The sequence below is a fragment of the Xenopus tropicalis genome, chromosome 7, assembly GCF_000004195.4.
Source record: "Xenopus tropicalis strain Nigerian chromosome 7, UCB_Xtro_10.0, whole genome shotgun sequence".
NCBI classification, from domain to species: Eukaryota; Metazoa; Chordata; class Amphibia; order Anura; family Pipidae; genus Xenopus; species Xenopus tropicalis.
Window position 1 is genome coordinate 19053747 of NC_030683.2, and position 113999 is coordinate 19167745.

The following is a 113999-nucleotide window of genomic DNA, read 5'->3' on the forward strand; positions in this document are numbered from 1 at the left end:
TGGAAAAGTTGGGGGGTCGTCTTATACGCCCAGTCGTCTTGTACGCCGGAAAATACTTAAAAAGTAGCCAGTCTGCCGCCGGTCCGCCTACCTCCCTCCCCATCACTCTCCAGTAGCTGGAGCTGCAGGCAGCATTTCGGGCTCCTGACACTAGGTGGGCACTAGGCTAATGTCTAGGGGGCCTAAAGGTAAATCCAACCCTGCTTCTTGTGCCTTCTGCCTGTCTAAATGACAGTTAGGGTGTGGGAGGAGTGTGCCTACATGCCTCCACCCCCCATGGATGGAGCACTGCCTGTATTTGGCTCTAATGAATGTGCTGGCCTTACATTTCTGAGCTGAGAAAGTGGATGCGGTGCTGACAGACAATAGTAAGAAGAACTAGAAAAGGGTTTGAATAGTATAATTTATTTACAGCACACAATCCATGCCTACAGTTGATGGTCTTCCTTAAAAAGATAAAGCCGCCAATGCTTTAACAACAAGGCCTTAGCATGTTATTAATGTCACCCTTTAGGGGACAGATTAAGACACGGTGGGGTCTTCACTCAGCAGGACACATCGTGAGCTCAAAGCCCTTTGACTCGATGCAGGTCAGGGAAAATAAAAAGTCCATATAAAATAAGACAAGACAGCAAGAGAAACACGGCCAAGGATTCCGCCTCCCTGATACAGGAAGGACATGCAGGGAAGAAGTACGCGTTACACGCTTCCTGTGCCACGTTGAGCCGCAGGCCCCTCCACTCTACATTCTAGATGGGAACAGGTACATAGAAACACCGAGAGTCCCCCAACTTGTATTTCCCCCGATTGCACTCAGCTTGAAAACCAAGCATCCCCAGACAGTCAGCAGGTGGCTAACTCTTCCCCATCTTGGCAATGAGTTCATCGCAAATCTTGGTGAGTTCTTCAATCTCTTTATTCTGCAAGGAAAAGGCAAAGGATACAGTCAGTGACTGCAGGGAAAGCCCACAGAATCATGAACACAAACTGGACATTTCATACCAATACAGTTGCCTAATAGGAAGAGTATTGCATGTAAATATGTTGTCCCCACCTTTTGCTCCAAGGTCCTTTCCAAAGCATCCACTCGCAGCTGCTCCTTCCTCAGACTGGCTTGGTAGGCAACTTGCTCCTGCTGGGACTTACTGCGCACCTGGGCTATTTCTGCATTGGCCCTACGGGAGAAACAAAGTACTAAATTACAGCGGAACTGAAGCTTATCCAAGATGTATGGTAGAAATGCTACACGTTATGTTTTGGGGTTCTGTACCAGCCCAAGAAAACCACATCCCTTTAGAAGGGAAGAGTGGAGCCTCCAAAGATGCCCCCAGTAGCCCCCCAACTTCTTTTCTGCTGATTCACAGAACATGTTAGATATCTGATTCTTGGCCTGCGGAAAACGCAGCCCTGCAGCATCTGATTCTATAATAGGCCAACCTCATTTTCTACTTTTAATTTGTGACAATCCCTAAGCTTAGCTGCCCAGAGCCCACTGAGCATGTGCAGTGCTACTGACACTTCTAACAAAATACAAGATGGGGAGCTCCTGTGACAACTTTGAAGGCCTGGATCATTACTGCTATAGAGATACCGAACCTTTAGGCTGGGGCAGTAAGTTTAGTATATAAAAGATGGCATGTCAAGCCATATTCAATTTTAGGGTTTTAGGGACTAGGGTTGGCATATGAAACAATCTTTTGCCAGATCTCAGCCACAAGCAACCGCCTCACCTGTCCAGCTTCTCCTCCGCGTGGATCTTAAGAGCGTGGTACCTCTGCTCTTCTTTCTTTACCCGTGCCAAGTATTCCTGCGCACATTTCTTCAGCACCTCCTCATTCTAACGAAAAAAGACAGTGAGGGTGGTCAGTATGTATGCAGTAATCCATTCCAAGGCCTTGGATTTAGCTATCCCTGTGTGTATTATTTGGCCTTGGAGCATTAATGACAGATCGCTCTGGTGCCACTTACCTTTCTGAATCCTTCTAGAACCTCCTTCATCTTCTCATATCTGCGGAAGAGATCTGCCAGTGATTTTTCCACTGAGTTTAGGTCCGACAGAGCCTGTTCTTTCTCCAAGATTAACTGCTGCACTGTGTGATGTGACACCGACTTCTCCCTCTGCTCATCCTCTGTCCAATAAAAACACACACAAAAACTTAGTTACGAGACTCATCTGCCACTCATTTACTAATAATCCAGGCCTGCTCTCAAAGGGCAACTAAAGGCCAGCATTAGTCTGTGGTTATCTGTAAAAAGGAACAGGGATGATACCACTTCCTATAGGTCCTACAGGTTAAGAATTCTAAAGAATGTGAATATATTTCACATAAGTCTCAAAAACTATAGGCACCATCTCTCCCTACTATACCTGCTATCCCACAGCCCCAGTCCCTTCCCAGAGGCTATTATCCCCCACTGCTACTATAGGCACCATCTCTCCCTACTATACCTGCTATCCCACAGCCCCAGTCCCTTCCCAGAGGCTATTATCCCCCCACTGCTACTATAGGCACCATCTCTCCCTACTATACCTGCTATCCCACAGCCCCAGTCCCTTCCCAGAGGCTATTATCCCCCCACTGCTACTATAGGCATCATCTCTCCCTACTATACCTGCTATCCCACAGCCACAGTCCCTTCCCAGAGGCTATTATCCCCCCACTGCTACTATAGGCACCATCTCTCCCTACTATACCTGCTAACCCACAGCCCCAGTCCCTTCCCAGAGGCTATTATCCCCCCCACTGCTACTATAGGCACCATCTCTCCCTACTATACCTGCTATCCCACAGCCCCAGTCCCTTCCCAGAGGCTATTATCCCCCCACTGCTACTATAGGCACCATCTCTCCCTACTATACCTGCTATCCCACAGCCCCAGTCCCTTCCCAGAGGCTATTATCCCCCCACTGTTACTATAGGCACCATCTCTCCCTACTATACCTGCTATCCCACAGCCCCAGTCCCTTCCCAGAGGCTATTATCCCCCCACTGCTACTATAGGCACCATCTCTCCCTACTATACCTGCTATCCCACAGCCCCAGTCCCTTCCCAGAGGCTATTATCCCACTGCTACTATAGGCACCATCTCTCCCTACTATACCTGCTATCCCACAGCCCCAGTCCCTTCCCAGAGGTTATTATCCCCCCCACTGCTACTATAGGCACCATCTCTCCCTACTATACCTGCTATCCCACAGCCCCAGTCCCTTCCCAGAGGTTATTATCCCACTGCTACTATAGGCACCATCTCTCCCTACTATACCTGCTATCCCACAGCCCCAGTCCCTTCCCAGAGGCTATTATCCCACTGCTACTATAGGCACCATCTCTCCCTACTATACCTGCTATCCCACAGCCCCAGTCCCTTCCCAGAGGTTATTATCCCCCCCACTGCTACTATAGGCACCATCTCTCCCTACTATACCTGCTATCCCACAGCCACAGTCCCTTCCCAGAGGCTATTATCCCACTGCTACTATAGGCACCATCTCTCCCTACTATACCTGCTATCCCACAGCCCCAGTCCCTTCCCAGAGGCTATTATCCCCCCACTGCTACTATAGGCACCATCTCTCCCTACTATACCTGCTATCCCACAGCCCCAGCCCCTTCCCAGAGCTTATTATCCCCCCACTGCTACTATAGGCACCATCTCTCCCTACTATACCTGCTATCCCACAGCCACATTCCTTTCCCAGAGGCTATTATCCCCCCACTGCTACTATAGGCACCATCTCTCCCTACTATACCTGCTATCCCACAACCACAGTCCCTTCCCAGAGGCTATTATCCCCCCACTGCTACTATAGGCACCATCTCTCCCTACTATACCTGCTATCCCACAGCCACAGTCCCTTCCCAGAGGCTATTATCCCCCCACTGCTACTATAGGCACCATCTCTCCCTACTATACCTGCTATCCCACAGCCCCAGTCCCTTCCCAGAGGCTATTACCCCCCCACTGCTACTATAGGCACCATCTCTCCCTACTATACCTGCTATCCCACAGCCACAGTCCCTTCCCAGAGGCTATTATCCCCCCACTGCTACTATAGGCACCATCTCTCCCTACTATACCTGCTATCACACAGCCCCAGTCCCTTCCCAGAGGCTATTATCCCCCCACTGCTACTATAGGCACCATCTCTCCCTACTATACCTGCTATCCCACAGCCACAGTCCCTTCCCAGAGGCTATTATCCCCCCACTGCTACTATAGGCACCATCTCTCCCTACTATATCTGCTATCCCACAGCCCCAGTCCCTTCCCAGAGGCTATTATCCCACTGCTACTATAGGCACCATCTCTCCCTACTATACCTGCTATCCCACAGCCCCAGTCCCTTCCCAGAGGCTATTATCCCCCCACTGCTACTATAGGCACCATCTCTCCCTACTATACCTGCTATCCCACAGCCACAGTCCCTTCCCAGAGGCTATTATCCCCCCACTGCTACTATAGGCACCATCTCTCCCTACTATACCTGCTATCCCACAGTCCCAGTCCCTTCCCAGAGGCTATTATCCCCCCACTGCTACTATAGGCACCATCTCTCCCTACTATACCTGCTATCACACAGCCCCAGTCCCTTCCCAGAGGCTATTATCCCCCCACTGCTACTATAGGCACCATCTCTCCCTACTATACCTGCTATCCCACAGCCCACAGTCCCTTCCCAGAGGCTATTATCCCCCCACTGCTACTATAGGCACCATCTCTCCCTACTATACCTGCTATCCCACAGCCACAGTCCCTTCCCAAAGGTCTGTGGGACTAGACTGCCTATATACAATACACAAATACAGAGGTTCTGTTATAATCAGCACAAGGAGGGTGGTCTTACCTGGGCTGCCTGGTGTATTGCAAGCAAAAGAAAGCAAAAAGCAGAAGGTAAACCAAAACAAAATGAGAAAAAGCAAAGCAGGATTGATATATTTGGGAAGGCTGGAGCCAAAGCAGTGAGGGAGGGAAAAGCAATTAATTGAATTAGGTAAGTCAATGTAAAATTGGAACTGGAAAGTTGTTCCCAATATGGGCAGTTAGTGTAAGAAGTGTAAAAAGACCCAAATACAGTCAACAGAGGGCGATTTCAGGCCAGATCCAGTGGAAGGATTGCCATTGTGTATGAGGTGAGTGACACTGGCGCTGGAGGAGTGGTGTCAGTATAAGAGGTGCCAGATTCAGCCAGTTGAGAAAGCGTATGTGTGCAGGGTGCCAGATACAGTCACAAGAGTGCCAGTATCTATAGAGCCAGCTAGCAGGGGAGTTCTCAGTGCATGACGTGCCAGATTCAGTTAGTGGCGGCGGTGTCTGTGTATGAGGTGCCAATTACTGCAATTATCCGAATTGTTAACCATATTGATTTTACAGCTCTTATACAAAAGGTACATTGCAATCCATTCAATAACAAACAAAACTAACGAATGTGAAGGATCCTGGCCCTCAGACGTAAGCTGAAACATACAGCTTGCCGTTATCTGATAGGATCAATATAACAGCGGAGCTTAGTTGCACAACAGACTGCTTAGATGTCTAACTTGAGACCCCAAAAGCCTTAAAAGCCCAGGATTTAACTCCATCCCTGCTTGCGTACAGGCGAGGCCACTGGTGATTCATGTATTTTGACTGAGCCGACTGCCCTTAACAGAGGTTAAACCTAATATCTGTACCTTGGTTCTGACTAAGCAAAACACTGCACCTTAATATGGAACCCAGGTTACCAAGCACATTGAATAGTAAATGTCATCAATAGATCTTAGACACACATTATATATGACTAAGCATAGCTTTTAAATAATGTTAATAATATACAAAGGAAAAGCTTTCCTCTCTTCTGTTTAACATTTATATTTTAGTTTTGTGGCATTAGCGGGGAAAGGGTTCTTACCGATCATTTGCGCTATCGTTTTCTCATACTCTGCAACAATCTTCCTGCACAAAAAGAAAAGAAAGGAAGAATATTATATTATTCTAATGTATTTTATAGGATATGTCGAGGGGATAGTTCATTGCACTCTGTAATGGGGACAGTCCCTTCAGGCTAAATAACGAGGACAGTCCCAACAGACAATTTATGGGCACAGTTTTTGCAAAGATAATGTAATAATGAGGGTGAAGATATACCATGTCTACTAACCCATAGCAAACAATCAGTATTTAGCTTTCACTGGCCTATTGGAGCCTGAATAATAATGGCAAACATCTGATTGGTTACTAGTACTTACTAGACATGGAACAAACCATGTGCCTGCTATTATATGAGTGTCCTGCTACACCCTCTTTTAATTACCCTTATTAAAAGATACTATGGAGTCTCCCTTACTAACCCACAGCAATGTATTTACTGATAGCTCCACTGATCACTCTGCTATTTTAGGGCAGTGATTCCAAACATGTGGGGCAGGTGCCCTAGGAGAGACCAAACCAGTGGAAGGGGTCATTTAGAGTGGTATGTCCCATGGGACATTAGCCTTTTTTAATTTTGATACTACCATCTCCTTAGAACTGCTTTCAGGTAACCTATTGTTTCTCTTACTCCCATGTAACCGGAGGAGTCCCAAGCCGGACTTGGATTTCTTACTATTGAGTGCTATTCTGATACCTACTGGGAGCTGCTATCTTGCTCCCTTCCCATTGTTCTGCTGATGGGAGGGGGGGGGGATATCACTCCAGCTTGCAGCACAGCAGTAAAGTGTGACTGAAGTTTATCAGAGCACAGGTCACATGACTGTGGCACCCTGGGAAATAAATAAATATGGCTAGCCCCATGTGAAATGTTCTATTTAATGCCTCTCCTATTCATATTCCATTCTTTCATTCAAACCACTGCCTGGCTGCTAGGGTAAACAAGGTCCTAGTTAGGGGGGCTCAATCAAATGTCTGACTGCAAAGGGGTGCCGTGAACCTGAAAATGTAAAGTGATTGCAAAGCACAGCACTCCCAATGATTTTTGTGCTTTACAAGAAAGTGGTTTAGGTTTGCCTTACTGCACTGGCCCAGCTCTCTGCGCACAAAACACAGCACTACACCCCTGGGCTAGTGGAAGTACAGTCGTAGCACTGCCATATGGAGAGCTAATGAGTGGGATTTGCAAGGCGCATTAGGCACAAAAGGCAGGATTAGTCTTTGCAAAGAAGAGGATTGTGGGCTGGAGTCACAGTCAGATCAAGCTTTCTGACCTTGCGGCTGATGGCCAAATCCATTTATCGGAACTGCTCTGGCTTCCAGTAAGGCTTCCAGTAAGGCTAATAACCAACCTGCCCTGGCCATGATAGAATGCAGTCGCCTTACCTCATCTCCACCACCTCGCAGTGGCTCCCCTCATACTTCTTCTTCCAGTCGTCCACTTCCCTCTCCTTGGCTACAATCTAAAGGGAGACACAGGAGACATTTTAGAGGAGGGGAGATACTGATGTATACCAGTAGTATACCTTGAAAGGGCTACACCACTGCAAAAAAATCTCGAGGTGGGGGCAGTGCTTCCAATCCCTTCACAGCATCCCCCAGGCCCCCCCCCCCCATACTTCCTGCTCCCTGCTAGTTTGTGATGGGCAGCGATATTTAGGAGGTAGCAAAGGCAGGGAAGGGTGCGTACTATACAGCAGACCTGCTCTATGGTAGTTATACCACTGAGTTTCACCCTAAATCTCAGCCAGCTAGCATTTTCCCTAAATCTCTCAGTAACAGACATTCATGCTAAAAGTGGCCATACACAGTAAGATTTGCTCTTTTGGCTAGGTTGCCAAACATACAAATCCTTCCCCAGATATTCCCACCTTGAGTGCGCGTTTTAGTGCTAATGTGACCATTTGGCCTAAACAATCACAATGCAATGAAGGGGATAGGAAAATTCAGAGCAAGGATGCGGTCCCCGATCCAACGAAAAATCAAGCCTTTCCGATTGACATCTGCCCAATTTTTGCCCACTTATCAGTCAGAGAGGCCTGTTGGAGGGCCCCATACACGAGCAGATAAGCTGCCGAGTCGGCCTTAAGCCCTCACCACCTGACTCTGAGTCAAATACCTCTGGGGGGGGTAGGTAGGCAGGGCTGAAACTAAGGGTAGACAGAAGGAGCACTTAGCTAGGGCACAATGGTGGTGGGGGGGGGGGGGCAAAGGGCATATACTTCTTCTGCCTACTTGCCCTTAGTTTCGGCCTGACTAAATCCTGATGACTCTTGTGCCTGCTGTGCACACCTGCGTGGAGGGTGAGTGAGGAGACAAGTGGGAGGGGGGGTGGGAGTATTTTTACCTATAGCCCAGCTACTTAGAAGGAAGTAGAGCTGCCTAACTCCAGGTAATTTAAAGTGGGTTGAAACAAATGAATGTAAAATTGCTGAGTGCTCTTCTAAGGGATTTTGCAATGCCTACACTGCATTATAATGAATTTGAAACAATACTGCCATCTGCTGTTCAGTTCTCAGCACAGCAACATCAGAAGACTCTTCTCAGCTCAGCAAATACATTTTCTGATGACTGGCCAGCTAGTGAAACTGAACAGCAGGGGGCATGTCAGATTCCTTATATCAGCAGTGTAACATTTTGAAAACAAGAAAAAAATGTACATTGCGAAAGCGATCAGCCAAGTTTCTGGGCAATTTTAAGTTTTTTCACCCACATTTTAGTCCCCCTTTATTAGCACCACAAGTTCAACTGCTAAAGATGCTAAATCTTCACTCTGAAATGCCCTACCCTAGGGGGGGCCATCAAAGGTATCTTGCAAATAATGTCAACCGAAATCAGAATACCAGACATTTAGGATTATATGCTGCAGATTATTATTAACCCTGCAAAGTACCATACGGCAATGCTAATAGTAAAACAAGCTGAGCTGCCTATTTTACCCTCCTTTTAACCCCACACACACCCAGTAGAATGGAAAGCTGTACAGCTGCACCCACCGAGCAAAAGTCTTTACTTCAAGGTTAAGCTGTTGTACGCTTCTGTGTATGAAACCCAAGGAAATGATAACAACAGAGGGCAATTTCTTCCCTATTTGGAAACAGCACATATATATATATATATCAGGTTGCATGCCTTTTGCAGAACCTTTATGATCTCTCTGCTGCTTTTCATAAAGAAACCTCCTTACCTAGGAAAATCACCCTTTTTCTTTATAAACTGCATAAAGAAAAATACATAAAACGTTGCTCATTTTCTATTTAATCCTATCAGATTTTTAGAATAAATTTTATCAAATTGTGAGTTCTAACATTCACCCATAGATAAATACCCTTTTTAAAATCCCAAAGGAATGAACAGAACATAGGGGAGTTTATATGTATTAAAGGAACAGTAAAACCAAAAAATGAAAGTGTATAAAAGTAACTAAAATATGATGTGCTGCTGCCCTGCACTGGTAAAAGTTGTGTGTTTACTTCAGAAAGTCTACTATAATTTATATAAATAAGCTGCTATGTAGCCATGGGGGCAGCCATTCAAAGGAGAAAAGGCACAGGCACATAGCAGATAACAGATAAACACTATTGTATTCTACAGAATTTATCTGTTATCTGCTATGTAACCTGTGCCTTTTCTCCTTTTTTCCAGCTTGAATGGCTGCCCCCATGGCTACACAGCAGCTTATTATATAAATTATAGTAGTGTTACTGTAGCAAACACACCAGTTTTACCAGTGCAGGGCAACAGTGCATTATATTTTTATTACTTTAAAGCTGTTTCATTTTTTGGTATTACTGTTCCTTTAAGCTCTAAACTCACATTTTTATAAATCTGCCACCTAATGGTCATAATGTGTATTTGCAAGCAGAGTTTCCAGACGTACGGTGTAACAGTGACACCCTGTGGTACCATTGGGCCTGATGACATTTATACAAGTACAGTTAGAAGATGGAGCAGTGTTGTTGTGCTTTGCAGGAGGTAGAACCTTACACAGAGAGTAGTGCACGGTTGAGAGCAAAATGCCTGATTCCAGGTGGAAGGAATAGTAAGGCAGTAAGTTACCTCTTCCCTGGCAATCTGGAGAGCAGCGTCGACGTCGGACTGCTGGAAAGGATGCAAGAGGGCACTGCTTCCAGTCTCCATGGCCACAGTGCGGGAGTAGAGAGAGTTGTGGGAAAGCCCAACATCCGTAGGGTCGATGGCCTCGCACTGCAAGCGAGATGACAGTGAAACACTGTTACAACTATCCCGACAAACCAGCTCTGAAGGTGCCCAAAGCAGGAGCTACAGTGTAAGGAGGAGAAGTGCAGAAGTCAGGCAGGCAGAGGGAGGCAAAGGCAGGCTCAGTTAGAGGCACACACACACACCCATGCCATGCTGGGAGGCCTTCCCATTTAAATAGGCTGCTCTATGGCAGGATCACATGCTTAAACTCCATGGCAAGTGGCGCTCTGCTGCCTAAAGGTCATACTGACCTCTTCTAACCAAGTGAGACCAGTCCGGAAAAACCCGGCTGCTAATCAGCTACAACCCTATTCTGTGTGTGTATGTGTATATGTGTGTGTGTGCAAAGTGCTACTGCTAGCATTGAGTGGGTGATTTTCATGTGATTTTTTTGGAGAAAACTTGCCTCTGTGCAACTGTATTCACATGATTCCCATTGGCATATATAGCAAGAAAAACTATGTTGTGCCATAAGACTGTCCCATCTACATTATGCCAGCATTAAAGGGGTGGTTCACTTTTAGTAAGTTATAGAATGGTCAATTCTCAGCAACTTTTCAACTGGTCTTTATAGTTATCAATTATTTGCCCTCTTCTTCCAACGCTTTGCTGTTTTTAAACAGGAGTCAAAAATCTAATGCTCTGTGAGGCTACAGTAATTTCTTTACTATTCATTCCCTCCTTGGACCCTAGCAACCAAATAGCTGCTGAAAATCCAAACTGGAGAGCTGCTAAATGAAAAATGGAATAACTAAAAAACTACAAATAATGAAAAATGTCTCAGAATATTATTCTCTACATCATACAAAGTTACCTCAATTACACCTTTAATAGGTCCAGGCATATCAAGCAATTATTTGAATTACTCTAGAAAGGCCACAGGGTGCCACTTTTGTATGGAAATTTGTGGTTTATTTTCTTTTTGCCTTGGTAGTGGAAGCAGGATAGTAAGCCTCCATCTATTTTCCATCACACTAATAGAAACATGTACCTATATATTGGTAACCTGCTGGGTGAGTTCTATTAATATTGATGATGACCTTTACTATGGTTTGGTAAAGGTGGAAGTGATAACAGACAGTATATTCTGCTGTGTGTTGAACCAGCTCCTTAGATCCCGGCACACACCAGAATACATGGCATGAGGCATGCTGGGAAATGTAGTTTCACAGCATCTAGAGCCTCAGAGTTATATCTGTGTTGGTCACTATGGAGGCTTGCTTTGTGCACATGAAGCGGCACGATGGGGGCTTAGTTTATATCATAATGAACCAGACCCACCCTCACCCACATGTTGCAGCACTAGCTACCTGCCCCTCTTTCATGCTCCATTCAAGGGGCAGCAATAAGTAATACATTAAATGGGATGCTCGCCTACAGGCAAATAGAATATACAGTATTTAAACTGTCGCTTTGCTCTAATAGAGAACGATGGTGTTCAGAATCACAGTTAAAAAATGCTGCTGCATTTGTTGCATATCTTGTTTACTGTACCCCTAGAAAAGGTATAACAGCCACCAGCAAATGGGTATTATGTGGTGCTCTTATATTGGAGATATGCCTTTCCATGGGGAACAGTTATAGGCAATTAAAAGAAAACTATACCCCCAAACAATGTAGGTCTCTATAAAAATATATAGCATAAACCAGCTCATATGTAAAGCCCTGCTGCATCTAAATAAACTGTAAGAACAGCTTTAAACATATTTCACCAGAGGGCAACATCACAACACTCTATTCATTTTTATAGTTCGTATCTAGTGCCCATCTAGTTCTATACATGGCTGAACTACAGCTGAATGGTAGGGATATGTTTAATACTAAGGGATGGATGGAATGTTCCTTTACATGAACAGAACACAAAACAGATGCATGGCAATAAAAGCTTTCAACCACACAAGACGTGCATATTAGAGATAATAGAATGCACATTTGGCCCCTAACTCTGACTCCAGTGCAGTATTGTTAGAGCACAGCACTCCAGCACCCAGCAGGATAGGGGCTTAGTATCACTTGGCACTAAGTTATCAAGGCATCAGAGTGGCACGGGGCACATCCGTGGCTAAACTAAAGGCAAACGCCGCAGACGGATGCAGGTATTGGATCACTGCACACGCGTCTCAGATACCTCAGGATGCTGAGAGCTCAAAGAGGCCTGGGATATGTGTTTGGCTAACGTCAGAGCCTCAATTCGCATGGCTGCAAACTCTAATTCCTCCTGTGCCAGAAGAGGATAAGCCAGAGAGAAGACGTGTTCAACACATTAACCCCCAAATTATCTGGGCGACAGACAGGAAAGCACCGGTGGGAAGCAAGGAGGGAACAGGAATAAAGACAGGAAGGCTCATTTCTGAAGGCAGTACAAGGGGCAGAATTCAGGCACACATATTCATGTTTTCTAACCATAATGAAGGGTTTTTTTCATAGAATTCCAGTGTAATTGCAGGGCAGCTCTTGAGAGTAGGGCACTCTGATTTTATTTGTACTCTGTAACCCCTTGTTCATTAAAATATTAATTAATGCGCTGTGTAACTAGCTGGTGCTATATAAATAAATGGTGATGCTAAGTTGAATTAACATCCTTCACAAAATGCATCATGGTCAGAAAGTAGTGTCCGTTTTGGCATGCACTGCAGCACAGGTCTTTACCCGTGCATTTGGTGCCACTAAAAAAAATGTAAACCCTTGAAATTAAATCATATAAAATTGCTCCTAATGCCTTATTTTTCTATCAGCAGTTGTTTCACTACTAATGTATTTGAAATAACACCACTCCCTATGTTAATATCAGTAACTTGACGTAGAAAATTAGGTTAGTGAGAAAGTCTTGAAATGTTTGGGACTCTTCTCCATTTACTAAATATATTTTTTTTAAAAATGTAACCAGCGGCTAAACTTCAGGGCATGGGCCGCCTACAAAAGAAGTTTTCAGCACCCCCCCCCCCCCCCCACAAAGGCCCCCCCTGGAAATTGCAAGTGACGTGCACAAAATCATGGTTCTCCCATGTGTGCCCCTTGAGTCAAGGGGTGTATTGGCATTGCAAAGGAGTGTCAATGTGAGCTCAGTTTTGCACCACATTTAGTGCTTTGCACTTGCCTTTGGAAATCGGCCTTAGGAAGCACAAACATAAAGACAAGCATTTAGGGAACCAATGGAACAATATACAGACACAGCAAGTGCAGACTGAGCGACGGATACAAAGGTGAAGCCGAGTCGTTCCCAAGGCAATCAGACAAACCTGTAATTTCTGTGCAAATGCCTGGGGGTTCTTTTCAGCTAGATCAGGTTCCAGGTAACTCAGCTGGTCACAGAGGGCTGCTTGCTGGGAAATTCGAGACAACAAGGTCTCAGCAGCCACGTACGCATCTTCAGGAGAGCCCTGTAAGCACAAAGGAGATAGAGGGATTATACCCACATATGACTGAAACAGAAATGGGCATATTTTTGGGTTTACATCCCCTTTAAAGCCTGAATCCACTTGAGTTGTACAGCCTTGCAATAATCTATGTCCTCATATTATGGATGAAGCACAAAGAAGTACCAAGAAGGTTCCAAGTGTCTCCATAGAAGTAAGCTCATGGGAATAAAATGAGCATTAACCCCTGCAGTCATGCACCAAGTAACTCTCACATGTAAACACATGATCCTCACCAGTTCCATCTTTCCACATCCGAGTCCCCCAGTTTCCTCATCTCTCTGCCGGGGCCTCTCCAGGGGCTGCCGAATAGAGTCCTGCATGATGGGGGGAGACCTTGTGCAGAGAGGGGGCTCCAGTCCATCAAAAGTGGATCTGTATGTTGGTAACAGGCAGAGAGTAAATGGTATAGCTGCAACTCACAGGGGAAAGCAAAGTCTGCTCACAATATTCACTGGTATACACTAGCAACAGAAAATGATGTGAGTGACCCCATTCATACACACTAATACCACACAGGAGGGTTAGATTTAGCAAAAGTTAGGTCACGGTATAATTATAACACAACCACGTGCAGCACCCTGGCCCCCACATACCCTGTTCCTGGAGTGCTTGTCTCTGAGAACTTGGAAGGAGTTTTCCCTGGACTTTCCTGGGACCCCTCGAACATCAGGTACAGGGACTGAGTTTGGGGAATGTCCTGAAGCTGGGGCAGAAGGTACAAGTGGAGTGTTACTCTTTTTGCTCTCAGAAGCAATTACTTTTATACAAATGTATTTATTTGCATGACACACATGTAAATGTGCAAACCTACTAATAATGCAAGTTCCTTTTGAATGAAAGAGAAGTGATACTAGAGAAGGCAAACTAATAGTTAAGCTGGCTATACACGCACTCATAATATTGTACGAAACCCCGTTTCGTACGATATTCGGTGTGTGTATGGCAAGTCGGCGAGGCGACCGATATCGCAGGAGGCTGCTGATATCGGTCGACTCGCCGATCGGCCAGGTCAAAAGATTTTGATCGGGCGCCATAGAAGGCGCCCAATCAAAATCTGCCTTCAGGGCTGAATCGGCAGAAGAAGGTAGAAATCCTATTGTTTCTGATGGTCACACAAAAGATCGGAAATCGCCACGTGTGTGGCCACCTTTAGACTGCGGTCCTTCAGCTGTTGGTGGGTTGCTGGCAGTTATGATTTACCATTAGCTGGAAGGCCACAGTTTGGATACCTCTGATATAAAGGTCTGACCAAAGGGCCCCTACCTGGAGGGATGAAAATGCAAATCATAGGTTTTCTGGTCTTTAGGACATTATCCTCAGCCTCAGAAGGGTGGGTATTTTTGGCTAAGTGTGTTCATTTAAAAAACACTTCCGATTTATAGTGTTCTAAAGCACAGCTAAATTAATAGAACAGAGCATACAATCTAATTATGCACTTTTATGACTTTTCTTGGGTCAAAATGACCAAAAATCTACCCAGACCACTATGCTCCTATTATCTATACAATAACTTCTGTGCAAGATTACAGAAGGGGACAGACTCACTCCTCTTTACTGCTTTCCCATGGTTTATTTGCACTTATGCCTGCCATCTGAAGGCTATAAGCTAGACTTACCGGGGAGCAAGTTCCAGTCTTCTCCATGTATTCAATGTTATAGGAGTTTCCAAATTCAGTTTCTGCAAATAAATGAGAAACAGTAACAAATGTAATAAAGATAAAGTAAGCAAGGTAATATTTTTTTTATACTATACCAAGGCAAGGCATTTACCAAATACATGGTTTTAGGGTACAGATAGATGTTGTCTGTAATATTATACTCTCTCTCTCTTGCCTTCCCCATCTATCAGATACATGAAATCCACATTATAATAGATATATAGCAGTAAATTCTGGTGTGTCATGGCACTAAAACCAGTGCAGTCTGCAGCATGATTCTAAATTTACTGTTCATATGGAATACTGGAAAAGGTGGCAACTTTTCAACCAAATGCTAACACATATTAAAACAAAAAAAATTGTCATTGGTCCCAGTAACAAAAGCACCTCCCAGATCATTCATGTTTCAGTTAATGTGAGGGATGACAACCCCCAGCTGTGGCTGAACCACAACTCTCAGCATTCCTGTAGCCAGCATTACTGTAGCCAGTACAAGATGCTGGAATCTGTAGTTACAAAGCAAATTAAGAGCAGCTCATTAGATACCAGGTGTCTAGTGGTTCAACTGGATTTCTTTATAATTCTCTAAAGCATTAACAGTTCAAAAGTCTTCTCCATCTTTATAGTTTCCCTCTCCTCACTGTGCCTTTTCATATTGTGTTGTCTCTTGCCCCATACCTGCAGCGTATCTGGGAATACTTCCTCTTTAATTTACCTGTATACTAAGCTTTGCATTCTGCTATAACCTTTGCACTGTAAATAATACAGAGAAGAATGTAGTAACAGGGGCAACGTTTGCTATAGCAAACCCATAGCAACCAATACAATGCCCTTGACATTCCTTACCTCCCCCTCTCCAGCTACAGAGTTTTTTTGAACATTTGGATCTGGTACAATATATGCATGTAGTTTTGTTTGTGGCTGCACCTATGCCACATCAAGATGGGTAAGTCCCACAAGAGACACTCACCCAAGAATGTTGTCGGTACCATAAGTAACTTGGGAGACCATGACACCCCATGTGTAGTGCAAGCACCATCATAATTACCAGTGATGTTTATGACTTTGAGACCTCAACATTATGTAAACTCATTTTGCCAGCCTGCCCCCTAACCAGCAATATTAAATTGGACCACACAGGGAACCAAGTTGCCTGCATGACCTAATCTAAAAGAACTTTCTGTACGACAACCCACCACAGTGCCACCGACCCATCCCTGAAGCCTCCTACATAAGTTCTCCTTACCATCTGTTGTTGAGGTGTGGAACTGATTCTCATTAACGAAGTTGGAGAGATCCGAGGGTTCTGGGTAATCTTTCTTCTCCGGCTCCAAATCCACTGCCATACAGGACCATTTCTGACCCACAGAGGAGGCCAGTTTCTCTTCATCAGTAGCGTGATCCTCAGAGGCTATCACTGGGGGTATTTCCGATTTGGGAAGCAGGGTGAGCTCCTAAAATCCAAATATATAAATCCTGATTGAAGCAACTCATGTTCTCTGCATGGGACATACATACATTGATAAACACAAGGTCTAAAATATTGGCATTTAGCATTTGGGTGACTTCTATGAGGACAAAGCTCCATAAAACAACCCTTGTCTAAAGTGCGGTTGTTAGTAATACTATATATAAACCCATACTAGGTTCCCAGGCTTAATGGAGAGAGGATCCCATAAGAACTCTAGGAAACAGAGATTATAACATTTTAATACAATAGAATCAGACTTTGCCCCTGGGGTATACAAACTGGCTTGACAACTAGTTTCTTTAATCCATGCAAATGTCAACAGTGAATAGAAAGGCAAGCTTTCTTGAGTGCACTGGGTTGATGAGATGTTTATTATTACTGGCATTTATTTATGAAGCACTACCCTGAACACTATATGTACCTACAGCACAAAGGGCATATTTTCAGCCAGCATTTTACAGGCAACGTAGAAGCACGGATGCTGCACCGACGTATTCAGTGCTTCACCACCGGCAGAGAATGCACCCTGTGTGCTATAGGCATTTAAGGGGAAAGCTACAAAAGCAGGTATTCAATCAAAGGTAAAAAGGCTTCCCATTTCTGTGATCTTTGCAAATTGTGTCTGCGCGTTTCAAAAGTAAAATGTGTGGAAAAAGGTTTTCAGGATTCCATGCCACATCCGGTACTATATAGGTTATTAGGTCTGGCTCAGCCTTATCCTGACCTTGTTTTTAAGATTATAGGTTTAAATGGGGCCTGCAACCCAAGGCAACTCAGGTTCCTACAGTCTAACTGGTAAGCAGGGATATGAGAGCCAGGGAAACAACAACTAATTCATTTTAAAAGCAGCATTTAAAAAAAATAGTAAAAACGTGTAAAAAAAAAAATTAAAACTTGATGTACTGATGTACTATTTGAAAGCAATAAAAGACGAATTGCTATTAGTGATTTAGTGAAAGGTCTCTCTCTCTCTCTCTTTCTCTATATATATATATATATATATATATGAAGATTTCTATATGTCATTTTGACCCTGCACCCACAATTGATTAGCAAGTCCAGATTGGAGTGCGGCTGCTCTATATATATATTTGGGGGATATCTAGTATAAATTAATCTAAAGCAACTGGACTTGTTAAGTAATCATCACAGTTGAACTGAAGAAGCTGCTCGGATGAGTAGTGAAACATTATCAATGATTACTTAACAAGTCCAGTTGCTTTAGATTTATTTATACTAGATATACCATGACCTGGATGAATGAAAATCTTCATAGCCATATTGCCATTCATAAAGGGGATAGTTTTCCTTTTTAACTTTTAGTATGATGCAGACTGATATTCTGAGACAATTTACAATTAGCCTTCATTTTTAATTTTTTATGATTTGCTAGGGTCTTATTTACCCTAGCAACCAGGCAGTGGTTTGAACAAGAGATGGGAAGATGAATAGGAGAGGGCCTGAATAGAAAGATAAGTAATAAAAATTAACAATAAGACTGTAGCCTCACAGAGTAGTAGTTTTGGCTGCATTTGAAAAATGGAAAGAGGCAGAAGAGGAAGGCAAATAATTCATAAAAATGAAAAATAATAGCAAAAGTTGTTAGAAATAATATGATAAAAGTGAAATGCTTATTTTATGGAGTTGACATTTGGATGTGATTCCAGAAGCGGATGATATCTGTCTCTCTGTCCAGTTAATAGGGCAGGGAGGGCAGCATGGCCCCCTCATATGTCCTGTAGATGTCAGACTGCCCTGGAGCGGGAAGGGAGGATTACGTATCTGGTTTATCTGAGTACAAACAGCTGCTAGAGTCTGCACGCTTAAGCAAATCCATTGGAAAAGGGTTAAACACCAGACAACAAGAGTCAAACAAGCGGCTTATTCAGTTCACTGCAGGAATTGCTAGGTATGGGTATTGCCAGGTCATTACACACCTCTGTTCCATTTTCACTGACTGGGGAGCGCTTTGGCGATTTCTTCACCCTAAATGTGTCACTGAAATAGAAAAACAGAGAATTAAAACCAGCAAGCAGCATCTGTTCAACATCTGCTACAGGGACATTAGACTGAACAATGAATACCTTCTAATAATTATAATGCAACTTGCTAATAAAAATGAGGGCAGGGTCTGAGCTATGCTAGGGATCATTCACCATTGGTGGGGCAGGGCTGTGTTCATGAGTGTCAAACGAGGGAAGCATTTGGCATCACCCCCATCCCGCTTCCTACCCATCCCATAACTTGTTGGTCATTCAGGGTCCTGGTAAATGATCCCTGCTGTGTTCCAAAATGTACAAAATTTAGTCAGACAATAAAGGGTCATTTATCATGACCCCAGACATAATTGCCTAAAGGTTGAACGTTTTATTGATGGGCAAGTTAGGGGACTGTTGCACTGCCAAATGGGCTAACCCTGTATTGATCAGGGAGGAACAGGACCTGTGTCAAAAGGCAGGGTGCAAAATGGAAAAACTCTAGCAAGCCACCATGTTTTCACACTGGTCATTGTGGTTGTTGACCAGTGCAAAAACCCATATTAATGATGACTATACCAATAAAGCCCAATGATTCACAAACTCATATTAAAATGGTTGCTGTTATAAAGACAAATATGGCAGCCCATACAAGATTCCTATACACAAAAAGTTCCAATAAGGAACCAAAAGAGTAAAGCTGGTCATACACGCACCGATAATTCGGTGCGTGTATGGCATGTCGGCGAGTCGACCGATATCGCAGGAACCTGCTAAAATCGGTCGACTTGCCGATCGGCCAGGTTAGAAAAATTTTGATCGGGCGCCATAAAAGGCGCCTGACCAAAATCTGACGTCAGGGCTGAATCGGCAGAAGGAGGTAGAAATCCTATTGTTTCTACCTCCTTATCTGCTGTTTCAGCCCTGAACGGTGTGTGGCGGATTTGACGATGTTTCCTGCAACCAATGATCACACGAAACATCGTCAGATCGCCACGTGTGTGGCCCCCTTTAATGTTAAGATTACACAGTTTGGTCAGAAACTGACACCTCAAAGCATCTGGGCAAGTGCTGCATATCATCAAATTTAGACACTAGGAAGACTGGTTTCTTCATTTTTATTTGGAGTGTAATTATATACTAAAGTATCTGGTACAGAGGTGTTGCCGAATGGGCAGCAAACACAGCAGCTGCTTAGGGCCCAATAGTCAGAGCACCGATTGAGGTACAAGCTGATACACAATATATCCTTTATTTATATAAATATATTTAGTTAGGAGATGCTTAATATTTAAGGCGCTGTACCCACTAGCATTTCTTGATCAATTTCTGATTTCCTGCTGGTACAAATGCTCAGCATAGACTAATGCAATTTAGTATTATGTGTTGCTGTATGGTTTGAAGCATACAAATGAACTGCATGGCAAAAAAGCATGGTAAAACTCCCATAGGTAAAGAGTATTATAACCCCAGACCTCCCCTGAGATATGTAATATCCTGACTGTGATCATTAGGGGGGTACATTATTGCTTACAAACACAGATCTGATCTGTGACTTACACTGTCCTTCCCGTCAGGGATACTTTATCTCCTATATATTTTACTTCCGCCTCATAAGTAACAATTGTCCCATCTGGACCGGGATTTGTCTATGCTATCAGTAACTTGATCAGCAAAGCAGCTTATATATTGTTTTAACACAAAAATACTTTGCTATAGATTTAATGGGGTTGTGTACCTTTAAATTAACCTTTAGGATGATGTAGAGAGTGCTATTTCGAGACAATTTAAAATTGATCTTCATTTTTTTTTATTATTTGCGGTTTTTCAACTATTTAGCTTTTTGTTCGGCAGCTCTCCAGTTTCAGGAGCTATCTGGTTGCTAGTATCCAATTTAACCTAGCAACCAGGCAATGACCAACAATAATATTGTAGCCTTACAAAGCAATAGTTATTTGGCTGCTGGGGTCAGTGACCCCCATTAGAAAGCTGGGAAGAGTAAAAAGAGAAAGGCAAATAATCAGTTGAAAAGTTGCTAGGAATAGGCCATTCTATAACATACTAAAAATTAACCTTAAGGTGAACCACCCCTTGAACACACGTACAGTAAATGCAAAGAGACACAATGCAACACTGCCAGACAAAATACAGATATGTTAATGGGATACTCTTTTTTCGTTATTACATGTAATTTACCAAGAAGACCAAGAGGAAGTACAGACAGTCACATGAGTACAAGGAGGAAGTACAGGCAGTCACATGAGTACCAGGAGGAAGTAGAGACAGGCACATGAGTACCAGGAGGAAGTACAGGCAGTCACATGAGTACCAGGAGGAAGTACAGGCAGTCACATGAGTACCAGGAGGAAGTAGAGACAGTCACATGAGTACCAGGAGGAAGTACAGGCAGTCACATGAGTACCAGGAGGAAGTAGAGACAGTCACATGAGTACCAGGAGGAAGTACAGGCAGTCACATGAGTACCAGGAGGAAGTAGAGACAGTCACATGAGTACCAGGAGGAAGTACAGGCAGTCACATGAGTACCAGGAGGAAGTAGAGACAGGCACATGAGTACCAGGAGGAAGTACAGGCAGTCACATGAGTACCAGGAGGAAGTACAGGCAGTCACATGAGTACCAGGAGGAAGTACAGGCAGTCACATGAGTACCAGGAGGAAGTACAGGCAGTCACATGAGTACCAGGAGGAAGTACAGACAGTTACATGAGTACCAGGAGGAAGTACAGGCAGTCACAAGAGTACCATGGGGAAGTACAGGCAGTCACATGCGTACCAGGAGGAAGTACAGACAGTTACATGAGTACCAGGAGGAAGTACAGACAGTTACATGAGTACCAGGAGGAAGTAGAGACAGGCACATGAGTACCAGGAGGAAGTACAGGCAGTCACATGAGTACCAGGAGGAAGTACAGGCAGTCACATGAGTACCAGGAGGAAGTACAGGCAGTCACATGAGTACCAGGAGGAAGTACAGGCAGTCACATGAGTACCAGGAGGAAGTACAGACAGTTACATGAGTACCAGGAGGAAGTACAGACAGTCACAAGAGTACCATGGGGAAGTACAGGCAGTCACATGCGTACCAGGAGGAAGTACAGACAGTTACATGAGTACCAGGAGGAAGTACAGACAGTTACATGAGTACCAGGAGGAAGTACAGACAGTTACATGAGTACCAGGAGGAAGTACAGACAGTCACATGAGTACCAGGAGGAAGTACAGACAGTTACATGAGTACCAGGAGGAAGTACAGGCAGTCACATGAGTACCAGGAGGAAGTACAGACAGTTACATGAGTACCAGGAGGAAGTACAGGCAGTCACAAGAGTACCATGGGGAAGTACAGGCAGTCACATGCGTACCAGGAGGAAGTACAGACAGTTACATGAGTACCAGGAGGAAGTACAGACAGTTACATGAGTACCAGGAGGAAGTACAGACAGTTACATGAGTACCAGGAGGAAGTACAGGCAGTCACATGCGTACCAGGAGGAAGTACAGACAGTTACATGAGTACCAGGAGGAAGTACAGGCAGTCACAAGAGTACCATGGGGAAGTACAGGCAGTCACATGAGTACCAGGAAGAAGTACAGACAGTTACATGAGTACCAGGAGGAAGTACAGACAGTTACATGAGTACCAGGAGGAAGTACAGACAGTTACATGAGTACCAGGAAGAAGTACAGACAGTTACATGAGTACCAGGAGGAAGTACAGACAGTTACATGAGTACCAGGAGGAAGTACAGACAGTTACATGAGTACCAGGAAGAAGTACAGACAGTTACATGAGTACCAGGAGGAAGTACAGACAGTTACATGAGTACCAGGAGGAAGTACAGACAGTTACATGAGTACCAGGAGGAAGTACAGACAGTTACATGAGTACCAGGAAGAAGTACAGACAGTTACATGAGTACCAGGAGGAAGTACAGGCAGTCACATGAGTACCAGGAAGAAGTACAGACAGTTACATGAGTACCAGGAGGAAGTACAGACAGTTACATGAGTACCAGGAGGAAGTACAGACAGTTACATGAGTACCAGGAAGAAGTACAGACAGTTACATGAGTACCAGGAGGAAGTACAGACAGTTACATGAGTACCAGGAGGAAGTACAGACAGTTACATGAGTACCAGGAAGAAGTACAGACAGTTACATGAGTACCAGGAAGAAGTACAGACAGTTACATGAGTACCAGGAGGAAGTACAGACAGTTACATGAGTACCAGGAGGAAGTACAGACAGTTACATGAGTACCAGGAGGAAGTACAGGCAGTCACATGCGTACCAGGAGGAAGTACAGACAGTTACATGAGTACCAGGAGGAAGTACAGGCAGTCACAAGAGTACCATGGGGAAGTACAGGCAGTCACATGAGTACCAGGAAGAAGTACAGGCAGTCACATGAGTACCAGGAAGAAGTACAGACAGTCACATGAGTACCAGGAGGAAGTACAGGCAGTCACATGAGTACCAGGAGGAAGTAGAGACAGTCACATGAGTACCAGGAGGAAGTACAGACAGTCACATGAGTACCTGGAGGAAGTATAGATGGTTACATGTACCAGGAAATGAAGCTGGTCATGGAAACGCAAAAAGTGACTCTACCTTTATCAGCAGTAAATTAATAGAAATGGCACCAAAACATACCACAGTTTTCAGGTATAACTAAACACTTTTAATCCTGATTACAGTATCCCTTTAACATGCTAAGCGAGTGGTGCACAGACAACACATTGGCTGACAGGGGAGCAGGCAGACACAAGCATTAATGAGACACAGACTGAGAAGAAAGTTACTTACAAGAGAGAACACACAGACACGACATCTTCGACCATCCTACAGACACAAAGACAAAGAGACAGACAGACAGAGGGCTGTGTACCCTGTAGGAGTTACAATCTCAGAGCTGCCATAGGGGTTATGCAGCTACAGACACAGTAGAACCCTAACCAACCTACACTCTTCTATCAATAGACTAGTGAGTAACGGGGCATACAAAGTCTTCTAACCTCTTTTTTGCAACTTTGTAGATAAGATTTTTAAGGATATACTAAATAAAAAAAAGGTTATTGTTGCATTATTTTTCTTTTTTAACATTATTTAACATTTATTTCTCTAGTAGAGAGCATCATCACAATGTCCCCATAAGCTCCTCCTTCAATCCAGCCACAAAAACATATCAATGACAGCCCAAAAGGAGGAGGAACTTCTACTTAATTAAATCAATTATGCACGGGCAACTCAAAGGGGGAGGACTTATGATACAGAGCTTATGATCTTTCCTTGTATGGGTGGGACGTGATCCATTAAATACTGCCTACATACCCTTCACACTAAAATGCCTGTTCTAGTTTGGATGTGAGCCTGTTGTAGCAAAGTCATGTCACTTACGTTTTTAATGGCGTCTTTTTCTTCTTAGCTGGTTTATTGCTTTCTCCAATGTTCTGCTCAGCAGCACTTGAGGGTATCTCAAAGGATGCTGGTGTTTTTGCAGGAGATTCAGATCGGTGGGTGATGGGTTTGAATGGTTCTGGAGGATCCTGATTAGTTAGGGGTGCGTCCGGCATTTTGTCACTTGAGGAAAAGGGGTTAAAGTTAGGGTCATCCCATTTATCCAAGTTGTATGTGTATGAACCTTTCCCAATGGGGATATCATCAGGTTCAACAGAAATAGGGGTGGGAGATCCAGGTGGCGCATCTGGTTTCTCAACTGCCTTCTTTGGCTTGGGCTTACGTAGTGGCATTTTGCCCGAGGGTTTCTTGCCCTTTCTGGTGGGAGGCTGCCCCTCGTGTGCCTCCTCTGAATAGTCGAACTCCAGCCTCACTGATTGGCCAATAATTCCAGTTTTTTCTGGTCCTTCTGTGTCAGCGTTGGGGACCTCAGGTCCCCGGTGACTATCTAATGATGGAGAAGCCGTGACAGTTTCTATTGGAGCACAAGGGTCCACTACAACATCCCCTCCAACACTACATTCCTGGTCACTGACAGAAGGAATATTTGAGGATTGCAGGGCTGAGATTTCCTGTGGCTCCAAGTCTGGGTCTGATTTGGGTGGAGTTGGGCTGTCACTTGAAAATCTCTGCAGGTTTTTATCCAAGTCTGTCTCTTCGGAATTCCCTGCCACCTCCTCCTTAGACCCAGCAGGCTCTATCTGCTTTTTAGCACTTGATGTTTTCTTCTTGAGGGATCCAGTGCGAACTTTCTTAGTTCTGCGTAGAGAGCTGCAAGCACTATCCGATCCACCTTGGCTCCCAAATGCTTCTTCGTTCTGGAAGTCCGCAGCCTGTAAACTGAGGGAGCGTGAGAGGGTATTTCGACCGGTGGGCACTGAATCTGAAGACTTGCGGCGAGCTCTTACAGGGACCTCTGAAGAACTAGAAATATCATCTGTTTCAGGGGCTGTAAAGTCCAAGTTATAAGCCCCGCTGCTAGCTATAGGCTTGTCCTCATCAAAAACGGCAGAAAAGGAGCGAGAAGGGGCTCGAAAAGGAGACTGGTTCACTTCATCAATCACGCCGGGCTCATCTGCAACTGAGACGCTGTCTGCGGCAAATACCGAATCTTCCATGGGAGAGATGCAAACAGATATGTAAGCAAAAAGAAATCAATAGGGGTACAAACACCAGAAATGTGTTCTTCATAACAGCAATGTCCTTTCTGCTCAATAATAACTATACAGGTTAAAAAAAATAACATTGCAAGGGTGTGACAATATATATCATATTGGCTTGCTGGATCCTCCCATCATTTGTGGTAAGTCTGAGGCTGTGCCATTAGAAGCACGTGTGCAAACAGGGAATATTTAAAGTTCCCACAGGATGACATTTATTTTCAGACAGAAATAAAAATAAACTGATACACTGGATCTTGTGTACATGCAATGAGCTAATCTGTAGCAGTACAGTCCACAGTAGCAGTCTACTGCCTATATTAAACAGTAGCATATCTCTGATTGGTTGATATGGGTAACTGGACTCACGGCAAATCTGCCCACTTTTAAGTGGGTGCATACTAAAAATGCTGCACGGGGCAATACCATTCCAAACGTAAAGGTTCTTCCCTGACCTTCCTTAAAGGGGAACTCCACCGACACACAACTAAAGGAAACATAATTTGCAATATACATCAATTAAAAAATATGCAGCCTTTTCATGATTTGTAATGTAATAATATTGTTTGGAACAGTTCCCTAACACCCCCCCTCTGGCTGACTACTTTGAGACTCAAATAAAATGTAGTCGCCTGTCCTCAGCCTGCCTTCAGCCTGCATCCTCCCAATCCCACAATCCCCTGCACATGTGATGTCAATAAGGAAAGTAACATTGCAGTGCAATGCACTGTGGGTTGTATTACCTGCATGCTGGCTGTGAAGAAGTTGCTACAATTAGTAACATCAATGTTTTAGTCCCTCTTCCCCTGCCAGGATTTCAAATGATGCCACGAGAAGGCACTGTAGTCAGGGGCCCCATAGCAGAAGGGTGACGCCAACAGGGCATGTGGGAAAGTGTGTTTGTAAAGTAGGTAGGATTTTGGTATACTGGGTGTGGCTGGGTTGGATTATAGGTGTGATTACAGGCCTCTGAAGTCATTTATTTATTTTTTTATTGGGGCCCCATTCTACTTGTTGGCATCGCCAAGATGGCCAGTGAGTTAATAACTGGTGCCTCTCGAGAGGGACAGCGCTGTGATTCCTGATGGCAGCCCTGAGTGTTCGAATGAGACCAAGGAACCCAACACTGCAAGGCACCGGAACTGGCCACCAAGCCACAATGCCACCATTAGTACAAATAAACAATGCTTCTGGGACTCTTCTTAAAGGAGCAGTTTAATGTAAAAATGAAACTGGGTAAAATAGACAGACTGTGCAAAATAAAAAATGGTTTCAATATAGTAATGTAATATATAAAGGCTGGAGTGGGCAGATGTCTAGCATAATAGCCAGAACACTACTTCTGCTTTACAGCTCTCTAAGCTGTTAGCATTCAGTAACCAATCACTGACTTGAGGGGGTTGCCATATGGGACATAACTGTCAGTTAGTTTGCATTTGATTCTGACCTGCTTGCTCACAAACAGTTATGTCCCATGTGGTCCCCCCCTAAAGTCACTGACTGACTAAGAGGTTAGAGAGCTGAAAGTTGGAAGTAGAGTTCTGGCTATTATGTTAGACATCTGCCCACTCCAGCCTTTATAGATGACATTTTTGCCCAACTAACTATATTGCAAATATTTGTAATTATGCGCAGTCTGTCTATTTTACCCAGTTCCATTTTTACACTGAACTGTTCCTTTAGAGATTATATTTTGTTCTGAGCACCGTAAAGCAGCACTGGGTTATAACTTGCCCAGCTACCTAGCAACACCGCTCATGCTTGTAATCCCTAGTACAAGAGAAGCAATGCAGTTTAGTTCATGGATCATGGCTAGAGGAAAGCATGTATTCTCCAAGGAACTGACCTAATACTGAAATGGAAGAAAACAGGATTTTTTCAATTATATTTTAATTACCTGTGTCCTCCGCTGGCAGGGAAGGCTGTGTAATCTCTTCCTCTACGTGTTGCACCAGTGGCTGCTGTTGCTCCTGCTCCTGTGCTTCAGACAGGGGTGGGAAAGAGACTGGGGGGGCAGATTTCACTGGAGTGGTGGATTCTGGGGTTTCAAATGCTTCTTCAGAATCAGAGCTCCTAAAAAACACACACACAAGCACAAGAAGCTTTAATTTTTCATCTAAAAGGAGTTAAAGGCAGAAGTGAAGATGTGAGAGCAAAGGCATGGAAGAGACAGTGGCGATGTCTGTTGTTTGAGCAATATGATAGGGAGGGAAGAAGAGAAAGGAATGTTTCTGGTAGATCAATCAGGGAGAACAATAAAGGTATAAATGATGGAAGCCTTGTCTTGCTTTCCAAGAGAGCAAAATAACAGACTCGGAAAGTTTTTACAATAAAAAAAGACGTGGAGAGAGAAAGAGAGAGAGAGGATGGTACTAACAGTAAATAATAATGATAATTATGTGCAACTGAGGTCTGTAATCGAGCGCTTTAATCATTAACCAGACCGGTGCCAGGTCACACTGACTCATAGGCGAACAGAAGGACATAAAACTGAAGTTGCAGAAAGGGCTTGTTCTAAGAAGATGCAAAGTCTAGAGATCCCTGACTACAACTCCCAGCATCCACAGCAAGACATGCTGAAGAACCAAAGCTTGGCTGTTAATGGATTGCCACCTCTTGCACACTACTGGATTCCAGTTCAAGGTAAAGACACTGGATTTAAATCAACTGTTAGGCCAAGGGCACAAAGGTGTTTGTCATTGCCAAAGTCTTCTTTGAACAGGAAACTAACGGTTTATGACAGATTAACAAACATTAGTATACTTTGAGCCTTGGTAGGCAGTGGTTGCTAGGATTAGTCAACTTAGCAACCATATAGCCACACGGAGGAACTGCACAGCAATCAATAACCCCACAAATTGCAAATCAGTTGAAAATGTCTATATCAGGGATTCTTAGTCCCTTGATGATATGACTTCCTGCAATAGAAAATTGCTGCTTAGATAACTCATTCTAAAGCAATTTTGGAGTGGTGAAGCCGTTTCCCTGAACTTATCTGGATCCTCAGGAAAACACCATGGTCTACATTATTCTAAAAACTGGCAGGAATAGCTCTAAATCTGATATGTTTTGTATCAATTTAATTCATAAATCCAGTTTAAAATATGAATTTGTGCTTCTGTTTATGGACACTTGTTCAGTGGAAAGAATATGAAAAGGCCAACAAGCCATCAATGTTTATTGGTTAAGAAATATTACTTTGTGTTTAATGCCAGCAGGTAGTAAATCTATTCATATTAAATGAATAACTGATCTACAGAGCTCTCCTCACCACACTCAAGACTCAAGTTTGGTATAAGGATTTTATTATCCACTGCTCCTGTAGGGATTGGAGGGATATGCAGAAGGGGACTTGCTCTTTCTGGGCTTTTTTTCCCATGAGAATGAATAAACTGGATGAATTGTTCCTTTTCAGCCCGGATTTTCCCTAGCACAAAATGGCAGGGGGAGAGTGATTCAGAGACATGTGGCTGATTACACGGTGTATTAGAATGCATTGAATCCTAGCTTTAATGTTGAGGCAAATCCCAAGAAGGTCCTGAACAGAGTAGAAGAACAATAAAGGCTTGGGAAGTCTTGGCTGCCTTAAAAGGGGACCAACTGCCATTTATCTGAATATCACAAAACCACAGCGGAATGAAGAGCATTATTAAGCCATTGAAGATTTACCCCTCCACTGTGCAGAATCATTTCCACTAACGGACACCTAGTGATATTATTCCAGCCCCTGCGGTTATGAATGTAAAGGTTATATCAGTAATTACAAAGAAACAGAATCTGCACTTCCTCCTTTGGCTAACAAGGGTTACTGGGAGCTTAATGTATAATACAGGATCACTAATGTGATTTCCAATTAAGCAGTCTATGTGGTCCAACTACTTAACCTATTCCAAAGACCTTAACTATGGTCATCTAGCTACTGAATTGCCAGAACCCACCAACCACTGATGCCTACTTTAGCCTACCTGGCAAATGTGCTTATAAAAGAGAAAATTACACAGACAGCAAGTAGAACCGTTCGGACTGAAAACACTCAAGTGCATTTCTTTGGGAGGAAACATATCACTTGATGAAGGACATATTGTCCCAAAACATTTGATCCTGCTGTTTGTAGCGCCGCAATACTAGAAAAACCCACAGTGATTATACAGGTATTGTTGTTTCATCTTTATTTGGATATATATACTGGTGGTGGAGGAGGCCAGTTACATACCCGTTTTCCGCTCAACATTCAGCATTCAGCATTGTTGATAAAATCGACTATTACATACAGTGACAGGCGGTTAAAACTCATATAATTATATATATATATATATATATATATATATATATAAATGTCCAAAAGGGTCCGCACTTTGGTGGGTGCTAAAGTCAATTGGTAACATGTGTGAAAGGACCAGAACTCCACTGTTAAATGTATAAATGCTTTATTTCATACCACATCACAATCAATCCAAAGTTATAGTCCCCCTTGGGTGGCACCCCTTACCACTTGCATCACAGTGTAACTTAAATTACCACTAATAGTTTATTCCAGATTTTAAAATGTTGTACGAAATTGAAGAGAAACTCTTACTTAGGCAGAAAAAAAGAAACAAGGTTTCCAAGATTTCAGTGCTTTTAAAGCTGGCCAACTGAATACAGCAAATAACACTACATTAGGGGGAAAAGGTATTCATTTTTGACAACAATTTGGGCAAAATTGTAACTCCAAAATTAATAAATGTGCCCCTAAGTACGACCATAGGTATCTTTAGAGTTTCCACCCAATACACGTGGGACTGCATTTCCTTTCCAAATGAGGCATATACACATCGGTGTTTGAGTATGTTTGTTTTCCACCCGCATAAGACATCACTATGGAAAAGGCTGGTGTTTTGTTCATATAACAATATTAATATTTGCTACTTGTACAGGACGTTGCTATAGAAAAAGGCCAGTGCTTTGTTCATAAACAATATTAATACCAGCAGAAATTGTATATACCATGATATAGCATTTTCACACAGGACTTATTTCTGCTGTGTCCCTTCATTCATTATGGGATATGGGCTTATGTTTCCTGTGTCTGTGGTAACTGTGGAATAGCTTGTATACAACATGATATTTTCTAGTAAATAATAAGTTTATTCATTCTAGCCTGTGTTTTTTAATCCCACACTTCTCCCTGTTACAGTTAGAACCTACATTATTTCCTGTCAGGTGACCAGTGAGTAAAACACAAAACTTCACAAAATGGCGGCCCAAATAAAAGATGTAAAAGGGCCTTTCCCATAATCCTGAGGCAAAACTTGTGTGATGTTGAAGCTGGCAATTGTAGCTGACTGAGAGGAAGTTTGCAATCCACAGGGCACCAAAACATTTCTAAAGAAACACCCAGGGTGTCAAACAAAATTAACAAAACAGCAATAACCAGGGCGGAAAACAGGAAAGACTTTGAAGCTATTTTTAACCAAGAATCCGCAAGCAAAACCTATAATGATCCCTAGACAGAGCAACCTTCCCCAGTGGCCTCTCTGTATAATGAGAACTGACACAGCACCACACAGGCAATGGGACAAGGGTGATCTGCCATTTCTTATCTTATTCTTGATCTTATTTACAGGTCAAATATACCATGAATAAAGCAAGGGCAAGCCCCCAAGCCCACCACAAAGTCTGGCACCACGGAAGATGCCCCCGATCATGATATTCAAACAACCTTAACATTTATATTTACCTTCCACTCCCAGGTTCCTAGTATTTAGTGCAAGCTTGCCAGCCAGTGAGTAACTGCAATAAAATTGCTTACCTAATATAAGCAAGACAGTTTTTAGGCGTGTTTTGCCAAAGGCATCAACACCCATTTGCCGTCATTTAAAGTGTCTGGCTGTCTGTAAAGGTTTAATAAACTGGCTCCTCCAACAAACATATCACATGTTCAAAGCTGTCACTCAACTAACTGTAATATTGGATTCCAAGCATTGCAATAATTATAAAGAACAGTCATCTGTATGTATAAATAAAAGGTGGTCATGTATAGGATGATAGTTCTGGTATCTGACCTGTTATCCAGAATGCTTGGGACCTGGGGTTTTCAGGATAAGGGGTCTTTCGGATTGGAAACAAATTTTGCGACTTTTTCGTCGCCGTCGCGTTTTTTTTTGTATTTTGCGCAATATTTTTGTCGCCGTCACGACTTTAATGTATTTTGCACAACTTTTTCGTCACTGTCGCAATTTTTTCGTATTGAGCAATTGTAAATGGCGGAAAAACCGATCCGATTTTTTTGCGATGGCGGCAAAAAAGTCGCAAAAATACAGATCATTACGAAAAAACACGTTCAGACGCTTCCGGTCCGTTCCTGCATTAGTAAATCTGCCCCTAAGTCTACTCAAGTACAGGTACTGTTTTATTATTACAGAGAAAAGGGAATCATTTAACCATTAAATAAACCCAATAGGGCTGTTCTGCCCCAATAAGGGGTAATTATATCTTAGTTGGGATCAAGTACAGGTACTGTTTTATTATTACAGAGAAAAGGGAATCATTTAACCATTAAATAAACCCAATAGGAATGTTCTGCCCCCAATAAGGATTAATTATATCTTAGTTGGGATCAAGTACAAGCTACGGTCTTATTATAAAAAAGAAAAAAAGGAATCATTTTTTAAAATGTGAATTATTTGATTAATATGGAGTCTATAGGACATGGCATTCTGAACTTTCGGGAAATGGGTTTCTGGATGATGGGTCCCATACCTGTTCTTATCAACTCACCACTTTCAGATTTGGAGAGCTCACTTGCCCTTGGGTTGGTCCAAAACCTGTTGGGCAGGTTAGAATACAAAGGACCAAGGACCATGGCATACCTCTCCCAACAGGTCTACATATGCCCCTGTCATAAAGTGACTATTGGCCCTGGAGTCAAACAATCAGATTCTTCATATTTGGCCCAAAATATTAGGGTGCAGTCTGAAAAGCATATGACAAAACAAAAATATACAATGAATACATAGGTCAATGAAGCGCAGTGTGAAGCAGCCATGCTTTGAATGGCATACAGGGCAAATGGGAGAAAGCCATCTGATACACAGATCAAATGTCATGGTCAGAGCTTTAACCCTTACTGTGCAGAACCATACTGGCATCCGATACACTGCAGCTTCTTCCAGCACACAATGAACTTGTCTAATGAGCTTTTCATTCCTAGGACAATGCAGTTGACAAGAGAGCATCCACTGAGACTGGAAGAAAGGAGGTTTCACCATCAGCAAAGAGAGGGGTACTATACTGTGAGGGCAGTGAGGTTATGTGATCCCTTTCTGAAAAAAACAGTGATGACAGATTCAACGGCTTGCCTGAGAAATGGGCTGGATGCATTTCTAGCGAGAAATTAAATATGCAGTTATGATAAATAAATAACAACAGTAATGACTGCTATGAATGCCGCTTTTTCCATTTTGGGGTTGTTAAGAACTAATTCTAAGTTTTAAATTAGGACAGGTCAACAAGAAACACAGGGCTCTGATGTACCACCCCAAGCAAGTTGTAGAACTCATCTATCCAAGAGCTTCATCCCTTTGAAGTCAGATCAGAGCATTACCCTGCACAGAAGCCCCAGCATAAGGGCCCTGACAATACAAAGGCACAGTTATCAGCGTGCCACAATGTACCCAAATCTCTAACTGGCAGCTGAGCAGTTACAGATCCCCTCCCTTCCAATTATTTATACCCTGAGGAATAATCCAATCACTTCTCTGTCGTCTGCCTGGTTCAATTAATTGCTAATTAAATGGGGCAGGGAGATGGAAAGGCTAAAGGAATAACACTGTAGTGTGATCAAATGACTGGGCAGCATGGGCTGAACCAAAATGTATCCGTTTGGCCCTAACATGTTTTCATGTCTTTCAGATATCGAACTATGCTCTTCAATTGGGGGTGCAATTTCATGGATCCCTTGGACTGACCATTTGCATGCACACTCAGTCCTGGACAGCCACAAGGGTTACTTGGGAAAAGTAACCTGGCAACTGCATTAACATAAAGTACCCTGGCCATTGCATTTTTCAGCACTGGCCCAGCATCCAAGGTTATTGATGATATAGACTAGGTGGTGCCTAGCCATTTGGCACCCTTCAGTGAATGGCACTTTCCTTGCCCTGTACATTCTAAACTCCATGGGAAGCCTAAGAACCCCCTGCCAATACCCAGCATAATTTTCTGCCTCCACTACAGGCTTACTAAGACGCACTATGTAGCCACAAGGAAGCTTAAACCACAAGAAATAAAAAAGTACAGTTTACAAACATGTCCAAACAAAAAAAGGTCAATGTCATACTAAACATTGTATTTTAGTCAAACTGTCCCTTTTTTGTGGTTGTTTTAGTAGAATTATTTTAAGTAAGCAGTCAGCAGAACTGTACAATACGCTGTTTATATGAATAGAACACAAATACAGGTGCACTGTATGGTTATTATTTAAGTGCACAGACAGGTGCAAAAATCATTTAAATAAAGACTGGATGGAGCATAACAGTACAGCATCTGTACAGTGCTCTTACTTAGGTTATGAATCATTATTTATATAGCGCTTTTACAGACACCACATTCCCTAACCCAGTCGAGATCACACTGTAAGGGCCCTATGGTGCCAGTGCCCTACAGCCCTTTCCACAGGTGAGAAGCTCCTTTATCAGCTAGCCTTTGGCGTATGGATATAAAGTGGATGTTGAACCACAGACTGGTACTTAGTGTTATACTGTGTGTACAGAAGCCGGCACTGTAACACAACAACTACATTAGGCTGTGGCCCTGGTGCGTTTTCATGTCGGACCCTGGGAAGAACCAAAACCTTGATCCAATAAATAAATGATCAATGTTTAAGTTATGGTGTGCATCTGCATTTTTTTCAATGTTTGTATTAATTTTCTGATAGGCACCCAGGTTCTTGTGTTATATAAATATATATATACATGGATCATGGAAGGCTGTTCCATGTATTTTGATCACTCTCTATAGCAGGGGTCCCCAACCTTTCTTACTCGTGAGCAACAGTCAAATGTAAAAAGTCTTGGAGAGCAACACAAGCATCATAAAAGTTCATGGAGGTGCCAAATAAGGGCTAAGATTGGCTATTAGGCAGCATCTATGCACACTATCAGCTTACAGGGGGCTTTATTTGGAAGGAAATCTTGTTTTTAGTCAGCCAAAACTTGCCCCCAAGTCAGGAATTCAAAAATAACTCCCTGGTTTGGGGGCACTGAGAGCAACATCCAAGGGGTTGGGGAGCAACATGTTGCCCCGAGCCACTGGTTGGGGATCACTGCTCTATAGGGTGACCTACCTTATGTTAACTTTTGGAGGCCCATTTATCAACATTCTCTTTTTCGTGGTTTTAGTGGCTTTTAAACCACGATTAAACTTACTTTCTCTAAAACCACGAATACCAAGAGATTTATTAAAACATACTTTTTGGCGAATGGTGCATCCGAAAAAAGAAGACGAAGCAAAAGAAGATCTTCCAACTGGAAGCAGGACAACTGCCCACTGTGGTTTTACTTTCACATTTTTCACAGTTTTAACGCATAATAAATGGCGAAAAATCACTTTTTTTATGCATAATAACACAAATCTTGTGTTATTATGACCCCCCCCCCAAGTGTTCTTCCCTCCAAATTCAGATAATGTCCTTTAAGCGTTCCTGCTACCAATTCCTAAATTTTATACCATAGTGTTAGTCCCAAGGATGGACTAGCCATTTTGAGCATTTTAGCAGGTTTTTGAAAATGGCAGCACAGAGAACTGGGTGGGCGACAGTTGCGGTGCTGCAGGAAAAGTAACCAAAATTGCTATATGTGCCAGAGACCCTCATTCCTGTAATATATTTACACATTGCTACTATATCTGCTCTCTCCCTTCCTTATCTCCCAAGCATTATAATGGTGCCAAGCAATATACCCGTACTACTGAATCAGCTGCAAACCACCTTAGTGCCTGTGGCTGGCAAACAGCTGACTGGTACAGACAGACAAGAAAAAGACATCTTCCAGGTTTCCCCCAGCCTTACCAGGAACTGTATCTATTCCCCATTGCACTCCAGAGACTTGGATTTGTATCCGGACACAACCACTAGGCACAGGGGCGCATACGCTTCTCTTCTATTCTAACACCAGTGACAGCCGACACACATTCCTTGACATGACAGGCGCCCAGCATGGTCTCTATACAAGCACTGATTCCAGCTGAATGACTTGGGAGGTTGAAACATCAGGGGGGGTCTGTGCCAGCGCAATGATCTCCCCTGTCAGACAGCTAGCTGGAGGCAAGGATTGAGGGCACGGCAAAGCTTTGCTGGGATTAAATCAGCAACAGACACAACAACTCAAATCCAATAAGGGGCAGAGGTGATACATGGTGGGAACCTGCAAGGCTAATAAGGGGCATTATTATGTAGCCATGAGATTTGTCAGCCTTATCATTTATTTATACAGTGCCAGCAAGTTATGCATGCCTTGACATAGTTTTATAGTAAACACGGGTCTTACAACAGTCACAATTGTTACAGACAAGAAGGGGGCTGCTAGCAAGAGCTTACAATCTAAAGAGCTGATAATGAATAAGTGTAATCACAATAACACAGCCGGTATACATGCAATACACAGATCTGCACTGCCAAATACTGGCACGGGGTACGGTTATTTAAACTCATAGCCATATCTTCTATATGCACATTACCCTAGGTGCCTGACAAAGAGGTGCCAACCTAAGTGGTCAGGGGGTAACAGGTTGTGGGGCACAGTAAGTGTCTGTGGTTTCCGTGTCGCAATGCGATAAGCGAGATGGTGCCCTAGAATTTATAGTGCCACAGAGACTAGTGTGGCCACGGTTCATGGTGTTGCTTTTCAGAAGCTGCGCATGGAGTGACGCGGTAGGAGAGATGTAATTGCTGGCACTACGCAGCGCTTAGGGCTCATGAATAAATGACAATGAGCTAGCATTGCAAGGGGTAATGCCACCGTGCCACAGAATGCCCAGGTTGGGAGGGTGCATGCACTGCTCAAACATGGAGATTAATGGTGAGCTAAATTGAATGGAGTCAGGAGAGCTGAATTGAATGGAGTCAGGAGAGCTGTCATATAGAAAACAGGGGTGGGGGTACTCACATATTTTCGGAGGGTTCCCTTCCCAGGCTTGTGGCCTGTCCCTGCTGCAATGCTGACTCAGTCCCTCCCATCCTCAGCAGGCTGCAGGTCGGCTCCCAGCCTCCCACACTGCCCAGACAGCAGTGCCTGGCCAAGAGCAGCACCGGTCTCCGCAACGCAACGCAGCCAGCCCTAATATCCAGCCCGAGGGATGGAGGGTACCCAGGGCAGCCAGTCCAGTGCAATGGCAGGGATGCAGGGATGGAAGCTGCTCTCACAGCACACAGCCAGGGACAGTCATTCCATTGTGCAGAGCTCCATCCATCCTTCTCCTGAGCTCAGCACCTTCATGGTGTCATGGAGCAGCCAATCTCTCCAGCTCACAGCTCGGTTGCTGGCAGAAATGCAAATGGCTGGAGCGCACCGTGAAACAGGCAGCACAATGCAAAAAAAAAAAGGCAGGGGGAGGGGAGCAGCGGAACACAGGAGATGCTCCTCACCCACGGGGGGTATTAGGGGCCCCGCTCTCTCCTTCAGGCCAAGCACCTATACAGGACAGATATGCTGGGCTGCAGGGCTGGTGTGGACAAGGGATCCATGTAGCACAGTAGCTGCATCAGAAATCAGAAGCAGCAGCAGCAGCAGTGCAGGCTCCCAAAGCACTCAGAGAAGGAGGGGGGCGACCCTGACTCCTGATTAACTCTTTGATGTCTGAGCTACACAATAAATAGCTTTATATACATAACTGAGCACACTCCTCTCCAGCCTACGGACAGACCAATAGAATAAGTGCTCCTTCCACAAAAACCCATTTATGCTCCAAGCAGTGGCTTACACCTGATAACACCCCCCACCTCCCCTAAAAAATACATTTCTCAGCTGTTAATCAGAAAAGGCTCCCCAAACCCCTCCTCCCCAGTTACCATGCAGAGACACCATAGGCAGACACTGGCATAATGATCTAAGGCTTCCCAAAAGTGAGCTTGATGCTCGGTGTACTGAGTCGCTTCTGCATCGGAACAATGGCAAGGATCAAAATCACGGATGGGAAAAGGGGAGGACATTGTAGCACACACAAAGGGACAGGCAGCTCTGCTCCTTTTATGTACAGACACAACAGGGACAGGTATCACTTTCTGCCCCCCCGCCCCTGGTGACAGATATTTAACACTAATCCCCAAGGTGGGAATACAAGCACCGAGGCTAATGTATCTAATCTATCCCAAGCCTTCTGCATTCCTAAACAGCAACAGCTACTGCTTTTATTATCCATAAGCCTCACTAATATATACCATATGGGGGCAAGGGGATGCACCCCATCCAGCATTAGCTCAGGATTCCATCAAATCTTCACATTCAGCCCAAACTGTTCAGCTTCATAAATGCAGACAGACAGACAGAGAGTTGATGATGATGATTATAGATAGATATAATAGGTAGATAGACAGAAAGATGCAGATAGATAGATAGATAGTGATAGATTATAGTTAGATAATGGATAGATTGTAACATTGTATCTTGATGATATAGTGGATCAGTTTATAATGGATAGATTAGATAGATAGGTGATAGATAGATGATAGATATTGACCAATGAACAGATAGATAAAAAGGCAGGTATGGACAGACAGAAAGACATATTAATACACATTTATTGTATCAGTGTAACCTGTGCTGTACCAAAGCCAACACTCAGTGATCAGTGTATATCAGATCTGCCTATAGGGGGAGCCACTGCCCTGAGAGCAGATATATTGGCAGCTCTGCAGAGATTATATAGTATTTAGTAATTTTACACTCAGTACCTAATCATCTTCCTCTGACACATTATTATTATTAATTAATATTACTATTATTGTTTGAGTAACACAGCCAGTGCTGGTAGGGCACGGGCCTAAGCATTACGCAGCCTCCACTTCTGGCAATACTGTATCATTTGGCAAAGGCAACACTTGGCCCCTGGTTCCAGTGACCCTACACTCTAACAGAATCACATTAGCAGGGTGGCACTAACGGCCACATTTATACCAACACAGAGTTGCTGTAATGCTCTGAGGGCCACACATTTGGCCACACAATAATTACAGGAGCCCTACTACACAGCTGCAGTGCCCAGAGCATATTGGAATTGCTTGTGCTTAGGAAGAGGTTTACTATGCATTCCTATTTTCTATGTATTGTTTTACATATGGTAAATCTGGCACAGAATCATGACTTCACATGCAGCCGGTAATTATTTCTGTCATAAAAATGCCTCGCTAATCAGCACTGACATATAACAGGGTAATTAACCAGAGGTATGTGGATGAAAAACTGATGACATGAAATGAATAAGTCTGCAGGTAGGTGCTTGCTGCTAAGCTGGCATATTATCATGGCATATATCTGGCATGTTCTCAGCGGCATGGCACACCTATGGGCACGAGCACTGCCATATTTTATATCTATTGGTCTTTAACTGTAGATCACGGGGTGAGAGCAGTGCCTAAAAAATTGCCTCCTGCTCATGGGAAATCTGACATATAAAAAAAACTGTAAGATACGGAACCTTCAAAATGTAAGGTAAAATAATTTAGTATAAGAAAAATTCAATTAATGCAGCATCTACAATCTGGTAAGTTCTGAATGTGGCAAAACCTACAGTCCAAGTGCCAAAAATATTTGCACACCTGTTCACATGTACAAAATAAACAGGAGTTGGGCTGGAAATCATTATTTTGTTTTTACCTTTAATGCCTCCCACTCTGTAACCAGGAGAGCTTGCCTAAGCAGAAATAATGAGCTCTGTATAAACAAACCCCTCCCTTCCCCACCTGGAGTTTGAATTTACAAAAACAGAAGAAATCTTTATACAGGCTTTTAACTAGCAAGGGGAATTGAATTAACTGCCTCCTCTTCTTCCCAAAATTTCTCTGAAGGGCCAGAAAAAGCTAGCTCTTTTCATGTCATTGTTTGCAAAAAAATAAAAAAAGTTAGATCTTTATTCAATAAGGCAGTAGATCAGCACAAGCCCTGCTCCAACTCATGTTGAGCAAGGGGATATGTGGCCCCTTTAATGGAGAAGCAAAGGGCTCAACGTTAGATGGGGGATTATAATTACTTATCTCAGACCCCAGGACTCTTCTTGCAGAAAAAGCAACAGGCCGAATTTAGTATTCTAGTCAGCGCTGCACCACCATCTTTTCTTCTATGTGCGCGGTAGAGTATAAACCAGAACTTAAACACAAAAAGCTGAAATTTTGCCCTACAGCCCAGGGCCACAGGGACATGGATGAAGATGATGGGGGGCACTCACTAAAACATGAAGAGTAGCATAGGCCCAGCGTCTGAGGAAAGTGATTATCATCATTTTGGGTCTAAACACTAGCCCCCCCCCCCTTCCAGTTATTAATAATTTGTTAGTTATTGTCAATCTCCTGCTCCCTAATAACACACAGACACACAATGTAACTGAGTAACACATTCACCCCAGAGCTTTTCCCCCACACCTACTTCCATACATTAAATCTGGTTATACTGCAGCACAGCCTGTTTGCCAAACAAACGATAGAAAGAGAATGATCAAAGAAAACAAGAGATCCCAGATGTGAAATGATTCCTCTGCGGCTCTTTCATTGTATGGGCTCCAGGGCACGGTACGGGCACCAGCGACTCCCAGTCTCCATACACAGATGGGCCCAATGCATTGCACTCATATTGCATAACCATCTGCCGCCCGGTAACCATGATCCTGGGACAGATTGCCTGAGCAACCCCAGGTCCTGACTCCTGACCCCAACACATAGTTTGCTTCCTTAATGTGATCTAGATTATTCCCACAATGCAGCAATAAGCATATAGACCATCATGCAAGGAACACTGGGAATAATAATCCACATTCACCGCGCAAGCAAATAAATGCCACCGTTCCAACCATTACATCAATTACTATAATTTTAGTACACATGTTAATAAATACTAAACAATAAAACAGGAGAGAATGACGGTGCCTTGCTCTGCTTCATTAACCAACACTGCAATAAACTGCACTGAAACATAAATTCTCATGAATGATATACTGACTGTGCCTGTGTAAAGCTGCCCATACAAGGGCCAATACAAGCTGTCGGCACGGTCCCTCCAGACCCACTTGGCAGCTTATTGGTCCACATATGGGGCTCACTTACCAGCTAAAATCAGCCAGATATCTAAAAATTCTATGGGTCAAGGGCCACATTGGAATCATTTTAAAACAGGGACCCTCTCAGTGGCATAGCTAGTTAACTATTTGGTGCCGAGCCCCCCCTCAAAATTTTTTTATGGAGGGGCCCAATGCACAGCAACTCCTACCCAGTCCCCATCCACAGTTAGTAGAGGAGCTAGGGAGGGACAATATCTTTACGACTATAGAGCCCCAGATCCCCCAGCAACCATGGGGTCTGCTTCCTCTATGGTTATGCCAGTCAGGTTCCAGAGAGGTATAAAAACGGAGGCCATTTATGCATCTGTAAAGGTTCCAGGGGTATCTGTCCAACAAAGGGTAATGTGCTGCTTGCAATGTGCCCAGTGCGGTGCTATTTATAGAGTGGCTGATCTTCTATTCATTTCCTTCTATTGAGACAATAATGAGCAAATCACTGAGCTCACAAAACCTCTTTTCTGTTTGTATTTCCATTTATACCGGCTGCTTGGAGAGTGAAAGTCTTCCATACCAGCTAAAGAACAACCCCCTCTCCCATGGCCTACTCCAATATTTAACCACGGATATTTATATTTAAAAGCTTTTAACAACACCGCTGCTCTAAAGGAAAAGATATACTGTCTATAAATAGCACGTTTATTAAGGGCAGCTTGGGTTTATGTACATTCCGTTCGTTATCTATTTAATAATGGATATGCACGAGGGCAGATTACTGCATGCACAGACTTTCTCTGTATATTTGTTCCTACACATGGGAGCTGCCATATTGCTTGGCCTAGCTAAGGTGACAAGATCTTGTAGTTTTTTATTTATTTGCCTTCCACTGCTGCCTTTTTTTAGCTACCAAATGGGGGTCACTGACCCCGGCAGCCAAAAACCTTTTGCCCTGAGGCTTCGGTTGTATTGTTATTGTTACTTTTTATTTCTTATTCTACTATACCAACCCTCTCCTATTTATCTTCCAATCTCTCATCCATGCCACTGCGTAGTTGCGTAGGTAAATAAGACCCTAGCAACAGATATCTGCTGGAAAAATACCCTGAAGAGCTGCTGAAGGGGAAGCTAAATGACCACAAAAAAAATTGAAATTTGAAAAAAAATTGTCTCAAAATACCACTGTCTACATCATACTAAAAGTAAATTTAAAGGTGAACTAACCTATTTAAATAATGCTTCACTGTACCACCTCTGTTTTCACATTCATATAAAGCAGCTCATGAAAGCATCTGGAGATGGAGGGGGGGATTGTTGTTGACAGGATACTATTCTGCACGCTAACCACAGGGTGGCACTGTGGGCACAGAAAAACTGCAGTACCATTCCATCACCATTTATTTGTGTTTGTATAGTGCCAGTCTGTCACAATATTATGACACAGTGTAACATTGTGGGAGTTGCGTGTAGAAGGGTGCTTGTTGCCTGCACCCATACGTGTTTAAAATGTTAAACCAGCAATTCTGGTGCCTCTGGTTCCTAAAGGGGTGCCTGCAACTTCAACCATACTTCTACCTGGAATAAAGCAGCATCCAACACATTGTACCGGCCCACTTAGTGTAACAATTAGTTCAACAATCCTCTCAAGGAACTTGAAAAATGACTGTAACCTCTCTTGTATTTGTTTTTTCTGCTGGTAATTACCTTTATGTCTGGGGCTCTAATGGGCATTGAGCAAGTAAGGGGGCTGCTGTACTGCTTACTGCAAAATCCTTAAACAAATTAAATCCTGGTCTGTTTTGAAGGTTAGCTGGTGAGGCTGGATCCAACCTAATGGATATGTCAACCCCCAAAAATAAGTTTTTGCCTAATAAAAGAAAACATAATTCTGAGCAATATATGAATTTATTAAAAATGTTCAGTAAAACTATTTGCAAATGTAATTGCTATTGAAAGCAGCATTTGCTGAACTCCTGGTTGTTACTTTTTAAACAATGTTGCAAAGATCAGTCTCCTCCAGCAAGTCAGGTCTGTAAGGCTGCTGCCTTGTGTTACATTGTTTCAGTCAGAGCTCCCAGGGCAGAGTATAGAAAAGGACAGACAAACACTGCTTTTAATAGTAATTATATATACAAATAACTCAAAAACCATTGAAAATTTGTAATTAACATATATTGCTTAGAATTTAGTTTTTTTTTGATAAGGCAAAACATTATATTCTGGGTTTACCTGTAATAGGCAGGCTAGGTGCTGCAGATAACTGAGTCTCTACATGGATATCACTGCTGGCTGGCCATTCATGGGGGTGCCATGTGGGCTCATATCTATAAGAAAGACAAAGCTTCCAGCCTTTTCCGATCAGTAATTACTTAGCAAAACAATTTCCTAAAGTTGAGTTTACCTTTGTTTGTTATAGAATGGCCTATTCCTAGTAACTTTGCAATTGGTCTTCATTATTTATTTTTTAATCGTTTTTTTAACCATTTTTTCTTCTACATCTTTCCAGCTTTCAAATAAACTAATAACTATTGCTCTGTGAGGCTAAAATGTATTGTTATTGTTATTTTTTATTCTTTATCTTTCTTTTCAGTCCCTCTCCTATTCATATTCTAGTCCAGTGATCCCCAACCAGTGGCTCTGAGGCAACATGTTGCTCCCCAACCCCTTGGATGTTGCTCTCAGTGCCCCCAAACCAGGGAGTTATTTTTGAATTCCTGATTTGGGGGCAAGTTTTGGTTGAATAAAAACAAGATTTCCTACCAAATAAAGCCCCCTGTAAGCTGATAGTGTGCATAGAGGCCCCTAATAGCCAATCACAGCCCTTATTTGGCTCCTCCATGAACTTTTATGATGCTTGTGTTGCTCTCCAAGTCTTTTTACATTTGACCGTGGCTCACGAGTAAGAAAGGTTCTAGTCTCTCATTCAAACCACTGCCTGGTTGCTAAATTAAATCAAGGCCCTAGCCTGGAGTCCCTGACCTGGAGTGCACTGCCAATGTGTGAAGTTTTGTGCCTAGCAACCAGACAGCTGCTGAAATTCCAAATTGGAGAGCTGTGGAACAAAAAGATACTCGAAAAACCACAAAGCATAAAAAATGAAAACCAATTGCAAATTGTCTCAGAATATTAATGTCTGTGTGATTCTAAAAGTTAATTAAATGTGAACTACCCCTTTATTAACATAACCATGCACGATGGCTATTGGAAAACAGTGGCTAAGTAGCAAAGGGACGTGGGTCTCTGGGTGTCATTAATCACAGAAATTTAAATTGTGCTCTAAAGATTAACAACTCAGCAGCTGCTGCCTGGAATCCCAACTATTTGCAGGTTGACAACAAAGATAATAAATCCTATAAGTGGGGGTCCCACCGTTCTGTTCCCAAAGAGCAGTATTGAGAATATTGTCCTATACTGAAGGCTGTCTCTACACATGTGTTCTCTGATGTCCGCTACTTGCACACAGCTATCTCGTGGGGTCTCATCCATCATGGTTCTGGGAAGAGTAGTGATCAGCATTTTGGGTTATGGAGCAATGGCGTCATTTAGTGCAAGAAACCACTCAACATTCTGCCTGCTGCAGTGCATAACAGAACATCTCCGTGCCCCTGGGGCACCCCCCGTCCCCACAGCAGGATTAAAGGAATATGGAATCAATTCTTTATTACCCACAACCAATGCTATGGGGCCCAATAAATGGTTGCAGGGCCACAGTTTAGTAGCCATTATGGTAGAGGAATGGGTAACTTGCTAAGGGGGTTTGGGGAAATTTAGAAAATGCCACCAAAAAAAAAAGGGCCAATGTGCAGAAAATGGCAAAGGGTTTCCTGGTAGAGCTAACAAGGTCACTGATTTCTGCCAAAGGTTTTAGTCTAGCAGTAATATTCATAAGGGCTATTCACTTTGAAGCCAGCAATTACCAGTATGATTCATATAATTAGTGTCTGATTCACAAGCAGGCTTTTGTGCAGGACGGACTGATGGAACTTGGCCGTGTAATTACACATTGGGCAGCCAGATAGCGTATCAATACACTTCAGCTCTCCACAAAGGGACCCAATGATTTCTTAGGAGCCTACTGAAACCCCAGCATTATCCCAGCTTGGGCTGCTGCTGCTGAACTAGATCTCTCAGCCCCTGATTGCAATGCTGTTCTATAAAAAACATTAACAAGTGGTCAGAAGGAAGGTGTTACTCTATGAATGCCTAAGCCAAAGAAAGGCATATAGCAGGTCCCACTACTTATATATAAAGTGACTTATATGCATAAAGTAAGCAATGGCCTTAAGCTGCACCCTCAGTTTAAAGAAAATAAATGTAAGATAATCAATATTCATTACAAAAGGTTGATTTTCAGTGTTTACACTCCGTACCTTTACTGAAACATCTGCTCCCCAGTTGTAATTGCACTGCTGACTGTAAATCTCTCCATATGGTTGGTAATGAAATGATAAAAAGTTATTTAAAAAATGCAGATGGGGAATTTATGACGAGGCTGACAGGGAGAAGGTAGAAAGAACGGGCTTGTAGCATCTGCATCCCATTCTGTCTCCTGTAAATACAATTCTTTGTGTTCAATCAGCTCGAGTATTGCGTAAGACTCAATGCAAACCCATTCTCATGTGCGTGTATAGTATACTGTATGTAAATGTGTATTTATATATATGTGTATATATATATGTATAACTAATGTCCTCGCACCAACAAACTAAAGGAAGCAGAGCATGTACTATGTAAAAGGGATAGTCAGACCTACAGCAATCAGGAACAACTGCACTGCCCTCTCCCAGATATACTGGGGCCATTCATACCAGCAGTTGTAAGTAAAAAAAAAAAGTGAGAACTTATTTGTTTTTTTGACTATAGAGCACCTGTAGCCTCTAGGTCAGTACTAGGAGGTTGCAAGTATAGTAGGGAGAGATAGTAGCAGTGGGGGCATAATAGCCTCTTAGAAAGGGACTGTGGCTGTAGGATGGCAGGTATAGTAGGGAGAGAAGGTGCCTATAGTAGCAGTGGGGGGATAATAGCCTCTGGGAAGGGACTGTGGCTGTGGGATAGCAGGTATAGTAGGGAGAGATGGCGCCTATAGTAGCAGTGGGGGGATAATAGCCTCTGGGAAGGGACTGTGGGATAGCAGGTATAGTATGGAGGGATGGTGCCTATAGTAGCAGTGGGGGGATAATAGCCTCTGGGAAGGGACTGTGGCTGTGGGATAGCAGGTATAGTAGGGAGAGATTGTGCCTATAGTAGCTGTGGGGGATAATAGCCTCTGGGAAGGGACTGGGGCTGTGGGATAGCAGGTATAGTAGGGAGAGATTGTGCCTATAGTAGCAGTGGGGGGATAATAGCCTCTGGGAAGGGACTGTGGGATAGCAGGTATAGTATGGAGGGATGGTGCCTATAGTAGCAGTGGGGGGATAATAGCCTCTGGGAAGGGACTGGGGCTGTGGGATAGCAGGTATAGTAGGGAGAGATGGTGCCTATAGTAGCAGTGGGGGGATAATAGCCTCTGGGAAGGGACTGGGGCTGTGGGATAGCAGGTATAGTATGGAGAGATGGTGCCTATAGTAGCAGTGGGGGGATAATAGCCTCTGGGAAGGGACTGGGGCTGTGGGATAGCAGGTATAGTATGGAGAGATGGTGCCTATAGTAGCAGTGGGGGGATAATAGCCTCTGGGAAGGGACTGTGGCTGTGGGATAGCAGGTATAGTAGGGGGAGATGGTGCCTATAGTAGCAGTGGGGGGATAATAGCCTCTGGGAAGGGACTGGGGCTGTGGGATAGCAGGTATAGTAGGGGGAGATGGTGCCTATAGTAGCAGTGGGGGGATAATAGCCTCTGGGAAGGGACTGGGGCTGTGGGATAGCAGGTATAGTATGGAGAGATGGTGCCTATAGTAGCAGTGGGGGGATAATAGCCTCTGGGAAGGGACTGGGACTGTGACATAGCAGGTATAGTATGGAGAGATGGTGCCTATAGTAGCAGTGGGGGGATAATAGCCTCTGGGAAGGGACTGGGGCTGTGGGATAGCAGGTATAGTATGGAGAGATGGTGCCTATAGTAGCAGTGGGGGGATAATAGCCTCTGGGAAGGGACTGTGGCTGTGGGATAGCAGGTATAGTAGGGGGAGATGGTGCCTATAGTAGCAGTGGGGGGATAATAGCCTCTGGGAAGGGACTGTGGCTGTGGGATAGCAGGTATAGTAGGGGGAGATGGTGCCTATAGTAGCAGTGGGGGGATAATAGCCTCTGGGAAGGGACTGGGGCTGTGGGATAGCAGGTATAGTAGGGAGAGATGGTGCCTATAGTAGCAGTGGGGGATAATAGCCTCTGGGAAGGGACTGGGGCTGTGGGATAGCAGGTATAGTAGGGAGAGATGGTGCCTATAGTAGCAGTGGGTGGATAATAGCCTCTGGGAAGGGACTGGGGCTGTGGGATAGCAGGTATAGTAGGGAGAGATGGTGCCTATAGTAGCAGTGGGGGGATAATAGCCTCTGGGAATGGATATTTTGTGGTTAATCAAGTGAAAACATATTCAATTTGAGGAGAAAAAACTTTTCTCCTAGTTCAGTTCCAGTTTTTGCCATAGACTTAAAGGAGAAGGAAAGGCTAAGTCACTTGGGGGTGCCAAAATGTTAGGCACCCCCAAGTGACTTAGATCGCTTACCTTTTACCCCGGGCTGGTGCCCCTGTACGGAGAGAACAGCACCAGCCCGGGGTAGCAGCGAGCGCTTCCTACTTCCGATTCGCTTGCGCGCGCATGCGCAGTAGAGTGAAAAGCCGAACTTAAACAACAAAGTCGGCTTTTCACTCTACTGCTCATGCGCCGGCCGACGGATTTTGCCGGCAGAAGAAAAAGGAAGAAGGAAGCGCTCACTACAAGTACCCTTGGCTGGTGCTTTTTTCTCCTAACAGGGGCACCAGTCCAGGGTACAAGGTAAGCGATCTAAGTCACTTGGGGGTGCCTAACATTTTGGCACCCCCAAGTGACTTAGCCTTTCCTTCTCCTTTAAGTAGATTTTTCATGTAATAAACAGTGAGAAAAGTATTTTTTCCCATTGAATTGCATCTAATTGAATTAGTAGCTAAGTCCTTCTTGCCAAATTGAATGTGGCCTATAATAGGAAGTAACAGTAACCTGCTGCACATCAGTTGTTGTTCAAGTACATCTCTCAGCACTGACATCTGGGGGGTAACAGGTTGGACAGGGTAACAAGAACAAAGTATTTTGTCCTTGTCCAAATACAATTAACCGCAGTCTGGCCATTCACGTTATACAAGGTTGTCATAGAAAAACCATTGTCAACTTGCTAGTCCCAGCAACAAAACACCCTAAATTATACAGTAAACAGTTTTTTAAACAAAAAAATATAATTAAAGAGCAGGTGCTTCAGAAATGCCGTTTTAACAATCAGTCGTTTGCCTGGGGTGTGTGGCTTCAATACAATGGTAGCGTCCCATCTGTGAAGGCTGAACTGAAATAACTCTGTGCCAGTTAATGTAAGAAATTCAAGGAAAGGGTATTATAAACTAGATCTGAAATATAATGTAGCTACCAGAGAGCAAAATGAGCCTACATTTCTAATTGGCTGCTGCTAAGGCATAAACAACTGCTTCTCTTTGCAATTTATAATTTTAAATAACTTTAATACCATTAAAAATTCTTAATGAATGTATTTGGGAAAGGTGCATAAAATTACATTTTCGTTTTATTATGCAAAAAAGGGGATTTTGGTGAAGTTGCCCTTTAATTTTACAAGATCACACATACAAGTACAGATATAGGACCTATTATTCAGAATGCTTGGGACCTGAGGTTTTACGAATAAGGGGTCTTTCTGTAATTCGGATCGCCTACCTTAAGTCTACTAAAAAAATTATTTAAACATTAATTAAACCCAACAGGATTGTTATGGCTCCAAAATGGATTAATTATATCTTAGTTGGGATCAAGTACAGGTACTGTTTTATTATTACAGAGAAAAGGGAATCATTTAACTATGAAATAAACCCAATAGGGCTGTTCTGCCCCCAATAAGGGGTAATTATATCTTAGTTGGGATCAAGTACAGGTACTGTTTTATTATTACAGAGAAAAGGGAATCATTTAACCATTAAATAAACCCAATAGAACTGTTCTGCCCCCAATAATAATAATCAAGTACAAGGTACTATTTTATTATTACAGAGAAAAACAAAACCATTTTTAAAAACGTGAATTATGGGAGATGGCCTTTCCGTAATTCATAACTTTCTGTATAATGGGCTGCCGGATAAGGGGTCCGATACCTGTATTAATAGCTCAATACAAGTGACCGCTGGAAGCACAGAGTTATCTATTGGCATGACAATGTAAGTCAAAGGCTGCTGCTGTATGATGCTGATCCCTCCGAGTGATAGAAATGCATATAAAAAAGGAATGTAAAGGGAAACAAATCCTTCCAGCTTAGGCGCAAAGAGCCCGCACCTGCTGCAGGGAAATCTGCTGGAAAACAGATGTTTCAGTCTATAAATTCCTTTACATTCCAAAGGGGTAGTACATAACACAATGTCTAGAAGTGTCTACCTTCAAACATTAGATTATGCTCAGGGTAATACACAAAAATAAATTGTATAGTTGTATCTTAGGGTGCCACCGGTACAAACCAGGTAATACAGTGTTACTATCAAGCTTATGAGCTCACCAACTGCATGGATGCATAAAGTGATTAGCGGCCGGCTACTACCCAATTGAAATCAATAAACCTGGACATTACACCCTGGTCACTAATACAGGCCAGATGCATTTAGGCCCAGTGTACAGATGCACCATAACTGGACTGGATCTCTTGAGTGTACATGGAAACAGCTGGAGGGCCAGAGAGCCTGTGCAGGAGCATTTAGTGGGCTGAAAATCAAGCAAAATGGAGAACAGGAATGTTCACTGGATCGTTCCCCTTAGAAACCAATAGATTAATATTGCACAAAAAAAACTAAGCTTCCCCCCATGCCTTTGGCAGGCTAGGCAATTTATATACCGATGTACATACCTGGAGGCCCTGCTAGAACCTCCTGAGGACAAAAGGCTACCCTGTGAGAGGCCCCCTTATTTATAATACAGGTATGGGATCCCTTGTCCATAAACCCATTATCCAGAAAGTTTTGAAATACGGAAAGGCCATCTCCCATAGACTCCATTATAAGCAAATAATTCTAATTTATAAAAATGATTTCCTTTTTTCTCTGTTATAATAAAACAGTACCTGTATTTGATCCCAACTAAGATATAATTACCCCTTATTGGGGGCAGAACAATCCTATTGGGTTTACTTAATGGTTAAATGATTCCCTTTTCTCTATAATAATAAAACAGTACCTGTACTTGATCCCAACTAAGATATAATTACCCCTTATTGGGGGCAGAACAGTCCTATTGGGTTTATTTAATGGTTAAATGATTCCCTTTTCTCTATAATAATAAAACAGTACCTGTACTTGATCCCAACTAAGATATAATTACCCCTTATTGGGGGCAGAACAGTCCTATTGGGTTTATTTAATGGTTAAATGATTCCCTTTTCTCTGTAATAATAAAACAGTACCTGTACTTGATCCCAACTAAGATATAATTACCCCTTATTGGGGGCAGAACAGTCCTATTGGGTTTATTTAATGGTTAAATGATTCCCTTTTCTCTGTAATAATAAAACAGTACCTGTACTTGATCCCAACTAAGATTTAATTACCCCTTATTGGGGCAGAACAGCCCTATTGGGTTTATTTAATGGTTAAATGATTCCCTTTTCTCTGTAATAATAAAACAGTACCTGTACTTGATCCCAACTAAGATATAATTAATCCTTATTGGAGGCAAAACAAGCCTATTGGGTTCATTCAATATTTAAATGATTTTTAGCAGGCTTAAGTTATGGAGATCCAAATTATGAAAAGATCCCTTATCCGGAAAACCCCAGGTCCCAAGCATTCTGGATACCAGGTCCCATACCTGTACAACAGCAGCTCTCTGGCTGTCACCGAACTGCAAATCCTAACAATTCCCGACAGCCAAAGGAATCTGTAGTTGGACAGTGGATGAGGTCCATTGGACTGCCCTAAATTCAGCAATAGTGACAACATCGTGCCTTACTATACACACTAAAATTGGGGTATCAGATATCTGTTTTGCCCCATGACAATGAAGACAGCCCTGCTAATGGATGGTGCACTGCAGTGTGACACAATTTTAAAGGACAAATTGATCTTGTATCAGCCTTGCAGCAATATTACAGCATGTGGACCGGCCCTCAAACATAATTCTCTCTCGGGAGGAGGCTACGGTGGGATCAGCTGTTCTGGCTAACATTTAGTTTCCATTAAAGTGCGCCGTGGGTGTGATGTCATTACCTGGGAATGCACTTCAGTGTCACTAGGGGATTGCTGCAAAGGGTTAACATCCCAGCCCTCGACTGTATATCCCTTGGTGCCCCAGCTTGAATGCAGTACTGGTATAGGACCTGTTATCCAGAATGCTCCAGCATTCCAGATAAGGGGTCTTTCCGTAATTTAGATCTCCATACCTTAAGTCTGCTAAAAAATCAATAAAACATGAATTTTTGCATCCAATAAGGATTATTTACATCTTAGCTGGGATCAGTTACAAGGTAACTGTTTTATTATTACAGAGAAAAGGGAATCATTTAACCATTAAATAAACCCAATAGGGCTGTTCTGCCCCCAATAAGGGGTAATTATATCTTAGTTGGGATCAAGTACAGGTACTGTTTTATTATTACAGAGAAAAGGGAATCATTTAACCTTTAAATAAACCCAATAGGGCTGTTCTGCCCCAATAAGGGGTAATTATATCTTAGTTGGGATCAAGTACAGGTACTGTTTTATTATTACAGAGAAAAGGGAATCATTTAACCATTAAATAAACCCAATAGGACTGTTCTGCCCCCAATAAGGGGTAATTATATCTTAGTTGGGATCAAGTACAGGTACTGTTTTATTATTACAGAGAAAAGGGAATCATTTAACCTTTAAATAAACCCAATAGGGCTGTTCTGCCCCAATAAGGGGTAATTATATCTTAGTTGGGATCAAGTACAGGTACTGTTTTATTATTACAGAGAAAAGGGAATCATTTAACCATTAAATAAACCCAATAGGGCTGTTCTGCCCCCAGTAAGGGGTAATTATATCTTAGTTGGGATCAATTACAAGGTACTGTTTTATTATTACAGAGAAAAGGGAATCATTTAACCATGAAATAAACCCAATAGGGCTGTTCTGCCCCCAATAAGGGGTAATTATATCTTAGTTGGGATCAATTACAAGGTACTGTTTTATTACTACAGAGGAAAAAGGAAATCATTTCTAAAATTCTGAATTATTTGATTTAAATGGAGTCTATGGGAGACAGGCTTTCTGTAATTCGGAGCTTTCTGGATATTGGGTTTCTGGACAAGGGGTCCGATACCTGTACCTGGGACTGGCACTAACTATTGGATATAATGTAAGGCTCCTAAGTGCCAAACACAAAAAGGCTAAGTGTTTATTATCAATAAAATAATACTCTTTTCTATTTAGGGCCTTGCATAATAAGATCTATTTATGAATGGGGTGACCAAAATGACACCTGTTAAAGTACCCACCCCTCTGTTTGTGTAACCAGAGCTTCTGATCACAGGAAAGCCCTGCACAGGGTGCTATATAAATAAAATAAATAATAATGTATCCTGAATCAAAGGAAGCATTGTAAAAGCGCAGACCCAGGGGCATATTTACAATTGCAAGTGCTTAATGTAAGACAAACAGCCTTAAGCATGACCCATAGTTTTTAACTAATAGCACAGCATTATTATACATTATTTATATTCACCTATCAGGGCTGCCATCATGAGAGGACAGACAGGGATCCTATCAGGGGCCCAAACCAAGGGTGGTTCCTGGACTGCCTCACAGAAATAACTGCAGCTCTTTACAGGGGCACTGATTGTGGTACAGGTTACACATTACTTACTAATTCTTACATACTAATCTACACTTCTGTGTATTCATTTTCAGCAAGTGGGGGGAAGAGTTTCCCCTTTGCACTTTTCCTGTCCTTTACCCAAGGAAGATTACGTTGCTAAGCAACAGGTGAGGAGTGCAAGGGCTAAATGTTTCCCCTAAACCGAATCTAAAACATTCCATGTGATGTCACATTAAAAGCTATTGAAGTGTGTCACCTTGTGCATATGTGTATATTTCCCCCTAGATATCCTGGGAATTAAGAAAAAATATATATAATTACTTGAAAATGGTTGTTTGTATCTGTACTACAACTCCCACAATTCTCTGCCATGAAGCTGAAGCACAAAACATACTCCCAGTTATATGGCAAATGATGTATTCAGTTACCTAGACATGGGGATCAAGTTTAAAAGAAATATCTACTGAACATCACATACACTGTATGATATTGGGGCGTGGGGATTAATGAATGAACAATGAATGAATGAATGAATGTGCTGGCAGACCCTGTGGCTGTTACTGGGCACTTGAAACCCCATCTTTACACTTACTAAGAAACAGAACATTTCCTAAATGTCAGCTGGGACACTCTCAGCTATTTAGTGGGTGATGTCATGCACTGACAGTTACTACCCCTACTACCGTCTGAGCAGAACAGCCATTCCTTCTCAAGTAACACAGTGGCTGCCGATCCCTGGCACAGGAACAAGCCGCTCATTACTCAAAGCATGAATAATTCCAAATAAGGAACCCTGGGTGTGCCGGCAGGGTGCTGTAGGACTGGGTGCTGGTGTCAGATAACGTGGCCAGATCACCTTGCCCTTGACTGAAACAATTCAGAGTTTCTTGTGTAAGAGACGGGTATGGAGTCCTTAACTCCTTGCTCACAGCAGGGGGCAATGAAATGCCAATGGCAACGGCAGATCGCATGGCACATGCATAATATAAACCCAGGCAGCATAGAAATTCTACTCTGAAATGTAAACTGTCCTCCCAAACCACAACCATTGAGACCTTACCCCCCCATACAGCCCATACCGCCCCCCCCCATACAGCCCATACCCCCCACATTGTACCATTACCCCTTCCCCCTGCACTGTGACCCCCAGCATTCTCCCACCAGCACTCTGACCCCAGCATTCTCCCCCCAAGCACTGTGACCCCAGCATTCTCCCCCCCCAACACTGTGACCCCAGCATTCTCTCCCCCCCCCAGCCCTATATAAGCCGCCCCAGTCACTCCCCATTACACTTCCCTGTATTCCTGTCATTCCAAGCATAACAGGATCTGCTCCTGTTCCAAATATTCAGGAGTGAGGGGCTGGGCGCTCCCTGCTCCACTTCCTCCAGGGCTCCGAGCTGCTTTCCATTCCCCTGCCCCAGCACTTGTTATTTCCACTCCTGATCCCTGCTGCGTGGTAGCATTGCTGCCTGGTGCAACTAGGCAGGGTAATACCGACCATGCTGCTCACTCACATATACACCTCTCCATGTCTTGTCCATCCCACTGGCAGAAAAATAGTTAATCACCTAAATCAATGGGAGAAGGTCCAGAACATCTAATGACAGTAGGGACTGACAAGCTGCTGATGAACTACAACTCCCACAATCCCAGGACAGCCCGTAGTTATTGTACAGCAGCTATAGAGCCATAGCTAACAGCATGTATAATGACATGTGCCCCCCAGTATATGCCCCACTCACCAGCCTCTGTGCCAGCTCTGTGCCAGTCCAAGCCCGGGCGGGGGCTACCAGGGTGCCAGTCAGAGCAGGCAGCGCCAGGGCTACAAACTTCGCTGCTGCTGAGGGAAAGTTGAGGCACAACAAAAGGCCGGGGAAGGGAACGGAGCGGTGCCGGGGAGGGGCTGTGCCTGGCTCTCCCCCTTAGGGAAGGGCACACACATCCCAAGCAGCCATGGGGTCCCGGGCAGGGCCAGAGGGATCAGCGACACACACAGCAGCGACTCCGAGCGCTTGGTCCCAATCCCACCCCCAAGGGGCAGGAGTTAGCTGCCTCCCCCAGCCGGGGGGGGGGGGTGAGGGGCAGGAAGAGGGGGGAGCTCAGCTGTGCGTTCCCAGTCCCAAAGTGTGAGAAACAGGCAGCTATGTCACTGCATGCCGGGGAATTTCATTCTGGCTACTGCTGGCTTATGTGCTTGCCCCCCATAGACAACTATCCCTCTATATTCTCATTGCTGGTTTCGATTGCAAGCTCTTCATCTATGTGTGCCAGCAGCCAATAGAGCACCTTGCCTCCATGCCAGGATTGCCAAAGGGCTATGGGATCTGTTTCAGAGCACTCAGACCTGTAGCTGCCCCCAAGAATATAGCACAGGTATGGGACCTGTTATCCAGAATGCTTGGGGGTTTTCCGGATAAGGGATCTTTCTGTAATTTGGATCACCATAAATTAAGTCTACTAAAAATCATTTCAATATTGAATAAACCCAATAGGACTGTTCTGCCCCCAATAAGGGGTAATTATATCTTAGTTGGGATCAAGTACAGGTACTGTTTTATTATTACAGAGAAAAGGGAATAATTTAACCATTAAATAAACCCAATAGGGCTGTTCTGTCCCCAATAAGGGGTAATTATATCTTAGTTGGGATCAAGTACAGGTACTGTTTTATTATTACAGAGAAAAGGGAATCATTTAACCATTAAATAAACCCAATAGGGCTGTTCTGCCCCAATAAGGGGTAATTATATCTTAGTTGGGATCAAGTACAGGTATTGTTTTATTATTACAGAGAAAAGGGAATCATTTAACCATTAAATAAACCCAATAGGGCTGTTCTGCCCCAATAAGGGGTAATTATATCTTAGTTGGGATCAAGTACAGGTACTGTTTTCTTATTACAGAGAAAAGGGAATCATTTAACCATTAAATAAACCCAATAGGGCTGTTCTGCCCCAATAAGGGGTAATTATATCTTAGTTGGGATCAAGTACAGGTATTGTTTTATTATTACAGAGAAAAGGGAATCATTTAACCATTAAATAAACCCAATAGGGCTGTTCTGCCCCAATAAGGGGTAATTATATCTTAGTTGGGATCAAGTACAGGTACTGTTTTATTATTACAGAGAAAAGGGAATCATTTAACCATTAAATAAACCCAATAGGGCTGTTCTGCCCCAATAAGGGGTAATTATATCTTAGTTGGGATCAAGTACAAGGTACTGTTTTATTATTACAGAGAAAAGGGAATCATTTAACCATTAAATAAACCCAATAGGGCTGTTCTGCCCCCAATAAGGGGTAATTATATCTTAGTTGGGATCAAGTACAGGTACTGTTTTATTATTACAGAGAAAAAGAAAATTATTTTTATAAATTAGAATTATTTGCTTATAATAGAGTCTATGGGAGATGGCCTTTCCGTAATTCGGAACTTTTTGGAAAACAGGTTTCCGGATAAAGTATCCCATACCTGTATTAGTCAGTGCTATATTGGGGTGCTGCCAGAACTAGGGGAGAAGAGGAATGTGTCTATGGTGCAACAGTTGGGGGTGCTGGGAATGTATTGCTTCTGCCTGCTGGGTTCAGCCCTTCTCTAAGGCTGGTAACCTGAATGTCCCACTTGCAGATACCTTGTCTGTTTGTGTGGGGATTCAGTGCACGAGTCGCAGGAGTAGGGTCTGGGAATGAGAGATATGGGGTCCAAGCCAAAGTGTCACACACAGAGGTAGGGGGTATTAAATGGGCATCAGGAATGGGGGCATGCCTTGGTCACCCTTACTCATAGGCCCAGCACTGCCTGAGGGGCAGGAGGGATGAGTCACATAGGTGCCACCCCACCAGTCCTCTGATATAAAGTCATGTAGTCGTGCAAGTCAGATTAAAATTACTTGGAATCATTTATCATTTTCATAGTATCCCGGGTCCCATGCCAACTGGCTTCCCTTGGAAATATGCATTTTGGGGATATCATACTGTCAGCCTATCTCTTTGTGTCTTCAGAAAACAAACACAAAAAGGAAATGTAATTTTAGGGTGAAGACACACTGAGCTACTAGCTGCTACTATTAGCTCTGTGTGTCTACACCCTCAGTCCTATTACATTGTAAGCGCCTTAGGACAGATATATATAGTGCTGTTTTGAAAGCTTCAGTCTCCACCCTAAAAAACATCTTTCCTTTATTTATTCTTCACCTATTACCTGCTACCTGACCCAACACAAACTGCTCAATCACCGGCTGCACCCACGTGTCATCAATTACAGTGCTACAGAAGTGGTCACCTGAAACACTGCAGCCTTTGCCAGTAGATAATGAGAATTAAACTAGAGGTGATCAGGAGCTGCAGCCATCTAAACAGGAGCCACTACTTAGGTGGCAATTTTAGCCCCAGTATGTGCAGTAGGATAATAGCCTCTGACTATGGCTGTGGGATAGCAGGTATAGTAGGGAGAGATGGTGCCTATAGTAGCAGTGGGGGGATAATAGTCTCTGGGAAGGGACTGGGGCTGTGGGATAGCAGGTATAGTAGGGAGAGATGGTGTCTATAGTAGCAGTGGGGGATAATAGCCTCTGGGAAGGGACTGGGGCTGTGGGATAGCAGGTATAGTAGGGAGAGATGGAGCCTATAGTAGCAGTGGGGGGATAATAGCCTCTGGGAAGGGACTGGGGCTGTGGGATAGCAGGTATAGTAGGGAGAGATGGTGCCTATAGTAGCAGTGGGGGGATAATAGCCTCTGGGAAGGGACTGTGGCTGTGGGATAGCAGGTATAGTAGGGAGAGATTGTGCCTATAGTAGCAGTGGGGGGATAATAGCCTCTGGGAAGGGACTGTGGGATAGCAGGTATAGTAGGGAGAGATGGTGCCTATAGTAGCAGTGGAGGGATAATAGCCTCTGGGAAGGGACTGTGGCTGTGGGATAGCAGGTATAGTAGGGAGAGATGGTGCCTATAGTAGCAGTGGGATAATAGCCTCTGGGAAGGGACTGGGGCTGTGGGATAGCAGGTATAGTAGGGAGAGATGGTGCCTATAGTAGCAGTGGGGGATAATAGCCTCTGGGAAGGGACTGTGGCTGTGGGATAGCAGGTATAGTAGGGAGAGATGGTGCCTATAGTAGCAGTGGGGGATAATAGCCTCTGGGAAGGGACTGTGGCTGTGGTATAGCAGGTATAGTAGGGAGAGATGGTGCCTGTAGTAGCAGTGGGGGGATAATAGCCTCTGGGAAGGGACTGTGGCTGTGGGATAGCAGGTATAGTATCAAAAGGCATAAGCCAATAACTTACAATTCCATTGTTGGACTGTGAGAGAAAGCCAGTACAAACACAGTGAAATGGCACCTTGGCTGGAGTCAAACCCAAGGCCCCACTAATACAAGGAAGTAACTATACCCCCTGTATCCCCCTCTGCAACACTAATGTTTTTTAAAACCTTTGTTGCCAGGAACAACTAGCGACCTGTTTGGCTCCCATAGACTGCCGATAAACACAACACAGCGCTTGTTTTTCCCACAGGCCACAACGGAACATCCAGCTGCTAAATATACCCCAGCCTTCCCATTTATAGAAAATGTTGGTCATAGCTCAGAAATAATGACAAAGGCTAAATCATACCGCCATGTGCGAGACTCGAATTATCTCAAATATAAATAAAATGCCCAGACAGTGGCAACGGATACTAAAAAAACATCATTCCATTCCCGCAGCTGAAGGAAACAAATTTATCATAACACAGAAATTTGCTTCTAAAACTATTTGTCTTCCAGCTCGTGGGCCTGTCAGTAGGAATGTCTCCTCGCCAGGAGCAAGCGTCTGCTTTATCTACTCGCTTGCAGGGCTGTGCGTAGGTGCCTGTCCGGTCAAGATTTCCCACATCGCCCCTGACGTGCTGCTCCCTGTATAAGCAGCTTGTTTGTATTACCTATCTGACTTCACTTAAAAGATACACATTTCTAAGCAACTGTCCAATATACATTCATTAAGTATATTCAGTGGTTATAACAGAGTTAGGGCTCTGGTACACGGGGAGATTAGTCGCCCGCGGCAAAACTCCCTGCTCGCGGGCGACTAATCTCCCCGAGTTGCCTTCCCTCTGCCATCCCACCGGCGAACATGTAAGTCGCCGGCGGGATGGCAGACGCGGCGGCGCGATTTCGCGCAAATCGCCGAAAAAGACTCGCGAGGCTTTTTCGGCGATTTCCCGAAATCGCCCCGCCGCGTCTGCCATCCCGCCGGCGACTTACATGTTCGCCGGTGGGATGGCAGAGGGAAGGCAACTCGGGGAGATTAGTCGCCCGCGAGCAGGGAGTTTTGCCGCGGGCGACTAATCTCCCCGTGTACCAGAGCCCTTAATCTTATTGCTCTCCCTGCTTAGCAACGGCAGTATCTGCCACACACAATGCATTTCCTAATTGGAGAGAACCATGGCATTCAATGCCCCCATGGCCGAATGCTGCTGTGTACTATATTTTTGTTACATAACAAACACATTTTTTCCTAAACTATTGTAAAAGTCCTAAAGATTTGATTTTTTTCAGCCATATTATCCATTACTATCCTATCTACTAATGGCACAAATGCTGAGATATTTGGCACAGGAATGTTTGAGCAGCTGTCACTGAACATCAATTTCCATACTTTTCTTTTAAATAAATATATATATATCTATAGTGCTGAAATATTCCACAGTACTTTACAGAAATTATACATCCCTTATTTGCAGATTGTGCCTTGGCTGGAATCAAACCTAAGACCTTAGGGCTGCGAGGCAGCAGTGTAAACATTGCACCAGTTGTAATTCATTTTTAATTCAGCTGGTGAGAATCACTTTGGACATCCCTGGTGTGTCCCACCTCATACAGGTATCAGACCCCTTATCTGGAAACCCATTATCCAGAAAGTTCCAAATTACGGAAAGACCATCTCCCATAGACTCCATTTTAATCAAATAATTCACATTTTCAAAAATGGTTTCCTTTTTCTCTGTAATAATAAAACAGTGCCTGTACTTGATCCCAACTAAGATATAATTACCCCTTATTGGGGGCAGAACAGCCCTATTGGGTTTATTTAATGGTTAAATGATTCCCTTTTCTCTGTAATAAGAAAACAGTACCTGTACTTGATCCCAACTAAGATATAATTACCCCTTATTGGGGGCAGAACAGCCCTATTGGGTTTATTTCATGGTTAAATGATTCCCTTTTCTCTGTAATAAGAAAACAGTACCTGTACTTGATCCCAACTAAGATATAATTACCCCTTATTGGGGGCAGAACAGCCCTATTGGGTTTATTTCATGGTTAAATGATTCCCTTTTCTCTGTAATAATAAAACAGTACCTGTACTTGATCCCAACTAAGATATAATTACCCCTTATTGGGGGCAGAACAGCCCTATTGGGTTTATTTAATGGTTAAATGATTCCCTTTTCTCTGTAATAATAAAACAGTACCTGTACTTGATCCCAACTAAGATATAATTACCCCTTATTGGGGCAGAACAGCCCTATTGGGTTTATTTAATGGTTAAATGATTCCCTTTTCTCTGTAATAATAAAACAGTACCTGTACTTGATCCCAACTAAGATATAATTACCCCTTATTGGGGGCAGAACAGCCCTATTGGGTTTATTTCATGGTTAAATGATTCCCTTTTCTCTGTAATAATAAAACAGTACCTGTACTTGATCCCAACTAAGATATAATTACCCCTTATTGGGGGCAAAACAGCCCTATTGGGTTTATTTCATGGTTAAATGATTCCCCTTTCTCTGTAGAAATAAAACAGTACCTGTACTTGATCCCAACTAAGATATAATTACCCCTTATTGGGGCAGAACAGCCCTATTGGGTTTATTTAATGGTTAAATGATTCCCTTTTCTCTGTAATAATAAAACAGTACCTGTACTTCATCCCAACTAAGATATAATTACCCCTTATTGGGGGCAGAACAGCCCTATTGGGTTTATTTAATGGTTAAATGATTCCCTTTTCTCTGTAATAATAAAACAGTACCTGTACTTGATCCCAACTAAGATATAATTAATCCTTATTGCAGCCAAAACAATCCTAGTCGGTTTAATTACGGTTTAAATAATTTTTTTTAGCAAACCGAATTATGGAAAGACCCCTTATCCGGAAAGCCCCAGGTCCTGAGCATTCTGGATAATGGGTCCCATACCTGTACCAACAGTTTATATACAGAGGGTAGATGAGCTGGTATTCAGTGTAAGACTGGGGTTCCCAGGGCCCTGCCACTGCCCACCCCTTGGCCAACTGGTGCTCCAACGTCCCACCATATAGCCGCGCACCTCCACCCACTGCCCACTCAGTGGGCCAGCCCGACACTAGTGGGTATTGAACTAAGCCTGAACCAAAGTAGCAGCAACATATCTGTACCCATACTGTGATAAACAGTAAAAAGACCGATCCTATTAGTTTGACTCCCTATTATTTTGGATATATTCCCTCCCTTCCTAAGCAGTTCTGTGTATATTTAGCTCTCCCAGGCTCCGTATTCTGTGTTTCCTGCCCACCCAGCAGATAACAAGGTGTTATCTATTCACCAGCTCACTCATAGCTGCTTGCTGTTTCTCTAACAGAAACCACATGTCCTGTGTCTATATATTTTACTTCTTCTGGGCAAGGTGTAAAGTACAATGAATTGCCGTTAAACCCAATCAAAAAAATTGTCCCACCATGCCCCCAAGATTATTTAGAATTTTAATACAGCTATCGGTTCTGGAGAGCAAGGAAAACAATTATTAAGCAATATTGCTTTAAGAATGAAACCCTGATGTTGTTTGACTACAGCTCTCAGCATGCCTTAACCTTCATAATATATTAAAGTAGCTGGAATTTGTAGTCCAGCAACAACTGAGTAAAGTGTGATTGAGCAGTAATGTTTAGATCTCCTTTAAATGAACATTATGTGGAACAATGAGCCCCAACTCTGTACCACTTACTGTTATACCAATGGGTTCATGTACTGATACAAACTATACAGGGAGAATGTATTCCCTTATTGTTAAATATAAGGATATTAGAAGTCACGGATGAGTACCATGACCGTATAAAGTAGTGATGTGGAGGCCAGATGGGAACCTACATAACTTTTACAGGCTGTAGGGCCTTACTATGCTGAGCTTCTGCCTCTAGATGTTGGTATTTACAGATTTATGCCTGTCTGCCCCATCCCTTTTGTGACATCAGAAAGGGGTGGGTCAGTGTGGGTCTATAAAGTCTCAGGTGTGGGTAAGATGCGGGTGGGTTAGGGTCAGGTGTAGCCTGATTTCAACCCACGCATCACTAGTATAAACATAGAACTTCAAGGTGACTTCTAATATCTTTATATTTTAAAGACAAGGATTTATTACAATTTATTGTTCATTATCGTTGCTTATATCAGTAAGTCATGTGTCACGGGTGACATCACTAAGTACCCACTCTAAATGATGACATCAGTGAGTTCTGTTTGCAAGGGTATAATACACAAAAGTCATGATAAAACATTGTAAAACTTATTATTACTATTGAAATTCTATAGATAACTTTAGCTGTTGTACCTTTGAGTAATGGTTCCTTCAGCAACCAGCCTGGGACTTGCGGGACGAACAAGAGGTTCCGGGGAGGTAGGTGTTGCACTTTTTCTGGTGGATGTCCTCTCAGAATGTAGAACACTGCGCAACTTCTGGGTAAAACTGTAGGAATCAGGGGCTGGAAAGGTTGGACTTCTGGTGGCAGTATTAACAGCAGTTGCATCCATGTGTGGTGAAAGAGGCTTATCATGCACTGGATTTAGAGTCGGACCTCCTGGGCTGGGCACTTGGGAGTCAGATGTAGATTTTGAGAGAGGAGGAGGACTAAGTACCATAAAATGTAGGTCCTTCTCTTTTGTTGCATTCTCTTTAGAAACTACTTCCATCTGTGTGGAGACATTGTCTACTGAACTGGGTCCTTGCTCTTTAAGTACAGATTCTGCTAGGCTGGGTTTAGTCTCCTTAGTGAAAGGCCCAGAAGAAGTATGTCCCTTCTCTTTTATGGCAAGACATGAAGAAGACAGTTGGTTCTTGTTAGTGTCGTGATCTGTCATTGTAAATTCCATCATTTTATGGGTCTGGTCTGTAGAGGTGGCTTCAATCTCTTTTGTGACGGAATCAGTAAAAGATAATGTTTTATGTTCAACAATGGCTTCTATAGGTACTTGTTCTTCCTCAATGTTGTACTTATCTATAGAAGTCATGTTCATCTCTTTAGCAGTGCTTTCCATCAAACTGGATTCTTTGCCTTTAGTCTCTGTAGAAATGTGCTCCCTGTCCTTGGCGTTCTTCTCCCTGGATGCATTTTCTTCCAAGGTGGGTTCCATTTCTTTAGTGACAACAGCTGGAGAGCTGAATTCCTTCTCTTTCTGGGCTATATCTACAGATGTGATTTCTGTCTTTTCAGGTACATGTTCTTTTAAGTTGGGACCGGTATCATTAGTTAGAGTCTCGACAGAAGTCAATTCATTTTCTTTTGTAGCAGGTTCTACAGGAGCAAGTGGCTTCTCTTCAGATGCATGCTCTTCAAAGGCATATTCCATTTCTGTAGAGACAGCATGTGCAGAAGTCCTTTCCGTCTCATTCACAGCAGGATCTACAGAGGTCAGTGCCTTTTGTTTAGGTACATTCTCTTCCAACGTGGGTTCAAGCTCTTTAGCAGCAGCTGAACTGAATTCTTTCTTTTTCATGAGATCTACTGAAGTGGGTTCTGTACGTTGAGCCCCCTGTTCTGTCTCCGTCTCTTTAGTGACTGGCACAGTGGCTTCCTTCTCATTTGTATGGGAATCTATATCAGAGAAGTTTTGGTCTATAAAAGCAGTTTCTTTAGAAGTCTGTTTGTCCTCATATTTGAAAGGGTATATAGCTGGTTCAGGCTTTGGAAAGGCGTCCTTAATCTTTTCCTTTTTGCTGCCATGCTTTACAGGCATGCATGGCTTGTCTTTAACGACATACTTTAACAAAATGGGTTCATTCCCTTTAGCGCCATGATCTGCCAAAGCACGATCCATCTGTTTAGTAACCGGCATGGTTGAAGTGTGCTCCGTCTCATCCGTAGCAGAGTCTAAAGTATATGTCTTATCTTCTGTAACAGCATTGGTAAAAGTGAGTTCCTTATCTTCGCTAGCAGACTCCCTACAAGTCTGTTCCTCTACATTGCCAGCAGGCTCTCCAGAAGTCAATTTCTTCTTCTCAGTGGCATCCTGGAGAGAAAGGGGCTCCACATCCAATAAAGATGATATTTTAACCTCACCGATAGGCAACAGAGGCAGAGGCTTCTCCATTTTATTAGCAGGGCCTTTAGAAGCTGGTTCTGCTGTTTCTTCAGTATCAAGATCTAGGGAACCTGGTTTCTTCTCCTCACTAACAGCCTTTGCAGCACTTTCTTGCTCTAACACCTCAATAGGGTGTTCAAAGGCTAATTCTTTTAAACATTCCAAGGGAGGTTGTGTCTGCTCCATAATACCATATTTACTACCATGGGTATCTACAGAAACCATTTCTGTTCTTTGATGTGGAATTTCTAAAGTATAAACACTATTATTTTCATCCAATATTATTGTGCCATTTGGCTCCAAAGACCTTAAATCCTGCTCTTGAAATGTTAGTTGCACTGGTAGAGGAATAGCATCAGAAGGCAAGCTTTCTCTTTCAGTAGTAGTGGAGCAAGGTTCGTCAGATGAACATTCCAACTTGGTAGGAGCAAGACATGGAATATCAAATAGTATTTCTGTCTCTTTAGAAGTGGGGTATGCCATGTCAGACAGTATTTCTGTTTCTTCTACAGACCATGGCACATTAGATAGAATATCTGTGTCTTCTGGGCCAAAATATAAGTCCGGTACTTCTTCTGTAGAAATACTTTTAGCCAGTGGCAGAGTTAACTCTTCTTCCATCTTACTGGAATCGAGTGCTCCATCTGACATTAGAGTATTGACTTGAACTTCATCTGTGTGATCACCAGTAACACCATTACCAAACTGCTTTAAAAGTGGAGACAGAATGCTTTTCCTATCTTTTACAGCTAGATCTACATTCCCTGTCATTTGAGTATTGTTGGAGGCAACACATTTTTCTTTGGCTGGCTCTGTTTCATTAGATTCTGTGTCTTGTTTCACGAGGGAATCTTCCACCTCTAGTGAAGGGAAATCTGAGATTTGGGAAATAAACCCCTTATCTCCCAGGCTATCCTTGTATGCCAGCATCTCCTGAGGAACTTGGTGGATCAAAGGAACTTGGCTTTCAGTTTCCTTGCTTTGCTCAGTGGATGCACTTTGTAGGGATAACTCTATTTCAGCAACAGGTAATCCTTCTTTGGTATTGGAAGTTTCATTTTGCAAATTTGAAGGCTTCTGAAAATCATCTCCTGTCGTCTTTTCAATATCTGGGCTAAATTCAAGATTTTCTTTACAAACAGCCTCAGGATGTTTCTCTGCGGGGCGAATTTCCTGATGTGTATCTTGGTGCTCAGTGGCCAGTGTTTCCTCTGATTTTACAGCCTGTGCTCTATGTTTTTGTGCTACATCTGGAAAAACACAGTTTAAAAATTCCTTGGGTTTGATTTGTACAGTATCCAAGTTCCCATCATGCAACAGAACCGCTGCTGTATTATCTACAAACTGTATGTCATCAATATGTTTGTTATTTTTATTATCACGGTTTTCTGGAGATAATGGGAAATAAAAATCTTCCTTATCCTCTGATTTTGTAACTTTAAAGACGCTTTGAAAATTGACACCATCTTGTTCCAACTCATCCAACTTGGCACAATCTATTCTCAGCAGGTTGTCTTCTAGGGGTCCAGTTTCTGCTCTTCTGCTGCTTAATTCTGGTGTTGTTTTTGGAACCTGTGATTCCTCTGCTATTGGAGATTTAAGTATATTGTTTATTTCTTGAGACTCTTTGACCTCACTCATACTAGAATCTTCAGACAGTGGTTCCTTAGTCTTTGTTTCAGGAGTCACAGATGACATTTTGCTTGGCTTAATATCCGGGCATCGATCCTGTTGGTTTAGAAGTCTTGGGCAACTCTCCAGCAATGACAGTTGAATATCTGTGCCAGAAGGAGATTGCACAAGGTCATTATTACATGTACCTGGCATGGTTTCAGATATGGGACTAGTCCTGCTGTCAACAAATGGCAGTCCTTCTAGTGCCTCTGTGAATGCTATTTTGGAAGCACCTTCAGGTGAATCTGCACTAGGTAACTTTCTCTTGTGGTCATATTGTGCAGACCCCCAAGAAAGAATTTCAGATGTTAGATTGCTGTTTAGTTGCTCAGTAGACTCTAAACCAGATATGTTTTGTAAGCTCTGGTTTGTTACTTCAGATCCGGGAGGTGGCTTGAGTTCTGGTTCAGAATATCTAAAAGATGTGATGGTCTCTGTTTCTGAATGCACATCTTGATCAATGCACATGGTTGCTTCAGAGCTATTTGCAGTTCCTTTATAAGCTCTATTGTCAAAAGGTTCCTCAGGGAGCAGCTCCTCAGTTCTAGAATTAACAGACGACACAATAAATGGCAAGACATGTGTCTCCGCACTGGTTATTTCTTGTGTACACTTCTCTTTTGAAGTCTCATTGCTCTGGATTTCTCTCACAACCTGTTCCATATCAGTTGCAATGACATTAGCAGATGACAAGCTGAATGCTTCCATTTGCTTTACAAGCTCCTTCTCCACATATCCTGTACTTTTAGTTATATTAGAACCAGCTTCGTGAATATTTTTGGATGCTAGCTGAAAATCAGAAACACTATTCAAGGGGTCCTCCAGCAGTTCTGGATCTTTTGAAAGTTTGACAGGATACAAGAGACTGTCAGAATCTGGGTTGGGTGTTTCCTCCAAGGACACTTTCCCTTGCTGACTTAATACAGTTAGGGGCCCCTCCTTATTCTTTATAGTCATGCTTCCCAGGATTGTACTGGAATTTTCCCCTGTTAAGGACTGTAAGGCTTCAGCTATTGTAGTTGCAGGGGAAAAGTTCTGGGTTGGCTGAACTGTAGCTGACTCCTGTGTTGCACCATGTGGCTTGAGGTTTAGAACGTTCACATCACACAGAAGGGATGCTGATAATCCAGCATTAATGCTCTCCGTCTGCTCTGTGGTGCTCACACCTACATCAGTATGACTTTGATTTTGACTATGTATGTTTTGGACTAAAGCGTCACTTAGGGTTGGAGCCACAGATAAATTGACAGCCTCTGTATCATTCTTTGCAGTTTTCTGCCGTTTACTCTTTGATTTGTGCTTTTTATTACTAATGTTACTCTTCTTATTTGCTTTAGTACCTTTCTCCTTTGTTACTGCTTCTTGCCTTGGCCCCTCATTGTACTGTTCCTGTTCTCTCCTGTACTTGGGCTCTTTAGACTGGGAATCTGCAATGGACTTTTTGGGACTTTTATGCTCTTCCTTGACCGTATTAGAATTACTGATTGTTACCTCAACCTCAACATTGTCTGTGGTAATATCAGGCAGACTACTACCCTCTGAAGATGGATCCAGAGCAAACAGACTATGTCTTGTAAGTGTGAAGCTCTTACTGTCTCCTTCAGGATTTGGACCATATACATGATGTGAGGTGGTCCCTTCAGTTACCTTATTCTCAACATTGCCCTTTGCTATATATAATTCAGAAGGACATTCATCCTTTAGAGAAGAATTGTCTTTCTTGGCCTTCTTTATAAAGTTATGATTTTTATTGTCTTGACTTGTAGACCCTGAATCAATATTGTCAGACTGGTTTCCCAGTTTCAAGTCTTTAGAGACAATCTTGCGAGCACTGAGAATATCTATGGTATCTGTTTCCTTGGACTGCGTTTCAATAACATTTTGATAACCAGTATATTCAGCCATCTGTCCCAGTAGAAGGCTCTCCTTGTCTATGGCGGGCTGCACAGACTGTGTATCGACGGATGATGTAATAGGCTTATGGTTAATTATGTCTGGACATCCCATATGCTCTGGCACTGCGACAGAGGGCGCAAACTCTAGAATTGCTGGGGTTTCTTCACTTCCCTCATATTTGTCTGTTAATATTCCCTCCTGGATTGGCAGTTTGTCTCTATCTTCATTCTTTTCTGAGCTGCCATCTGCTATATAAGGCTGGATTAAGCCTTCCACATCACTTGTCTGGGTATTTACACCATCTGCAGTCAGGGGCTCACTGACAAAAAAACTCTGCAGACTTTCCTGTGTGTCCTGAGCAGTAACACAATCTTCTATGGTTTGAACAGCAAGGTTGTCTGAGCTTCCCAGCAATCCCTCTGACTGTAATGGACCTTCCTCCATTGGGGTTAATAATGGGGGTTCTTGTGTTAGATGGAGAGGGAGTGCTGTTTCTGGAGCACTTGTCTCCTCTTTAAGCAGTGCAATCTCAGTTTCCTTGGCATTTTCCGAAAGGAATTCATTGTCTTCTGGTTTTATGTCTACAGTGCTCTGGGAGGCAAGAGATGCTTCTGACTTGCTTGGTAATTGTAGGTCCCCTCTACCAACAGGCTCTTCTGTTTCATCCTTTGGTAACAAAGTGGAGTCCTCGTATTTATTATCTGACTTAACTGGGAGCTTTTCAGGGAGCACATCCTTTCCCCATTCTCTCAAAATTCCGATGAGCCCAATTTCCTCTTCCATTAATTCTCCACTGGGGGGAAACATGGCAGCCAGTGAGATAACGTGCTCATATTTCATATATAAGTTTGCTTTAGCAGATGGAAGCAGAGCATAATCAGGCAGAAGGCATCAGCATAGTATGGCCGGCTATAGCATAATCAAGCAAAGTAAGGCCAGCAACAACATGCAGAAATTAGGGTTCATGCAAATCACAGCAACAAAGACCCACAATAACCATGTGCCACATGCCAAGGGCCAGGCTGTAGCATTCCATTGCTTTGAGTAAGCGTAATCATATCACCCAACAGGCTGAAATAGCATTAAAATAGTTCATCAGTGGTTGAAGATATCCTTGCTATACATTTTATTGACAGTGCCACATGCATCACTACTTATTCATTTTATATTGACTTTGCATTACGAATAGTAGGGCCACCAAATCCAAAGACCATCAGCTGTGAACTTCAACTCCCAGCTTCCCCTAAGAACTATGCTGAGCAAAAGCTCAAGGAGGCTCATAGACAAGACATTTGGCATCCCTGGTCTACAGGCATCAGTCTGAAAGGATAAATGAAGTCGTTGGCAGCTCACAGAACAATATGACAGCTCTGATCTTCTGCCAAACAGATGAGACCATAGTGAGTGCCTCAGTGAAAATGAACTTGCAAGAATGCCTGAGGCCTAGAATGTCCTGGCTCGGTATCGTTTCTGAGAGCAATTAGCCACATTCTACCACCTCTACAATACAAACCTGTAGGAGGAAGCAATCTTTCATACACTAGTTTCTAATAAAGGGACTACTTCAATATTCAACTATTGATTGATCAGCTGTAGAACTAAACTGACCCCTAAGGGTGACCGGGCTCCTGGGCACTGTTGTATCATGTGCCTGTGGAGCAGTCTTTTTTTTAGATATCTTGCTGGGATAAGTTCATGTGCAGTGTGCTACCTTGTGCTGAAGGGTAATTGTTAGCATATGCGCTCAGTACCCTGCCCACTGGGGTGGCACACTGTGATAGAACTAATGGCCACACAGAGAGCAGCTGGTGGGCAAAAGGTGAAACCAAGAACATGGAAATGGACCTAAGGCCACTTTGTCTTTGCCCTACATATACAGGTGCACACTAAGAAAGATCACATAAGGAACTCTGCAGTGGCTTAGCCAAGAAGTTGCACAATGTAGGCCCTAGCATGCTACTTGTGTGTTTGGAGGGGTTAAACGTGATGGACTTTGGTCCCAACTTAACTATGCAACTTTGTTGTGTCTGTCTGCATCTTTATCAGTAGCCTTGCAAAACAATTAAGCTAAACTGTGGGGTTGACCTCATGGGGGACCCACCTTAAAGACCAGTCAAGGGTGCATAGCTATTCTGTGTATTTACTGTTTGAATATCAGTGGAACTATAGCAGGGTGCCTGTTTACATATCTCTGTATCTATTTTATCTGTTTTTATTCTAAAACAAGACCAGACCAGCAAAGCTGCTACTAAACCACATGAACAGTTATAGCTGCTCTTCAGGACGACTGTCATTATTTTTCTGGTACAAGAACACATTAATTTATTCTGTGGTTACATTACACATAACTATAATTCTTTCATCCATATTTCTTGTCCCAGTTTTTGACAGAAGAGAATGAATTCAACAGGTCCGTGCATGATTCCTGCCTGGCGTGTAGTTACATGATTAACCCCTGAAAGCTCACTAATTGTGGCCATGCCCAGTGCAGACAGCAAGATGCAACACAGCAAGCTTAGGCAGCCCCCCTGGATCGTGTTAGAATAAGGAATAATAAATAGCTTCAAATAGTATGCTCCAAAGCCGCAGCTGTTACAAAAGAAACACATTATGAGGCATGCACAGTGATACCTAATGGTTCCAGGGTGTGGGCTACTGGTTGATCCCTTGTCTCCCAGGCCTGCTATATAAAGATCAGCGAGCGGAACCGCAGGAAGCAGCTGTCCTTCCTCCCAGCCATACGGCATTGGGACCTCTCCACTGCAGGAAAACAGAAAAATAATATCAGTGAGCACAATGGAAGTATGAGAATGAGTGCTGAGAGAGCAATGTCATTATTCCACTAGCTGGGCATGGCGGCCGGAAAAATAATGGGGATGATGGAAATGAAAATTGGAAAATAGGAATGAGGGTGGTTAATGACTTGTGTCAGGCTGCTGTATGCTGAAAATGTATTATTATTATTAACATGTATTTATAAAGCGCCAACATATTCCGCAGTGCTGCACAATAAGTTGGTTTCATACATTGCACATACAGAGTCACATACAAAGTAACCAATAACCGATACAAAGGGTGAAATGGACCCTGCGCAAGGGGAAAAGGTTGAGACACAAGGGGGCTGATTTACTAATCCACGAATCCGAATCCGAATGGGAAAAATTCGGATTGGAAAACGAACATTTTGCGACATTTTCGTATTTTTTGGCACTTTTTCGTAGCCGTTACGACTTGCGCAAATTGTCGCAACTTTTTCATAGCCATTATGACTTTCGTGAATTGTCGCGACTTTTTCATAGCCATTATGACTTTTGCGAATTGTCGCGACTTTTTCGTATTGAGCGCTCGAAAAAGTCGCATAATACCGATCATTACGAAAAAAACGCATTCGGGCGCTTTTCGGACGTTCGTGGATTAGTAAATGTGCCCCAAGGTGTGGGAATTACACCACACACCAATACAGTGCACTGCACCAATAATTGGTTTGTGTAGGGTTTTAGTTCCCCTTTAGTGCCCCTTTAAGGGTTTCCTTTGCATTACTCTGTCAGTATTCTGTTTTGCTTGCTCTAGCTTCCATGAAGCTGTAATGGCTTAGCATGTCATTTTAGCCTTACCTGAACCACCATTCTCTCAGAATGGCTGGCTCCAGCCGTCCTAACTCATCATGGCCCACATTTGTATTATAATACCTTTCCATGAAGCAGGGGGTGTACTGAACAGATATAAATGGAATATGTCACAGAGCATAACCACTGATCAATAAAATTCATTTTATTAAATTGTCATAACTGTGCACATACATCTGGGAGCTCATTTAACACCATTTGTATACAGGGAGCAGCAAAAGATTAATTCCAAAGACACTTTTTGGGTATAGGGGGCTGCTAGAGAAATATATATTTAATGAGTGCAGTTATTTTATGCATGTTATACATACCTCCATGACATCAGTTCCAAAGTAAGCAGAGTGTATAAGTACTCACCGAGAGCAGGTAACCCTGTAGGTGCTGAGTACCAGCAGCACCCCATTATATACTATATTTGCCTTGCACTTGAATGCCTAGACACTTGAATGGTTAAAACAATTCCTTTGCTGTTACGTATTCCTTCATTACTATTGGAACTGCTCCCAACACTCGGAATCCCTCCTTAGTCTGCCAGTGAAACAGTTGCATAACTTCTCCATTTAATTATGGAAAAGCTGTCAATCACTAAGAGGTTATGCCAATGGGTTGAAAATGTAACAGCACACGGTCCGGCTCCCTGCTTTTGACTGTAATGGGGATGTTGGGAATTGTAGTCCAACATGGTTTGCAGGGCTAGTGCATTGTACACCTGTGCCAAATGTAGCAGTGAAAGTGCCAGAGTTACTCATGGCTTGACCTCTAAGTTGGAAGCTGCTGACCTGCACTTGTTTGTAGAGGCGAAAGCTGCTGTTTGTTTGTCCTTGTCCCTGACCTGCGCCCTTGGGGAGAAAAAGCTGCTTTTGTTCCTTAGCATTCCATAACCCAGTGTAACAGAGCACTGAACCCGAGCCTGAACTGCTTGCACCATGGTGCTTAAATGTGCCAAGCGGTATTCTGTCTGGAACATGCTGAAACCTATACATGGGTGGGCATGGCATTTACCTGCAGGGGTATGGCATAAGAACAGTTACTGTACTGTTAAAGGGGTGGCATGCCTTACATATATAGACAATAAAGTTTATTTTGCTTGCAGAACATTCCCTTAGTGCACAGTTACATGTATCAATGCATACAGGTTGGGCTACCATATTGCTTGTCTTGGTTCTGACATTCTGAGTTGACATTCCTCTGCCCAGGGACTGATCTAATATGTTGTAAAACCACAGTTACTCCAGACATCAGCTGGCCACAAGTGCAACTGTTTCACATTCCTCCCTGTCAGCCAGCACCAACATTCCTATGGCATTCTCATTCCCCTGGAGCAGCTGCTGTACGTCCCTAGTATTCAGTATCTAGTAGAATTAAGTCTAAAACAACTGGACTTTTCTGAGTTTTTCTTGAAAACGTTTCACCACTCATCCGAGTGGCTTCTTCAGTTCAAATGACTGGTAGGGAATTCCCCGGTATTTAAACTCTTGATGGTAGTAGAGTCACTACTGGGTAAAGGCGAAGCCACTCCATGCCTATATGGACTCCCAAAAATACACAAAGAAGGAGCCCCTTTGAGGCCAATTGTCAGCAGCATTAACTGTGTGACTTATAACATTGCTAAATACGTGGACAACATCTTAGCCCCCTTAGTTGGAAACACAGTACACCACATTCAGAACTCCATGGACTTTGTCAAAAAAGTGAAGGAGTTAAAGCTGGAGATCGATGATACAATGGTGTCCTATGACGTAACATCTCTGTTCACATGCATACCCACTGCCGAGGCAATTGATACAGTGAGGAAACGGCTGAAACAAGACACCACCCTCAGCAGCAGAACAAAGCTGACCCCAGAACAAGTTTGTTCCTTACTGGACCTATGTCTCAATACCACGTACTTCAAGCACAAGGAAGTTTTCTATAGACAAAAACATGGCTGTGCCATGGGTTCGCCTGTGTCTCCAATTGTAGCGAACCTTTACATGGAAGAAGTGGAAAAGAAAGCCCTGGACACCTTCAAGGGAACAACACCAAGTCATTGGTTCAGATATGTGGATGACACCTGGGTCAAAATTAAAGCACGCGAGGTTCCAGCCTTCACCAAACACATAAACTCGGTGGACAAAAACATCACATTCACAAGGGAAGATGTGAAAGACAGCAAACTGGCTTTTTTGGACTGTGCTATAGTTATCAAAGAGGGGAGGGACCTGGATATTGAAGTATACAGGAAACCCACCCACACAGACCAGTACTTGCTGTTTGATTCCCACCACCCTTTGGAACATAAACTGGGTGTAATTAGGACTCTACATCATCGGGCTGAAACTGTGGCATCCAATGCAGAGGCCAAGGAGAAAGAATATAAACATCTAAAAGGAGCTCTGAAAACTTGTGGGTACCCAGACTGGGCCTTCATCAAAACCAAATTAAAGACCAACAGAAAGACCAGACCTACAAACAGAAGGGAGGAACACAGCAGGCGAAACAACATAGTAATTCCATATGTTGCTGGAACATCAGAAAAACTTAGGAGAATTTTCAACAAACATCGCATTCCTGTGTTTTGCAAACCCAGCAACACCCTGAGACAGAAGCTGGTGCACCCGAAAGACCCAACACCCAAGCACATGAAGAGTAATGTGGTCTATGCTGTCCAGTGTAGTGAAGAGTGCTCTGACTTATACATTGGGGAGACAAAACAACCTCTCTGTAAGAGAATGGCCCAACATAGGCGGGCAAACTCCTCAGGACAAGACTCAGCAGTCTATCTACACCTCAAAGAAAAAGGTCACTCTTTTGAGGACAGTAACGTGCATATTTTGGACCGAGAGGACAGATGGTTTGAAAGAGGTGTGAAAGAGGCCATTTATGCCAACCTGGAAAAACCATCCCTGAACAGAGGAGGGGGCCTGAGACACCGCTTGTCACCAACATACAATGGCGCGTTGACATCCTTACCCCGGCAGTTTCACAACAGTTCACACTTCCAGTCATGTACTTTGAAGGATTAACACCTTCATCAATGAGAATCTTGGTACCATTGTGATTGGATCATACCTTCTTACACCTGTCAGTTTCAGCTAACACCTAACTGAACAAGTTCAATGGAACCATTGTGATTGGATGTCTATGACTCTACTACCATCAAGAGTTTAAATACCGGGGAATTCCCTACCAGTCATTTGAACTGAAGAAGCCACTCGGATGAGTGGTGAAACGTTTTCAAGAAAAACTCAGAAAAGTCCAGTTGTTTTAGACTTAATTCTACTAGATACTGTATATCATGACCTGGATGAATGAGAATCTTCATAGACGTCCCTAGTATTCTAAGCTCATTGCCAGTGATAGAGCCACATGGGCACTGCCAATGCTGCTTCTATCCAACATATTATAGAAGGTAATACCAGACCAGTTATGCAAAAAGCTTGGCTCTGGAACAACCAAAGGACCCCTGTACTAGAAGATATAAGCACTTAGTCCACAGTAAATGTATGGGCTCTGTTATCCAGAAACCCATTATCTAGGAAGCTCCAAATTAATGGAAGGAGATTTCCCGTAGACTTCATTTTAATCAAATAATTCACATTTATTTTTCTGTAATAATAAAATAGTACTTGTACTTGATCCCAGCTAATATAATTAATGTGTATAGGAGGCAAAACACCTTATCTGGAAAACCCCAGGTTCAGAAAAATTCTAAATAACCAGTCCTATACCAGTGTTATGACAAGTGAATACAGTAAGGATAAGGATATCAGGAGAACTCCCAATGGTCTTCAATATTAGATATCCTTTTCCTATTCTCCTGCCCTCACCTAGGCCACAATGAGTATTAAACACAGCCCTGCAAGTCCTCTTCTAACTACCTCATCCCCATGTTCCAAAAGGGCAAGGAGGGCACATGGAAGCAGTAAAATTATGTGGTAATAGATATGAAAGCAGACAAAAGTGGGGAAATGAAAATAAAGAGTTCAATTGAGTTGAGTAGTGAGTATGTTATGGGTTACCTGGGAGTTGCAGGGGGCACATTCAGGTCCTCGGTTATTAAGGAGGAAAATGTCTCTTCCACTTTGCCTCCACATTCTTTGCTTTTGGCAGGCTCTTTGCTATCGTATAACTGATTGGGAACAAGAGCAGGGGCAGATCCTGTAGCAGGCAACGGCTCCTGGAAAAGAGTGTGATACAATGGGTTAAATATCACTGGAAAGAATGATGTTTTTAGAAAGACCTTCATGAAATAATTAAAAGAATATTGTACTACCCTATTCCTGCTGTCCTCTTCATTTTGCTCCATGCCCATTGATGAGAGGCTGTATGTTTTTTCTCGCCTCTTTGGCTGTTTTTCTATTGGCAGGTAGCAGTTCATGTTTACAATAGGTTAATTCTCTTATAACTTTAGTCTCCCTAGTTAATTTGGTCAAGTGCTATTCCATAAACATCACAAGCACAGCTATGAACTCATTATAACGTACCTCCCAATAGTTTGATATAAAAAAAAAACGCAGAACAGTCTACTTCTTTTTGTTGTCTAGTTACACCAAATCCTGGGTGTAAAGCCATCCTATCCCTTTATAGGAAAACCTTAAGCTTTATGGGGTCTCTGATCTGGGATTGTCACCCCTAAATTGGGACCACTGGAAGTATGATATATTTCAATATAATATATAGGTATAATCCCATAAAGGTAGGACAGGACAATTCACCATATGGCAAGTGCAATTGTACTGAGGCCCTTAGTTTTTCGGGGCACTCTGGGCCAATGACTGGGTGATTTTCATGCTTTTGATGAGCTAAGGAACATGGTCCCCATATCTCTGTCTTGCAGTAGAGCTCTCCAAGGTCTTGCTGCAATACAGTATATAGAGACATTGTGACATGACTGCCTCTTAATTGGCCATGTAAGAAGTCTGACAAGATTTGCTTCAATCTAATTCCCATACGTTAGGAATCTTTTGTCAAAGGAAAAAAAACCTTACTTAGTATAGGACTTTTGAATTGGAATTTTTGCTAGGAAAACCTACCTAATGGGGCCATCACTAAATGAACGTTCCCTTAAAGAATAGGCATTTCATCATTAAAGAGTAATCGTGCCTTTTAACTTCACAAGCTCACTCTTCAGATCAACAACTGTAAGTTGCCATACATGGTTTGACAAAGACTGCCAGTTCCTGAGCAAGTTGCCCAAAACAATGGAAAGGCCAACCAATATCTGATGGGGGACTGACCAGATACCTACTGGGCAAGTTTGAAGATGCAGTCCTCTCCTAACAGGTTTGTATAATCCCCTGCCATTATCCAATCATTTCCCCAGGAACAAAGTGGGCAAAAGTCCACTAATTTGGCAAAATGTTTCAGTGTATGGCCTGTATAATTAGGGTCAGTGGCTCACCCTCACAGAGTAAAGATATAGGGGGTTCCCAAAAAGGATTTTGCGCTGGGCTACAGCACTGGAGATGAGTATAGATTGGTCCTAAGATGTTTTTTGGACAGTAGAAATGCATGGAAGAGTGTTTGAGATTGTGCTGGGCTCAACCGTGAGACTCTTTATATTTGAAGTGGGTCTTGGTTAAACAGAGGCAGATCTGTGGGACTGTTTGCATTTCTCATGCCCCCTGTGCTCATAGAGACCTTCCAGTGCGGCAGATTGAGGCAGACGCTGACACTTAACCAGCTCCTCTGCTCTTGATGATCTCCAGTTTATAGGTCGTATAACTGCTTTCAGATGAATGAGACTACAGTGTTGGGAGATGATACAAGGGTAGCAGTGTTTTCATTGTGCTGTAAATTCTCTTTCTATCACTGTTTTACGGAAATAAAGAACCTGTCTATACTGCTTTTAAGCATGACTTTGTATACACAGGCCTGCCTCGAAGCTCTTATTGCTCATTTACAAACACAATTACGAACCTCAAGGCAGGTGTTAAAGGTATATGGACCTCTGGTGGCCAAATAACAGCGAAAATGGGGCCCTGCCCTGTCTGCCAATAACTCCTTAATGCATCTTTTGCATAAGTACATAATTGCATAATTACACTGTTTTATGGCACAACATTGAAAGCTGTATATCTATTTTTTAAAGGGTTACATACATTCAGGTACATGGGATCAACTAAATACAGAGTTCCCATGCTTTTTACTGTTTACATTGCTTTTCTCCCATAGTTCTATAGTGCAGTGTTGCATGTTACATTGACTGTGTATAAGCCATAAAAAAATAAGTGGTCCCTCAGCCATGAGACATTTATGGCTTCCAACAAGTGGCCTAATGCCTGGGAGGGGGAGTTAATATGGTCATACATGGGCCAATAAAAGCTGCCCCTTCAGACCATGTTGGCAGCTTATTGGCTTGTGTATGGGGTCCTTCCAAAGGTGTGGCCAGCTATATCTTGTGAAAAATCAGCAAAAGTGTTTTGGAAGTATGGTCAAATGCCTAACCAAATAGGGGCTTATTGTTCCAATGTTACCCTGTATTTGCTTTGCCCATCTGCCTGGAACCAGCTGCGCTATACAGTCCCCCTCTGTTCCACTTCTGTAGTGAGGGGAATGTACTATGTTGCTAATTCCAGGTAGTAAATACAAGTAACATAGGGCTCCAAGTGCGCTGACAATACCGCAATGCACTGTAGTGAGAAAAAAGCTGTGTATGGCTTTGTCTATATCAGTTATATTGTACTAATACAATATACAGTATCATACAATATATACACACTTAATTTAATATACAATGTAATACAATATCTACAACTAGTGATGAGCGAATATTTTCACCAGGCGTGGATTCACAGCAAATTTCTGCATTTGGCCATTGGCGAATTATTTTGCGAAACCTCAAAAAAAGTTGCGGTCGCGTCCAATTGGGCGCAGTCATGGCAAAATGGGTGCAGCTGCATCAAAAAAAGATGGGCGACAAAATTAAACCATGGGCAACAAAAAAGCTGCACGACGATTTTTTGTCGTTTCGCTAATTTTCTTGTTATTTTGTGAATTTTATGGACGTTACAGTTCGCTCATCATTATCTACAACATTTAATACAATATACAATATCATACAATATATACGCACTTACTACAATATACCATGTAATACAATATATATGCAATACCTAATACAATATTATACAATATACAGTATATATATATATAGAAAAAAGTAGATGCCGCACTCACAGGTCTTAGTGAAAAATAAAGAAAATTTATTGTGTCAAACTAACGTTTCGGCTGTGTCCACAGCCTTAAAGGCTGTGGACACAGCCGAAACGTTAGTTTGACACAATAAATTTTCTTTATTTTTCACTAAGACCTGTGAGTGCGGCATCTACTTTTTTCTATTCTATACAATATGGTATACTGCACCCAGGCACCTGTGACCCTATAGAGACGTGAGTGCCTGCTTCTCCTCCGTTTGATCTATATATATATATATATATATATATATATATATATATACACAACACTTAACACAATATACAATAATCATGAGGTTATTCATGTGACTTGGGAGTTTACTCCTTACTTTTGAAGCAAGGGGACCCTCTGGCACCCACCTAACCCAGTTAATCCCTCTTTACATGGGATTAAAGCTTAATAGCTGCAGGTTTTACACAAAGCTCTCTAGAACTGAAGTGCACTTAGTTTTGTTCCATGCTGCGCCGTTCCAGCGCCATTAGTGTTCTATTCAGCAGCTCTGAATGCACTCAGGACTGTCCTTATATAACCACGCCGAGCCTACGGGAACCCTTAACCTGATATTTCTGAGTACGATACATTCTCTTCAGAAGGAACAGGATACAACACCAAGCCACAGCTTTACATTTCTAATGAAAATAACTTAGATTTCCCATCATTTTGTCATTGCTGCATGAACCAATATTTGTGTGTTTTGCACCTATTGCTATAATGCCAGGCAGGGCTGCCATCAGTAACCATGGCCCCATACTACTAAGCTGGCAAGACCCTCTCCCCAAAAGGCCTCAGGTATTAACCCAGCAATCACCTGGGGCCAACAGACCCTGTGCATGCATGGCCACACACCTGCTTTAACCCCTACCATGCCTCATTACAGCATAACCCCACCCATGAGTCCCCCAGACCCTGCCCATTCTCTGCCCAATCCTGGCCTTCTTTAATTGTTTACCCCACCAGAGTTATGGGCTTATAGAGCCAACACTTTTGTTAGGGGGATAGTGCTCTCAGGGGGCATAAAAACCCCCAAAACTATTGTTTCACCCAACTGGAGCCCACACCTCCCACAGGGGAAAACACTTTTGGGGTGACAGGTGCCCTGTAAGATGCAAGAATCACATCTTTTCATCTTTACAGACCCCCTTTGCTACAGGACCCCTGACTGGTGAACCCTCTGATGGTGGGTCTGATTCCAAACTTCATTAATGAGGCTGAAAAGAACATTTTGTATTATACTTTAAAAATACAGCTCCAAGGACCCTCTCCATGTCTTTGCCAGCTGAAGGGTGCTGGAAGTTATTGTTTAATAATGACTAGAGTCCTGGGGGCCACCACCACTGGCTTTCCAATCAAAACACCACAAGTAAAATACCTTAGTCACATCAGGGTCAGGCTTGGGGGAGGATCCCCTGCAATGGGACCCAGCTCTATTGGGCCTCAACCAAAGGCAATTTCTGTACAACACCTATAACATTTAAAGGGGTAGTTTACCTTTATGGTAACTTTTAGTATGTTATAGAATGTCCTATTGTTTTTAATTGATCTTCATGGTTCATTTCTTACAGTTTTCAAATTATTTGCCTTTTTCTTCTGCCTGTTTCCAGCTTTCACATAGGGGTCACTGACCCCAGAAGTTGAAATGATTGCTCTGTAAGGCTACAATTTTATGAATATTTTTAATTTGCATTCTAGCCCTTTCTATTCATATTCCAGTCTCTCATTCAAACCTCAAGCTGGTTGCTAGGGTAAACTGACCCTACCAAATAGCTACTAAAATTCGAAACTGTAGAGGTTGAACAAAAAGCTAAACAATTACTATGTGGCATCACACCAAAGTAGTTTTCATTTGGGTTTTGAGACTGGCTGCTTTTGTCCCCTTGCCACAGCCACCTGCCCATAACCTGGCCCCATTTATAACTATGGAGTCATGGAGTCTGAGCACTGACAAAGGCAGAAAATGTAGCTAAAAAAAAAAGAGTAAAACTAGTTCTACTGAGGGTTGAAAACCCCTGTACTGTGTAAACACACAGACCCACACACACACAGTAAGGATTCCATCGCTAAAGCGGGTATTTTTATACAATAGGTTTTGTTTAAACAATACTTTTTGCACTGGGGAATAAGCAAATATTCAGTGGCCTTTATTCAGGGCTGAAACTAGGGGGCTGATTTACTAACCCACGAATCCGACCCGAATTGGAAAAGTTCTGACTTGAAAACGAACATTTTGCGACTTTTTCGTATGTTTTGCGATTTTTTCGGATTCTGTACGAATTTTTCGTTACCAGCAAAAATCGTATTGGATCCGAAAAATTCGTAAAGAATCCGAAAAAATCGCAAAACATACGAAAAAATCGCAAAGTACCGATCATTACGAAAAAAACGCAATCGGACTCCATTCGACCCGTTCGTGGGTAAGTAAATCAGCCCCTAGGGGTAGGCAGGTGTTTACAGTAGGCCATACCTGCAAACTGTCCGGATTTTCGCAATACAGTCCCAATTTTTACAGCTCGCAGTTACGGATTCTTATTGAAAAGTCCCTCATTTCCCTTTGATCTCCTACACTGATACAAAGTTTCTCAAACTTAATTAGATAAGTAGCTTTTGGCAGAGCCCAGAATACTCAGCCCCTGCACTGAGATACAATTGTAATTAATAAGCTAAACAGGTCTCTTGGGGGAACTGAGACTCACAGCTTAAAGGGCAATTTCACCCTCATTAGCAAAACTGTAATAACACATAAAACAAGACCCCAAAACCCCCAGAAATGTGTTCAAACTTTAACCTGCCAAATTGTATAAAATGGGTGTGGTATTTAGGGGTGTGGTCACAAAAAGGGCATGGCCAAAACATTTTTACCACACTACTGTGGCATTTCATTTTGTCTCTCTTTACATTTTTTAAATGTTGGGAGGTATGCAGTGGGGTACTCCTGAATGGGAGTCAAAATATGCCATGACATTTTAAGTACACAGAGGCCCAAACAGCCCCCTATAGGCCCAATAAATAGTGACTGCCTATGGCACCTTACAGCAGCCCCTCTGGCATTTGCCTGAACCCACAGATTGCCAGTCCAGGTCTGCCCCTTCTTTCTGCTTACCCCTTACCTGGCTACCCTGGATAGGGTTGCCACCTTTTGTAGCTTCTAATACTGGCCAGAGTGTGGGTGTGTCTATGAGAGGGCAGTTCAATGACAACAGGGGCGGGGTCATGACACAATGAGAGCGGAGTTGTGACATCATGGGCCACAGCTAGCAAACTTAGCGAGTAGTGTGGGGTAGATGGACAAGCTCAGAGAGAGATTTGGATGTGGGCGGGGGTGTTATGGAGGTGGATCAGGGGCGGTCTGGGGTCAGAGGACTAGTTATTAAACAGTTACCAGCAAGTACATTGCCAGTAATTTTGTAATATCGGCCCCAGCCTTGGCTGGTATTTTAGGGTTTGAAACACTGGCTGGGCGGCAACCCTAGTCCTGGAGGATCAGCAGATACAGGTATAGGATCCCTTATCCAGAAACCCGTTATCCAGAAAGCTCCAAATTACGGAAAAGCCTGTCTCCCATAGACTCCATTTTAATCAAATAATTCAGATTTTTAAAACTGATTTCCTTTTTCTCTGTAATAATAAAACAGTACCTGTACTTGATCCCAACTAAGATATAATTACCCCTTATTGGGGGCAGAACAGTCCTATTGGGTTTATTTAATGGTTAAATGATTCCCTTTTCTCTGTAATAATAAAACAGTACCTGTACTTGATCCCAACTAAGATATAATTACCCCTTATTGGGGGCAGAACAGCCCTATTGGGTTTATTTAATGGTTAAATGATTCCTTTTTCTCTGTAATAATAAAACAGTACCTGTACTTGATCCCAACTAAGATATAATTACCCCTTATTGGGGGCAGAACAGCCCTATTGGGTTTATTTAATGGTTAAATGATTCCCTTTTCTCTGTAATAATAAAACAGTACCTGTACTTGATCCCAACTAAGATATAATTACCCCTTATTGGGGGCAGAACAGCCCTATTGGGTTTATTTCATGGTTAAATGATTCCCTTTTCTCTGTAATAATAAAACAGTACCTGTACTTGATCCCAACTAAGATATAATTACCCCTTATTGGGGCAGAACAGCCCTATTGGGTTTATTTAATGGTTAAATGATTCCCTTTTCTCTGTAATAATAAAACAGTACCTGTACTTGATCCCAACTAAGATATAATTACCCCTTATTGGGGGCAGAACAGCCCTATTGGGTTTATTTAATGGTTAAATGATTCCCTTTTCTCTGTAATAATAAAACAGTACCTGTACTTGATCCCAACTAAGATATAATTACCCCTTATTGAGGGCAGAACAGCCCTATTGGGTTTATTTCATGGTTAAATGATTCCCTTTTCTCTGTAATAATAAAACAGTACCTGTACTTGATCCCAGCTAAGATTTAATTAATCCTTATTGGAGGCAAAACAATCCTATTGGGTTTAATTATTGTTTTATTAATTCTTTAGTAGACTTCATGTATGGAGATCCAAATTACGGAAAGACCCCTTATCCAGAATACCCTTGGTCCCGAGCATTCTGGATAACGGGTCCTATACCTGTACAATGTTCGCAGTGAAGAGTGGCCTTAGTTGCCTTAGTGGCCTTAGGGACTCCAGCTATTTCTGTGCCATTTGTCCCCACTGACTGGGCACATTCCCTAATCCCCCTGTGCCTCAGGAACCATCAATTTTAAATTCTATGGGACAGGGACTCCCTGTGCCCGCAATGTTCTCTGCCCGTGGCTCCCTACAAATAGCAGCACTATATACAGATAACAAAGGCTCCTTCCTTCGCTGCTATTACTCCTGACTCTAGAGAAGCAGTGAGCACAAACAGGGGGTTACAGCAGAGCTGCCAGTCTCTCAGGAGTCGGCACACTCTTCCTACACTTTGTACTAACATTTTCCAGTAGCCCTGCCAGTGAAATACATTCCGACAGATCATCAGTGTGTGTGTGCAGCAGTGACTGGGACTCCCCTTCCAGGCGCACTTCCCTCCTCCCACCGACCTGCTTTTATAAGCCTAAGGGACCAGTTAAACCCAAGCGCTCTTTAACCCTTTATCCACTAAACAATAGCTGCTGCCGGGTAGGACAACAGCCAGGGCTGCTGGGGTTATTGTCCCAGTAGGCCCCTCTATGTGATATATCCAATCAGCTCTCTTATTTCAGCCATAAAGGTGCACAATACTGATATCCTTCAGTACATTTTATATCTAATGATGCATACAGTGGCTTGCAAAAGTATTTGGCCCCCTTGAACTTTTCCACATTTTGTCACATTACAGCTACAAACGTGAATCAATTTTATTGGAATCCCACGAGAAAGACCAATACAAAGTGGTGTACACGTGAGAAGTGGAACGAAAATCATACATGATTCCAAACATTTTGTACAAATAAATAACAGCAAAGTGGGGTGTGCGTAATTATTCAGCCCCCTTTGGTCTGAGTGCAGTCAGTTGCCCATAGACATTGCCTGATGAGTGCTAATGACTAAATAGAGTGCACCTGTGTGTAATCTAATGTCAGTACAAATACAGCTGCTCTGTGACGGCCTCAGAGGTTGTCTAATAGAATATTGGGAGCAACAACACCATGAAGTCCAAAGAACACACCAGACAGGTCAGGGATAAAGTTATTGAGAAATTTAAAGCAGGTTTAGGCTACAAAAAGATTTCCAAAGCCTTGAACATCCCACGGAGCACTGTTCAAGCGATCATTCAGAAATGGAAGGAGTATGGCACAACTGTAAACCTACCAAGACAAGGCCGTCCCCCTAAACTCACAGGCCGAACAAGGAGAGCGCTGATCAGAAATGCAGCCAAGAGGCCCATGGTGACTCTGAGGGAGCTGCAGAGATCTACAGCTCAGGTGGGGGAATCTGTCCATAGGACAACTATTAGTCGTGCACTGCACAAAGTTGGCCTTTATGGAAGAGTGGCAAGAAGAAAGCCATTGTTAACAGAAAACCATAAGAAGTCCCATTTGCAGTTTGCCACAAGCCATGTGGGGGACACAGCAAACATGTGGAAGAAGGTGCTCTGGTCAGATGAGACCAAAATGGAACTTTTTGGCCAAAATGCAAAACGCTATGTGTGGCGGAAAACTAACACTGCACATCCCTCTGAACCCACCATCCCCACTGTCACATATGGGGGGGCAGCATCATGCTCTGGGGGGGCTTCTCTTCAGCAGGGACAGGGAAGCTGGTCAGAGTTGATGGGAAGATGGATGGAGCCAAATACAGGGCAATCTTGGAAGAAAACCTCTTGGAGTCTGCAAAAGACTTGAGACTGGGGCGGAGGTTCACCTTCCAGCAGGACAACAACCCTAAACATAAAGCCAGGGCAACAATGGAATGGTTTAAAACAAAACATATCCATGTGTTAGAATGGCCCAGTCACAGTCCAGATCTAAATCCAATGGAGAATCTGTGGCAAGATCTGAAAACTGCTGTTCCCAAACGCTGTCCATCTAATCTGACTGAGCTGGAGCTGTTTTGCAAAGAAGAATGGGCAAGGATTTCAGTCTGTAGATGTGCAAAGCTGGTAGAGACATACCCTAAAAGCCTGGCAGCTGGAATTGCAGCAAAAGGTGATTCTACAAAGTATTGACTCAGGGGGCTGAATAATTACGCACACCCCACTTTGCAGTTATTTATTTGTAAAAAATGTTTGGAATCATGTATGATTTTCGTTCCACTTCTCACGTGTACACCACTTTGTATTGGTCTTTCTCGTGGAATTCCAATAAAATTGATTCATGTTTGTGGCTGTAATGTGACAAAATGTGGAAAAGTTCAAGGGGGCCGAATACTTTTGCAAGCCACTGTAGAGTGGGCCCAAGATGTCAAGTTGGTTCCTAGAACCTCAGTCTGATACTGATCAAGCTGTTCAGACTATACTAAACCAGTAACTAACAGGTGATCATTATGGTTAAGGGGTCTGGGGCAAATTCTAAATAGCCAACTGCTAAAGTGCCGCCCCGGGATTATACAATTCATGGTGCACACAAACAAGCCAAGGCACACATACACGTTAGGTCACATCAGCCAATGAATGGACAAAGTTCTGTCTTTTACGCCCACACTACTTCCTGTTACAGTTAGAGCTGCATTACTTCCTGTCAGCTGATCTCTGAGGTAACACACAGCCCATCACTAATGGTGGCTCACGAGAAAATATGTAAAAGGACAATATTTACTGATATATATATTCCAGATTGGATAGATTCTTTAATAGGTCACTTTATATGATATAAACTATTTGCTGATTAAGTATTCATTCAAAGGTATAGATTCCCTTTAAAAATGGCTTACTTTAAGATCTCTTAGAGAGTCTCTCAGCATTAGGGTTGCCACCTTTCTGGGCTCCTTACTTGGGCAGGGGTGAGTGGTGATTGATGTCCCAGGGGCGGGATGAGGGCAGGCGGTGACATCACAGGGCAGGAAGGGGTGCTGGTGATGTCACAGGGGTGGGCTATGATGTGGTGATCTGCGATTGGTCGATCGTAACGTCAGTTTTAGAAAGTCCTGCCCAGTTTTCCTAATTTAGAAAACCGGGCAGGCAGTTTTGACCCGGACAGCCCTTCCAAAAACCAGGCCATTTAGGTCAAAACAGGACATGTGTCAACCCTACTTAGCTTTATATTTTATAAAAGAGGGCAAAATCTTTGAAAGTCCTGAACATCCTGGTGTTGCCTTTGGAAAAATTGTGACTCATGAATCAAAGTACATATTTGGCAGGCATGTTGTCAGCAAGTGTTTGTAGTAACTGTTTCTTTGAGGGGAGAGAGGCCAGCCAAACATTGCCTCACAGTTATTCCAGGCCCCCAATCCTTTGCATGATATTTAGCATCTCCATGGTAACAATTAAGCAGCATTAATACACTTGGAAAATTGGAAGCAAGAGGTTGCGGTCTCGCAGGCCGGGCTCCCCTCCAAGCTGTAACAGCTCAGCTGCAGATTGGACGCCATCCCATTTCCTCGCCCTCCCCTCCCAGCCTGCACTGCTAATCCTTATTTCATAACAAGTGTACACGCCAGTGGCCCAATCTGACTGGGGAGGCCCATGCAGCAAGTGCAGGGAACTGTGGGACTGCTGAGCTGCAACTGCTCCCTTGTAGCTAAGGTTACCAGATCACATGACAAGCCAGGGTTTACCCAACAAGCAGGGCTGACTGCATCTCCTCAGGCTGTCAGGGAACTCTGGGACTCTGACTTCATCACTAGGCAGGTAGAACATCAGCAATTGCCAACTATTTCTAACAGTTGCACCTGTGGCCAGCTAAGCTCCACTTTTGATTGGCTGCTAGGTCCAATTTAGGGATGCAGCCATTTTGGGTTTCATCCATTAATACCTTTAATATGTGGTTACCCCAAAGCTCAGGCCATTATTATGTGATCCATCAACAGGCCAGTATAATGTTACATACATATATATATATATATATATATATATATATATATATATATATATATAAATATACAAATATACACACACATACAGTCTCCAGCCCAGCACAGCCAAAGAAAAAAGAAGTGTCTCTGTCTCCTGATTGCTGCTACTATATATAATATATATAAGTACTTCTGACTGGGGCCGCTTGAGGAGAAAGAATATTGTGTCTCTTTTTCCCCTTTGTAACAATGGCTGAACCAATCCAGTAGAAACTGTAGCTATATGTGCAGCTTTTACAAGTCTAACATGCCTTATTTTCTTAGTATCTCTTGACACTTGAATGTAGCCAGAAGATGTAGTTCAACAACAACCACTGGGTTAATTGTCAAGAAACAGCCACCTCCTGCAGTGCTGCTAAACATCTTGAGGTCTGGGATATGGGCTCATACATAATGGGGTCTGGCACACAGTAGACACCCCAAACCAGTAACTAACAGCTCACCTTAGAGAGGCAGAATAAATGAGTACAGGTGTGAGATCCCTTACCCGGAAACCCGTTATCCAGAAAGTTCAGAATTACGGAAAGGCCATCTCCATTATAAGCAAATAATTCTAAGTTTTAAAATTGATTTCCTTTTTCTCTGTAATTATAAAACAGTACCTGTACTTGATCCCAACTGAGATATAATTACCCCTTATTGGGGCAGAACAGCCCTATTGGGTTTATTTAATGGTTAAATGATTCCCTTTTCTCTGTAATAATAAAACAGTACCTGTACTTGATCCCAACTAAGATATAATTACCCCTTATTGGGGGCAGAACAGTCCTATTGGGTTTATTTAATGGTTAAATGATTCCCTTTTCTCTGTAATAATAAAACAGTACCTGTACTTGATCCCAACTAAGATATAATTACCCCTTATTGGGGGCAGAACAGTCCTATTGGGTTTATTTAATGGTTAAATGATTCCCTTTTCTCTGTAATAATAAAACAGTACCTGTACTTGATCCCAACTAAGATATAATTACCCCTTATTGGGGGCAGAACAGTCCTATTGGGTTTATTTAATGGTTAAATGATTCCCTTTTCTCTGTAATAATAAAACAGTACCTGTACTTGATCCCAACTAAGATATAATTACCCCTTATTGGGGCAGAACAGCCCTATTGGGTTTATTTAATATTTAAATGATTTTTAGCAGACAAGTTATGGAGATCCACATTACAGAAAGATCCCTTATCCAGAAAACCCCAGGTCCCGAGCATTCTGGATAACAGGTCCCATACCTGTACAATAAATATCCTCAAAATGCCAAGAAGGGCCCCTGCTACTAAAACAAGGGTGCCTTTCACTTTGAAGTTTTCCTACTATGACCCTGGCCAGGTAGAGGTGATACAATGTGCAATTAATCCATTAAATAGCAGACTCATAACTCTAAAATCATAGAACTACCTGCTTGTATGTCAGGGGCTATTTCAATGGCCAAAAGCCCCCACACCCACTTGCCCCATCACCTGCTCCAAAGGGGGCTTATTCATGCACTGCCCTACAATGAGGCGACGGAGGACTCATTTACTACAGCAAGTACCATGTGCAGAGCCCAAAAATGGGCACAAATATCTGTGCACTTGTATACATTAATAAGCCCCAGGAATTAGGGCTCTTAAAGCTACGTGCACCCTGTGGCCATCTGGGCAACTTCTGGACAATGTGTTCTGCTGCCCCTGCCCTTTCCTCTGAATAAATGATCTTGCTGATCTCGCTGTAAGTGAATGTGAGATCTCAGTCCTACATTATAATTAAAGGTGGGGCAGATTTGTGTTGTGATGATCAAACCTCTATTAAAATGAAACTGGCCAAACAGCAATATAATCCCAGGACTTGCTTGGCAGGCAGTTTTTTGAACCGCAGGCAATATTCCAACCTGCTGAATGATACACTATTATTTCTACTTACCTCTAGTTTGTACTCACTGGGCTGCTGCTGGGAAACCCTGGCTTCTTGCTACAAACAAATAAATGCAATTATTACAGAGAAGTCTGAAATCTGCCCATGAAGCTGTAGCATGCATTAGTCTCCCATGATCATGTACTTGTCAGCAATGTTCTACCTGTCCTCTCCTTTATCCCATTAACTACTTATAATTACCCCTTCTAATCTCTTTACAATTACCCCTTCTAATCTGACAAACTTGGTGCAGTTCACATGATGCCCAGCTGGTGGTGCTGCTATTTCAAATATCCAGCCATCTTTTATTGAACAGCACCACCTGCTGGCCAAGAGGGAAAAATGTGGGCAATTATGGTTTCTTACCTCATTTTCACTTTGACGGCTGTTGTCGTTTCCCATGATGCGCAGAAAAGCTGAGGCTTACGCACCAGAAACCTGAAAGAAAAGAAAATAAGAAGAATATACATTATTTTTTTTCCATGCAGGAATTGATATAAGGGTGGATTGTACAATGTAAGCTTAGCTGCTGCAGTACCTATTGGACACTCATGGTTCTGGCCAATATAGGGAAGTTCCTCCCCATGATGCATCACTGTCTCCCTAATCTGCCTGTGAAGTATTAAATATTGCCTTATATGCAATGACCAGTGACACCCAGTGACCAGAAATAGGTTCCATAGACACATGGGAACCCAGAGGTCCAGTAACCCATAGCAACCAATCAGCAGGTGGTGGCACTGACTAGTGTATATCTGATTTGCTGTGACCTGGTTTATGACAAATAAACTTGGACTGCCAATCAGGCATTGCACTCAACTTCTGAGTGTAACCAACTGCAGAATCTGGGATTTCCCAGCAGCAGAAGAAACCCCACAAACTAATGCATCACATTGAAACCGCTGCCCTGCCACGTAGTGATTGGGTCAGGAAAAACTCAACCCCCACTGACCCTAACCCCCAAATGTTGCCATTGTAGGACCCACGCCCAACCCATATTACGCTACTTCTGTGGGCACCTTAGGTTCCAAGACAGGGAAACTTCGGGAGCAGAGGGACAAAGTACTTCCCGGACTGAAATGAACCCACAATGGTCACCCAGATTTTAATCCTAACCCTCCGCACATCACTACTGCCATGGACTGACAGAGTGACAGACTAAAGCTCGGGGAGCGTGCTCAGTAGGGGCCTCTGATTATGACTAAAGCTCGGGGAGCGTGCTCAGTAGGGGCCTCTAATTATGACTAAATCTCAAGGAGCGTGCTCAGTAGGGGCCTCTGATTATGACTAAAGCTTGGGGAGCATGCTCAGTAGGGGCCTCTGATTATGACTAAAGCTTGGGGAGCATGCTCAGTAGGGGCCTCTGATTATGACTAAAGCTTGGGGAGCGTGCTCAGTAGGGGCCTCTGATTATGACTAAAGCTCGGGGAGCGTGCTCAGTAGGGGCCTCTGATTATGACTAAAGCTTGGGGAGCGTGCTCAGTAGGGGCCTCTGATTATGACTAAAGCTCGGGGAGCGTGCTCAGTAGGGGCCTCTGATTATGACTAAAGCTTGGGGAGCGTGCTCAGTAGGGGCCTCTGATTATGACTAAAGCTTGGGGAGCGTGCTCAGTAGGGGCCTCTGATTATGACTAAAGCTCAGGGAGCGTGCTCAGTAGGGGCCTCTGATTATGACTAAAGCTTGGGGAGCATGCTCAGTAGGGGCCTCTGATTATGACTAAAGCTTGGGGAGCATGCTCAGTAGGGGCCTCTGATTATGACTAAAGCTTGGGGAGCGTGCTCAGTAGGGGCCTCTGATTATGACTAAAGCTTGGGGAGCGTGCTCAGTAGGGGCCTCTGATTATGACTAAAGCTCAGGGAGCGTGCTCAGTAGGGGCCTCTGATTATGACTAAAGCTTGGGGAGCATGCTCAGTAGGGGCCTCTGATTATGACTAAAGCTTGGGGAGCATGCTCAGTAGGGGCCTCTGATTATGACTAAAGCTTGGGGAGCGTGCTCAGTAGGGGCCTCTGATTATGACTAAAGCTTGGGGAGCGTGCTCAGTAGGGGCCTCTGATTATGACTAAAGCTTGGGGAGTGTGCTCAGTAGGGGCCTCTGATTATGACTAAAGCTCGTGGAGCTTGCTCAGTAGGGGCCTCTGATTATGACTAAAGCTTGGGGAGCGTGCTCAGTAGGGGCCTCTGATTATGACTAAAGCTTGGGGAGCGTGCTCAGTAGGGGCCTCTGATTATGACTAAAGCTTGGGGAGTGTGCTCAGTAGGGGCCTCTGATTATGACTAAAGCTCGTGGAGCTTGCTCAGTAGGGGCCTCTGATTATGACTAAAGCTCGGGGAGCGTGCTCAGTAGGGGCCTCTGATTATTATTATATACAGGCAAATTCAGACCATTTTATTCAGACCGAATTGGCAGCTTATCTGCTTGGGTTTGGGGCCTCCTATAGGCTGATATCTGGGCGATTTTTGGCCAATTGGGCAGGTATCAGCCATTGATACAATCCTTGCCCCAAGGGCCAACATACTCTCGACCCAAATGATGAGATCAGCCCTATATCGGCCATCTCAAGGTGTGTAGGAAAGAACTGCTTGTTTGGCCACCTCCTCAAATGAGCGAATCAGTGTATACCCAGCTTTTAAGCCCTGCTGCCAGCTTTATGAATGTGTGTGCCTAAGTGGGTAAACCCTGAGAATTGTAAAACTGTGTGCATAAGGAAAAAAACCCTGCTGCAAGATTAGATGAGTATGAAAAGGTGAACCCTGTAAGAGGGTAACCCCTGCTGCCAGGCTTGTTAAAGTGTGTGTCTTAGAGGGTAACCCCTGCTGCTAAGTGTGTGCCTAAGAAGGTGCCTAAGAAGGTAACCCCTTCTGCTAGCTTTGTTAAAGTGTGTGCCTAAGAGGGTAACCCCTGCTGCTAGCTTTGTTAAAGTGTGTGCCTAAGAAGGTGCCTAAGAGGGTAACCCCTGCTGCTAGCTTTGTTAAAGTGTGTGCCTAAGAAGGTGCCTAAGAGGGTAACCCCTGCTGCTAAGCTTTGTTAAAGTGTGTGCCTAAGAGGGTGCCTAAGAGGGTAACCCCTGCTGCTAGCTTTGTTAAAGTGTGTGCCTAAGAGGGTGCCTAAGAGGGTAACCCCTGCTGCTAGCTTTGTTAAAGTGTGTGCCTAAGAAGGTGCCTAAGAGGGTAACCCCTGCTGCAAGATTTGCAAAAGAGTGTAGAGGGTAACTCCTGTTACTTAACTTGTGAGAATGCATACCTAAGGCCTTAACCCTTACTGTCGGATTCGTGAATGTGTAAGCTAAGGGGATAACCCCTGCAGCAGGATGTGTTAGTGTGTACCTAAAAGCACATCCCTGCTCCTTCATTTCCCCTGTGATTGTGCAATGGGCAAAAGGCACCAACCTTTTTTACTTAATCTGTCAGCAGACTGTTCCCATCCTATTCCCTTAGGCATTCGATGTACTGCAGACACTTGGAAGTTCTTGTCCTGGGAGAGGAGAGCTGAATCCTGTTGCTGCTAATGAAGATGATCCCACGGGTGACAATGAGGATTCCTGGCAGTAGTGGAAGTTAATGAGGCACAGCTCCCCTAACCTGGCAGTGGGAAAGGTTGCTTTCCCTTCCGCCCACACAAGCTGGTGAAATTACATCTTTTTATCTCGGATCCACCCGTCACAACAGCAGTTCTGCTGAGCACACCTTGCCTCCGCCCTTTGCCTGCAACTAGGAAGGAGACTCCCAGCCTGTTCTCACCCTGGCACTGAGTCTCTATTTACCACCAGAGTTAGCAGATCACGTGGAAAATCAGGGGCACTTCTAATAAATGCAGGGACCTGGGCTGCACTAACTGCCAGCTGGGTACAGAAAGGGCAGCCCTTCTGGTTGGATTTTGTATAAATACAGGGTCAGATTGGGGAGTGAAAGGCCCACCAGGGCTGCTACCCCGGGGGCCCCACACCCCCTCAGGGGCCCCCCGACCAACTGCTTATCTACCTGCCCACTCATCCACTGCCAGATCTTCCCCCCTGAGTGCGTACCTAATACTGTGCTGCAATCTGGGTTGGGAAGGCAGCTGGGAGTGGCAGTTGGGGTGCAGGTCTGGTCAGCGGGGCCAATAAGGACCAGGGCCCACTGGGTATTTTCCCGGTATCCCTCTGGCCCAGTCCAACCCTGTATACATGTCCCTAACTTTTCATACGATTATCAGTCTGGATTGCGCTATACTCAGCACTTTACGCTGCCCATAGAGAAGGGCAATTGGTTTCCATTATTTATTTGTTATAGTTTTTGAATTATTTGCCTTTTTCTTCTGCCTCTTTCCAGCTTTCAAAATGGGGGTCACTGACCCCGGCAGCCAAAAACTATTGTGAAGCTACAATTTTATTGTTATTGTTACTTTTTATTACTTATCTTTCTATGCAGGCCCTCTTCTGTTCATATTCCCATCTCGTTCAACCCACTGCCTGGTTGCTAGGGTAAATAAGACCTTAGCCTCCAGATACCTGTAAAATGCCAGACTGAAGAGCTGATGAACAAAAAGCTAAATAACTGGAAAACCATAATAAAAAATGAAGACCAATTGCAAATTGTCCCAAAATATCAATGTCTACATCACACTAACAGTTAATTTAAAGGGGAACTACCCCTATAATAAAATCATTATTGGTAGTTCAGTCTAATTGTCTCATCAGGATTGGCTTCAGCATTGTTTCACTAAAGCAGGAATCTCAGGAACACTATAAATAACTAAGGGTGTATCATGCCCTATCATATCATCACATACAGGCAAGACCCGACGTGCCAGGGTTGGTTGTTCATTTAGATCAACCAGTATCCAGACCTCCTAGGATTAGTACTAAACCTGTGTGTGGGTAAATTCTGAGAAATGCAGATTAAAAAGTCATCTTTTTCCCAGCCCTGCCCTTAGAATCCATAGAATGAGAAAGCTTTTTTCAAATTACAACTACAAATAAGTACAACGACAAATAAGACTGTCAGGGGATTGTGGGAATTGTAGTTTAATAAGAGCTGACAGGCAGCAGGTGGGATTATATATATATATATATATATAATTAGAGCTTGTACAGAGTAAGTTGCCTGAGGGCTATAGATGAAGGACAGATCTGTTAGTTAGGTGAGACAATGCCGAGTCTGTGTATCGCTGGCATTGCCTTTCAATGGGAATAGTACAATACCCGCCATTGTGCTAGGGAATGGGCAGAATATTGCAGCGCTGTAGAACCATGCCAGCTCAGAGACACAACATCTGCTCAGTGTTTATTATAGTTTCACTTACAATTAGACTTGTCCTGAAACTGCTGCCGGCACATATGTGCCAACTTTCCATTGATTCCTGCTCCAGCTGGCATAGCCCGTCAGACTGGCACGTGAAAGCATCACATGGGCAAGTGTCACACGTCCCTCAGCAACTGGCATTTAATGGGGGGCTGCGGTGTGCAGGGACGTAGCACTGGGGCACAGGTGAGATTTGCCCAGTCAACGCCTGAAAATGCCCCAATGACCATTAAATCTCATCCCTGCCAGCACCCAGCTAGCCCCCGCCTGAAATAATGTATCCTGATTCATTCTGGAAAAATAGCCGGCGATTTAAAGTGGATGTAAAGTTTTCTTTTTTTGCATACAGTAAATATATTCGTAGCACTAAATTAAACAACTTTGTAGTACAGGTATAGGATCCCTTATCCGGAAACCCATTATCCAGAAAGTTCCAAATTATGGAAAGGCCATCTCCCATAGACTCCATTATAAGCAAATAATTCTAAGTTTTAAAAATGATTCCTTTTTCTCTGTAATAATAAAACAGTACCTGTACTTGATCCCAACTAAGATATAATTACCCCTTATTGGGGGCAAAACAGCCCTATTGGGTTTATTTAATGGTTAAATGATTCCCTTTTCTCTGTAATAATAAAACAGTACCTGTACTTGATCCCAACTAAGATATAATTACCCCTTATTGGGGGCAGAACAGCCCTATTGGGTTTATTTAATGGTTAAATGATTCCCTTTTCTCTGTAATAATAAAACAGTACCTGTACTTGATCCCAACTAAGATATAATTACCCCTTATTGGTGGCAGAACAGCCCTATTGGGTTTATTTAATGGTTAAATGATTCCCTTTTCTCTGTAATAATAAAACAGTACCTGTACTTGATCCCAACTAAGATATAATTACCCCTTATTGGGGCAGAACAGCCCTATTGGGTTTATTTAATGGTTAAATGATTCCCTTTTCTCTGTAATAATAAAACAGTACCTGTACTTGATCCCAACTAAGATATAATTACCCCTTATTGGGGCAGAACAGCCCTATTGGGTTTATTTAATGGTTAAATGATTCCCTTTTCTCTGTAATAATAAAACAGTACCTGTACTTGATCCCAACTAAGATATAATTACCCCTTATTGGGGGCAGAACAAGCCTATTGGATTTATTCAATATTTATATGATTTTTAGCAGACTTAAGTTATGGAGATCTAAATTACAGAAAGATCCCTTATTCGGAAAACCCCAGGTCCCCAGCATTCTGGATAACGTGTCCCATACCTGTATATGTCTGTTTAAAATGTTGTATCTGTTTTGAGATACAGGCGATCATTTCTGCAGCTTTCTCTCCTCTTGAAGCTCAGCCGCCAGCTGTCCGACTCCCTGGTGCTCTAAGGGGCAGCAGTTCCTCAGCAAGTTATGTATATGTGCGAGGGTTAAGCCTCCCTTGACCCCTATCAGTAGTTACCAGCAGTTAAGCATTGAATGGACAGCCTATAAATCACTTTATGGGGTTGTACGCCTTTAAATTAACTTTTAGTATGATGTAGACATTGGTATTCTGAGACAATCTGTAATTGGTTTTCGTTTTTTATTTTGTGTGGTTTTTCAGTTATTTAGCTTTTGTTCAGCAGCTCTCCAGTTTGGAATTTCAGCAGCTATTTGGTTGCCATGGTCTTGTTTAACTTAGCAACCAGGCAGTGGATTGCATGAGAGACTGGAATATGATTAGGAGAGGAACTGAATATAAATATAAGGAATAAAATTGCAAGCTCACAAAGCTAATGTTTTCTCGCTGCCGGGGTCAGTGACCCCTATTTGAAAGCTGGAATGATGTAGAAGAGAAAGGCAAATCATTCAAAAATTATAAAAACTAAATAATGAATACCAATTCCAAAGTTGCTAGCAATAGGGCATTAGGGCATACGCAAGAGGAAGAGGATCGCTCCCTCGCAGCTTATCCCCCCAGTGATTTTACCTTTCCTTCTCCTTTAAAAAAATGACTTTACATCCCCTTTAGAGCACTGGGTCTAGTAGCCCATAGCAACCAATCAGCAGGTTGCATTTACTGGTTACATGGTTTTAATCCTCATCTGATTGCATGTTGGACAACGTTGTGACTTTTATTACATTACCCGTCATGTTTTAAACATTCTCATTCCTGCCTATGTTACGGAGGCTCCCCCTAGGTGCAGGAGAAGAATTTGCCCTGGGCACCCAGCATTACAGCGGCCAAACGGCACAACCAATCAGAAGGTAAAATGTACTGGCCACCTGCTTTAAAACAAATAGCTAATTGGTTGCTATGGGTAACAAGACCCAGATATAGCGTTACCACTTGGTTATGACCTGGCCAGTTACGTCACACCCCGCCCCTATTTTCTATATAGGCATGGAAGAGTGGTACCCAGGTGCCGGTGGGCTGGTACCCTCTCCCACCTGATTGGCATGCACAACAGAGTCTATTCATGTGTTCCAATTGGGTAGGAGAGGGTAGGTACCCAGGGCAGCCCCAGGTACTAATCTGGCACAGGTCCCAGCTTATGCCCAGAATCCAAGCAGGCACTGGGAGAACATATACATTTCTTGCAGATAGAATCCTAGCTGTTGAACCCACTGTTCATTACCAGGCTCAGGCTGGCAATCTGTGGGTTCGGGCAAATGCCAGAGGGGCTGCTGTAAGATGCCACAGACACTCACTATTTATTGGGCCTGTAGGGGGCTGTTTGGGTCTCTGTGTATTTGGAATGCCAGTCCAGGCCTGTACATTACAGTAGTTAGGGGGAGTCTTAAGGTGAATGCTGACGCTTCGGCCAAAGGTTCTGCTTGGTGGGAGCTACTGGGAGCAGGAAGCTGTTTGGGACATCACTCATCTCAGCCTAATGTGTGAGTCTCCAAGTTAAATTTATCCCCGTGCCGTCAGATGGAGGCAGAAGAAAGATGATCAGGGCAGCTAATCTGGTGTCGTGATGCCAAACGCCCGGCAGTTCTGCAGAATCCGTCTGCTTGTTTGTTTATACAGGGGGAATCTCTCACTGTGCGGATCTGGGTGCCGGGCACACACACAGGCCTCATTTACAAACACAGTGCAATGTGTAAAGTACAACCTCTGTATGGAAATCTGGGATTACTCAGAATTCTAGAGAAGTAGTGGGTGCCTGGCGTGTAGCATCTGGCGCAACTTGGGTTCAATGCATACATTGTGTCCAAGCTGAAGCACGCAGTGGGTGCAAATGATGCTGCTTCTGTTCTGGGCATTAATAATGGCATTAGCGCCCGATTCCCTTGCTCCAGGTCATTTGTGGCTATGGAGGCAACCCGCTGCAAACTTAGTGCCCAGACTCTTGTGCAGATACATATCCCGGTGACATGATTGCTTTATAGTCTCTCTCTGTGTGAGCGTGTGTGTATTTACTAATGTCACTTTTGCCCTTTATCAGCTCTGTGTGTGTTAATCAGTGTCTCTCCCTTTCCATGCATTCTTTATACCGCCAGTAGATTACTCCTTAAAGGGAAAGTGCTGATAGATCAAAAGTCATTAGGGATCATGTACTAACAGCAGGGTGCGAAAAATACAGAACCTGCAAAATACAGGTGTGAGCCGCCATGTTTGTTGGATTCTGTATGTTTCCCTGCTGTCAGCATCTCTGGTCACAGAAGACTGTGCTGCAGAATGGGGCTCAATTAACTGCATTCTCTCTGTGACTACCAAAGTGACTATGCTTCTATGCGGCGGGATGGGAGGGTTGTAGGGACCAGGAGAGTGGCCAGGTAGCCTTGGGCACTCAGTTGGCTTGGCCTAACTCTGGTGTATACAGCATTGCCTGCCCTCAGCCGCTCTGTATTTATAAGGGGTGGGGAGGCAAGTGTCCCCCTCCCAACTAGTACATGTCCCATAACTTGCACGTATAGTGCACAGGTGAATGTAGGGTGCAAATGAGCCCTATCCTTACTGCCCTCCCTGTGGCTGCCTTACACTAGGGGGTGTATTTAATAACATTGGAGACAAACATCACCGGTAATGTTCCCCATAGCAACCAATCAGCAATTTGAATGGTCACCTACAAATTAGAAAACCAAAGCAAAGATCTGATTGGTTGCTGTGGCCAACATCCCCGGTGGCATTTGTCTCCATTGTTAATAAATACACACCTGGATGTTCAGTCCAACATGAAGTGCAAAGCACAACATGACCTCAGACACAAGAAAATAAGCATTAGGGACATGATTTAGCTCAGGGCCACAGCCAGCAGCCTATAGGACACAGCAAAATCAGTTTCCCTGTATCATAATGTGGCTTGTGCCACTGCCTCACAAGGGCTCATTTACAAGCGCAATTGCCCTCCCGCACCTTTCCCAGCAGTGAGCTGATTAAAGGTATTTATGTCAAAATGCTTTTCTTGAACTTCCTTATAGGTGTGTTCAGTGCCGCTCAGTCCTCCTTCCCCTCCATTCTAAGCGCAACTGTACCTATTAATGCAGGGGTACCCTAGAGCCTTTATGCACAGCATCAATGGGCGCAGTGCACTTGTGCCTAAAGAATTGTCACTCATGCCAAAACACCAGAAATAAATGCTGGACTTCCAACATAATTGTATTCAATTTATGACAAATTACGTGCTTAGTTGCATTAATTTTGGCAAAGTGGATGCACTTGTGAACACAAATACGCTAGAATTCTGGGAAACTGCTGCATTGTGGGGAAAAAACATGGCAATTGCACTTGAAATTGCCCTTTGCTTACTGCACTTGCAGATGTAAATGAGCCCCACAGTGTAACAGCAATACAGAAAGGCTTCTGGTGCTGGGAAAATGTAGTTAAACAACAGCTGGAGGGCTGCAAGTTGACATTGCTGATTTTATGCTAAAAATACCCAGCAAATAATATTGAGTACATTAAGCTTTATTAGTACGTAGGGGGGAGCGCTATGTTTTGCCTCAAAAGGCCCCACGGAGACTGCACACAGCTGATGTACGGGGGGATTATACAAGCACCCCAAAAACTGATCTGATATAGACTTCACTGCCTTATTGTCAGCTCTGCTACATGCTATTACAGTTTCATTGTAAACCACTCTAAAACCACTATATAAATAGAAATAGAAAGATGCGTGTATGTGATTAGTACCCTTGTCTGTCACTGGAAGTTAATTGTAAATGATCAGCCATTGTTGCTGGATCTTGTGCTAAAGGCCCTGGTCCGAATCCCTGTGCCTGCGACTCCTTTGACCCCAAAATGGCTTAATCTCCTCGTGTCCCTGGATATTTTCTCAGCACATGATGGCGGCTTTAAGTCCCATGAGAGAATAGCCCTGTGTGAATAATCCCCTTACTTCTTCCCACCAATAGAGCCAGTGTCTAACTGAGATGCCAGGGGCCACTAGAAAACCTTGGCTCATGGGCCAACTTTGCACCATTATTATTATTTCCACTTTCCCACTCTTCCCCTCCTTTGCTCATTTAGTCTCTTTAGTATCCTAATCTCCTAAATTCCTCTTTTCTTTCATACAAGAATAGGGAATGACCATGAAATAGACCAACTCCAGCAAATAGTTAGAAGCAGGAGGGCCCACTGACACCTGGGCCCACTGGGAGTTTTCCTGGTATCCCTGTGGGCCAGTCCAACACTGAATAGAGCAACGCTGCTATCTTTGATGACAACTCCCAGCGTTGGCTGATGGGGGATGCTGGGAGTTGTAGGTCATCAAAGAGCTGGAGGAGAATTTAAACATTCCTAATGGAAAACACAATAAGCACTATGCAATTATTATATAAGATAATATCATTATGTCGTGTATATATATAATAAGGACATTTATATTTTTAAAGGGCCCCCCAGTGAGTTTTAAGCCCTTGTGCAAAAATGGCCCTGCTGCAATAACTAGTAGATATGTATTGTACTTACCTCTATTCAGCGCGTATTCTTCTCCTTGTCCAATCACAATCACAGTTACCTGCTGTATCTAAGGAGAGTTTCTCATTTCCCCATCACTCTCCTCCCCCCCAAGGCTAAATTGTCATTATATTCTGCCCCTTCCCAGTGCCCCCCTATGTCTGCAGTCCAAATCCTGTGCCCGGGCCCTTCTTCACCCTCCTGTTGCTGCTGCCTGCCTACCTCTGGGTGCTGATCCCCTTCCCCTGAGCAGGTCACATGCACTCAGCTTCTATAAATGGGATCTCTGCTAAGAGGAATCTGACCCCAGAGCTACAGTAACCGGCCTGCAAACGTTCCGCAGGATTGTAACTAAGGGGAGAAAACACAGTCAAACAGAACCAGCCGGCAGGGAAAATAACAGCAACGAGCAGGTTGTTAGAAAGGGAAAGAGATTAGGGAAAGTGAGAAGCCTGAGGTGATACAGCACCTACACTGGGTCTCATAGTGATATACTACTGACACGAGGGTCTAATGGATCTGTCTGCCAGTATGTAACTACCAAAGAGGGGTCTAAGGTGGGCATATTGATGCAGTCCCCGATCTGATGGAAAATCAAACCAGCCAAGATCTGGCCAATTTTAGGGTCGGGTCGGGACTGTGGCTGTGGGATAGCAAGTATAGTAGGGAGAGATAGTGCCTATAGTAGCAGTGGGGGGATAATAGCCTCTGGGAAGGGACTGGGGCTGTGGGATAGCAGGTATAGTAGGGAGAGATGGTGCCTATAGTAGCAGTGGGATAATAGCCTCTGGGAAGGGACTGGGGCTGTGGGATAGCAGGTATAGTAGGGAGAGATGGTGCCTATAGTAGCAGTGGGGGGGATAATAGCCTCTGGGAAGGGACTGGGGCTGTGGGATAGCAGGTATAGTAGGGAGAGATGGTGCCTATAGTAGCAGTGGGGGATAATAGCCTCTGGGAAGGGACTGGGGCTGTGGGATAGCAGGTATAGTAGGGAGAGATGGTGCCTATAGTAGCAGTGGGGGGATAATAGCCTCTGGGAAGGGACTGGGGCTGTGGGATAGCAGGTATAGTAGGGAGAGATGGTGCCTATAGTAGCAATGGGGAGATAATAGCCTCTGGGAAGGGACTGGGGCTGTGGGATAGCAGGTATAGTAGGGAGAGATGGTGCCTATAGTAGCAGTGGGATAATAGCCTCTGGGAAGGGACTGGGGCTGTGGGATAGCAGGTATAGTAGGGAGAGATGGTGCCTATAGTAGCAGTGGGGGGATAATAGCCTCTGGGAAGGGACTGGGGCTGTGGGATAGCAGGTATAGTAGGGAGAGATGGTGCCTATAGTAGCAGTGGGGGGATAATAGCCTCTGGGAAGGGACTGGGGCTGTGGGATAGCAGGTATAGTAGGGAGAGATGGTGCCTATAGTAGCAGTGGGGGATAATAGCCTCTGGGAAGGGACTGTGGCTGTGGGATAGCAGGTATAGTAGGGAGAGATGGTGCCTATAGTAGCAGTGGGGGGATAATAGCCTCTGGGAAGGGACTGGGGCTGTGGGATAGCAGGTATAGTAGGGAGAGATGGTGCCTATAGTAGCAGTGGGGGGATAATAGCCTCTGGGAAGGGACTGGGGCTGTGGGATAGCAGGTATAGTAGGGAGAGATGGTGCCTATAGTAGCAGTGGGGGGATAATAGCCTCTGGGAAGGGACTGGGACTGTGGGATAGCAGGTATAGTAGGGAGAGATGGTGCCTATAGTAGCAGTGGGGGATAATAGCCTCTGGGAAGGGACTGGGGCTGTGGGATAGCAGGTATAGTAGGGAGAGATGGTGCCTATAGTAGCAGTGGGGGATAATAGCCTCTGGGAAGGGACTGGGGCTGTGGGATAGCAGGTATAGTAGGGAGAGATGGTGCCTATAGTAGCAGTGGGGGATAATAGCCTCTGGGAAGGGACTGTGGCTGTGGGATAGCAGGTATAGTAGGGAGAGATGGTGCCTATAGTAGCAGTGGGGGATAATAGCCTCTGGGAAGGGACTGTGGCTGTGGGATAGCAGGTATAGTAGGGAGAGATGGTGCCTATAGTAGCAGTGGGGGATAATAGCCTCTGGGAAGGGACTGTGGCTGTGGGATAGCAGGTATAGTAGGGAGAGATGGTGCCTATAGTAGCAGTTGGATAATAGCCTCTGGGAAGGGACTGGGGCTGTGGGATAGCAGGTATAGTAGGGAGAGATGGTGCCTATAGTAGCAGTGGAGACTCTGCCTGCCCTACTCTGCCTGTGAATAGGAGAGGCCGTAAATAGAACGAGAAACAATAAAATCGTACTCTCACAGAGCTATAATTTTTTGGCTGCTGGGGTCAGTGACCCCCATTTCAAAGCTGGAAGAAAACGGAAGGCATATAATTCAAAAACTATAAATATAGTTAGGTGAAACAACCCTGTTTGTGGCCCCTGTTCACTGAAACACATTCTCTATTTCACAGTTAAATTGGCCTTTTTTTCTAATAACCTTGGGAAGTGAATGAGAGAATCCCATGCAGCAGGGAATTGCTTCTGTAACCCAGTGTTTTTATTTGTCTAGAAACAAAGCCAAGGAACAAATGATATTTATAGTAAAGTGATGTGGTAATCACAGCTTAACCAATAAGGGATAAGACTCTTTTTTCATATTTATCACTTGGAACCAATGAGAGAGTAGAAGATTTGCTTGCCATTAAATTCTCTGTCTGAAAGCCATGCCAATGATTTAGCTGGTACTTACAGGGCAGGTCCAATGGTTGGAGCAGCGAGTAACCTATTAGTTAAGACATTGTAAGCTATGAGCTCTCATTTGCTTCATGGTCCATGAAGTCACCATGCTATGTCACATACAATCTATAAAACCCCAAGTGACAGTTGCACTGGCCTGGCATTCAGAATAGACCCTGGCATTCCAAGTACACAGAGGCCCAAACAGCCCCCTATAGGCCCAATAAATAGTGTCTATGGTACCTTACAGCAGCCCCTCTGGCATTTGCCAGAACCCACAGATTGCCAGTCTGGGCCTGATTTTCAGTACACAGAGGCCCAAACAGTCCCCCATAGGCCCAATAAATAGTGACTGTCTATGGCATCTTACAGCAGCCCCTCTGGCATTTGCCTGAACCCACAGATTGCCAGTCTGGGCCTGAGCTATGCTATACAATATTATTGGTATAATCATACAGCGTATCCATGTCTATTCTGTGACATTATAGGGAGTAGGTAAGTCCATTCAGTCAGGTCCACATCCCCTTCCATCAGACTCACGCGCCCAGAGACAAAGGGCAAGACAGATCTGGGGCAGGTTTTCACCAATGATGCCCAAATATTTACCATACAGGGGTGCAAATATCAATAGTCCTTCAGGGACCACATGGTATTGAAACAATGATTTCCTACAAAGCTATGTGTGGTGCTTGGGGGACAGATAAACAGGGTCAGACTGGGGGGTGCAGGGCCTACCGGGGCTCCCATCCCGGAGGCCCCGAACCCCCCAATGTATGTGCCCCCTGCAGGGCACCCCTACCCCCCCCCCCCACAGGGGCCCCCACCGGACATCCTCCCCTGATGCATTCACAAACCCACATTCAGGGGAGGATGTCCGGCTGGGCCCCTGGGGGGGGGGGGGGGTAGGGGTGCCCTGCAGGGGGCACATACCTTGGGGGGGTGTGGGGCCCCCGGGACAAGGGAAGCACCAACAGGGTTGGGTCTGGGCCCAGTCTGACCCTGCAGATACTGTAAATACCTTGAAGCAGTGCTGCCCAACTCCTGTATTCACTATACTTCATGCTTGGGGGTCACATTATAATAAAATGACGATGATGTTGTCCAATGTAGTTGAGTTCTTAAAGAATAAGTAAACCTTTAAAATAAGTAAAGTTAAAATTGATGATATTGCTATTCTAAGCACTTTTGCAATTTACATTCATTTTTCTTTAATTCCGAGATATTAAGGGTTAAAAGTACTGTTAATATGAACACATTTTGTTACAACTGCGCCACCTGCTGGCCACTTTGTGTAGGAAGTTGCCAGAAGAAAGAAAGTGGGTGGGGCTGAGATCCTTCTGGTTAGGAAAGATGGAAGAAAGTTACCTGAGGTTTCTAATGTTTTTCCCTAACCAGAAGAACATCAGCCCCGCCCTCTTTGTTCCTCCTGGCAACTTCCTACACAAAGTCTTCCCCTATTTCATGTTCAGAAAGTGACCAGCAGGTGGCGCTGTTGTTACAAAATGCATTCATAGTAACAGTACTTTTAACTCTTTATATCTTTGAATTAAAAAAGAAATAAATTATGACTATTAATTGCAAAAGTGCTTAGAACAGCACTCATCAATTTTACATCAACTTATTTTACAGGTTTACTTATCCTTTACAGAAAAGGCATAGCATTGAACTGCAAACATAAGCTGGCTAAGTAAAGCTTTAATGTATGCCTTAATGTATATATGAGAATGTTCCTGTATGGGACTGTATAAACCATACTCAGACTCATAATAGGTAGCAGAGAGTTTTATCAGGTAGTTTTCTCCTCTTTCCCCCCTTCCTGCACTTTGTAGCCAATCTACTGCGCACCTGTTTTTTCCAACCTTATCTGTTTACTGCCATCTACTGGCCAAAATGCAAAGTACACGTAACCTTGCAGGTTTAGAAATCGGCTTCTGTAGTTTGTCAGGGGAGAGTCTCTAGCCCCAAGACATATAGCAGGTTTATTGGGTTTGATGGGCTTGATCTGTTGCTAAAAGTCAGTGTCTGCACCAGATCTTGTAACCCATAGCAACCAGTTTGTTTTAATAGGCTCAAACTTTGGTTTTAACCTATATCCCACATGTAGGACTTGACTGATATTCCTTCTGCCAGCTGGGGCTCTGTTATCCTATACTTTACATAACATAGGGCTGCTGTACACGGAAAAGCAAACTGTTGCAAAATGGAAAACATTACTAGCTAGTTAGTACTACCAGAAAGGTGAGTTTTGGTCAGATTTGAGGTGAACACTGGTTTCCATCTCTTTAATAGCTGAAGGCACAGAATGAAAATAACGCCCATTTAATATTCATAACCAAAAAAATAAACTCAGAGTCTCTGGCTGCGGACTATGGCCAGATCGAGGCTTGAAACGCAAATGGCCCTTCCGCGTTTCCGTAGCAGCCAGGTTCCTCTGGAGGCGCTTGTTTAGTCATTTCGCAGGCGGCAAAACGATCAAACCCGAATCTAGAAGCGCAGTGTCGGTATTTGGCACCATGTCCAGCCGGAGATCGGCCGCTACCTCCGAGCCAGAGGATCCCGATGGGAATATGAACGCAGGCGATTATGCGTCCACCGACGGGGACGATCTAAGTCGCAGGCAGATAAGGCAGCAGTACTGGGACCTTATACGGAACGTACAGCGTGAGTCCCACCGGCTGGCAAGGCCGGGGCTGGGGGGGGGGGGGATCCGAGTTTGCCACAAGGAGTTGGACATATGGATTGGGCTGAATGTGGCCCTCCCTTGCCCCAGCTTGAGGGGTATATTTATCATGCTGTGTAGAAAGTGGAGTGAAGCATTACCAGTAATGTTGCTCAGGGCAACCAATCAGTAATTAGATTTCAACAGGCAGAAAACCAAAGCAAAGTATCTGATTGGCTGCTATGAACAACATCACCGGTAATGTTTTACTCCACTTTTTACACAGCATGATAAATATACCCCTGGGGCAGTGACACACGGGGAGATTAGTCACAGAGTCACCAATTTCCCTTATCGCGGGCGACTAATCTCCCCACAATGCCCACCGGCTAGAATGTAAATGGCATACGCGGCTCCACGATTTGCCGAAGTTGCCAAAAGTAGCCTTGAGAGGAAACTTCGGGCGACTGCGGGACATCACAGCGACACATATGCCATCCCACCGCCGATTTACATTCTAGCCGGTGGGATGGCATTGTGGGGACATTAGTCGCCTGCGACAACGAAGATTTGTCACTCTGCGACTAATGTCCCTGTGTGTCACTGCCCTTATTGTACAGCTGGAGGGTGCTGCTTGCATAGTTCTATAGCGTTATGGGGCTCAATATATGTGTCAAGTGAATAGTGAATAAGGACTGTTCTCCAGGCATGCCCCCCCCCCCACATTATAATGGCATTGTAATGGTGCTTTATACATGAAAGCGAGCGGTACCGCTATCTCCTTCCTATAACACTGTGATAGCAATGCATAATAGAATCCGCAGCTCATTATTTGGTGACACCAACAAGGAATGGCTTTCCCAGCACAAGTGAGAAGCTATGGCACCCCAAGTACATTATACACAGAAAGGCATTCGCCACTGAAATCCAAGAGGGCTGACACCCTGAGTACTTTATATACAGGGAGAGCATATAATTCGCTGACAGCAGCTGATACTGGCACCCAAGCACATTCTATACAGAGAGAGACATTGCGTAATATAACACTCTCAAGGATTTCTCCTTCACTAGTTGGGCCAGGAATGTGCACCAGTAATAGAATATGCCTATCTCTCCTATGTCCAACAGCAATAGTAATGTGCCACAGATGTCATGGCAATAGCTGGTGTTGGGAAATCACTTTAGAAGCAGTCTTTAATTATAACCACTCTTGATTGCCTTGCAGAGAACCGGGAGGAAATGCTGAGTTCTCGGACTGATAAACTGACAGAAGCGCTGGAGGAGGCCAATAAAATCTTTGCAGGAGGCAAGTGATGGGACAGGACCTGTATCAGTGGCTAATATATTACCTCCCTTTACTGCACAGAGCTTTCTTCTGAGAAGAATCCTCTTTCACTTCTTTGGGGCCCTTTTTGTTTTATTTACTTTTTATTATCCTTAGCTTTTTTACAGGCGTTAATATTCTTGGTACCAAATCCAGATTCAGTGGGGATCTTTGTATGTTCATAAGCAAAATAAAGAAATGCTAACATGACCATTAGATTAAAGGCTTTCTTTCTGTGTAATTAGTGTCCCGTGCCAGAGAAGCAGCGCTTGATGCCCAGTTACTGGTTCTGGCTTCTAGCCTTGGGAAGGAGAAAGCCAGTCAGCTTCATACCGATATGACTGTGTTTGACCCAACGTCATTTGCAGAGGATCTGGTAAGTTGTCTTTTTCCTACACATAGAATCCACACACTTCTTTTAACAACACAGTAAACAATCATTTGACCCCCAAACATGGTTAATTAGGCCACAACTGCTGTGACCCTCCTTGCCTCTCTCAGGTTAATTCATTTCTGTCGGTTGCCCTCCTCTTCCATTATCTGCTCTATTGACCAGGTTTACTAACCCAAAGAACCAGTCAGATGTTTGGTTTGTCTGTCTCTGGCTATAACAGATTAGTAAGTGATTATTGGTTGTTAAACCAGGGCAAAGTTTGCACCTTTTATTACATTACCCCAGGCTACAAGTCTCCTTGCATTTCTGTCACACAACTCCCCTTCCCTGGCACAGCTCTAAATTTGTCCCCTCTGTGTCCTCACCATTTTGAAAGTTGACCTACAGACTTTTTGGGTTCAGGTTCCCTTAGCATCCAGACTAGGTTTTATAGTGTTGTTATAGTTACAGGGGTAGTCAAAGCAGTAAATAAATATCAACTTAACTGGCTTTCAGACACATTATTGGCACTCACTAAATCTCATTCTTCAGACCACCTCAACTCATAACAAGATTATAGAAACATATATATAGAAACATTAACAGTCACCCTGCTATAGTTCCAGGGGTACCCAGGGCACAAATAAGCATTCACCCTAAATCTCCTCCTAACTGGCCTTCAGGCTGGGCCCCTTAGCTCATAACAAGGTTACAGATATATAGAAACAGTGGGGTAACAGTCACCCTGCTATAGTTCCAGGGATCTGTGCTGTTACCCTTAGGCAAAACATGGCATTCTTTGGCATAGCCTGGTCGATTTTGATGGCAACTTGAGCAAACCAGTCTTGTGTTTCGGCAGCTCTCATTCATGGGCTTAAATCGCATGGAATCTCCAGGAAACAATTCTGAAAATGACAGCGATGACGAGGGTTATGCCAGGGGGTACCTGCCCGCTGATGCTTGGCAGAAACTTGGGTCAGAAGCAGAAAAACACTTCAAGAGAACACCGACCTTTCATTATATGTGAGTTCTGGGCTGACCCATTTGTGTTCGTTTACACTGTACCGAGAAGCATGTGTGTGAGATCTGCCAGTACTGCTGGTTGTGCTGCTTTACACATTTCCGTGTTGCTGTTATTCAGGTTGGGTTCATTTAAGACTGAACCAGTTGTCCGACAACGTATTGAACGGCAGAAAAGGTGTAATAAACCTGAGGAGAAGAGCGTTATGCCAGCACAGGTATGGGACCTGATTAAGACTAGTCTAGACAGTTATGTGCTAATAGACTGTAAGGTATTCTGTACTCCCAATCCTGTCGCTCATCTATTTAATGTTTTGGTGCTTAGCTGAAGAAAATGGAGGAATCCCACCAAGAAGCCACAGAGAAAGAGGTGGAACGGATTCTGGGTTTCTTACAGACATACTTCAGAGATGACCGTAAGTAATAAATCCTCCATACCCATGCAGAAATAGTAATAGCAAGGCCGCCTTTCTCATGATGCATTAGGGTCCATGGGACAGATTAATTCATAATACACCATTATACATGCCCACCCATTTGTACAGGTATAGGATCTGTTATCCAGAATAATCAGGAAATAGGGTATTCGAGATAAGGGGTCTTTCCGTAACTTGGATCTCTATACCTTAAGTCAGTGATCCCCAACCAGTGGCTCGGGGGCAACATGTCCCTCACCAACCCCTTGGATGTTGCTCTCAGTGCCCCCAAACCAGGGAGTTGTTTTTGAATTCCTGACTTGGAGGCAAGTTTTGGTTGAATAAAAACAAGATTTCCTACCAAATAAAGCCCCTGTAAGCTGATAGGGTGCATAGAGGCTCCCTAATAGCCAATCTTAGCCCTTATTTGGCTCCTCCATGAACTTTTATGGTGCTTGTGTTGCTCTCCAAGTCTTTTTACATTTGACTGTGGCTCACTAGTAAAGAAAGGTTGGGGACCCCTGCCTTATGTCTTCTAAAAAAAAAAAAACAAATAAAACATTAATTAAACCCAATTGGATTGCATCCAATAAGAATTAATTATGTGTTAGTTGTGATAAAATACAGTGTATTTTTTTAATTATTACAGAGAAAAAGGAAATTAGTTTTAAAAATCTGAATTATTTGATTAAAATGGAGTCTATGGGAGACAGCCTTTACGTAATTCAAAGCTTTCTGTATAATGGGTGTCTGGATAGCAGATCCCATACCTGTAGTAGTAATATAATACACAAGAGCCATGAATATCCTGTAAATTATATCCTTATAAATAGTGCTTAGTGATGTAATTTGTCACATGACAAATTATATATTTATATAACCTTGTAAATAAATATGGTCATGGACCTCCTCAGTGACTTATAATATTCTGATATTTTACAACAGGGGGTATGTTAATCACTGTGTATAGAGGGTGGCTGTTTAGCTACATTTAGTGGCTCTTTGAAGGAGGGAGTAGGGGTGGGGTGGCGGAGTGGTTGGAGGCCTGGTTGCTGTTCCATCAGCTATTGATTTATATCTGGTTAGAAGAAATAGTTGCAGACAATTTAGATATTGTAATATTGGCTCCTTAATTATCTGCTTTAGAGGCTAAGGTTCTATAAGGGAAATAATATGTATGAATTGATATAAGTACATACCTTTCCTCTATTTCCTTTTCAGCGGAAACACCTATTTCTTTCTTTGATTTTGTCATTGATCCAAACTCATTTGCAAGAACAGTAGAGAACATCTTCCACGTCTCCTTTATTATAAGGGTAAGTATATCCTGTATATCTGGGGAATAAAGACAATATCCACATAATAAAATCCACTTATTGCTTGCAAAAGGTAGTCCATAGAAATGTGTTTGTCCCAAACCACCACAGTCCAGCCGCTGTGCTGCCCAGATACAGGGCGCTCCAGCCAAATGCACTTTCTGTGCCATTTACCGCACAGTTGGTTAGAGTTTGGAAGGGATGTAGTGCAGACTCTGCGGGGAGCAAATACAATGTGGCCAAAATCAACAGTTTTTCCAGGGTGGAGCTGGAGGTGGGTACACTCAAGATACAAGTTTTCAGCACATATAGTAGCTCTAAAAGCATTTGTGTCACATTTCCAAGCCGGCAAGTGTTCCCACTACAGCTTTCAGGCTATTGTGAGCAATGGTGTGCAATTTTGGGTTAAAGGGGTGGCTCACCTTTAGATTAACTTTTAATTTAGTATGTTATAGCATGTCCTATTCCTACCAACTTTGTAATTGGTCTTCATTATTTTTTTTATAGTTTTTTAAATTATTTGCCTTCCTTTTTTACATCTTTCCGGCTGTCAAATGGGGGGGTCGCTGACCCCGGCAGCCAAAAAACTATTGTTGGTACTTTTTATTCCTTTGCTTGCTACTCATGCCCCCTCTCATTCATATTCCAGTTTCTCAAACAAACCAATGCCTGGTTGCTAAGGTAAATAGGACCCTAGCAACATAGCTGCCATAATGCCAAATTGGAGAACTGCTAAATAAAAAGCTAAATAACTGGAAAACCACAAATAATAAAACATAAAAACCAGTTGCAAATAGTCTCAGAATATCAATGTCTACATCATATATACAATGTAAAAGTGAACTACTCTTAAGCCAGAACGCACAACCACTGCCTAACTGTAACCTAAGGTATAGCAACATTAATGTGTTTATTTGTTCTTATTTATTTTTCTTTTTGATTTTATTTTTGCTTTTGTTGATGGAAAAACAATAAAATTTTACCTTTAAAAAAAAAAAAGTGAACTACTCCTTTTTTGGGCACTGCCCACTAAGCGACTGAAAGTTATGGGCATGCTGTATATCTGTGAGTATCTTAAAGCAGCTAATAATATACAAAAGACTGACAGTGATTGGATAAGTGACTTATAAGACAATCTGTTCTTGTAGGATGGCTTTGCCAGGATAAAGCTCGACCATGACAAACTGCCAGTTATAGGTAAGTCCAGCCATATATATTTGCACCCATGGTTCTTTTGAGAGATGGGCTGCACCCTAGCCCCCCCCCCCCCCCCCGGCTCCCCTGTTGGCCTGACTCCCAGCATGTGTGTTTTGTTCTTCCCAGAACCCATAGCGCAGGAAAACGAAAGTAATATCGACAAGGATAACCAGCCGAGGTATCAGGGAGTCATATCCCTCAGCCACCAAGACTGGAAGGTGAATATCATTTATATAATTTCTCCCCACTGTTACAGTGAATGTCACCCTGCAGAGTTTTCATTTTCTTTGCATTTTTTATTTCTACTCAGGAAATTGTAGAGACGTTTGAAATAACTGAACCGATGATCCCTCCGCCAGTTTAACCTTAAGATGTGAGTAAGATCTGTGTATGTACTGAGCAATAGTAAGACAAATAATTCATTATAAATTATGAATGCATAAGAAATCCCCTGAGAAACCTCTGTATAAACAACCCCCCCCTTTCCAGAGTTGCAGCTTTTGTTAGAGATAAAAGCAGCTCATTATACAGTGGGCTACCTAATGCCAGCATGTGGCCTATTCATTGATCATACTTATTTATAAAGACGTCCTATTCATGTTTTTATGTGCCAAAATATATTTGCCCTTGAGTGATAGCTTTACCCTGTACTCACCTTTTGACTCATTTCATTTTTTTTTTTCCTTTTTTTTTTTCTTTTTAGGTTCCCACGACGTTTTTATATTTTCCTTTTTACCTTGAATATTTGGGCTAAATGTTTTATATCTGTAAATGTTTGTACATACCTAGAAATACTACTTTGTAAATTCAGTTAAAACCACGGTGGCCTTTATCTAACACAGCGATTTTTTTTGTACATGTTGTATTTTGCCATAATGAGTACTGGGAACTGTCATCCACAAGAGCAGCCTATTAACTGCTATAATATGTGGTAACTGGATAATTGGGCGGGGTCTCTAATCGCTTGCTGACCCCAGGAAGGCACTCCTTGGAGTTAATATGAATGCATTTTGTTACAACAGCGCCACCTGCTGGTCACTTTCTAAAGATGTGCTTAGAATAGCATCTCTCATCACTTACATCAACGCAGCCCTCTTGGACCCAGGGTACCTTCTTGCAGTACATAAATCTTCCGTAAAATGCTTGCATGTAAGTCTGAACTTGCACAGGGGACACCCTGGGGCAAGATGGTGGCAGCCCACTCTGCAAGAAAGTACTCAAGGCTGGTGTGCTTTTTAAAGGATAAGTAAACCTTTGAAATAAGTTGATGTAAAATTGAGAGTGCTGTTCTAAGCACTTTTGCAATTTACATTCATTATTTGTTTTTATTCCAAGATATTAAGGGTTAAAAGCACTATTAATATGAATGCATTTGTTACAACAGCGCCACCTGCTGGTCACTTTCTAAAGATGTGCTTAGAATAGCATCTCTCATCACCTTTACATCAACTTATGTTAAAGATTTACTTATCCTTTAAAGGAAAAGGATAGGTAAAATCACTCGGCAAACAGCACTGCTCCAAAAAAATACCAAAAAAATGTTTGCATTTCCGGCATCATTCGTTGGGTATGGGGAAGCGAATAGAATTACGGGGATTTCTACTTCGCAGCCCAAAGTGATTTTACCTTTACTTCTTACAGGGACACAGGTCTGGGGTAGGAGGTGAGCAATTAGGGTGACAGGGGGTTTACCTAACAAATTGGCAATTCTTGGTGATTTCACATTTCTTTAGTTTTGGGTCTGCGGATGGTTCTGGACTGCAACTCCCAGCATGCTTTTACTTCTGGTCATATGTTGATGGATTCTGGGAGTTGTAGTCCGGCAATAACCAGGGAACAAGACTAAAGAAACACAAGCATCTCTTTTTCTGTGCCTTTGCAACATACACTTCTGTCTGTGACGTCGTTATTTTAATATACTCCAACTCGAGAACATCATCATCAGCCCAATAAGCTGAGAAAGCTGGATGGCACTGACCCCAGATAAAGAGCCCGTGGCTCTAATGCTGCTGGATTTTACCACCCGTGGCTTTTTATAGTAGATTCCAAATTATTTTTTTATGTATATATCATCCTTTAATTTATTCATTACTCCTGACTAAACTTTAGTTCCTGACATGTGTCTCACATTGCTCTGAATATTACTGTCTCACTAGGAGCAGGAATGACTATCTTTAAGGTGTGAATAAACATTTCTGTTTATTAAATAAACAACCGTCTCCCATTTTTGTATATTTGCTTATGTGATAATGCATCAGGAAGGGGCACTGCCAGGCCTGTGTATTTAAGGGTTCATGTATTTAATTTGCACTAGTTTTATTTATATTAATGTGCGCAAGGATGCAGGGAACTGCCCTGAGTGAGTGGAAATAGGCAGCGGTATGGGCGATTCTCTCAGCCACTTCTGCACTTATATCAGGGAATAATGATAGAGAGCCTATAGTGACTGCTATCTCCCCTTCCCCTGTATGTCCCATATCAGTGGCTTTTTGCTGGGACCACGCTGCCACAAACTGTATCCCACTGACACTGAGGACTCCTGTTACTTACTGTAGTTTAGTAAATCTGTTACAGCTGGACAGTGGGTTCTCTCTGGACTTCTTTTATTTCGGTTCAGGCCTCTCCTATTGATCTACGCTGGAAGATGAACACAGGAGAGGCCAGAACCGAAGGATGAGTAATAAAAAGTAACAAAAACATAATTTAAATTCAAAACATAAAGGTACAAGCACACCATCATGACTGGCACTACTTATCCTTATTCTAAGAGGGTATTGTCAACACTGTGTCAAATAATATCGGAAATCCGTACCCCGCCAATCCTTGCCTATATGAAAGCCTGGGAATAGGATCTAGGCCACCCCTAGAACAGAGGTCCCTAACCTTTTTTTTTTTTTTACCCATGATCCACATTTAAATGCTGGGGAGAAACACAAGCATGAAAAAAGTTCCAGGGGTACCAAATAAGGGATGTGATTGGTTATATGGTAGCCTCTATGTAGACTGGCAGCCTACAGGAGACTCTGTTTGGCAGTACACATGGTTTTTATGCTTCCAAAACTTGCCTGCAAGTCAGGAATTCAAAAATAAGCACCTGCATTGAGGCCCCTGGGGGCAACATCCAAGGGGTTGGGAGCAGCATGATGTTTGTGAGCTACTGGTTGGGGATCACTGTCCTAGAAGAACAAGAATGGCTGTGAATCTGGGACTCTGTTGCCCTCAGTGCAATC

The 113999-nt window shown here is 43.4% G+C and overlaps 2 protein-coding genes across 9 annotated transcripts; one reads left to right on the plus strand and one right to left on the minus strand.

Moving 5' to 3' along the window:
• Window positions 1-385: 385 nt before the first annotated feature.
• tacc2 (transforming, acidic coiled-coil containing protein 2) lies at window positions 386-99897 on the minus strand. 8 transcript variants are annotated; one of them, XM_031905207.1, is made up of 23 exons: window positions 99744-99897; window positions 88930-89001; window positions 88573-88620; window positions 74991-75148; window positions 69995-70123; window positions 62046-68156; window positions 27190-27365; window positions 24073-25243; window positions 18615-18675; window positions 16453-16660; window positions 15165-15226; window positions 14142-14251; window positions 13782-13920; window positions 13369-13509; window positions 12258-12347; window positions 9968-10189; window positions 7295-7371; window positions 5892-5935; window positions 4848-4856; window positions 1969-2129; window positions 1731-1837; window positions 1055-1175; window positions 386-920 (listed from the first exon to the last, which is right to left on the minus strand). In XM_031905207.1, exons 2-23 carry the CDS (start codon window positions 88963-88965, stop codon window positions 855-857), a joined length of 9447 nt encoding a protein of 3148 aa, XP_031761067.1. In that variant the 5' UTR covers window positions 88966-89001; window positions 99744-99897; the 3' UTR covers window positions 386-854. The 8 variants fall into 8 exon arrangements, with proteins under 8 accessions (XP_031761067.1, XP_031761069.1, XP_031761072.1 ...); XM_031905209.1 differs by lacking the exon at window positions 99744-99897 and having other exon boundaries at window positions 9968-10114; XM_031905212.1 differs by lacking the exons at window positions 12258-12347; window positions 99744-99897.
• Window positions 99898-104483: 4586 nt separating this feature from the next.
• Window positions 104484-112016, plus strand: nsmce4a (NSE4 homolog A, SMC5-SMC6 complex component). Its single transcript, XM_002939523.5, has 11 exons — window positions 104484-105125; window positions 106349-106429; window positions 106693-106823; window positions 107680-107843; window positions 107962-108058; window positions 108166-108256; window positions 109478-109572; window positions 110721-110769; window positions 110896-110987; window positions 111080-111142; window positions 111473-112016. Exons 1-10 carry the CDS (start codon window positions 104978-104980, stop codon window positions 111131-111133), a joined length of 1002 nt encoding a protein of 333 aa, XP_002939569.1. The 5' UTR covers window positions 104484-104977; the 3' UTR covers window positions 111134-111142; window positions 111473-112016.
• Window positions 112017-113999: the final 1983 nt, after the last annotated feature.

Excerpts from the sequence above, each read along its gene's own strand:
- nsmce4a (XM_002939523.5), top strand. The coding sequence starts at position 104,978 with ATGTCCAGCCGGAGATCGGCCGCTACCTCCGAGCCAGAGGATCCCGAT. Across the intron at positions 106,824-107,679 it reads CGTCATTTGCAGAGGATCTG|CTCTCATTCATGGGCTTAAA; the intron begins GTAAGTTGTCTT and ends GTGTTTCGGCAG. Across the intron at positions 110,770-110,895 it reads TGACAAACTGCCAGTTATAG|AACCCATAGCGCAGGAAAAC; the intron begins GTAAGTCCAGCC and ends TGTTCTTCCCAG.
- tacc2 (XM_031905207.1), bottom strand. The coding sequence starts at position 88,965 with ATGGGAAACGACAACAGCCGTCAAAGTGAAAATGAG. Across the intron at positions 75,149-88,572 it reads CCAGTGAGTACAAACTAGAG|GAGCCGTTGCCTGCTACAGG; the intron begins GTAAGTAGAAAT and ends ACTCTTTTCCAG. Across the intron at positions 68,157-69,994 it reads CCACACCCTGGAACCATTAG|TGGAGAATTAATGGAAGAGG; the intron begins GTATCACTGTGC and ends GTTTCCCCCCAG.